Consider the following 121,896-nt stretch of genomic DNA (forward strand, 5'->3'; position numbering starts at 1 on the left):
GACACTATCCTCGGGCCCCTGCTTTTCAATCTGTCCACCTCCGACATGCCAGGAACCTCCAGAAGGCGGCATTCTGTCTCTGTTCGCAGATGACACCTCCGTCGTCTACAATGGCAGAGTGATCAGAGCGCTAGTGGCAAAACTCCAACGAGGACTGGATGCCCTGACAGAGTACCTCATCAGCTGGAAGATCTGTATCAACGTGGCGAAGACCCAGGTCATAATTTTCCCCCACACTAAATCCCCTAAACATGTCCCGCCTGAGGACTGCAAAATCATCCTTAATGGCACGACTGTGGAATGGGCTAATGAGGCCGACTACCTTGACTTGACTCTCGACAGCAAGCTTATATTCCGGCAACAGGTTGGCAAGACGGTGACGAAGTGTTGAAGCTACTGTACCCTTTGATCAACCGCCGGTCGTAATTGTCCCTGAAAAATAAGCTTGCATGCTACAAGGAAATCATTCTCCTGTGATCGAATATGGCATGCCGGTCTGGGAGAGCTGCGCTAAAACTCGTCATCCGAAACTCCAACGAGTGCAGAACAAATTCCTGATCGTCAACACTCCTCCCAGGACAAGAACATCCGAGGTCCACCGCCTTTTTTTTTTTTTAACTTAGGTAATGGAAATCTGCAACCAGACACCTGGGGAGGCGAACCCAGGTAGTGTGGGGATGGGATCACCACTCCCGACCCACTAAAACCAACTCCTTCCTCTCCAGTCATTCCCCCGGCCCGCAATTAAGCAATACTTCGGGGGATGGCTATTGGGCATTGCGCCCCCTCCATGACGTACACAAGTGCACGTATGCGCCTCAACTCTTCGACACTCCCCATGCAACACATTTGCACAAGACATACTGGCACCACATGTGCCCCAACACTCACCTGCCTATGCCGCTTGAATGACTGCAGGGGAAGACCAGGTACCCTGCAGGGGGTACCCCCATGCCGCCATCTCACAACATAGACAGTCCTCATTCAGTATGGTGCTCACCCCGTCCTGCAACAGAATGGCACCACTTGTCTACCAAGCCGGAGGCGACCCTAGGTTGGTGGCTCCTATGCCGCTCCTACCTCAGCTACGAGGCAGACTCTTTCATGTCTCCTATTTCTGAGGTGCCGCAGAGGCATCAACCCCCCGACACTCCTGCCAGTCATAGCGGGACTTTCGTGTCCCCTACTTCTGAGGTGCCGCAGAGGTATCTGCCCCCCGACACTCCTGCCAGGCCTAGCGAGACTTCACCCATTCCGTCACTGATAGCCATATCACACTAATGCCTAAGCACCCACTCTGACCATACGTACCATGCGAGTCTGTCTTGTGTGCTCGCTCATACATTCAGTCCCAATCGCTTGCACCACTTGTGCACCACTCTCTTTGACATTCAGTCACTCACTCAGTGGGGGTTGTGATAACCCCATCTCCCATTTTTATCCACTCTGTGCACCTCCTGTGCATCGTTTGGGCGTGGAACACCCGGCACGTCAAGCGTGCCTAACACTCACCTACCCAGGCTTTGATACTGACAATAGGTCTCCGTAAGGTACTTTGCAGGCAGCACCCACCTATTGACATTTCGAGGCCCAGATAGTCCTCAGCCAGTGTGATGGTCTCCCCATCCTGCAACGGGGCGGCACCACTTACCTTACATGTCTCCAATTTATGAGGTGCCGCAGAAGCATCAACCCCCCGACACTCCTGCGAGACTTTCGTGTCCCCTAATTCTGAGCTGCCGCAGAGACACTCCTGCCAGGCCTCACAAGACTTCAGTCATTCTAACACTACCGACCATGCGTACCATGCGAGACTTACTTGTGTGCTCACCCATACACTCGGTCCCTCATTCTGTGGGGGTATTACGAGTAATACCCCCAACTCCCATTCGCTTGCACCACATGTGCACCACTTGGGGGTGTGTGGGTACCACCCACTGCCACCCGCTTGCCGCCGAAGCAGCCCTCACTCTGTGGAACATCCACAGGCTCCGTTAACGACCTGGCTAATTGTTTCACCCCCCAGGCCATTCATCCCTTCGGCACGGGTCGCCTTGGGATTCGGGGTTAGGGGCTTGTATGCGGCACACGGTCGCTTGATAAGGTTTGCTTGCGGATATGTGGTTTTTGGGAGGGAATTAACAGCGCCCCCTGTTAACCCCACCACCTCCTAGGCAGAACCCCCTGACTCACAGACAGCTGGGGAGGGGTCGTCAAGCCCTTGGACATGGTCCCTGCTGCCCCCCGAGGTCCACCGTCTGGCCGGGATAAAAAAACATTACATGAACGCTTTGGTGAGTGTAGTTTAGGGTCCGTTACGCCTTTTCGGACCAGATAGTGATTAGGGCGCTAGTTCCAATTTAGGTTACCAAATTGTAGTGTAAAAAGGTAGATAGGTTAACAAATTTAGTTTTATGTCCTTTAAAAAACTGATGCCTTGTTTAGACTACAATGTAGGATCTTAAGAACAAAAACAAAACGAATTAAAAACAACAATATAATTATTATAAAAAGGAAGGGCCATGTGGCCAACCACTTACAATGTAAACATTATTTTGTGAAAACAAAGAACAGAAAAAAACTTAATAAACCATGGGGAAAAAATATTTTACGGATACGAGGCAATTTACTGCGAAAAAATTTGCATTATTGTGAAATTTAAATGGTTGTAGATGTTATATACATAATTGCATAATACCAACCGAATTACCATGTAGGATACTCATTACGATCCACAGAAAATTAAAAAAATATTTAACGATTGCAAAAGTGATTAAAATATGGCGAATACAGGCAATATACGACAATAAGTATGAAAAAATTGCTCTGTCGGAACCTCTAAACTATTTTTTAGAATTTTGGGTTCTTCTACAGAAATGCTCCTGATGTGAAAATCTTTCAGACTTTAAAGCTTGACCATAATGACTTTTAGAACATATTGTTTTTTTGGACACTCTACTCACCATCCACTCCCCTGTCAAATAAATATCAATCCTGCGTAATCTACAATGCAAGAAATATCTTGTCAAAAAGTCAGAACATTTAACACCTCACGCAGTCTGGTTGAAGGCGTTAACCCTTTACACGGTTCATCGCTTTCCAAGCCACCCAGTTTTATTAGTTATCTCCAGCTGAGTCACATTTGGCGAATATTATGGTTCCATTTAGCGCGTGATAAATGAGCACGCTTAGTAGACGTCATAAATTTAGGAGATATTTCCTCCTAAATCATTCTAAATTATTCGACAAATTTTTCGCGTCGAAGCATTTCATATACCGAAAAAAGTAGGTTCCAAACTAAGCCCCCAAAATGTCTGGCTTGTGACAACGATCACGAGGTCCTATGTCTGGCGACAAAGAAGCACATGCAAGCAAAATGAAACATGCGACCAATGCAATTATGCAAACGGTTTGCATGTTTAGACCGAAGATTTTCAAGAGGGTTTCCATGAGGACACACAAGACAGAAAAAAAAACATCTGTAATCAGACATGTGGTGTGCTAGAATCTGTCGTGCGTCACAAAAGGATATGATCTCGGGCAGCCAGTTCGCATCTCTGTTTGTCAAGATATGCTTGATTGAAGTTATTAAAAGCACAGCTGCAAATGAAGTATTTTTATGGCTTAGTGCACAAACAGTGCATACCGTTGGTTGCCGGGAGTAGACATAATTTTAGTAAACAGCACAGGATTGAGGTTCAAAAGAGTAAATGTTTTTTTGGAGAACGAAGCTTATTGTTCTAACTAGCAACAATGTGCGATTTTATGACCGGCCTTAACTACTCTGGCCGTATGCATCATCAGGAATATAATAAACCGGGAGGAACAAATCCGCCCGTTTAAATTTTTTGTGTGGACAGTTTGAAGCATGCCTCGATTAGACTTGGTAATAAAGTTCACACCAGTGCCGCCTAATTGTCTTTTTATTGCAATTTAATGGCGGTAATGGTGTGAAAATGGCACATATTAACAACGATCAAATCTGTTAAAATTCGAGAAAGCAATCTTGAAAACATTTGTTCGGTTACTTTGTGGTACTTTGTAGGAAAAACAGCTCACGAAGGATTTGAAAGTGGTTAAATTACGACCGATCGGCTCAAGGCGTGAAATCCGAGAAAATTGAATTTCCTCGGATAGCATTCATGTCACACAGTTCGTTCTCGCTACAAGATGACTTCAGCGATGGGTTAGACTAGTTTTAGTTACACATCATAACTTATTAATTTTGTGAACGCCATTCGGGGTGAGAACCTTGTACGAATAGTTTTCCATCCCAAATTGACATAAATTAGTTCGGATGCTTGTTGGAGTGCTATGAACAACGAATCGATATATTATTATTAAGGGCTTAATTTACTTATTTTCAAATCAACCATCACAGTAACGGTTTGGGAGTGAACGTTAGAATTTCAAGGCTTACCAATTTCCGTACAAGTGTATAATATATATCACCCAACCAGCGGATAGCAGATTTTAATATAGTTACTTACAGATTGCAGTTAATATATAATTACGGAATATTTTAATGCAATCGTTGTATTGGAATTTAACAATTTTGTATTATTGCAATAGAGTGTTGCATAATTGTATATGCCAAGATTTTATACAAAATAAGAAGGATTCAATTTATGGGCGTATATATACCTAATGTAATAAAAAATGCGGAACAGGGTTTTGGTATAAATTTATTGCTAGCAAATAAATTGATATAAGTCGAAGGTGAAGTTTTGTCTTAGCATTCTTACATCTTACTTCATACTTTTTCACTACTAGCCTTTCGGTTTCAATGTGCAGAACCTAGTCAGACAGGCTAACCAAACTATTCTACACCTAATAAGTATATTACCTTTACCCAGGGCCGGATTTACGAGGTGGGGGGCGGTGGGTCCGTATCCCCGGGCCCCCATAAATCTTATGTACCAAAACCAATTTTTTTTGTACATTTTGGGGCCCCCACATACCGTCGGCCCCGGGGCCCCCTTCCGGCTAAATCCGGTCCTGCCTTTACCGTAATTATCTAAGATACCAACTTTTTTCGGCAGGTAAGCTATTTTATCGGTTCTAAATTTTATAGTACCACAGTACCATACTACAAAAAATGGATAGAAAGAAATAAAAAATACATAACAGATAAATATACAAATCCCTGATCTTTATGCAACATAATCCGAAGTGATGTTGAGCATGCCAAACATCTAAGACATATTATAAGTAAAAGAAAAACTACGTTTATTTTCCCTATTGTCCTCTTCGATCCATGTAATAAGCGACATAGTACTGAACGATTAAATAAATCATAATTGAAGGCGCACTCCGCATACAGCAAGAGCGACCGTAGCATCACGGCGGGTGGGCAGTAGCAAGGAGCTAGAAGAAGAGCCGCATATTATGTGTATTTATGAGCACAGCAGCGTAAAAATAAAACATATTTTTGACCCCATACTTGGAAAACGCAAGTGTATACCGATAGTTGACGTTCTTACGCTTTATAATTGAGTACTTATGGTATGCTTGTGGTAAAAGGTTGAAACAATGTAAGGTAACTATATGAACAGAAGCTGTTACCCGAATGTAACAATTAACAATTGTCAGGTTTTCTTATCAATGAATATTTGCTATGAGCGTGCATACCTACACACTAGGAGTGTAATAACTTTCTTGAATCAGTATGGCGAAAGGCATCAATAGTTTGATTGCTCGTAATTAGGCACCTTTATCGAAACAATATTCAGAAGGCGTAGTAGCGGATACCTTCCTACATGAAAGGTTCAAAATATTTTTTTGTGAAATGTTCCTAATTTGAAAAAAAAAACCATGTTAGATGTTTTTCGCCATTCAAACTTTTGGCGATTAATTCATCGGAGTGGAAACCAGCATCTGCTGGTAATTCATTCACAGCACAAAACTGCTGATGTATGTCAAAGTTTGAGCCGAAGTACATAGCGTTCAATCAAGCAATATGTTCATTATGACAAGAAATATTAGAAATTCGATATTCAAAGCACTAACCTGATCAGTGTTCATAGCTTCTGAAAATATTTCATAGCTTAGAATACTGAACAGGTTAGTGCTTTGACAAGAAATATTTTCAGAAGCTATGAACACTGATCAGGTTTGTGCTTTGAATATCGAATTTTTGTTCTTGCTATTAGTAGCAGGCATGGCAAATACTGGGTAATGCGTATCTGAAGAAAAAAATAAACCCCATTTCGCGGTCCTTAGCCTCTTACCCAGCAACTCCTATCTCTACCACTACGTGGTGCTGACCGGGATAGCGGGGCATCTTAGGGAAGATTGAGTAACCAAGCCCGGTGGGAACCATAGGATTAGTGATTAATCATAGTTTTAATCATGATTAACGAATACTGGATTATTTAATCATTATTCATTAATAATAATCATACAAAAAATATGATATAATCATCAATCATTTATCGTTAATCATAGAATTTTACATTTAATCATTAATCACTAATTATATTCAACTATAGTTTTGAGTTTATTCATTAATCATGAATCTTAATCATTGTATACATCGCTTTTATTCAATAATCTTTAATCACGTATTTAACGGGACAGTCACGTTTTTCAGACCTTACTGTTCTGTCCCGTCGTAATCTAAATAATTCTCAATTTGTCCCGTTTTTTCATGGATTTTTCCAACCAAAGAGTTCCAAAATAATATTCAACCGAATTCAATATTTTAGGCAGGAATCTAAAACCAAATACAGAAAGTGGACGAAATCCGTCAAAAGTGTGTGAGACTTTATGTTATAAGGTGTTATTAGTGTTGCTTTTAAAATAATGCTATCTATGCCATTATGTATTTTGCATGGATCGACTTTTCATAAGGTTTCCAATAGTTGAAGACAACACAAAAGAATTTTTTTTCATACAGTTTCATCTCAATTACTTTTTTCTGCGTATTCCGAAGGCATACAATTTGGACAATTTCATCAGTGAACCGGAACCGGTAACTTGGTAGGCAAGTATACATATCCTGAAAATCAGGTCACGGCTCAACGTCAATAAAATGAAGCGCAGAGACAGACATTCTGATTTCCAGATTAAGCTTATTTTAGATTTTTTTTTCTTGTGAAGTACCTAGGTAATTCTATTTCTTTTCAAGTCTGCTTTACCAAATATTTTTTCAATAGTTTGATTCTTTTAGAAAAGTCTTTCTGAATAATTCTTAATATTTCGAAATCATCTATTGTAAAAAAAACGACGACATTAAGAAATCATCTGAACAAAATTGAGTTTAAGGCAGTTTCAAAACGAGAGAAAATGTCTTCAAATTTCTGTTCTCACGTACTTTAAGGATAATTTACAGATCATGAACTTGTCTGAACTTGTCGGGATTTGTGGGATTACGTCGTAGAAATTTAAAATTTAAATGCGATTTAAATGCAATCCTACGGAAATCTTTGAAAGTCCGAGCTGTGAATAGGGCTTAAAATAGTCCAGATTTGTTTTACTTTACGCGAAAAAATTGCATGAGTCCCGCCTTTTTTAAAGAATTTGAAAAGTTTCTGATATTGGTTAGTAATAAAATCCTAAATGCATGCTTAAGAGTAGATTAAAATAAAATATCAAACTTCCACATTTTTGAAAAATATTTTGAAAAATGTGTAATTTTCCGTTATTTTGTGTTTTTGTCCATGCCCCTTTAAAAGAGTGAAATATTTGTAGTTTACTAATTTTCCACAACTAACTTAATACAATAGAAGGTTATGGTGGCGAATGATTCACTCTAAATGTTTTTTCTAACTTCTTACACGGAAAATGAGCATTAAGCCCACAAATTTTGAAATTTTCACAGCTCTTGAATTTTTTACAAGGATTTTGGACATGTCCCGTTTTGCAAGTGCGTTTGTCCCGTTTTTTAACCGATATGATCTGGTCAGCCTATTTAATCATAATCATATTACTTCATTTATATATAATATTTTTTAATAACCCAATATTGTAGCCTCAGAGAAAGATTACTTGATTATTGATCACTATGCAAAACATTCAATTTGATTATTCAGTATCATTAATCATACCGATCGTTAATCATTAATTGTCGAAAATCACTTTAATCGTTAATCATTATCATTAGTCATTGCCAAAAATTATTAATCATTAATCATAATATTTATTCATAGAGTTTAATTATTTAATCATAACAAATTAAACCATTCATTAGAAACTTTATTCATTAACGCTCTGGTGCGAACTATGGTCGTATGCCGACAGGGAAATGGGAGTTTTGCTTGTCTTCGGAATTACAAATCTGATCTACGAAGCGGGCTTGGTAGTCATATGGCTACTGCTTCTGCCTCATACGCAGGAGGTCGTGGGTTCAATCCCAGGTCCGTTCCATTCTCCTACTTTGTATCTTTCTCTTTATTTCTCATGTTCTAGCAAACGCTAAAACTGGAAATGGACTTCCATACCGTTTCCATTACTATTCCTATACCTCCAATTTGAGTATTCTAACAGTAATCTGCTTGAATTGGAAATGAACTTATAGAGCTCGTTTCCTACATCCAATTAGAAATTCCATCAGTTACCTTCTCCCATCTATCACATTGGCAGCTCGTTAACCAAGGCGGACCTCTGCCTCTCCAACCTAACCCAGTGTTGGGAAATGTACATTAAAACACTTTGATTATGCGAATGTTTATCTTTTTTTCAGTCAAATTTCTTGCGCCAAACAAGCCGAAACAGTTTGCCAAAAAAAATGTACGCGACATCGTGACATTTATTTTTCCGATGAAGCAAACTGTTTGCTTGCTGCTACGTTAGAGTCGTGCCGGCGCGCGGTCAACATTTGCGTGAGATTTTTTGTTTCGGCTCGTGCGCAGCGCAAACAGCACAGAATCGAGTTCAATTACCTGTGGCGCAAAGCCTAGAAGGAGTGCTATCCGTAGGTACTGATTTATTCGTTCTTGTCTCTAAATCAAGCAAGTAGTAATGAAATGAATATTTCCCACCAAAAACGGTTATACGCTGTGAAATTATTGTACGAAAACATTAATTGTGGGGAGAGAAAATGGTAAAAGCATGTGCTGACTGTCGTCTGCTTGGCGTGGCTGCTGCTGTGGCTGCCGTGGTTTTGTTTTTATTTTTTTGCATAGAAGAAGGAATGGTAAAAAGAAATGTCAACCATTCCCGTCCCTGACCTAACCCACAAATTCTAACAAATTCCGCATGAACTCGTGGCAAGTGCAGAGGTATATTCGGCTTGCAGTGGGTGAGTGATCGCATCATCATTTCCTCCCCCTTCCCTACATTGACTTGCATTCTGACGTGGCCAGTATGACCTAACAAATAAGATCACCAGTACTTGTACATTGAAGATGTGTGCTAGTCCCAAGCAAACATCTGTTGGTTCCCTGTGCAAGAACAGTGCAAGTGGTCATGTTGGAGTAGCAACTACGAGCAGTCAATCAAGCTCAAGCTCAAGCTCTTCGGACTTACAAATCTGATCTCCATGTTAGGAGCGGCACACAAAAGCGTATTAGGGGCGGCTGATCATCGTCCGAGTGCCAGCGAGGGACTCTAAATAAAACTGCACACAATGCTGCATACCCAGCGAACACAAGGTCGCATATGCTAGCGAATAAGTGTACAAAGTGGAGACGATATAGGCGCATTCCTCCATTTGTACACTTATTCGCTATGATATACGATCTTGTGTTTGCAGGGTGGTGTCACCATCGAGAAGGCAGCTCCTTCGAAGATTCTACGGTTTTTTTTGGGCGTAGAACCACTGCGTCCATTGAGTTGAACTTTGTGGTATACCCCTGATTGCTCTTAATTATGTATTCGCATCTTGTAGGTTGATCACCATCTGTCAAGTAAACAACCTAAGACGCGCCTTTTCCCAGTCCGATATAATTGAGTTAATAAAACCCACTACCTTTCCAGGATTTGCAGTCCAAATATCTCCTGGTTGCATAAAGCCACTATTTAGAAATTTAGATCTACCCTTATACAATGCATCACAACTGCAAAGCAGATGTTCCGAGGTTACAGAAACGACGCGACAGATATCATTCTGAATCTGGCCAATATTTCTCAAAAGATATCTGCTCGGGCAGTGTCCGGTTATTAGGCCAGTGAAGGTGCAAAGAGCTCTCTTGCTGAGCTCCAAGAGCTTTTCGGTTACTTTAACATTGGGAATAATAAATCTCTTCGATTGAGCACACTTTTCGGTAACCAACCAGTTGGTCATCAACCTTTGTGCTTCCCAGGATTTCAATTCCATTTTTATAGTACAGTATGATATACCGCAGAAAGGTTCTGGGCCAATAAACTGTGTGTTTGAACCTCGTTTTGCTAGCTCGTCTGCCTTTTCATTACCTTCAATGCCACAGTGTCCTGGAACCCAGTACAGATTTACGGATTTCTCTTGGCACACTTTTCGCAATGAAAGAATGCAGTCCCAGACTAGTTTTGATGTACATTTAAAGCTACTCAATGCTTTGAGTGTCGCTTGACTATCTATGGAGATACAAATATTTGCATATCTATATTTCCTCTCTACACAGATATTAGCACATTTCATTATAGCAAATATCTCCGCTTGGAACACCGTTAAATAGTTTCCCATTGCCACTGAGATCGATATCCCAGGGCCGAAGATTCCAGCTACCGTTTTTGTTCCTATTTTTGAGCCATCTGTGAAGAATTTTATGGATCCGTCCCGAACAGTGGGACCTCCGACTTCGCAGTCCATACGTGTTGGCTCACGTATGTTATAAGAAATGTCATAGTTCTCCACAGGTTTCATCCAGTCACCACTCATATTCATCACTGGCCCATATTGACCCATTTTGTGATATACTCAAGTGGCCCACGAAATCGCCTGACTTGAATAACCTCAGTCGTTTAAGTATTTGCATATTCTTTCCCGCTTCTAACTGCACGAATTCATACAATGGTAGCAGATTTAGAATTGCATCTAACGATTTTGAAGGAATGCTACGCATCGCTCCCGTTATATCAATGGACACTAACCTTTGCAGTTTTGTCAGCTTCTTCTGTGCTTTCTCTTTCGTTTTTGGCCACCATACAAGAGCAGCATATGTCAGTTTTGGACGAATAATGGAAGTATAAATCCACTTCTACAGTTACTAAGAAAGGCAAAAGTAGAGCAAACGGATGGGTTCAAAGACAACGACTGGAAATCGGATCTTCGAACGTGAGAACTTGGAATGAACCCGCCCGTGTTGGGCGCCTGGCTCGAGAGCTGAAAAAGGTCAGCGTGAGCGTGACAGCAATCCAGGAAATACTGTGCCCCAAAACTGGAGAACTTAAATTCCAAACGGTGGATCCCATCGTCAATACTTCATTCAAGTAACACATTTATCCTAGCAGCATAACGTCCTATCGATGTGGTATGTCCTAATATTGTGGTAGTGTTAAAATAGTCCATTCTGGATATAATAGCATTCAAAACAAATGTGGATACGCTAAAACTCTTCGAATTAACGACTATGACAGCTTTTGTTAGACAAAATTCTGTTTAATTGATGAAAAACCCTGAGTAATCCACCTAGCGGTGATGATGCCTTTCTCGCTCGTTCAAAAGGGTTGACAAACATATTTTTCACATTTGTTTATGGCAGCCTTACTTTGTACCGTTAAATGCACAAAAACGATCCATAAAAAATGAAAAACGATCCATAAACATCTGAATGTTCCATAAAACGCTACCTTAAATCCAAAAAAATAGCTCAGGCGTATCCAGAAGTATCATGAAGAATTCAATTATTCTTTTTGATTATGATCGTGATTATGATCCAATTCGGTAATATGGTCCATAGTTTTGGATATATGATCCATAATGTTGGTCATTTGACAAACTTTCGGGTGTTTCTTATTTTGAAGTCAGAATCCAGCTTAGGCTTCTGGCACCCATCAATAAGTTAGCCTTTTTAAAATTATTGTTTTGAATAGTATGATTCTTCATATAGATAAGAATTATTTTTTTGCTGATAGCAGTTCCGTTTTTGTCATTAACATTCAACCACTTTTAACTAAGATTTACGAATTTGATCCGACTTAATAAAATTTGAAGGGAATTCTACTATGGTTGCTTTTCTTCATATGGAGAGCATTTCGGAGTGATTAACCGAAGGTTTTATTAAAATTGATTCATATTAATTTGTTTTGTATATATTATAATGAACCGATCTAAAATTATTTATCAGATCACTCTGCACAGGTAAACTATCACTGCAAAAATCTGATAGATAACTCGTGACAGAGCTGGTGTTACCGAAATCAGCATACTTGGGCCAATAATGTGTAATACTTTATATCATACTGATTGCATACCTGATATTATTCTATCAGGAAATCAAAAATCGTTGATTGCCTTAGAGTAATTTGTTATGGATTATAGCAAGGATGTTTTCGATCATTTAGTAATATAGGTTCGATAATTTAGTAGTTTGTCAATAACTCATTCCAGAGGATAAATGTCGAAAAATATTCGCACCAGAAGTCCACCATAAAACACGTTCAAAATTTAACTTCTGGTATGAGTAATCGACAAACTAAATGATCGAACTTAGATTACTACATGATCCAAAACATGCTTGGATTGTAGAAAAGTTTGGATACATTTTTTATTGACTTGCCAAAAAGAAAAATTTTCTTCAAATCCTACCGAATCTCAGCTTCTCCCACAAAATCCGAGTGCTATTTGAAATCTTCAAACACAGCATCCGGTGCGTTGCCGCACGAATGCACAAGCAGCCGATGATAAGTGCAAATTGCGTATAAGGTGTTATACTTCGATCACCACTCATCCAAGAAGTAAAGATAGCTGAGGGGTAACGTTCTAGCCTCTCACTCAGAGAATCTGTGTTCGACGCTCGTTCGGTTCTCATTTTTTTTTCAAAAACATATTTATAAACAATTTTTATTTTCTATAACTCAATACCACATTTTTAAAACTACTTCTCTGCGTTTGTAAACTAAGATTAAAACATCGATTCGTCAAATCTGAGAGGCGAGAGCACTCCCACGCAACACCAACACCACCAACAGGTAGCCGAAGTATTTAGGTAGCCGAAGTATAACATATATATGTTAGACTACATATCTACACATGTCTTTTAATCGAAATAATTAGACTTTCATGTTGCCAATTTAAAAGAAAATTAAATTTCAAACCCGAAAAATCTAACTATTTTCGGCTAAAATGTGTTTTAACATTTTAACAATCATTTTAAAATTGACGCCCTTCACCCTTGCCGGGGTGATGGGCCAATGGGGCGTGTTGGTGATGCTTCCTTCTGCAATATTCATCCAAAGGCAAGCGACTGAAGCGAATGCAGTGACGTTTTATTTTAGTATTAGCATTTATTTTAGTATTACAAAAACATCCCGGGATATAGAACAAAAAATGTTTCCAGTTGGCAAACATTCGAGTGCTTCCCAGTTTGAAGTCAGAATCCAGCTTAGGCTTCTGTCATCCAATCAATAAGCTAGCCTTTTAATTATTGTTTTGAATAGTATGATTCTTCATATTGGTAAGAATTCATTTTTTGCTGATAGCAGCTTCGTTTTTGTCATTGACATTCAAACACTTTTCAACTAAAATTCACGAATTAGATCCGACCTTAAAAAATCTGAAGATAATTCTACTATGGTTGCTTTTTTTTCATATGGAGAGCATTTCACAGTGATGGTACGAAGGTTGAATTAGAACTAATTAATTTTAATTTGCTTTTGTATCCAAAATCTAAAAGATCCAAAATTATTTATCAGTTCACTCCATACAGGTAAACTATCCATGTACACAATCTGATAGATTACTCGTGGCAGAGCTGGTGTTACCTAAATCAGCATAGTCGGGCCAATAATGTGTAATACTTTATATCATACTGATTGCATACCTAATATTATACTTAATTAATTTATTAATTATCAAACCTGTACATTTAGTAGTTTGTCAATAACTCATTCCAAAAGTTGAATTTCAAACGAGATGTCCACCATTTCTAGTGCGAAGGTTTATACAACTCTGCCTTATTGTTGTTTCTTTTGCACTAATAACAAAATGATAGCGCTGGTTGCAGTAACCTATACTGACTAATAATAACTAATAAAAAAATTGTTATCATTCAGTATAAGTTATTACAAACTAGTGCTTTAAATCGATTATTAGTTAAATTAAAACAACAAACTGTAGGACAGAGCTGTCGAAAAATTTTCGCACCAGAAGTCCACCATAAAACACGTTTTGAAATTTAACCTCCGGGATGAGTCATCGACAAACTAAATGATCGAACTGAGATTACTACATGATCCAAAACATGCTTGGATTGTAGAAAAGTTTGGATATATTTTCCGTTGACTTGCAAGAATGGAACATTTTCTCCGAATCTTTCCGAAACTCAGCTTCTCCCACATAATCCGAGTGATATTTGAAAACTTCAAACATATATGTTATCACTATGAATGGGGTTCCAATTAATTGGTCTAGCGAAGTCCAAGATTTAGGACTTATGTATAGCATGAATTAATTAACTATCACAACAACACAGAAGATATGCAAGCGAAAAGGTAGGAATATAGTAAGTTAATATTTGTAGAAAATCAAAACCATTTACTAAAATAAATTGTTTTATTTTCTACATATACTGTGCCAATATAGATTATTTGCTGTAACGCCAGGAAGACTGCATTACAGAGGATTCAAATTAAACGTTGAAATTGATGTTGCTTCCCTGCACATCAAAACACTATGAATATTAGGTGACATATCTGAATGAATTGACACAAAAGCACATAACGTAGACTCAATCGTATATGTTTTTCAACGTCAGATGATTTAAATATGCCACGGAACCTAAACACAGCATCCGGTGCGTTGCCACACGAATGCACAAGCAGACGATGATCAGTGCAAATTGCGTATAAGCTCTTATACTTCGATCACCGCTCTTCCAAGAAGTAAAGATAGCTAAGGGGTATCGTTCTAGTCTCTCACTCAGAGAGTCTATGTTCGACGCTCGTTCGGTTCTCTTTTTTTTCGAAAACATATTTATAAACAATTTTTCTTTTCTATATAACTCAATACCAAATTTTTAAAACGACTTCTCTGCGTTAAAGGTTAAAACATCGATTTGTCAAATCTGAGAGCCGAGAGCACTCCCACGCAATCCAACACCAGCAACAGATAGCCGAAATCTTCACCTAAATGTTAGGCTACATATTTACACATGTTTTCAATCGAAATAATTAGATTTTCATTTTGCCAATCTAAAAGTAAATTAAATTTCGAACTCGAAAAATCTAGCTATTTTCGGCTAAAATGTGTTTTAATGTTTTAACAATTATTTTAAAATTGACGCCTTATATCCTTTGCCGAGTGAAATAAAAAGCATCACCCGGCCCCATTTTGTTTACTCGCTTCCGTCAGGGCCAAAGCGGTGTGTTGGTGATGCTTCCTTCTGCGATATTCATCCGACGGCAAGCGACTGAAGCGAATGCAGTGCCGTTCGCTCCCGCCGAAATGTGCTTGCATAGCGTTCTCACGTACACCAGCTGCGCTCCCATACACTGATTGAACGCCACAAAAATAGCTGCCACGTGAGAAGTTCACTCGTATATAGGGTATGCGAGCGCATGATAGCAAAATAATAGAAAAATGGGCCTGATTACGTTTAGTAAAGAGAAACGTTATTAATTATTGAACAGTTTTCTCTTCGTTAGAGGTTACCCAAATAAACACTTATAGGGCGATCATGCCTTCAGTGAAGACAATGGGTTCTTAATAATATTGTCCATCATTGCATTTCTTAACTGATACGACACGTTGTAATTATGCCATTATGAATACTAATTGAAAACAATAATTTCCCCAACAAAATGGCTTTCCTACCTATATACTGCCACCGCAAGCGTAACTGTTCCATATTTTCTTCCATGCAAAATCAATATTGGACGATTATGCTTGCGACGGCTCATTTTACCTCCAAGAAATTTAGATTAATTATCAAGGCGAAATGAATCCAATTTCATGTCTAGCAAATTCAAAGTTTGTCTATCAGTTAATGCATTAAACTATCAATTTAGAACCACTATTGATTTTATCAAATATATTTTCTTTCATTGATTCAATAACACTTCCAATATTGGTACCGTTACCCTAGCAGAGTGAACTCTGTGGCTTTGAAAAGAAATGAACGTATACCAATTTGATGAATACTGTACAACTTATATTTATTCGTACCATGTGTCTCCCGATGGTTTTGTGGTATAGTAAGCGCTTTCCACCCCAAAGGTCAGCAGTTCGAATCTAGGAAAATTCAGTGCAGAATATTTTGCTGTTTTTTTATACGCAAAAACAGTTTTTTGGCCATAACTCCAGATTGCGATGAGCTATTGATCTAATTTTCAATAGCAAACAATGGGACTGAATTCCGCGTCGCCTGCAACTTGTTGCGAGCAAATCGGACAATGGGAAGTTCAAAAAAGTGTGTCTACAAAATTTGTACACATACACACATACACACATACACACATACACACACACATACATCCACACATACAGACATCACCTCAATTCGTCGAGCTGAGTCGATCGGTATATAAGAATCGGCCCTCCGGGCCTCCTATCAAAATTTTGTTTTTGAAGCAGTATTATAGCCTTTACGTACACTTAGTGTACGAGAAAGGCAAAAACAACATTTTTCATTAAAAATTTGTATCCTTTGAGCCTATTATTGCTGTAGTGTTAAGGCCCTATTGTTGTGGTATCGTTCTCCATATGAATTACATGCAATACCGCAACAATAGGACTGACCTTCAAAAAAACATCGCAACGATAGGCAACTGTGTCCTATTATTGCGGTAGTTTGTTTTCATTGTTATATAAAATATTTCCCTAGCTCTTGAATTGACCGATTTAGAGCATTTTTCCCAACTTTACTTAGGGCAGCGGTTCTCAACCTGGGGTACATGTACCCCTGGGGGTACCTTCGCCGCGCCCAGGGGGTATATCGGACTCAAATGCATAATGGCGGATGTATTATAATTTTAATCACAACTTATTGATAAGATTTTGATATACACCTGTGTTCAGAATAATAGCAGCGGAAGCCGTTTTTCATACAAAATGGTCAACTTTGATAAGCTGTAACTTTGTACCCCGATGACCAATTGTCCTGAAATTTAGGCAGTGAACTACAAATATGTTGAAATTTACACATACTAGATATTTTTTTTTCGAATGACGCATTCAAAAATTACGCACTAGGTCAAATTCCACAATTTGTATTTTTTGAATAATATACTTAGTGTCTCGCAGCACCTGAAAATAAAATTGATAACATACCAACCTACCAACATACCAACCTGATATTTCCAAAACAAAAACTGCTATTATTTTGAACAATTTGACCTAGTGCGTTATTTTTTAATTCGAAAAAAAATGGATACCTAATATGTGTAAATTTCAACATATTTGTAGTTCACTGCCAAAATTTCAGCTCAATTGGTCATCGGGGTACCAAGCTACAGCTTGTCAAAGTTGACCATTTTGTATAAAAAACAACTTCCGCTGCTATTATTCTGAACACAAGTGTATGTATAATTTTTTTAATTTCAAAATTTTGTCTTGTACATAATATGTATAGCGATCAGTAGCTCGGAGGTTATTGAATCCTGCCCTCCACAACCAGCACAGTGGATGAAGGGCTGTGGCTGACAAAAGATCAAAAAGACTGGACGACGAATGAACAAATTTAAAAAATCGTCAATGCAATGTACTTGATCGAAACAAAATGTTGAATGATATGTAAGAATATGCTTTTGAACTAAAATGTAGAGTCTACAAGCTACATTTGAGAGACATGGAAAAGGGATTTGTTCTATTTTTTCTGAAAAGCTCAGTAACGAAGCAATTGCAATAGGATTGGATGCATTCTTTTACGCTTCTCGCAAGCATCCTTCTAAGCGCCTCGTAATATTCCTTTCTAAAGGATCGGAGGACTCCTTTCAAGAGGATCGGAAACCTATTTTAAAGAGGTTTAAACGCCTCCTTTCAAGAGGCCCGGAAATCCCTCCAAGAGGCCCGGAAGCCTCCTTTCAAGAGGCTCGGAATCCACCTTTTGAGAGGATCGGAAACTTTCTTTTAAGAGGCTGGTAAGCCTCCTTTCAAGAGGCCCTGAAGCCTCCTTCTAAGAAGCCCAGAAGCCTTCTTTCATGAAGCCCGAAAGCCTCTCTTCAAGGGGCTCTGTATTCATCTTTCAAGAGGTTCAAAGGTATCCTTTCAAGATGCTTAGAAGCTTCCTTTCAAGAGGTTCGGAAGCCTCCTTTCAACAGGCCCGGAAACCTTCTTTCGAGATGCTAGTAAGCCTATTTTCAAGAGGCTCGGAAGGCTCACTTTCTTCAAGGGGCTTGCGATTAATCTTTCAAGAGGCTTAGTAGCCTACGTTCAAGAAACTCAGAGGCGTCATTTCAAAATGCTTAGAAGCTTCCTTAGCCGTGCGGTAAGACGCGCGACTCTAAAGCAAGACCATGCTGAGGGTGGCTGGGTTCGATTCCCGGTGCCGGTTTAGACAATTTTCGGATTGGAAATCGTCTCGACTTCCCTGGGCATAAAAGTATCATCGTATTAGCCTCATGATGTACGAATGCAAAAATGATAACTTGGCTTAGAATGTACGAATGCAAAAATGATAACTTGGCTTAGAAACCTCGCAGTTAATAACTGTGGAAGTGCTGAATGAACACTAAGCTACGAGGCGGCTCGGTCCCAGTGTGGGGATGTAATGCCAATAAAAAGAAGAAGAAGCCTCCTTTTAAGTAGCTTGAAAGCCGCCTTTCAAGTGGATCGGAAGCCTCCCTTTAAGAGCTCGGAATAATGAAAATTTCAACCAAGTTTATTGAGAGTAATATGTCCCGTCCCGCTCCATTTTTTCATATTTCTAATGAGTTACACTCATTTTCATTCACAGCAAAAAATAGGGGGTACCGAAGGTGCAAAGGGGTACCTCTCAAGAAAAAGTGGGAACCGCTGACTTAGGGTGACCCTTAAAAAAGCAATTTTATTTGCTCTAACTTTTTTATTTCAAGTTTCTCAGCAATGTGGTGTTCAGACCACTTTATGACCTTTGCAGGGCGCAGGTTTGCATGTACTTAGCATTGCCATATCTCATGCGGATCAAAAGTTATTTAGGTTTTTCGTCGTAAAAACGTTTTTTTCTAAAGGTTGTATCTATGTATGGAGCAAACATTTTTTCAATCTGTTTCCTCGACCTTATCCTACTACTTTTAGGCTCCATTTTAGGGTTTTAAAAATCGAGAAGATAATTGAAAATAATTCCATATTGGAAAATTATAGTTTTTTTTGCCATTTTCAAGCACCATTTTGCTATTTAAATGTGTTTTGCTTCTTCCATGGCATACTTCGTGATATGACAAACGCCACACCATTTTGTTATATACCTGAGCAGAAAACAGCAGTAAGTATGAACTATAGATAGTGGAATATATAGATGAGCGAAGATAAATCCTCTGTCTCCAAACGAACTGTCTAACGTGTCTCCAAACGAGCATGACGTCACGATTTCAATGGAAATGGTAAGGGCTGTGACGTCATATGTACGTGTGCACGGTCAAAAAAACCGACTCAGCCATGCTTTCGCTCATCTATAGATGCTACTATCTATAGTATGAACTGGATATGAGTAAGAGGTAACATAACAAAAAATAATAACACAAAATTATACCCAAAATACTTTAGACATAGCACTATCAGATATTTTAATACAAAACGGAAATAATTTTGTTAAGCCTTTGATATTATAATAACAAAATATGTTATGTCTAGAATACTTTGCATATTTGTTTTTGATAATATATTTCGTTATTACAAGTCCATAATAGTGTTGAGAATTATTAACAGAATTAGGTTTTATTGAGCTATTTTCTTCTGCTCGGGATCCCAGCCACCTTTAGTATGGTCTGGCTACACTGCTGACCTAGCTGCTGACCATCTTCCATAAAAAATCGAGTTTGACTGCTTGGATGTCAATAAAGGAACAATCGATTTCGCTGTAATTTTCACATAAGTTAAGTCCCAGTTTTGGTCATGTTCCTAATTTGGCCAGTTTCGCGCATAACTCCAAAAATAGCAATTTTCGATAGTTTTATTAGCTCTTATAGGAGATGTATTCCTTATCCTTCTCTGCTGTTGAAACCGAAAGATATTTTTTTGAAAAATATGCGTTTTTCAGAGTTGGCCAGACAAATAATTTTTATTTATATGGCGCGTAAAAAAATGGCAGACCCCCTCCCCCCAACCACCATAAGTGCTTACATAATTAGTGTACGACCCCTAGACTGCACATTAATAATTGCAATATGAAAATGACGCATTGTTCTTATATAGAAATGCTCAAAATTGTTTTAGACGTGCATAATCTACAATGTGTACTGAATTATTTTCTTAAAACGACTTTGTTCACTTTTTAATTTTGCCTCGGGCACGACGCCACGTCATATCGTCCCAGACGCCAAATTCCCGGATGAGAAGCTGAAATTTCCTGATCCCAAATCCTAAGCCCCGTCCATCCTTAAATAATATAAACTAACCTCGAGTCACCACAAGTAAGCTGGCTTCTAAGTATCCCTCTCTTACTAACTGTGCAATAAAATGAAATTGATTGTATATATCACAAAGAACCATGGCTCCGTAAAGTGTTATACACGCCTGAGCCTACCAAATAAACAAACTTGGAAAAAACATAATTTTTCACCATATATTTTTATTGGCAAACACTCTATATTGTCAAATAGAGCTCACTATTTTTCACCCAATCCACTAACACAAATTTTCCTCCCCGAGACATCTATGAAGGTAGTGTGGGTTCCCTGCATATTCACTAGTAGATGTTGAACTAACATTCCTTTCTTTCCTTCCATAATTGTGAGGATGTGGCCAGGTATACAACTGGTTCTGTATAGAAAAAGGTACTACTCCCATGCATAAATTGCCACAGTATACAAAGGATTGCTCAGTTGAGCATTGTGCAGCCAACCATTACGTGTGCAATTAGGGGTTCCATTTTTCACGAAAATCGAATACCGGAAAATAAAACAAATATGCGAAACTCAAAATTGTAGCTTACATTTTGTCGTGGATAACTTGAAAAACCTAAGTTGTTAAAAATTTACATTCGACGTAAAGCGAAAGGGAAACCACCCGACTTGGACATTAATTTACAATGTTCTGAAAACTCATATGCGAATATGTACACACAGAGTTTTTATTTTTGCAGCTCGGCAAAAATCCGCACAGCCGTGCGCCAGCAAAATAAAAAACTGATATTTCAGCACAAATGACGTTTGTTAGCTGATTTTCGGCAAAATATTTGCTGATTTTCAGCAATTTTGACAGAAATCTCGGCAAAAAACATGTTTGCTGGGGCACGGCTGTGCGAATCTCGGTAAAAGTTCAACATTTTGCTGAGATCCCGGTAAAAAAATTAAGTGTGTACATTATGTGGAAGATATTGATTTGAAAAATGTATCCCCTTCGATAGACCTCCAATACATTTTTCAAATCAATATCTTCCACATAATGTACATATTCACATATGAGTTTTAAGAACACTACAAGGATTGATGTTTGCAAACATTGTCCTCATATGATCAATGAATTGTTGAAAAGTCTGAGATTGTTTTCTATCAAACTAGTTGCAGCCCCACCGCTTCGTTCCTACGCCTACGCCTTCCTCTGTTATATGTACGAGTCGATTCCATAGACTAAAAATCGCATCGCACAGTCATCGTCTGATCACCGAGTCAACCGTGACGCACGAACTAAGGCACTATGAGGGTCCTTGCTCCCTCTGACCCAAATTGAGCCAAGCTTTCCGTTACATCCCAGAATAAAAAAACACTTGTGCACATTTCCTCTTCAAATTTAAGGTATTTAAGACACTTGATGGTCATACCGCACTATCAAGATTAAATGATTCTTTCAATCAACCTAAGTTTTAAATTCCGAAGCGCAACAAAAACGCATAAAACTACGGCCGGTTTTTTTGTTAGACAGTTGTAATAACCTTACATTGAATACCTAAAATCTGATTAGTTTTATACTCTGACATGTCCAGATAGTTAACTCTCATTAACAAATTTGGAAAAAGCCCATGAATATTCAAGTGAAATATTTCAGACATAGGGGAAAATACCTATTCTTGGCAGTCTAAGACATTCGCCCAATAGAATAAATACACTAAAACACAGGTATAGTTCAACTGGTATACATTTGTATGCTCTTTCTTTGATGATTGGTGTTCACTAAATATAACAGCTTTTACCACAAACTCAGTAAATTTAATATAAAGTAACAGGTCAACGTTTCTTTTATTGGCATAGCAATTTCTATTATCAGCAATGAGTTTGCTCTCTTTAGCAACTAGACATGGAAGTAGAAAACTGGTAATGTATTGGTGCCAAATGCTGGTTGTTTATATCCTCCAGTAGTATTTAAAATTCATTCATATTAATCGTCCGCACGCTCATCTCGCTTCACTCAATTTTGGAATAAACTTTATTGTTTATCAAATTGGCTTAAAACAAAACATGGATTTTTAGCCTTGGCATCAATTTTATGTGATGTAGACATATAGGCAAAAGCATTTAAACACATTGTAAAACAAATTTAACTCTTATGCGTCCTCGACGTAAACTACGTAAAACCAAATCTATACACATAAGAATGAATTTTTGTCTGTCTGCCCTTATAGACTAGAAAACGGCATGAACATTTGTATGTAGATGTTTTTGGGAACGATGAAGGTTCTTATGATGGTATAGACCCCTCCTCTTCTGGAAGGGGAAGGGGAAAGGATTGCTCAGTTGAGCATTGTGCAGCCAACCATTACGTGTGCAATTAGGGGTTCCATTTTTCACGGAAATCGAATACCGGAAAATAAACAAATATGCGAAACTCAAAATTGTAGCTTACATTTTGTCGTGAATAACTTGAAAAACCTAAGTTGTTAAAAATTTACATTCGACGTAAAGCGAAAGGGAAACCACCCGACTTGGACATTAATTTACAATGTTCTGAAAACTAATATGCGAATATGTACACACAGAGTTTTTATTTTTGCAGCTCGGCAAAAATCCGCACAGCCGTGCGCCAGCAAAATAAAAAACTGATATTTCAGCACAAATGACGTTTGTTAGCTGATTTTCGGCAAAATATTTGCTGATTTTCAGCAATTTTGACAGAAATCTCGGCAAAAAACATGTTTGCTGGGGCACGGCTGTGCGAATCTCGGTAAAAGTTCAACATTTTGCTGAGATCCCGGTAAAAAAATTAAGTGTGTACATTATGTGGAAGATATTGATTTGAAAAATGTATCCCCTTCGATAGACCTCCAATACATTTTTCAAATCAATATCTTCCACATAATGTACATATTCACATATGAGTTTTAAGAACACTACAAGGATTGATGTTTGCAAACATTGTCCTCATATGATCAATGAATTGTTGAAAAGTCTGAGAATGTTTTCTATCAAACTAGTTGCAGCCCCACCGCTTCGTTCCTACGCCTACGCCTTCCTCTGTTATATGTACGAGTCGATTCCATAGACTAAAAATCGCATCGCACAGTCATCGTCTGATCACCGAGTCAACCGTGACGCACGAACTAAGGCACTATGAGGGTCCTTGCTCCCTCTGACCCAAATTGAGCCAAGCTTTCCGTTACATCCCAGAATAAAAAAACACTTGTGCACATTTCCTCTTCAAATTTAAGGTATTTAAGGTATTATATGTACGAGTCGATTCCATAGATCTAAAATCGCATCGCACAGTCATCGTCTGATCACCGACTCAACCGAGACTCACGTACTATGGCACTATGAGGGTCCTTGCTCCATCTGACCCAAATTGAGCCAAACTTTCCGTAACATCCCAGAATAAAAAAACATTTGTGCACATTTCCTCTTTAAATTTAAGGTATTTAAGACACTTGATGGTCATACCGTACTATCAAGATTAAATGATTCTTTCAATCAACCTAAGTTTTAAATTCCGAAGCGCAACAAAAACGCATAAAACTACGGCCGGTTTTTTTGTTAGACAGTTGTAATAACCTTACATTGAATACCTAAAATCTGATTAGTTTTATACTCTGACATGTCCAGATAGTTAACTCTCATTAACAAATTTGGAAAAAGCCCATGAATATTCAAGTGAAATATTTCAGACATAGGGGAAAATACCTATTCTTGGCAGTCTAAGACATTCGCCCAATAGAATAAATACACTAAAACACAGGTATAGTTCAACTGGTATACATTTGTATGCTCTTTCTTTGATGATTGGTGTTCACTAAATATAACAGCTTTTACCACAAACTCAGTAAATTTAATATAAAGTAACAGGTCAACGTTTCTTTTATTGGCATAGCAATTTCTATTATCAGCAATGAGTTTGCTCTCTTTAGCAACTAGACATGGAAGTAGAAAACTGGTAATGTATTGGTGCCAAATGCTGGTTGTTTATATCCTCCAGTAGTATTTAAAATTCATTCATATTAATCGTCCGCACGCTCATCTCGCTTCACTCAATTTTGGAATAAACTTTATTGTTTATCAAATTGGCTTAAAACAAAACATGGATTTTTAGCCTTGGCATCAATTTTATGTGATGTAGACATATAGGCAAAAGCATTTAAACACATTGTAAAACAAATTTAACTCTTATGCGTCCTCGACGTAAACTACGTAAAACCAAATCTATACACATAAGAATGAATTTTTGTCTGTCTGCCCTTATAGACTAGAAAACGGCATGAACATTTGTATGTAGATGTTTTTGGGAACGATGAAGGTTCTTATGATGGTATAGACCCCTCCTCTTCTGGAAGGGGGGCTTTCATACAAATGAAATACAAATTTCTGCTTTAATCGAAAATTAATCCAAAAAATGGAATCTAAATTTGCAAATTTCGAATGCTTAATCGTCTTTTAAATAATGTAAAAAATATATAATTAATCAATGTTAGGTGAAACGAAGCTCGTCGGTTCTGGTAGTATAGTATATTAAGGTGATTATACAATCAAGCCAAGTGGTGAATTTCAAATTCACCACACGGCTTTCTACTCCTATTATCAAACAATCAAATCTAGCTTAGTAATGTTTGTACAATGCTGAAATTAAAGTCGATTGTTCAGCATAAGTAATTAAACGATCTACGGATATTTTATCCCCATGGGCGTTGTGGTTTTCTCAATTCGTGCTCTTGAAAAATCACTAGAAAAAAGCACGTGATATCCAAGATGGCCGATTTGTGGCTTTGTTGTATAACCACCTTAACAATATATTCCACCTCGTGAGTCTTCATATATGAATAATGGGCAGCACTGTCCTATCCAGCCGCTTGAGCCACCCCATTCTTACCCTACGTTGAATAATAGATAATACCCTAAAAGTAGGCAATTATTTAAGGCTGAAATGCGCTATATAGGAACGGGAATGGTTATGATTGTTTTTAAGAGCTTTGAAAGTATTGAAGTTGCAAATGGAAAACGGTGTTGTCAGCCACATACGGGTTAAAATACTATGGTGTGGCTATCACTTTTGATATAATTCATGGTCTGCGTACAAATCTGAATAGAAGCATTTCTATTTTAACATTTTTTTTTAAATAAATGCCATCGCCGGATATTTTGTTCGTATTTTTGCTAAAATGAAATCACATAGAATTGTGCGTGGTATCTTTTTAGCGTGTGTTTGATATGCTCACAAACACATTCTCTCGCTCTATTCCGAAGTGTGCTGCTGTCAAAGAAAACGAACAGTCCCGATTTTATTTAGTGAAACATAGAGCAAATATTGCATAAATTTGCTCTTTGTGGTGATAATCAAGTGTTGTTAAAGTGTAAAAAGTAGTTTACGTACTTAATTTGTCGTGTCATACGCAATAAAGAGGAGAAACAGGCGATCCAAAAAAGTAAGTAACAGTTTGCTTTTCGTGCGCTGCTTTCTTTGGCAATGCAATAATAGCAAGGATTTCGTACGTGCAAATTTGTTTCGGTGATTAACACATCAGATCTTGCTACTTTTACACAAACAACTTATTCAAATGAAAGCTTAGACATGAAATTGTGTGATTGAATCATAATTATGTTCATAAATAGTGTATGTTTGCTGGAAAACGCAAATATTGTTGAGGGTGCCAACAACCGTCGCATCCTGCCAATGCCGTATTCTACCCTATCTCAAAACGAGTGTGCGGAACATAAGTCTGTTCGGAATTTGAATCAAATACAAATTATTTTAGCATAATAATTTACCGGGAAATTCGAGAAACTAAAGTGTACATAATTTTCCAGGAAATCTCGCTTAACTTTTCAAAAGGACCTAAGTAACATTTTTTTCATGAATTAATTTGAATAGCGCAATCAACAGAAAAACATGAAAGCAATTGATTGCAGTACTCAAATTAATTCATGAAAAAAATGTTACTTAGGTCCTTTTGAAAAGTTAAGCGAGAAATCGTTTCTCGAAATAAAAGCCCTATGTGCACTGTGCAGTCACCTATGCTATGTTACGCTAAGAAGAAGAAGATGAAATAAATAGACAGATTCTGTAATGAAACAATTCATACACTACAAAAATTCCACACATTTTTATTGGCAAAAATCCATTAATTTAATTCATGATTGTAATTAGTGCACACATAACCACTCTCCACGCGAAGTACAAATATAATCTATAATCAAATAAAATATATGTGTGGTCTCTAATATGCAGTTATTGAATTTAAATGTGGGTACAAATTGCATATATTTGGGTCGCCAAATTGCAAAAATTTATGTGTGCGACAAATATATTCAATATAAAGAATTTTTTCGGTGTAGGAAAAGTTTATTTTTATTATCAAAGTTTTCTTTTCATATTTTAACATTTTCTCTTGTGGAGAGATGAACACAAAGAATAAAATTCAGCACAAATGGGTACATCAATCGCCATTCGAAGTGATGCGCAGTCGTAGCCTCGTAGGAACACCAACTTACTTCATTAATAAGCCTTTATCACGGCTACTCGATCAACCTTCTCTTCCCAATTAAAAAAAAACTTGAATCATGGTGACGGTACCTTTCTCGCGCATTAAAAATATTTTGTGTTTTTGAAATTGGTCGATTTTCATTTAAAAATCAATCAGTTAAATAAAATAAAAATCCAAATTAAACCACCTAGTAGTGGTATTGCCTTCCTCGCATTTAGTCCAGACATCAACGTTTTTGGTTTATTACACCATTTTCTTTATAACTTTTGAACGCAATGGCCAATTGTTATCAAATTCAATAGCATTCGACAAGGCTTTATCACCTTTCAAATGCAACTTGTTGCGAGAAAATCGGTTAAGGATTAATATATGAAAAGTTGATTAGATTTTTTTTTTTCATTTCTTGTGCACACACACATACATACAAAAATACATACTATAAAAAGTTCTTCCTCGGAGTGAAATGATAGCCTTTCGGTACAACTTTGTTGTACGAGAAAGGCAAAAAGATTTAACTGTTTGCACGTGTATTTGTGTATTCGCAGTTAACAGTATAATAACACCATGGGTCTCCGGGCCTCGTACAAGAAGTTCGTTTTTCTGGAGTGATCCAATACCTAATGTACGAGAAAGACAAAAATGCATCAATAGGTTGCAATCCTTATTCGAGAAATACATGTATCTAAACGTGATGAAGATAAATCATACTTAAATAGGGGAAAATACCTATTCTTGGCAGTCTAAGACATTCGCCAAATTGAATGATAAAAATAATGAATAATTACACTAAAACACAGGTTAAACTGTACTGGTATACATTTGTATGCTCTTTCTTTGATGATTGGTGATCACTAAATATAACAGCTTTTACCACAAACTCAGTAAATTAAATATAAAGTAACAGGTCAACATTTCTTCTATTGGCATAGCAATTTCTATTATCAGCAATGAATTTGCTCCCTTTAGCAACTAGACATGGAAGTAGAAAACTGGTAATGTATTGGTGCCAAATGCTAGTTGTTTATATCCTCCAGTAGTAAAATTCATTCATATTAATCGGCCGCACGCTCATCTCGCGTCACTCAATTTTGGAACAAACTTTATTGTTTATCAAAACTGGATTAAAACAAAACATTAATTTTTAGCCTTGGCATCAATTTCATGTCTTGTAGATAGATAGGCAAAAGCATTTAAACACATTGTAAAACAATTTTAACCCTTATGCGGCCAACAAAAAACAGACGTGAATGGCAGATAGGGTACCCGTGTACCCAGATATTGACATTTTCATAACTTTTACCTTTTTAAAACTATTTGAATAAAGTTGGCCATTTTGGAGAAGGAAATTTATATGCTTTTTGTCCGCTGCCAAGATTTACATCTTTTGTCTTTTGTAATGCCTTAGAGTCTACACGCGTAAGTAAAAGTCTATCAACCAGTTTCAAATATACAACTTGCTCTTTGCGGTTTTTACATGATATGTTTTTTCATAAAAAAAACATAGTGGTTGTGTACATGACACGACCGCTCGACGTAAACTACGTAAAACCAAATCTATATACATAAGAATAAATTTTTGTCTGTCTGCCCTTATAGACTAGGAAACGGCTTGAACATTTGTATGTAGAGGTTTTTGGGAACGATGAAGATTCTTATGATGGTATTAGACCCTTCCTCTGCTGGAAAGGGGACTCCCATATAAATAAAGTACAAATTTCTGCTTTAATCGAAAATTTACTAATTTCGAATACTTAACCCTTTAAGGCAGTGGCAGCTATATTGCCACCAACAAATAATATGTTTTTCTATTTATTAACAAGAGCTCTACTTATTATATCACATGTAGTGACTTTATTTGCTTCCTAGTAACACCCCAGATGAATTTGAGCCATAAAAAAATTGAAATGTCAATTTGAGAACAGTTTTTTTACGAACAGATCGTAAGTTTCGAGTGGAAGAAGGATTTTCAGTTATAATTCGTTAAAAAAACGACAAAGATATTTTTTCCCGTTGGTATCAATTAATTTGAATCTCCTGTGTTAGATTACTACGTGATTAGCGTGAAAAAAGCTTTGCCTTTCTGTATATTTGGTTTTTGGATTTTTGACGAAATTGTGTTTTTTTCCCAAGGGTTGGGAGAAAAAACGCGAAAAAAAATTTTTTCACTTATAATGCGTTTTCTGACTAGGACTCTTCACCAAAAAATGTAACGTACCTTGATTTGACTGGTTCTACGTAAAACCAAATTTTTAAAAATCTTTTTATATTTTTGTTGTTGCCTGTTTTCCCGCTTGCCGGGCAATGGCAACTATATTGCCACCAATGTTGTCCCGCTTCGCGGGCAGTGGCAACTATATTGCCACCAATTTTTCAATGTTTCTGAACTGTTTAATGTATATTTATTTATTTATTTATTTATTTATTTATTGTCGTCAATCATAATTGTAGACCTATTTACATTTGTATTCTCAACTATTCTAAATAACATTAAATAATGTTGATACTGTTTAAACTTATTGTAAAGTGTCATTAGCTTTTAATACGAGAGAAGATCTGTTTCAGCTGTGTTTTGGACATAGATAAGTCAATAGTGTCACAATGTTTATTATAAGTGATCATCATTTGATTCATTGGGCCATTTTTTGCATAGTTTGTTCGATGATAATTTACGGAGAATATTTGACGATGTCGTAAAGATCGTAATGGAACATAAAAATTAAGTTTTGATAATAGCTCCGTTGAGTCAATTCTGTTTGAAACAATATTGTTTATAAAAGTTACCATTGCTAAATCTCGACGCACTTTCAGTGAATGAATATTGATGAGCTTACAACGAGCTACATATGGTGGCAATGGAAATTCGGTCCACCCTAACTTTCGTAGTGCATATAATAAAAATTGTTTTTGAACTGACTCAATTCTGTTGGCATGAATAGCTGAAAATGGGGACCAAACTATGCTGCAATATTCTAAGATTGGCCTTACATAAGCTGTATATAGTGTTTTTATTGTGTATGGGTCCTGGAAATTGAAACAGAATCGTTTTATAAAACCTAACATGTTGTTGGATTTGCTTACAATTAAGTTATAATGATCGATGAAAGTTAGTTTTGAATCCAATATTACTCCCAAATCTCTTACTCTATTGCTTCTTACTACGTTCTGATCATCAAAACTAATATTTGCGCTGAGTATGTTTCGTTTTCTGCTGAAGGTTATTGAGTTGCATTTTTTTATATTCAACTGTAAAAGACTTTTTTTACACCATGTATGGAATACCAATATTTCATCTTTGAATGTATCGATATCCTCGACAGTTTTGATTTTTAGGAAAAGTTTCATGTCATCTGCATAAATTAGGACATTCAATTTATGAAGCACAAGAGGGAGGTCATTTACAAATAAAATAAAAAGTAACGGACCTAAATGAGATCCTTGAGGAACTCCAGAAGAGGCTTGTATTGGGGTTGATAATTTTCCTTTGAATCTTACAATTTGAACCCGACTTGTTAGATACGATTCAAGCCAATGAAGAAGTTTTGGTTGAATTCCCATCTTCTGCAGTTTGAACAAAAGCATGGGTAAATCAACGCGATCAAAAGCTTTGCTAAAATCTGTGTACAAGGCTTCTACATGGTGACCACTATCCATTGCATCCAAAGAATAATTAACGAATTCTGTTAGATTTGTGGCTGTCGAACGACCTTTAAAGAAACCGTGTTGCTTAGATGTGATTCGATTTTAATTTGAACAAATATTTTTTCATTAACAATCGCTTCGAACAATTTCGGTATACAAGATATAAGAGCAATACCACGATAGTTACGAACATTGGATTTTATACCAGATTTAAAAATTGGAACTAAAATGATTTTTCCATATTAACGGAAAACATCCTGATTCCAGTGACATGTTGAAAATCCAGAATAATGGAGCAGTAAGTTCAATTGCTAGAGTCTTAATAAACACTGGAGGTATTCCATCGGGTCCGGAGCTCTTAGACCCATCTAGATGTTTCAGGGCATCACAAATTTCGTGTACATTCAGATGGTTGACACAAACGTCATTTGAAAACTCAGGATAAAAATCGAAAAAGTCGCGATCTCGATCATCTTCTGAGTGGGTAGTGTATACTTCTTTAAAGAAATCGGCAAACAAATTACATATTTCCTCTGGACCATTACCTGTTCTACCATCTAAATAAAGTTTCGATGGAAAATTGGCTGATTTTAATTTAGTGTTCACATAGCTGAAAAAATGTTTTGGACTAGTCTTGATTTCACGTTCAGTTTTTAAATTATATTCATTGTATGCGATATTTATAGCACAGTTCAGTTGATCACAAATATTAAGATACTCCTCTAAATAATGTTGAAGATTATGCTTCTTGTAGTTTTTATGTGCTTTCTGCTTGCGATTTTTAAGATTTCTAATATCTCTTGTAAACCAGATTGGATTTTTCGATACAGCATGACTTCTCCGTCTTTTAACCGGCACTTCTTCCATTATTATATTGTGCAATGCGTTATAAAACTTTTCTGTCGCTTTATCAACATTTTGTTCGTTCCTTATAGCAGTTTGCCAATCTATATTCTTCAGTTTATGCTTTATATTTCCGTAGTTGGCTGATTGATAATCGAAGATTTCTTCAAACTCACATTCGATTGGTATATCATTAACGTGTACAAACAAAGAGAATTCAATTGCTGTGTGGAATACTTCATTTCGCCAAAGAGGAGCTAGTGATTCATTTACACAAAAATCTTCATAACAGTTAGTCAGCAGTAGATCTAGATAACACTTTTGGATATTCTTCACATGATTGATTTGATTTAATCCTAAGTTAGCAATTTTATCGAATACAAAATGCAATAGCTCATTTTCTCCTATGACTGGAAGTAAAATGCTCTCATTGTCACAGTCCGGTATGAAATCTACATTTCTTTGGTTAAAATCACCATATATATGCACTTTTACTTCAGGAGGCAAGCCAGATAAAACATTCTCGGCGATACCAAAAAATTTATCATAAATATCTCTGCGAGCATTATTTGGAGGAATATAAACTGAAGCAAAAAACATGAGTTTCACCTGAAATTTGTACCTTGGCCCACACTTGTTCAAAATCATTGAATTTATCCGTTTTAATTATTTCTGAATTGAAAATTGTGGATACTGCAACCAAAACACCTCCTCCTGATTTTTTCCAGACCGTTCGTAGTCTCGGTCATCTCTGTAAACGTTGTAACTATTACCAAAAACTTCTTCATTTTTAACACTATCGTCCCAACTTGTTTCAGTCGCTAAAATCACTTTGAAAGATGTACTTAAAACATTATTTTGGATTTCAGTCATTTTAGCAGCGCTTCTCATCCTATTGAAATTTTGACAATATACCGATATCTCCTGAATATTGCTATTTGTAGCACTGTTTTCATTTATTACATTATTAGTGTGATTTTCGCCATCGTCATTAATAATAATACAATCACATATAAAATTAGTCCTATCTGCTTCCTCTATGGAGTGCGTCAGTTCCGGCAAAAACACTGGCAGGATCGGCGTCTTTCAGTTGCACTTGTTCGGTTTAAATATGTTGGCCGTTCATCAGTAGGGTGGGGTTCAATACTTCACCTCTCTGAAAATTAATGTATGGCCCATGAGGTCCATACGATCCATTCGTTGATAGCGGTGGTCCTGAAAATTGAAGTTTGGCTGCAGCTAATAACTCTCTGTCCAAAGGGAGGCTCGCTGTATGATTCCTCTTGTCATAAATATCTCCCTGGTTAATGAACACATTGCGCTCCGTCGAATTTCTCGGGAACGGATAGATGTTGTTGTTGGATTTCACTTCATGGCATTTTTCGACTCGTCGGTTATTTTGAATGTTGTATCTGTTGCGCTGTTTTTTCAGTTGCTTTTTCCGCTTAATAGCTTTGTCTCTCGCTTTTATTTGCTGAGTGCGGCGATATTCGCGTAAATCGTACTCCGTCCAATCCGCTCGCCAAACTTTTTTTGATCCTAACATACGGCAGGTTAAGGTTGAGTTATGGTTCACTGCTTCTGAATTAGTGTTGGGATCGGACGGTGGTTTAAGGTTCTCAATGTTAATTAATGGCTCAGAATTTGAGCTAGGATCCGACGGTGGCTCTGATGAAATATGAACATCACTTAAACGGCTGTCTAATGAACTAATCGCACTAGTTATTGATTCTGTTGCGGCATGTTGGTTAGAAATAATGTTCTCTGCTGAAGACTTTAATTCATCAAGTATATCCAGTCCCAGCATTGGATTGGAGTTCATTGTGAAACTTGCTGCTGTGTCAATGGACAGCTGATTGAGCTGATTTATATCATTATTTATGTTGCGCAGGTCAGTTGATAAAACTGCTGACATCGATTTCATAGTTGCTTCCATATTTTCCTTAGCAGCCTTCATCGCTATATCGAACATCGTGGTGATGTGATTTTTAATTGTACTTACGCTGCCAACTAAACTGCTATTTTTGTTTATGGTAGATAGCTCATTTTTTATGCTCGTTAGCAAAATCTCCATACCTTCGAACGCATCGTGAACTGCATTGGGGTTCACCTGTTGCGCTGAGCGGTGGATAATTTCCGTGTTACTGTTGATTATTTCCGCTAATTTGGTCTGCTGTTCGGTCAGCGCTTTGATCTCAAAATTCAATGTTATTAACGTTTGGCATGAATTGCAACAAGGTATAATGTATGAATTAGGATCAATCCTCTTATCCTTTTTCCTTAGAGAACTGCGCTGAACAGTTATTCCTACGCATGCTGCATGGAAGGTACGCGTACACCCAACACATAACAAACATACATTTGAGTTTAATACCATGTCAACATTGTGTCCTATTGTTGTTTTTGTTAATTTATTGTTTAGATTCGTCTGCCTTATAAAGGGTTAACCGTCTTTTAAATAATGTAAAAAAAATATAATTAATCAATTTTAGGTGAAACGAAGCACGTCGATTCTGGTAGTATAGTATATTAACAATATATTCGCGAGTCTTCATAATATTATGTTGAATAATGGGCAGCACTATCCTATCTAGCCGCTGGAGCCACCCCATTCTTACACTACAGTTGAATAATAGATAATACCCTAAAAGTAGGCATTTATTTATGGTTGAAATGCGCTATGTAGGAACGGGAATGGTTATGATTTTTTTTGATGAGCTTGGAAAGTATTGAAGATGCAAAAGGAAAACGGTCCTGTCAGCCACATAAGGGTTTAAATATATACGGTGTTGCTATCCTATTGATATAATTCATGGTCTGCGTAAAAATCTGAATAGAAGCATTCGTATTTTAACACTTATTCAAAATAAATGCAACGCCGGATATTTTGTTCGCAGTTTTGCTAAAATCAAATGATATAGAATTGTGCGTGGTATTTTTTAGCGTGTGTTTGATATGCTCACAAACACATTCTCTCGCTCTACTCCGAAGTTTGCTGCTGTCAAAGAAAACAAACAGTCCCGATTTTATTTAGTGAAACATAGAGCAAATATTGCATAAATTTGCTCTTTGTGGTGATAATCAAGTGGTGATAAAGTGTAAAAAGTAGTATACGTACTTAATTTGTCGTGTCATACGCAATTCAGAGGAGAAACAGGCGATCCAAAAAAGTAAGTAACAGTTTGCTTTTCGTGCGCTGCTTTCTTTGGCAATGCAAAAACGGCAAGGATTTCGTAGGTGCAAATTTGTTTCGGTGATTAACTCATCAAATCTTGCTACTATTACACAAACAATTTATTCAAATGAAAGCTTAGACTTGAAATTGTGTGATTGAATCAAAATTATGTTCATAAATAGTGTATGTTTGCTGGAAAACGCAAATATTGTTGAGGGTGCCAACAACGGTCGCACCCTGCCAATGCCGTATTCTACCCTATTATCTTCCTAGAAATATGTTTTATAGCCACAATGCATATATGTTACATTTATCAAAATTAGTTTGTAAACAGATTGTCAACGTGTTTTCCAAACAAAAATCGTAAGTCATGGAGGGGGACATTTTTCCCTAGTAAGAAGATATTTTCCTACACACTGATTGACTCATTTGCTCTAACAAAAGCATGAAATAATCGCTTCTAAAGTGACTTCCTCCCCCGATCCGGCGGACGATGTAGCACTTTCTGGGAAGGGAACAAGGGAAATAAATCAGCATGCTCAATATCGCATTACGACGTATAGCTCTAATGAGAGAAGTGTGAAGTTAAAGGGTGCACAACCAGAACTGATCGTTAGGACTTCATGGCTCTTCGAACTTAAATCGCCAAGTGGTGGGGTAGAATTGAGTGACAGGTCTAACCAGGCGCTAAATTCCGGTGGCTTATTATGGAACGTGATCTGAAGACGGGAAACTGAGCTTACATAGTGGAACTATCCGTTTGGTTTGTTTTCAGAGGCAAGTTTTCCCACGTGTAGTCATACGCACCTCATCTCAACCCCAATCAAAGACGAAGTGGAACAGACGAATATTGCTCCGATGAGTAATTTATAATCTTCGAGATTGAACTTGTGGTGCGTTGAACCTATGCAGCCCAGAACATGTAGTCGAGTGTGCCAGCTGCTCTTATCTAAACAACACACTAGAGTAAATATTTTTAATTATGACTCGAAATGGTAGCTCTAATTCCATTTTCTTGTTCTTGAAACGTTAAGCCAAACATTAAGTTGATGGTTATGATTATGGATATGAACTTGACATCGGAGACATCATTGGGGGTGATCGGTTGGTTGATTTCTAAATGAAAATCCACTTGAAAAACAACTATCGGAGCCATTAAAGTGTGGTGGAACATGTGTCAGATGGATCATAACCCATGATATGGTGTTTTTCTTCAATTATAGAGTATCAAATAACGACAGTGGTTCTGATCTGATTTGAAATCTAGATTGACTTCGAATGCGTTTCGCTTAGAGGGAAGAAGGGGGTTGCCTGAAATGTGACGATTCATACAAAATTTTCAGATACAAAAAATTTCATACAAAAAGAGTGACATAGGGGAAGGGGTGGTTGAAAATGTTTTTTTTTTGCGTCACGTCTTCCCAAATTGATATTTAATCTGCTCGATTTAGATTTTTTATGACTTTAGGGGCCACACATATATTACGTAAGCACTTGTGGGGAGAAGGGGAGTCTGTCGTTTACTTACGCACCATATAAATAAAAAATCTTTTGTATGAAAGAAATCTTACATGGTGGGAGGGGACGTCGAAAAATTAAAAAAAAAATGCATACGTAATAAGTGTACGAGCCCTTATTTTATTGATTGATTGACGATCATTCAGCGCGAGTTTAAATCATTTACGAATAACTTATTTCAGGAGCTGAAGGTATGTAAAGTTGTAGCTCTATGTTTTTCCGATGCTGGTTCAAAAGGCCGAAGAAGTGAAGAAGTGAGAAGCGAAAAGTGGGAAGTGGGATGTAATTAGTGAAAAGAGATCAGTAAGAAGTGAGAAGGGAGAAATAAGAAGAAAGGAGATGTGAGACGCGCGGCTAAAAAGCAAGACCATGCTGAGGGTGGCTGGGTTCGATTCCCGCTGCCGGTCTAGGCAATATTCGGATTGAAAATTGTCTCTACTTCCCTGGGCATAAAAGTATCATCGTGTTAGCTTCATGATATACGAATGCAAAAATGGTAACTTGGCTTAGAAACCTCGCAGTTAATAACTGTGGAAGCGCTTAATGAACACTAAGCTGCGAGGCGGCTCTGTCCCAGTGTAGGGATGTAATGTCAATAAGAAGAAGAAGAAGAAGAAGAAGAGATGTGAGAAGAGAGTGGGTAAAGTAACGAGAGGTGCTTGAACGATTCCCGGTGTCGAGTGCAGTGAGAAGAGTCGCCATAAATAAACACAATTGGATTCTCAATGTATTCTGACGGTCGATGGATGGCAGCGGTTGTCGTTGTTCGTTGACTTTTTGGACACAACTACAGTCTTGATGTTTTGAACTGTGTGTAACCGCCATAAACATGTTCCTCATCTTCTGCTTTCTCCTATCTTCCTTCTCCCTTATTCCTTCTTGCACTCCTTTCTTCCTTTTCCTTTTCTTTCTTCCTTCACTTTTTTTCTCTTTTCTTCCTTCTTTCTTCAATTTTCATTCTTCCATCCTTCTTCCTTGTTTCTTCTTTCGGCCTTCTTCACTCTTAATTGTTCCTCCTTACTTTATCCTTTTTGATTCTTCATTCATCTTTGTCCTTTCTTCCTTTTCTTTCTTCATTTTTCTTCTTGTTTTTTCCCCTTTCTACTTTTGTTTTCTTTCATTATATTTTTCCTTAATGTTTTAATTTTTTTTCTTCTTCCTTTAATCTTCTTCCATTTTTCCTAGTTAATTTCCCTTTCTTCCCTTTTCCTTCTTCTATCTTGTCTTCTTTCTACTTCCTTCTTCCTTATCTCTTATTCCTTCATTCTTCTACTTCACTCTTTTTTCTCCCCTTTTCCTTCTTTCTTGTTCCTTCCACTTTGTTATGTTTTCTTTCTTCCTTTTTTCTCTTCCTTTTTTCATTGTATCGCTAAAAAAATAAAAATGAGAAGCGAAAAGTGGAAAGTAAGAAGCGAAAAGTGAAAAGTAAGAAGTGAGAAGTGGGAAGTGCGAAGTGTGAAGTGAGAAGTGAAAAATGGAAAATGGGAAGTGAAATATGATAAGTTAGAAGTGGAGAGTGAGTTGCGAACAGTAACAAAAGAAGAAGTGGGAAGTAAGGAACCAAAAAACAAGAAGAAAGCAGGAAGAAGGAAAACCTTGGGGTTGTATTCAAGACACACGACCGCTCGACGTAAACTACTTAAAACCAAATATAGTACACTGAACCAATTATTCCGCTCTATATAGAAGAAAATGAACTATCCCACCGGCACTACTACCCAGCTGTAGCAACATCTACCACCCCGGAGGGAGTAGGGACCCCACTGTCTAGCAGTTGGGCCATTCCATTTATAAACCCCAGTTCAACAATTGATATTACCCTAAAAGTAGGCAATTACCAAGGATTGGAACGCGCTGCATAGGGGATGCATGATGCATGAAAGAACTCAAATTTTTAATAGTTTAGCATTGATACTTAAAAATTTCAATGGTACTGGCAAATTGGTGGAGAGTTTATTAATCGATTGATATATAAATCTTTAAAATCCATTGAAAGATAAAGGACCTATTAATTTTACAAATCTTACATGATTTCGTGACGATCTCCAATTTTGAAATTTTCATTTTACACCCTGTATCCGAGTCTTCCCCTTAGACGTAGTTTACGTCAAAACGAAATAAAAAAGTACGAAATTTGAGTGAAGCGAGATGAGCGTGCGGCCGATTATTATGAATGAATTTTTCTACTGGAGGATATAAACAACCAGCATTTTGCACCAATACATTACCAGTTTTCTACTTCCATGTCTAGTTGCTGAATGGAGCAAACTCATTGCTGATAATAGAAATTGCTATGCCGATAGAAGAAACGTTGACCTGTTCCTGTTACTTTAATATTAAATTTACTGAGTTTAAGGTAAAAGCTGCTATATTTAGTGAACACTAATTATCAAAGGAAGAGCATACAAATGTATACCAGTTGAGCTGTACCTGTGTTTTAGTGTAGGGTAAAGGATGTATTTTGGACCACCCTTACGGGGGCTCTTATTTTGGACCACCGAGAGGAATTTGCACTCAGTGGTCCAAAATATGAGCCGTCGAACTGGTGGTCCAGAATAAATCCCTTACTCTAATTATTCATTATTTTTATCTTTCAATTTGGCGAATGTCTTAGACTGCCAAGAATAGGTATTTTCCCCAATTTTTTAGGAGATTTTCCATGATTTCTAGCCATGGACTAACATGGTAACCATTCCACACAACGAAGACTACATATTTAATTAATTATGAACCATATTCTTGTTTACAGCTCTCCGTGACCAACGAAAATGTGTAAATAAATAGAACAATAAATTTCGAAGCAGTACCTTCGAATTTTATTTCTGTTTGCGCAGATTCTTTTCCCACGTAAATTGTCATAAAAAAACAAATCATAACATTTTTCCATTCCACCTACGCACATTCTTTCGTCACGCTTCCCTCAAACTGCCACCAATAACTAAACTTTCGGAGGCAATTTCGAAACATTAAAACGGTATTAATTATCTTTCAAACCCAACGCATCAGTGGTAACAAACGAAGTGGTAGCGAGTAAGGTACCAACTGCAAGACAGCTATCGATGACATGTGAGGATCTTCGTTTGAATTTATAGATGAAAAAAATAGGAACAAGTGTCGAAAAGGGATGCTACTTTCGAGCAGAAAAAGGATAAAGTTCGGATATTTAATTATGTAGATGATGTTTGATGTTCCCGTAGAAGCATTTTTGTTACATTATTGGAATGGAAAAGACATATTTTTTCATCTGAGGATAATTGTTGAAGACGAAGATGTTGGTCACATTAGTTGGAAAAGTTCCCACCATGGAACATTAAAGGATGTCATTCGAAACAGAGACTAATCGTAAACAGATTTTCCAAAAAAAAAATGCTTTTTGTACGTAAGTGCATATTAATTAGGGAATAAAATAAAAGATATTTTAGTTACTAGATAAAGATTGTCGCTGTCGTCGCTGTCCGGAACATCTTTTGCTGGCGAGAATAGGGGAGCTAAATGTCAAAGAAGGAAAATCCATACGATTTGACAGGTATGTACCACACATGTTTCGGACAGCAGAACAAAGGGAACCGAAGCGACAATCTTTATCTAGTAACTAAAATATCTTTTAATAAAATCGAACATTAAAACTCGCTTAAGTGGCATCTATCCGTTCCCACTACTCAGTGGAGTTTACTTAAAAAAAAGAAAAATAAATAAATAAATAAAAAAAAATAAATTAAAAAAATTAGTAAATAAATTCCTTATTATATTTATACCTCTTTTTTAATTTGCTTAAAAAGCTTTCAAAAATTAGGATCAACACATAATGCGGACGTTTTCAATAATCCTATTTCCTTTTTCCTTATTGTATTAGCAAGCAACATTATTAAAAAATTAATAGATGTTTATTTACAATAAAGGTACAATGGATAACTGTACTAGACGTGATTTTTTAAATTTTCTATCCGGACTAAATACACTGTGCACATGATCCATGCGATGTAATAAAAAAAAGTTGAGCCAGTGTATATGGCTGGAAATGCTCATTTAGCACAATATTTTTTCGACTCGTTTTTCCTATCCAGGCCTACCACACAACTCATAGTGGTGCGGCAGGTCATGTCAGCATTAACACCACGCTGAGTGTGTTAGGTGACATGCTACGGACCGTTGACAATCGTCGGTTGAAAAGTGTGGGAAACTTACCGAATGCATAAATAAGGAGCTACCGTTCGTAGATCCACTCATAGTTGCTACATGGAAGAAGAAAATACATATAACATTGTAGGTTTCAACCTGCTATTTTGTTTTGAGCAGTGACTTCTATCCTATGTACATATGTACTGTATCTTTATAAGGTTTTTTAATTCATGTTCACTACTGTTGAGGCACAAGACACGTGCAAGTCCCTTTTTAGTTTTGTTTTTTGTCTTTCTCGTGATTCGAAGTTGTATCGAAAGTCTATCATTTCACTCCAAAAGTGAAATTTTCATAGAAAGTCCATAGACCCATAGTGTTGTATGCAAAACAACTCTGCCGCAATAGAACAAACGTCGATATGTCTGTTACAATGTATTGAATTCATACGTGGAATAATAAAATTAAGGCAATTAGGGGAACTGTTCCGTTTTCAATCTCACTGTACATATATTCATCTCATCGCGAAACAAAGAAATACGGCACCAATTTCGTTCCTTCTTTTTGCTAACATGCATGCTCACTGCTGAAAAAAATCACAAAAATAATAAACAAATCAAATACCTTTTCGTTGCTTTGTTTTTCGTAGGACCAATATCGGAGCTATGAGATGAAGTCCAGGAGCAGTAACCCTAAATAATGGTTGAATGAAAATAATCGGGAGTTCTTGGATACTGTGTTACAGGGAGGATGTTATACCATACCCCTTTATTTTTTAATCATACTTGAAATGGTCAAACGAAAAGGGATAAATGGATGCAAAGTTTTTCAATATTTTATTGTTTAATTTCATTAATTTTTTATCACTGATAACACTTAATCATCAATTTGACGCAACAATACACGGTTCACGCTCGCCAAATCTATTTGTACTTCCGCCCACCTAGCTCACAACATGCCCTGCCCACCGTATCCTTCCCGCTTCAGCTACATTATGGATACTGGGTTCGCCGAAGAGTTTGGCGAGCTCGTGGTTCATCTTTCGCCGCCACACACCGTTTTCTTGCACATCGCCAAAGATAGTCCTAAGTACGCATTTCTCTAATAACCCGAGTGCTTGCAAGTCCTCTTCCGGCATTGCCCAAGTCTCATATACGTACAGGACCACCGGTCTGATGAGCGTTCTGTATACATGATACATCCGCCCACTAGCATGTACTTTATCTTCGAAGCATTCACCACCTGTCCAACTTTTGTTGTCTCACATTTCAGACGAGTGTACAGTTCTGCCACCTTTTCAAATGTTCGGCCGCAATGTTCTTATCATCCGTAAAACTAAAAAAAATACTAAAGCTGTTGAAAATCGTACCCTGACTGTTACACTCGGTTTACCGCACGACACCATCTAGCGCAGGCACTAAAGTGCACCACCCCGGGATCCGAATGGCCAAACCTCTTAGAAGGTCACGTCTCCACGCTCAGCAATGAGTATTATTAAAAACAAGAGGAATGGCGAATCTTTGAATTCTCCACATCCTTAAGAAACAAGGTTTCAGGTTTTTTCCAAGGCTTGGACGGCGCCAAGCGCGGAAAAAATAGAAGGAAGCTGGAGACTTCAGATATTCCTCCTAAATCTAACGTTGACATTATTTCTTCTCCTATCGAACTGAGCAATCAGTTCGATTTGATTAATGACGAAATTGAGCAAATCGAATCTACCTCTAGCCCAGGTGATTCGATCCATGCGAAAAAGCAAAGGATTCCGCCAATTGTGGAATATTTTGCCGAGTTTTCTTTAGGAATGAGATTTTTAGTAACCTTCAGGGAATCAAGGTTTCATTTCAGATTGCTAGGAAGGGTGACTGCCGCGTTTTGCCGGGATCTTTTGACGATCGCAACGTCTTCTTTAGTATTTAACTGAGAAGCGGCATAAATTCTTCACATACGACGGCAAAACTGAGCGATTGTTCAAAGTCGTCTTGAAAGGTCTCCCCAGTGATGATAAATCACTGGATGAGATTAAAATTGAAATTTCTCAATTACTTGGATTTTCACCAGTCCAAGTAATTAAGATGAAAAAGAAATCTCGCTCTGGTACTTCCCAGAGGGGTATTCCTCAAGAATTTTATTTAGTTCACTTTAACAAAAGTGAACTAAATAATATGAAAAGTTTGGAAAAGGCCTGTATTACCGTCAAGTCGCCATTCACCGTGCATTTTAGGCAATTTAGCAAATACTAGAGCTCTCCAAATAATTTAAATTGAAAATTATAGTCCTGAACACCGTCACGAACCTTGAATAATTGTTTTAATTCGAATGAAAATCAGAAACTATCTGTTTTTGGCAAGATAGATGGATGTAGATAATTTTTCAGTGATATATTAGGGTATCCTTTCGCCGTGTTAGGGCACCATTCACCGTGTGGGTAGCTACCCATTCACCGAGGATAAGAACTTTTCCTTTAAAATAATTAAAATATGAATTTAAACTTTGATTTTAAAATGTTATTCGTGTTTTTCATTTAGTTAAGCATAAACATGTGGAGTTCATGTGTTTTAGTGTAACACAGAAAGGGCATAATTAATCAATAGAATTATTATTGCAGATGCAGAAATCAATGCTCATTAGCGTCACGTAACTCTTATGACCAACAAGTCATCCCCGGAAAACCATTGCTTCTGCTCAACCTGTACAAAATAATGGCGGAATCATTCATAGTACTCACGATTTCAATGGCCGGTGAATGGACACAAATATTTTCTGGGGGATCCATTCGCCGTGCATTTTTATTTGGTGATGAATGAAGTGTTACCTATATTTTCGGCTTAATTTTATAAGTAAAATCAAAATACACACCTGACACCTAAATTGCATTGACCATAAAATGGAAAGAACAATAAAACATTCACTTTTCCACTGATATACTCCATTGCACAGTGACGTCACACACGACTTTTGACAGGTACTGGTCCTGTTGTTTACAGATGACTTTATTTTAATTTTGAAATACTTCTATCATTCTTTGGATTTTCTGATCGTTAATTACCTAAGCTTATCGAAAATTACCAATATTTGAATGCGGAATGTACGGAATGTCTCCAACATCGTGAAATACGCAGATTTAATTTGGATCAAAAAAATTCTAAGTCCGAAACGTAAACAACAGGACCAGTACCTGTCAAAATAGTGAGGTTAGGTTTGCCGCGCGCAATGACCTATTGAGCGAGCGAAGAATATACACGGTAAAAAATATACACGTCCATGCGAACTGTTCTGCGTTTGAATATGCACTACTTTGGAATCAAATCAATATCAATAGCTGAGCTCGTCGCATTCAAAGATCACCACTTCCATTTGACGTGCACAATGTTTTGAATATAAAACAACAAAATAAAAAAAATAGAATTACCTCAGCTCAGATTTGAATAACATACCTTTGCTTGAAAGTCCCTCGTCTTACCATGACTGTATCTCACACTTCGAAATACCTCTTGAAATAAGCAGAACAGATGACAGAACTGTCATCTATTTTTAGAACAACACCAATATCGCTCCACTCTTAAATCAATAGCCTTGAACCTGTGAATTCTATAGCATAGCACCTTCAATTCTAGTGGAGACATTATTGGTGCTGATCGAAGTGCTAATCATTTCAACATCCAGTGAGTAGCACTTTGATCAACAGTGTTGATGTTATGGAATTGTCTGCATTCAACACACTTGTGAAAGGTGTGACACCAGTTCAAAATCAAAGGAATATCATTTTCGATAACAGTGATTTTAAAGTTGATCATTCAATAGATGGAACAGTTAAATTGAGCGTGTTGATTTTTTACCGTGTACTTGATGGCTGAAAACAAAGGTGGAAGCAGACAGCCGCAGGATGTTAACAAACTCTAACGTCAAAACAGCTGTTGGAACAGTTATTATATTAGTAATATATTTTACAGTTATTACTCGGAGAGGATTCTTTTGAATTTCTTTAATGGTGCTGATGTTGAAATAAAGTATTTTTCAATATTTTCGTAAACATAACGAACATTACTTTGAACCCCACGGTGAATGGCGACCTGACGGTACGTCCCATGTCCGTGTTACATGGGAACATTTCCGCAGGCCTGGGGGAAATTTCCAAAACCCCACTCAGTGCCGTAAGTGCCAAAAGTGGGGTCACGGAACTAAACATTGCCACATGGATGTTAAATGCATGATTTGTGGTGGAACCTCTCACGCCAAGGATGCCTGTCCTGTGAGAGAAGATTCCAATAAATTTAAATGTGCCAATTTTGGGGGTTCAATCATAAATCCAATTTCTGGGAATGGCCTTCACGCAAAAAAGTTTTGAATTTCCGTGCAAAATTGATGAAGGAAATTCCAATAGGATCCCAGATTCGACGGGTAAAAATATTTCAAACGCTCAAAATCCGCAATCATTTGCCGGTCGAGCAATTCATACCCACCACAAGCAACGAACCAATTTTAGTCTTACCTCTCATCGGGTAACGGGCAGTTCGTCGAAATCTAATTTTTCAAACATGCCTAGTATAGTATAATATCCCGCAGAACAATCTTCAAATAAAGTTTTACCATTGGAATTGCTTTGTGCATTATTCCTGAACGGTGTTTGGCATTGAAATCACCAATTAGAAAAAAAAAATGGATCTGTTGCGAGTTAGAATTTAAAGATACGCTCTCAACAAATTCCTTTGCTGCCCATTGCACTGGAAAGGCAAGGAAAACTTGGGTTTCAAACGAAGAATATAATTTATGTTTGATACGACAATAGCGACCCCACCACAGGCACTGTCAAAACGATCATTTCGGTAAATAAAATAATTTGAATCCCTTGATGAAAAGACCAGGTTTTAAATATGTTTCAGTTATAATGTACACATTTATGAAGTGATAGGAAGTTGAATAATTTATCTTCCTTGCCCTTTAAAGGGCATTCCAATTTAAAATTTTCAAAAAAAATATTTAAACCCATTAAAACGAAGTCCAATAACAATTTTTTGAGTAAATTTGATACCAACCTGAACAACTTCAGTTTTGGTATTTGCTTTGAATATTGCATCAATCATGTGATGCAATTGTTCATTTAGAAAATCAAAGTCGGAAGCAGACATGCTACCTGAGTCGTCAGGACGAACGTTATTTTCCGTTGAAGAATGGGTATGAAAATGAGCGATGCTTGCATACATATTCAATATCCAAATGGACCAACTTGTTTTTCTTCCAGTCGAAATCCTTCTACAATTGATTTAGTTTTAACGGATTCAAGCCAGCTGTGTGGCAAATTGGTAACTCATGCTGACTTTGACTCTGATCACCTTCCTTGTTTTTAACCAGTTTATTTTTTTGGTAGGCTCATTCGTGTGTGACACTTTGCGGAGCCGCAATTCTCAAGTATGATATTTTTTACATGCTATATCATCTTATTTTAACAGTTAGTTGGGAGGGGACATAGACCATAATACTCGAGGCGACTCAAGGTTTTACTTTAAATTACTTAATACAGGACGGACGGGGTAGGGATTAGGGTTTAGGTTATTTCATTTTATTAACAAATGCCGAAAAGGCTCGAAAACTTGCTCAGCAGTTCGCGAGTGTCCATAGTTTTAGGCTAGGTCTCAATAGTCCGATTGAGGATCAGGTTACACCAGGCCTGCCCAACCTTTTCAAGCCACGGGTCAATTTTGAGAATTCACGCTTGCTGGCGGGCCAGAAAATATTCGGTAGATAACTTTTTTAATATTTTCAAAATAATCAATTTTTTTTCCATTTTCTAGAAAAAAATAAACACGATTTTATTGCGTTTCATTCAATAAAGATTAGCCCTTTATTAGATTAGCTATTTATTAAGACATTCAACTTTATCAACGTTAGCGAGCTCAACCACACCCAAATCCAAAAGATGTTGACGTAAATGAAAGCCGGTTACGGAGACTTGCTGTATTATTGCGAAGTTCATTGAATAAGCCGTGGTACCACGCTTAAGAAATTTTATTCTTTTCGAAAAGAAAACGGCACTATTTTTTCAAGATAAAGGAAAACCACTGCCCTTGCTGAATGATCCTGAATAGATTAGTGACTTGGCTTTTCTGGGAAATATCTCTATGCAAGGCACTGTGTTGAACTTAATCCTAGAATTAAAAAAAAAACACAATAATAAAGCTTAAAAAAAATCTTTGCAAGGCAAGCAACAACAGTTCAACTTTTATTATACAGCATTGAAGCTTTTGAAATAGAACTAGCACTTTGGCACAGTAGCTTGCTGAAATCTGGTACATTTCTCTTAATCGGTAGAAAACATTTCTGTTCAACATGCCGATAAAGTAACGAAATTTTTTATCAACACCGTTTACTGCCGTGAATCGCATATCTGTCCCATCTTTGCTGGGTCTCCTATTCATATGGGACAAATATGCGATTCACGGCATATTGAACGGGCACGGCGACGGAAAGATTGAACGGGTACTGAAATGAATTCCCTCAAACATATGCACTTTACGATCCAATCTTCTTCGATCTTCTTTACGATCCAATCGAAATCTTCTTCTTCTTATTGGCATTGCATCCATACACTGGGACAGAGCCGCCTCGCAGCTTAGTGTTCATCAAGCACTTCCACAGTTATTAATTGCGAGGTTTCTAAGCCAAGTTACCATTTTTGCATTCGTATATCATGAGGCTAGCACGATGATACTTTAATGATCAGGGAAGTCGAGACAATTTCCAATCCGAAAATTGCCTAGACCGGCACCGGGAATCGAACCCAGCCACCCTCAGCATGATCTTGCTTTGTAGCCGCGCGTCAGACCGCACGGCTAAGGAGGCCCCCATTTACAGAAATAGGTGGTTGAAATTCAAAAGATTCCCAAAACTTATTAGGGCATCCAGGATCCATAATATATGAAAGTTCAAAACAACTCGAAACATTTCGGGCTCAAAAATTCTCCTTGAAATCCTTCTAGAAGCTCCTCTGAGAACTTCTGAATTCCTCCGGAAAGTTATCCACAAATTCCTCTGAAAATCGTTCGAAAATCCTTCTCATGTAATTGTAATTCCTCCTTATCTAGAAACCCCCCACTAATTTTTTTTAGGAAATTCACGAGGAAATTCCTTGAAGATTTCTTTTCTTCTCTCCAAGATTTACTTCTAGATATTTCTTCGGCTATTCTCTCTTCAGGAAGAATCCGGCATTTCCTTCAGGCATGCATTCGAGAAATCCGTCAAGAATACATACGGAATTTCTTCCCAAAATTCTACCAGAAGCTTCTTCAAAAATTCATGACGGAAATCCTCCGATTTAGCTCCATAATTTCACTTGTAAATCTATAAGAAATTCCTTCGGAAATTCTTCTAGGAACTTCTCCGGGCATTCCTCTCGGAACTCTTCCTTTAATTCCTCCGGGATTACTTCCAGGAAATTTTCCGGGAGATTTTCCGCGGAAGTGTACTAGAATTCCTTCCGGACTTCACTCGGAATTTACTCGGATATCTGCCAAGAGTTCTTCCAGAAATTTCTTCGGAACAATCCACAGGGATTTTCATCAGCAATTCATCTGAGAATACTTTCAGGATTTCATCTGGGAATTTCTGCATTAATTCCTCCTGGTATTTTTCTGGGAATTCCTTCAGATATTTTTCCGGAAATTCCTTTAGGAACTTCTCTAAGAATTATTTCAGAACTTCCATGTGGGAATTCATCCGGAAGTGCTTGTGGGAGTTCCTCCGGGAGTTCTTCAAGGAGTTTTTCCAAGAAATTCTCCGGTAATACCTCCAGGAACTTCACAGGGAATTTCTGGACGATTTTGGCAGGAATTTCACGGGAAATGGGATTTCGGAAGTTCCTTCAGAAATATTTTTTCTCTTCCTCTAGGGTATTCCACCGGATGTTCCTCTGAAGTTCCACCAATAGTTCCTTCGGGAATTCAATCAGGCTTTCTTCCAGGAATTCATTTAGCATTTCTTTAGGCATTTATCTTCAAATTCCTCCAGAAGTTCCTCGGAGAATTTCTCTGGGAGTTCTTACGGGAATTCCTCCGGGAGGTTCTTTAAAGAATTCTTCCAGGAGTTCCTCCTGGAATTCTTACGGAAGTTCCTTTGGGAGTTCATCCTAGAATTCTTACGAGAGTTCCTCCCGCATTTCCTCCGGAAATTCTTCCTGTAGTTCTTCAATAAATTCCTCCAGAAGTTCCTCCGGCAGTTCCTCCGAGAATTCCTCTGATAATTTCTCCGGAAAGTCCTATAGAAAATCCCCCGGGAGTTCCTCCGGAAATTACTCTGGGAGTTCCTCCGGGAGTTCCTTTTCAGAGAAACACCCGGAGAAACTGCCGGTGAAACTCCCGGAGGGATTCTCGTAGAAACTGCTGGTGGATCTCCCGGAGGAATTCCCGAAGGAATTGCCGCAGGAGCTCCCGTAAGATCTCTCGTAAGAACTCCCGGAGGAATTTCAGGAGGAACTCCTAGAAGAATTCCTAGAGGACCTCCCGGATGAGCTCCCAGAGAAACTATCGGAAGAACTTCGGGAGGAATTTCCAGCTTAATTTCTGAAAAAAGCCGAAATGATTTCCTGAAAAAAGCCTGAATAATTTCCTGGAATAGCTTCTGGTGGAACTCCCGGAGGAATTTCCGGAGAAACTCCCGGATGAATTGCTGGTGGAATTCCCGAAGGACCTCTCGAAGGAATTTTCTGGAAGAATTTCTGAAGAAACTCCCGGGAGAATTTTCATAGGAACCCCGGGGAAACTACCAGAAGCATTCTCGGAAACAAGAGAACTCATCTTATAGACAAATCTCGTCTAGCTGTAACCTTTGTTGGGGTTTGTAGCTGGACCATCATCATCATCAGAGGACCTCCCGGAGAATTCCCTGAGGAGCTCGCAGAGAAATTATCGGAGGAGCTTCTATTTAGGCTCCCTGAAGAAGCCTAAATAAATTCCAATTCTGCCGAAATTCCCGGAAGAATTTTCAGAGGAACTGCCGATAGAACTACCGGAATAATTCTCGAAGGAAATCCTAGAGAAATTCTTGGTGGAAATGCCGGTGGAACTCCTGGAAGAATTCCAGGAGGAATTTTCGGAGAAACTCCTGGAGGATCTCCCAGTGGAAATCTTGAAGTTTCCACTGGAATTCTTTCAGGATTTCATTGCGAATTAATCTAGGAATTCCTCCGAAAATTCCATTGTTGATTTCATATTCGGTATAATTTCTGTATAAATTTCCGGTGGAATTCCTGGAAAAATTCTTTGAAATTTTCACAAGAAATTATTCGAAATAATTCACGGGAAATTTTATGGAATTTACACAAGAAATTCGAAGATTTTTCGTGAAATTCTCAGGAATGTTTACTGGCAATTCTTCGGAATTTCCACGGAATATTCTTATTCTTAAAAATTTTGGGAAACAGCACGAAATTATTTGAATTATTGCAGGAAATTCTGCATAATGTTCGTGTCAGATTTCTAAATCTGATAGATTACATGTAAGAGCTGGTGTTCCCCAAGGCAGCACATTGGAGCCCATATTGTATACCATTTTTACTTCTGACTTACCTGATTTACCACCAGGGTGTTAAAAATCTTTGTTTGCAGTTGACACGGGCCTCTCAGCCAAAGGGCGAAGGCTTCGTGTCATTTGTAGTAGATTACAAAACAGCGAAGGCCGACGAAGGGTCCCATCGAAGGGAAAGTGGTTACCTCCAATACATTTTTCAAATCAATATCTTCCGCATAATGTATCTACATATTCACATATGAGTCTCACAACATTGTAAATTAATGTCCAAGTCGGGTGGTTTAATCCCCGGAAATAGACAATTAACTTTGATCGAACTGAACCTGAGTTGCGTGCCTTCGCCTACGCAATGCGGTCGGGTCTGAGCTTGACGACCGACTGGCAAATAGCTTACACAACCTCACTTGATCAGTACAGTTGCTGATGAAGAATGTGTATAGCCACCAGATATTCTAAATACTCATGCTCCTCTAATGTGAACGTGTACTATACACATGTGGACATACATGTACTATACACACATTGTGGAAGTGTTGGCTTGACAAATGGATTGCGAGTGATTTGACTATGCTTCCATTTGGGAATTGGCTCGTTCAGTAGCCGCTAGGTTGCGAAAGCCGACGGAGGTCCTTCGTAGCTTAGTTGGTTAAAGCACCAGTCTAACGTACTGTAGGGTCATGGATTTGAGTCCCATTGAAGGGAAAGTGGTTACCTCCAATACATTTTTCAAATCAATATCTTCCGCATAGTGTACATATTCACATATGAGTTTCACAACATTGTATCCAAGTCGGGTGGTTTAATCCCCGGAAATAGACAATTAACTTTGATCGAACTGAACCAAAAAAGTTTGGATATTTTCTCCACTTACTTGCAAAAATGGAAAATTTCCCCGAATGCTTCCTAAACTCAGCTTATAATTTTCCCACATAAGCCGAGAGCTTCTTATTTGAAACCTTCTAGCAGACATATTGTCACTATGAATGGGGTTCCAATTAATTGGTCTAGTGAGGCTAAATATTTAGGACTTCTGCTAGAACAAATAGACATAGGCCAAAATATCCTCTGCTGGCTCAAATCATATTTGACGAACCGACAGCTTGTGGTGAAGATATGAACGGAAACATTTTCACTAACCCATCTGGCGTGCCCCAAAGCGACAACCTTGGCCCGCTTTTATTTCTGCTCTTCATCAACGAACTCTCCACAGTGCTTCCAGATGGATGCCGAATATTCTATGCTGATGACTTGAAGCTGTATATGGTTGTTAAAAATTTGCAAGACAGCGAAAATATGCAGCTACTTCTCGACTGCCTGGTTGAACTTTTTGACCTTGAGTGTACAGAAATGCTACGTCATATCCTTCCACCGTAAACAACAGCCCATTAACTACGATTATTCCTATTCAATTACAAACCATGCTCTCTCTATCGAGTTTCGCAAGTTCGTGATTTGGGTGTTGCACTTGATTCGGCATTCACATTTCGTATACACTATAACGACATGATTTCTAGAGCCAACCGGCAGCTCGGGTTAATTTTCAAAATAACTAAAGAATTTCGTGACCCGCTATGCCTTCGATCTCTGTACTGTGCCTTAGTGGGGTCAATACTCGAATCGAATACTGTTGTATGGTGCCCGTATCAATTTACTTGGAACGCTAGAATCGAAGCAATTCAACACAAATTCGGCAGATTTGCTTTACGTGGTCTTCCAAGGCGTGATCCTTTGAATTTGCCACAATATGAAGTTCGCTGTAGACTTCTTGGAATCGAAACCCTTGAGCAAAGAAGGAAATGCTCAAAAAGCTGTATTCATTGTAAACATACTGTTAGGCGAGATCGATTCGCCGACCATCTTGTCTCAGCTGGGCCTATATGTTCCGGAGCGGGTCCTTCGACAACGAGAGTTCCCTTGACTTGATGCCAGGAACGCCGAATATGGATTATATGACTCAATTAGGTTTATGTCAAGGAGCTACAACGAATTTTACGAGCTCATCGACTTCAACACATCTGCTGCAACCTTCAAACATAGACTTCAAGTCGACAGGGACCAGAAAGTGAATGAATGTCCAATAGTTGAGAATTTTTCAATTGCTTCGGACTTTATCAATGACGGGACGCGTCGAGAACTGCGATGAATCAGATGAACTTCATGGACTTCCTAGAATTAATATTTTATTAATGATAAGTAAATGTTCGTATTCCGTATGCCAATTTTTTATTTTTTTGTCTTGTTATGATGTTGAAAAGGTGTGGAGTTTTTATGCCATATTGAGTAAGCTACATGGGAAGTCGCTCAACATGGCTTTTCTCCATCAGACTTCATTAAGACTGGACAGTCCGATGGAGAAAATACTAAATAAAGAAATAAAGGTTTCAAAATGACTTCACGAAATAAATGTCTTCACAGCGATTTAAATTGAAGACATGTCTTCAAATCTGGCATCGCTGGACACAGCATGTGTCAAATGGGGTTATTCAAAGTATTATGGCACTGCACTATGGTCCAGGATACAGATTTACGCGGAAAGATGAATTTTACGCCAAAACTATATTTTTTAGAAAAAACTGTTGTTCTACAAAATTGTTCGAAATAGTAAGGCCATCATTATGGTTCTACCAAAAAATAGGGTGGCCCATCATATAAAAAAAATTAGAAAATATTTTTTTTATTTCTCGGAATATTGACATGTTATGTTCTACAAAGTTGTAGCGTAGCTTATTCCAATCAATTTTGCTAAAATAACTTTTTCTGTAGCTCTTAAGTTGGCTGATTTAGAGCAATTTTACCTAATTGGATTAGGGTGTACCTTAAAAAAACTGTATTTTTGATCTACTTTTTTTGTTTTACATTTCTCGAAAAAGGCGTCTTCAGGTGACTTTTAGAGCTAAAAAAAATGCAACTTCTGATAGGTAAATATGCTCAAAATCTTTTTCGGATCAAAAGTTATAATCGTTTTTCTGTCAAAATTACATTTTTTTCATAAGTTGATATCTCCGGTTAGGGCAGACCAAAAAAATATATTTACACGGCATTTGAAAGAGAAATTAATATTCTTTATTATGTCAAAAAATTGGGGATATGTTATTTTTTTATCTCAAGTTTTATCAATTTTACTAAAATCATGTTTTTTCAAATAAATTAATATAACTTGACAACGGAAGAAGATACAGACGATATTCTTATAGCAAAACACGCGTTTTGAAAAGCCCCAAAAGTCTTCAGAATATGACATTCGTGAGAAATGAAAAATAAAAAATCTACAGCTTAAACACTTTTTATAAATTTTATCATTATCATCGTATTGCAAGATTTACGAGAAAAGATGCATTTTCGGTCTGAAGCATACTTTTAAGAAACAAAATTTGTTCTACAAAGTTGTTCTGGATACTTGGGCCCTTATTATAGAGTTACTGGAAAATAGGGTGGGCCATTTTATAAAAATGTGAAATTTTATTTTCTTTTATTTTGCGGAAAATTTACATAAAATATTCCACAAAGTTGAAGCACAGCTTTTTCCCATCAACTTCGCTATATAAACTTTTTATGTAGCTCTTAAGCTCACTTGTTTATAGTAATTTTACTTACCAGGATTAGGGTGTCCCTCAAAAAATAATATTTATGATCTGCTCATTTCATTTTTTATTTTTCACGGATGTCACCTTCTGAAAACTTTTGAGGCTTTTTAAAACGCGTGTTTTGCTATAAGAATATCGTCTGTATATTCTTCTGTTGTCGAGTTATATCACTTTATTTGAAAAAACACGATTTTAGTAAAATTGGTGAAACTTGAGATAAAAAAATAACATATCCCCAATTTTTTGACACAATAAAGAATATTAATTTCTCTTTCAGGGACGTGTGAATATATTTTTTTGGTCTGCCCTAACCGGAGATATCAAGTTATGAAAAAAATGTAATTTTGACAGAAAAACGATTATAACTTTTGATTGGAAAAAGATATTAAGCGTATTAACCCATCAAAAGTTGCATTTTTTTGAGCTCTAAAAGTCACCTGAAGTCGACTTTTTCGAGAAATGTTAAACAAAAAAAGGAGATAAAAAATACTGTTTTTGTGAGGTACACCCTAATCCAATTAGGTAAAATTGCTCTAAATCAGCCAACTTAAGAGCTACAGAAAGTTTTTTTAGCAAAATTGATTGGAATAAGCTGCGCTACAACTTTGTAGAACATAACATGTCAATATTCTGAGAAATAAAAAAAATATTTTCTATTTTTTTTTATATGATGGGCCACCCTATTTTTTGGTAGAACCATAATGATGGCCTTACTATTTCGAACAATTTTGTAGAACAACAGTTTTTTCTAAAAAATATAGTTTTGGCGTAAAATTCATATTTCCGCGTAAATCTGTATCCTGGACCATAGTGCACTGTCGTGTAAAAAGCTGGATAGGAATTTATGAATTTAGGAATTTGGTGATTTGGGAGTTCAGTAATTCAGTCATTCGGAATTATAGGAATTAAGAAATATAAGTGATTAATGAATTATGTAAGTAATTAATGAATTTGTTCGGGAATTCGCGAATATAGGAATTAAGGAACTGAGAAACTAAAGAATTTGGGATATTAGATATTTAAGAAATTAGGAAGTTACCTGAATGGCTGGTTGGCTACAGCGTCGATACACATGGTGTGGTGTATTGTGGAGCTTCAAAAACATCGGTCTTGGGCGATGTTCCTCCAGTTTCCCCGAACGTTTAGGGTCCCCAGGTCCAATGCCACCACGTGTAATCAGCGTATTCGTGGTCTTCCACGAAGTCACCAGCATCTATCCGATTCTCCGTGGAATATTGTTTTCGCAATTCTTTCTTCCGATATTCGCACTAAGTGACCAACCCACTGAGTTCTGCCCTATTTTATACGATTCACATTTTTTTTCTTTATACACTAGATACAACTCATTCATGCGTTTGCGCCACACATATTTTTTTTAGTTTTCCGCTGAGTATTGTAGATACGCACTTTAACGTCCACGCTACATGTTTGTAAAGGTCCACTATCAGAGTTTAATGCAGACGAAAACAAAGTTTGCTCTGTAACTTTGTTTTCGTCTGCATGTTGCGGGACCAAAGCTGGTTACGTTCTGGTTACATCTTATTCAAGCACTAACTCAGCACCAACACCACTATGATACTGCCATGCGATCGATTCCAATCAGGTCGATGTTGTCCGTAAAGCCCAGAATCATATGCGACGTGCGATGATAGAGTCGGATCTTCTAATCGCCCGTCGAATGCAATGCTGAACAATAAATTCAAAAGTTATTCACCCTGATTCAATCCACCTGAGGTCATTAACGAGGTTTAACAATACTTGGTTGCGAGCCATCAAGCGTAGCATGTATTACTGAATATCAGCCTAATCAGTTCCGCAGGAAAACCATGTTCAGACACGATCTGCCACAGCCCATTTATTGTCACTTAAGGTGATTATAGAATGAAGCCCGTGGTGAATTTAAAATTCACCACACGTTTATCTACATGCATTTCCAAAACCCCAAATCTGGCGTAATAGTTTTCGTACAGTGCCGAAATTCAAAATATGATTGTTCAGCATAACTAAGCAAACGATCTACCATTGTTTCAGCCCCATACGGGTTATGGTTCTTTCATCTCGTGCTCTTGAAAAAAATATTGTAAAAGCACGTGGTTTACAAAATGGCCGATATCTGGCTTCATTCTATAATCACCTTAATCGCACGCTGTTTTGAAATCCATAAGCATATGGTGAGTCCGCATGTTGCAGTATAGGATCATCCACATTCTAAACATCTGATCTGCCCTCACGAAAACCTGCCTGCTCATGCGTTAGTACACTCAAAATGATGGAGAATAAACACTTCCCATATTCTTAATAATCAATGGATTTTCTTTTGAGAAAAACAAACAAATTAATTGAAAAAAATTACATTTTCGTTTAATATCAGTTTCAATTACGGAACGGATCTTGACTCGTACTCGCGCAGTGAAAATTGTCCAACGTCAGAAGTTTTTCTTCCCATTGAAATAATAACCGACCTACTTACATACTAAAGATACGCTAATAACGTTTATCATGTTTCCGGGACTAGACTGACTTGTTTACTGTTCAAACTTACTCTAGATAGTCTGCCACGTTTTACATCCTTTCAATGTTAGATTCATTGCAGATTTTCTACGCCAATTAATATATAAAACAATCTTATAGCCTGACAATGCTTATTAGAGTTAATTAAATTTTGACTTTTTTTGCTCCCAATTTCTTAAACTGTGAATTTTGCTATTTTAAAGTCTTCTCATTTTTTTAGCTAGATTAGTCGACTTGACAAACTTTAGTTAAATCTGCCAAGAAGTCAGGATAAAAATAATATCTTCAATGTTTGATGAAACACGACCCTTCAATCGAACACATCCAAGCAAATGTGTTGATTAATTTTAAAATGCCAATGAAATACCGTCGTGAGGGGCTTCTTTTGACAAATCAGGGGCTACTTTGGACTTTTTGAATCAAGAATTATGACGTAGATTACTATCAAAATGCCATTATCACCATTCGGGTGCCTTGCTGATAGTTGGATGGCAACTTTCTGTTTTCAAATTTGGTATTGTTTTCGTTTAATTTCTTTAGAAAATCGAAAATCCAAAGTAGCCACCGGAGTCAAAAGAAGCCCCGCACGACGGTACTGCAGGATAGGTTCTTTCTCGCTTTTTACGCGGGTAGATTTTCTCAATTTTACTCGGTTCATCTTAATTTCCAAAACTTTCTAAATACCATCTTCTTTTTATTCTTCTATGGCTCTACATTCCATCTGGAACATTGGCATTTCATCAGTTATTAAATAAAAGCTTTTCTATGCTCGCCATTGCATGGGTTTGTATCTTGTATGGCAAGTACAATGGATACACTATACCCAGAGAGTTGAGAATGTTTCCCACTCGAATCGACTCGCCATCTCCACCTTTGCTCGCAACGTTGACTGGAGAAGAAATACCACCTGATATTTCTTTGATTTTTTTGTGATTTTTTCGTGGAATCAACTCAATGTTTTGTTAAATTGAAAGGCCAGAAAAAAGAAATTACAAACCGCGTAAAAAGTGACCCCAGTGTAAAGGTCCTTTGAAATAACAAATGTTATCATTGAAGCAAAAGGAACAAACAAAATGAAATTTTAATAACTCTACATTTACATTTTTGTTTTCTAAATCCTCTCATAGATATCATGACTTCCTAATGATCCAATAAATTTAATCTGATGAATCAAGTACAGCGCTCAGTAAGTCGTCATATCTGGATTGTTTACGTTTAATCTATTAACTATATTAAGATAAGAGGAAATTGGAAAATACATATGTACTACCTAGTTTGAAGTCCTCTTATTGTGTGAAGTGGAAACATATATCAACGGTTTTCAGAATTCACTATTGTGTATTCAACAACCAACTATCTAACTATCAACATTGTTTTCTACTTACTTGGGAGCGAGGATTGTGCTAAGGTTTTCAAATTATCAAAATTTGACGAACTACAAAATTGAATCTACATATCATATAAATTATTAGTCCCTCAATATCATTTTATGGAAAAAGGAAGTGGAATTGTGCATGGATCTTAAAAAATCATCTACCCTCCTGCACGGTTTACAGTAGGCCAGCCCAAGGTGCAGTGGATTCCAGTGCTCTTTTCACTCATCTCGAATTGGCAGCGGATGTGCCTCCGAGTTGAACACGTACTTGTCCAAATCAATCTCGTTCCGATCGTCACTGAACAGCAGATAAAAGTACTTCAGTGTTTCACCCAACCAAAAGCTTTCCATCATGTCGCGTGGACGGGTGTTCAAGGGATTTTTGACGTTACCGATGGATGTGTATCCATTCTTCACCTTGGTGTACTTGTTAAAAGCTTCAAAAATAGTCCAGCCCATATCCTGATAGGTTTTGTTCCCAGTGATGGCGTAGAAGTAGTACAAACTCTCAATGAATTCTGGTCGCAAAAGATTGTGGGCATCATTCGTTTTCACGTAGATGTCGGATTCGGATTCACCGTTTAGGTTGAAGTAGGAAATCTCTGGTGCCAGCTGGGTTGGTTGTTTCATATATGTCTGGTAGCATGTTTCCAGTAGGTCGTTTGCCAACTTGAGATGGGATTTGGGCATGCCATTTTTGTAGCCCAAAAGTAACGTACCCGGAAGATAACACGTTAGATGATCCATTTTAGGTTTGAAGTCTTTGCCGTTGATAAGCTCTCCGATGTAGAGGTGTTTTTCATTAGGTGTAACGCGTACCAACTGGTGTAGGACCCCTTCGATTGCAGTTTTATAATCGTCGATGAGGCTAAAATATTGAAGCATTTCATGTTATCCAACTCAACATTCTCTGATTAATGTCCAAAATACTTACAAATCATCATTCTTTTTACCAGTTTGAATCCATTGCTTAACAAGATATTCGTAATAAGAATCAGCACGAGCACCAAGCGAAATTGTTGCAAAGTTACGGAACTGTCCAGTATTCGCATTGATGAAAATGGGAACCAAACCTTCATTTTTCTCCAATTCATGAACCTTCACGTTTACTTTGGCAGCAGCCTGAAAAAAAGATATTTTATCACTATAAACCCATCACACGTTTATAATGTAAAGCCTCAATGCCTCAAAACAAAAACATTTTACTTTAACTTTTCAACATGGATCTATAAAAATAGCTCATATCCTGTAAGCCAAAGAAATAACGGAATTTCCACTTTTTATTTCATATTGAGCTTAGCTTAGCTTAGACTGACTGTACATATCAATGGCTGCTACTCCGTGATTGATCTGGTCTGGTGCAAATTGCACTACGATCCAAGTGAATAGTGATTGGGATTTACCAACTATTCTTGAAGTGCACGTTTCAGCAGCTCGCAAATGTTGATCAATAACGGCGCCGGACATGTCCTTACAGTCAGTTGGGAAATGGAGGGAATGTGAGTGTGTGGTAATTGTTGCTACTAGAGATCGAGAATACCTCTGTATCTCCACAATTACCACGGGAAGGAAGTAGTGTTAGTTGGGTGGGGTAATCAGTAACATAGATCGGGATTCAGCATGGAAAGTGATGTGACCTATGCAACTTCAACATAGCAGTATTAGCATTTCCTTAATTTGTTCAATTGTTCATTCCTCGCGAGAATAAACAATCAATCGCTCAATGTGTGCGATTGTTCATTTGAATTTCGGATTAGGCTCGCGCGTCATCATTTTTTTAACGTAAGAAAAGTAAAAACGAAACGGGATTAAAATTGAAAATAATTGATAGTAATTTCCACTTTTTATTTCATTTTTAGTTATTAAAGTAAAAGTCTATTTTTCTATCAATCAAAAAGTGCCGGTGTAAGATGGGTCAAACACCGGGACGAAATAATTCACCGTTGAATTCTGCAATTAATATTGTTTTTATTCACAATATCAAATTGTACACATATGGAAAGGTCTATTGCCAATTATTTTATTGAATAAAAAAGCATTTTTTAGCTTTGATGAAAAAATGGCTATACATTTTCAAATCGTCTGGAATTTCTTAGGAAAACAAGCCACCTGTGTATTGCTTTCTGTCAAAAACTGTACAATTTCATTAAACAAGTTATCACCATTATGTTATGTTGTACCTAGTAATGTAGTGGATGTGGATGTCTTTGATAAAGACGTTCAAATGGTTCTGTCAGCGATACGTCAGACCAAATCATCTTTTTCTCCTGGACCTATCGTCCTTCCATCGGCCGTGCTGAAGAAATGCTCTGATATTCTAGCTGTTCCACTTTGTCTACTATTCAACCTATCACTCCAGCAGAGTAAATTTCCTGTGCATGTTCCCAGTTTTCAAGAAAGGCGACAAACGTGATGTGAGAAACTACCGTGACCTTACTTCGCTGATGAACGATAGAATGTTCGCTTCCTGCAAAAATTACATCAGCCCCTATCAGCATGGTTTCTTTCCCGGCCGCTCTGTGGAGAGAAAACGAATCTTACCAGTTTTACTTCGTTTTGCATGGAGAACATGTGTAAAAAATACCAAATAGATGCCGTTTACACCGATCTAAAATCTGCCTTCGACAAAGTTAGTCATGACTTGCTGCTTGCAAAACTAGAAAAAATGGGCTGTTATTTTGCTTTATGCACCTGGCTCAGATCATATCTGGTTGGACGCCAAATGTCGGTCAGTATTGGAAACCGTCCGACTGTTTCTCGAACCTTTCTGGAGTTCCTCAAGGTAGCACCACAGCACCCTTGGACCATTTCTATTCTCGCTTTTCATAAACGATGTAACCCTTATACTGCAACGTGGAGGTTGTTTGCCGATAACCTTAAAATGTATGTAGTTGTCCGAGACCTCACTGACTGCTATGAGCTACAGAACCTTCTCGAAATATTCCATGACTGGTGTACTCGGAATATGATGATTCTGAGCATTCCAAAGTGCTGTGTCATAAGTTTCCGACGAACGACTAATTTGATCCAGTTTGACTACAGTATTGCTGGTTCTCAACTTCAACGGGTTGATCATGTTAAAGACTAGGAGTTGTTTCGGATGAAAAGCTTACCTATAGCCACCACTTCTCAAATACCATCGATAGAGCCAATCGCCAGCTTGGATTCATGTTTAAAACCTCCAATGAATTCCAAGATCCGTTATGTTTCAAAGCACTGTACTGCTCTCTGGTACTACGAGAGTTTGCATCTGTCGTTTGGAATTCCTACCAGGCTGTATGGAGTGACCGGTTCGAAGCTGTCCAAAGAAGATTTGTCAGATATGCTTTGCGCCACCTTCCATGGAATGACCCATTGAACATGCCTGCTTACGCTGATCGCTGTCGTCTACTCGGGTTGGATACACTAGCCAAGCGGAGGAATGTGGCTCAGTGTGTTTTCATTGCCAAGCTTTTATCATCTGAATACGATGCTCCTGAGTTGCTATTGAGGATCAGTTTATACGCACCTGTCCGGACGCTTTGAACGCGTGCGCTGCTATACGAGGAGCCACAAGCTACTAACTATGATGCAAACAGTTCCATTGTCGCCATGATCCATCGCTTCAACGAAGTGTCCGATGAATTTGATGTCAACATCTCTACATTCAGATTTCGCTGCCGCTTGCTGGGCCGTAATGTTTTTATTGTTTGACCACCATTAGATTTAAGAATTTCATGTAGACAACACAGTCCGATGAATAAAAAAAAATACAAAATGTTCCAAGATACCCTCAAAATGAATTAATCAGAACAGAAAAATATTTTTTGGATACGAAGTTTGCCGTTTGCCCATCGTCCCCCATTTGCAAGTTCATGTAAGAATGTCTAATTTTTGACCGAATTTATTTATTTTAAAGCGGATAGTATAACATCACTTACATAACATATGATGCTTTCACTATATTACTAAAAATGTTTAACCCTTTCAGGCCCAAATTTTTCTAACGGTATTACGCAGTAAATTAATTATGTTCCATTTGTTTTCGTAATTTAAATGAAGAACTGTCAAAACAAGTTGAAAAATATTTTTTCAGGGTGTACTGGATCATCCAAATTGTCATTGAGTCCGGAACTTGCGATCTACGTAACTGTGAGCTTTTTTCGTCACTCCAAACTTGGATATTTATTCAACCTTGTTCCCTTGTTCCTATTCCTAAAGATCAAAAGACATGGTCAGATGGTTTTGGGATATCCTGGGTTATCCAAACTGTCCTTGAGTACAGAACTTGCGATCTACAGCCACGAAACTAGATTTTTTCGCCACTAGAAGCTTGGATATGTATTCAACCATGTCCATAACATACTCCAGAAGACCATGAGACATGGTAAGATGGTTTTGGAATATCCCGGGTCATCCAAACCGTTCTTGAGTTCAGAAGCAGCTGTATACTTTGGATAGTGCAGAATATCTCATAACTATCTTACCATATCCGTTCACCTCCCGGAAGGTGTCATGGGTATAATTGAACGAATATTGAAGCTTTGAGAACCGAGAAGAGCTTCTAAGCAGCTGTAGATCTCAAGTCTCGAACTCAAGGACAATTTGGATTGCCCAGAATACCTCAGAACTATCCTACGATATTCTTTGACCTCCTGGGAGGTGTAATGGATATAATTGAATGCATATTCAAGTTTTCAGTACTGAAAAACGATTTTTTTGCAGCTGTAGATTTCAAGTCCTAATGTTTCAAGGAATGTTTGAAAGGAATGTACTTGTACGTAATTGTAAAGAGTCACTCCAATAAACTTTTTACAGAATGGGCATAGTGTTATATTATATAGTAATCAACGCAATTTGACGAACTGATGTGGTGTCTGTATGTGTAGACAAGTACCATGTACCATTCCACGGAAAATGCTGTCCCATTGTTTCCTATTGAAACTAGCTAGATAGGCTCAGAAATTATGGCCGATTGGCATAAAATATTTTAGCATAATGGTCGTTTGGTATGATAGCCGTTTGGCATAAATGAATAACATAGAAAACAGACAAATGATCAAAATATTAATCAGCAAATATACAATATGTTTAATATTCTGTCAAAAGTTTATTAATGGGAGAAATATATTTGAACATGATGTATAAAACATAAATTATCGGGAAATATCCCAAATGGATAGATTTTTTTTTTGTTTTGTAATATTTTTTGTAGCTCATTTTTCAATTATTTCCACAATATACTTTCACTTATTCATGTTAAAAATGAAGGCAACATTAACGTCTTATTCGTCTTGGTTCTATAACTACCATTGATAAACTTGTTCTAAATCCATTTCCAAATTTGATGACCTTTCATTGACCTTGATTATATGAGCATTACAGCGACATTACATCTAATGCACAAAAGCTATTGTAATGAGTGATTGAAGCTGTGACATCTGTTCTGTTCACACTTTCATTGGCGATTCAAGGTCACATTCACAATAGCTATTCCTTTGCTTTTTTCATTCTACAAGGGATGCAATCGTCGCTGAAAAATGCAAAAAACAAGCAACAAAAGAGAATAGCGATAACTCTTTGTCCTCATCTGCAGAGGATTCATGTAGCATTCCATTTTATTTGCAACAAACATGGAGAAGTAATTGTTGTGAACTTTTCAAACTGCGATAACTTGTATATTTCTGGAGTAAAACACAATTCATGTCTACAGATGGGTTAGTTTATGTTTAAACATTTATAACTGATACTTATTTAACCAAAAACACCATCGAAAACCGACTACCTCGCTAAATGCGCGGCAGGTGATCATTGTCCTATTATGTTGCAGTTTGGGACAAACTCTTATTGCGACTTGAGTTTGTCTCAACATTTACGAGAGAGGACAATGTTGTTGTCATTGGCAATGTTGTTATTTTACATACCCTGATCCTTATACAATGGAGCATTGTGTCTTTTATGAACTGAAATGATATAAGCTCGGGCAAGTTATCGAATATCGGTATTACTGTAGCTACCTTTGAACCAAACAGAATTTCGAGTGATTCTATCCAGAAGGATGTCTGACGACGAAGATTTTTTAGGTTTTGAAGAAGAAGAATTGACAGTGGCTCATCCGGAATTTTTGAAAACTAGCCGTAACAATAATCTGCTGTTACACAAAGAATTTGTGTTTTATCGCAATCGGAAACCTGTAAGTTATCACAAAATAACCCCGATTTTTTTTCAAAAATGTATTTTTTAAATTCTAACTTTAGCTTAATGATATTTACTATTGTGAGTGTAAGGTAAGAAGTTATTCACGTCACCACACCGGAAAAAGATGTCCCTCACGTGCCGTTACCCAAAAAGCGTCAACGTGCAGCAAATTATTTCGTTATCCGATCACAATCATGAATATGATCCCATACATGTTGTGGAGATCAGGTATCGAAATGCAATTAAGCGTCGTGCAGCAGAGGATTCAAGCAAACCAATAAAATTAATCCGAACATTAGCGTCCAGTTTCCCAAAAGAAGTTCAGCAGAGAGTGACCCTTAACGCACAACGAAAAATTTTGGAACGCGTCCGTTCTTAATATACCACTGCAAACATAGTAGAACCAGCATCGCTGAAGGATTTCACGGTTCCGGACCATTTAAGGACCACTATTGATGGCGGCAAGTTTTTACTTGCCGACATCCATGAAGGTGACGATAGAATCATGATGTTTGGCACAAATGAAAATATACAACGATTAGCAAATTCGAAGTACTGGGTGATGGACGGAACATTCAGCAGCGTATCACCTTTATTCAGGCAGCTAATTACGATCCATGGGAGCTGCCCTCCAAGTTCAAAAGGGAGGAGATCTATTGTAAAGTGTTTCAGTCGTTAATACATATCGCTGATGACTTGGAAAAACGGAAGAAGCCTGATGTTATTTTATCAGACTACGAGAAGGCTATGATCAATGCCAGCAAAAATGAATTTGAAGATTCCAAACACATCACATGTTTCTTCCATCTGAGCCAGAACATGTGGAAACACGTTCAACAGTTGGGGCCATGACACAAGTCATGAACAGCGACGTCAAGTCATTCGAATATTTCTAAAAAAACAGAAGCTCTGGCATTTTTGTCCCCATCAAAAATTACTGAAGCCTTCGGTATACTAAGAACATCAGCACCATATCGTCTCACAGATTTTTTTTTATATTTTGAGGAAAATTATGTTCACGGAAGAGTACGACGGACAACCAAACAGGAACGTGTTACAAAAAACGATCCATTGTATCCACCGAACCGAGTCTATGGTCGATAATATTATACAAAAAATACCACGAACCACAAATCAAATCGAGAGCTGACATAGTCAATGGAACTCGGTCATCGGATCTCATGCAGGAGTGCTTAGAATCTGAGCCGAGACCTGCAAAGACGGCTTTTTTTTCCTTGTTTTGACACTTGTTCTTCTTTTCATCACAGTTGATCATCGATTCTCAACTGTTTCCTTGAGTGTTTCACCTAAATCCCGGGTAGAATCTTCTGAGCGCAATAAAAGTGTTTGCAATTTACGGATTTATAATCTTATTTTTAAAGAGATTTTCCTATCGGGAATAAAACAAGTATTCATAACTGTTCAATATTAAGCTGTCCGGCTATTCTAGAATACTTTTCAAAGTGAAAAAGTACTCGTAAAACAAAATCATTCGGAATACTTTTTGAGGGATACCAATACTTTCACACATAAAGGTGCTGGTTGCATCTGACAATTCGTGACAGCGCTTGCTGGTTGCAGATGAAGTTACATTTTTTCCTCTTTGCAAGTCACGTCCCAGGTTGCACCCAAACCGTTCGTATTTGCGGTGGCAAATGTTGCACCGCCGGTGTACACCGTTCGGAATAAACGAAAACGACATGAGTCGGATACTTCTGGTGGCAAGTTGAAAATGCGAATATAGCGAGTATTGCCACCAGCCACTGACATTTGCACCATCACCTTTTTCCCATTGCTGTAAACAAAATGACCAGGGAATCAATATTCGAGCAACGCCTAACAATATATCCTTTGTCATCAACAGAGTTTGTTACTGGCAAACGCACCTTGCAACAAGCCTTTGTTAGAACCTGAACACAATATGATAAGAATTAGGGATCCTACATTCAGAGATATGCGAAAGCGTAAGCGTAAGCGTAAGCGAAAGCGTAAGAATGAATGATACATAGCCTAAGCATAGTTAGGCTTCGCAGAGGTAAGGGATATTTTAGATGCAACTATCCTTCAAAAAAAAATAACAACGGAAGTCTCATGAAATTTAGAAGATTCGTAGAAAAGTGATTTGGAAGAAGTTTAAGCTACAGGAAGTCTAGAACTACAGTTTTTCGGTAGCGTTAGCATAAAATTTTTATTTCAGATTTTAACATCCAAGGATGGACTACTTTTTGATTGGTTTAACATCGGAAATTGCAGCAATTTTTGAGAAAGAATCTAGTTTCAACATTTCTGTCCAAATCTGATAAATTTCATTCGACATTCGTTGATTTGTTCTCCAACAGTGTTTTAGCGATAACTCCGAAACGCAATTGCCGAATGGCAGCATTCCTTGTCTAATATTAAAGACATCATTTTGCATCAAATGCACTTCAACGCATCAAGCGCATCAGCAACGCGAAAAGTTTTCCTATTTACGGCTGCTGGCAGTTACTAACTTATTTTGCATTCATTTAAAACAAAACAATTTTGTAATATATTTCAAAGCATACCAGATATCATGTAGCTTTCACTAAAAGTTCACGTAACCGGTACGTAGAATTCACGTAAGGTTCACCTGATCAAACACGTAACTACTTTCAAACTTCACGTCATTAGTACTGGAAAATCCAGTCAGATTCACTTGATAAATCACGTAACTCACCTAAGCTAAGTTTTGTTCAGGTTACATGCCATTCAGGTCACTCTTACGTGAAAAATGTGGTGGATGAGAACCACATTTGTTTTCCGGTAAACATGACGTGAAGATTTTTCAGAGTGATTATCTCCGACAAAAACAAAGCTATGTCGTTGGTTCTCTCTTGTCGCTTGTTCCGTATGCGCGTCGACGAAAAATTGATTCCCTGCTCATGACATTTCTTTCCCCGATGGACCGGATGGCCACATTGCCGACAAGATTTGGGCTGATTCAAGTATATGTCACCATTGTAGTTTCATGTTCGATAGTGATGAACGACGGAATATGCTGTAGTAAATTCATCCGTAATACTCGTACGCCGTTTGGTATTCCAGGAAAGTAGTGTTTCCACATTTCGTCTCTTATCGAAATAACCTCTCCGAACTTCAACATGAAGTCGGCTTTGGTGGAGTGACTTATCGACGAAGGTAGATCATGCACCCCAGAGTCTATTATATAGAGTTGCGCAAAGAGGATCTTCTTACTCTTATTCTGAATTATGCTCTTGTTATTATGTTGAAAACTTTCATTTTTGTTCAACCCTCCAAGTGACTTCACGGGAGTGATCACTTCTAAAGCTTTTTAATTCGATAACCAAAGTCACCTACAGAGTGCAAACACGTGAGTTTCTTATTGCAACTTTATTGGGGGGTGTATTGAATTTTTTTGAAGCTGTTTCTAAAACAAATCTAATACATTTCAATTCATGAGTTTTAATTCATCATAATAATCATTAGGCGATAACAATACTTCCGCCTTACCAACAAGCATTTGTTTACTTTGCTCGATAGGTAGACGGTTTGACAGTTCAATAGGTAGATTTGGCTTCACTCTCTGCGTAACTCTATAATAATAGACTCTGATGCACCCGAACGGTCACCGCATGGCAATCAACATATACGGGTATTTATACGAAACTCACAATTATCACAAAGCATTGTTCGCTTCCATTTGTGATCCGCTTGGTAGCGCGACACAATTTCTTTAGAATTCATTTCGATCAGCACACAGCGCGCATTATGCAACTGTATGCTTTTAACATTACTATATATATATTGCAGTTTATCTCGTTGTCCAGAAACAACTTCACTTTGCTAGCATCTGGACGATTTGGAAGAACACTAAAATCTATAACAAGCGTATACAAGCAAATGTGACGAAACACGAAAGAAGTGAAAAACGCGACTAGAATAATGTCTGCAAGCCAACCAATGTTTCGGAGTATACAACAAAAATCAAATAAAAACTCAATGAATGTTTTTTGTACTTTTGCTTTGACGCTTTGCAAAGTAAAAGAACACATTAAAATTATTGATCTGAAAGCATTAGAAAAATTAAACTCTCAAAATGGTTCGCCGCGAATAATTGCAGAACGGTATACCGTCATATGACGCAAATCATCGTACAATTGATTTTCCCTTTTATTTTGGGCATAGGTTGTTCTTCCTGATTTTATTATTATCACCGCGCCCTTTCAAGGGCTCGAAAGCCGCCTTTGAGGAGGCATAGAAGCCTCCTTCCTATAGACTTAGCCTTCCTAAGACTCAAGATGCTCAGCAATTTGTTAAACTTTTACCGAGATTCGCAAAGCCGGGCCCCAGCAAACGTGTTTTTTACCGAGATTTCTGTCAAATTTCAGTCAAAAATGTCAAAAATCAGTAAATAATTTGCTGAAAACCAGCTAACAAACGCTAAAGCTCAGAAACTTCCACTTAAGTTCGATAGCCGTATTTCAATTTGTCGGAAGCCTCCCTTCAAGAGGCTCGGATGCCTCCCTATAATAGAATTGGAAGCCTCCAATAATCAAAAAGTTTTGTAGGAAGCTTGATTTATACATTTACCTTGAATTAGAATTTTCGCAGAATAATGAAAGTTTCAGCTGTCTAAGACGAGTTTAGTACTTTCTATTTAATTCCACCACATTTTGTTATCTTTGGTGATACGTATTTCGACCTCAATTGTGAGGCCGTCTTCAGTGTCGGCCACACAGTTGAGGTCAAAATACTTAACTGCAAAGATAACAAAACGTGGTGGAATTAAATGGAAAGAACCAAACTCGTCTTAGATAGTTGGAAACATTCCACTAAAAGAGCCTAAATAATTTTTCTGAAAATTTTAGCCTACTTCACGGAGAGCCATATAAACACGCTAGTTTTTAGGTCCGTTTTTCATAATATATCTTTCTACGCTTATTTCCATTTACAGTAAAAATAAATAGGGATACCATGACATTACAAAAACACCACATTAGAATATTTAAACAATTGTTTCAGTAAACAGCAAACAATTTTTTAAATATCTACATTTTTAAAATATTTGACATATTCGGCATTATTTGGCTTATTCGGCGAACCGAATATTCGGCAAAATCAAAATTTTACCAATATTCTGATTATCCTATCGCACCAAAACAGACTTCTGATATTATTGAGAACATGCCTCAACATCGTTTTCGCTTAATTATCAACTGTAAAAAAAATGACCAGTACTTGACCGTACCTGATCCAGGATCTCCTCCTTATTGAATCCGACAGAAGCATGGTACCAAAAAATAGACATGTTGATACTTCCACTCGTTTTTTTAAACGTCAAAAAATGCGTCCAGACCGAAACGAGTTAATATGTTACTTACCGTTTCAAAGGCAGGATCGTTGGTAGTTCTTGACAAATCCCTGAATTCCAACTGCAGCGTTGTTACTTCACTCGTAGAGCTATCTGGCGACCACTTTGGAGGGTGAGCTTTCATCGTATCGATGTTAACATCCGAGTATGGGATACCAGATGGGGAGTCAAAGCAAGGCAATAGACGTTGGCCCAAATCAAGAGCCTTATCCAAATACATCTTATCTCCACTCAAATGATACGTGCTCAGTAATCCTCCCAGAACCCTAATGGTCACCTCGAATAGATTCACATCGCGATTCACATCAAATCGCAAGTACTGGTCAATCCAGTTCCTTGCTTCGTCATATTCCTCTTGAAGATCCATGATGTATAGCGTATCTAAACTGTCTACAATAGTCAATCCTAGTGCAAACCAATCGGAAAAGCTCATCGAAATCGGTTTGAGATTATCATGGCCCCAAGCAAACTCCTTGTATCCGCGCCAGGAGTGCAAAAACGCTTCGATCACAGCTCGCTGTCTGTCATTCGTGGGTCCCTAAAATAAAGAAAGTTACTTTAACTGTTACATAGTCTGACCCATTCATAAATTATTAAACGTAACTAATATATTTCACAAACAAAAGCAAGCGATAAAAACGTAATTGAACCTTAACGTTACGTTACTCCTACCTTAAAATCTTTGGCATTGTCACTGCGTCGATTTTCTTCTAACACATTCTCCTCGTTGTCCACAATCTCCTTCAGTTCGTTTTGTATGACCTGCAAAGTAGCCTCATGGGGCACCTCACCTCCAACGTTAATCTCTGGCTCGTCCAATCTCTGTTCCACCAAATGATTGTGATTATCGTTATTATCAATAGCGCTATCCATTACCGGTGGTTCGTCAATTATATTTTTGCTGTCTCCGTCGTGAGCGCGGAGACGATTTTTACCATTGTGTGTCCCATTCAAACTGACTTCTTTCACCTCGCTGCGGTCCACGACTCCTTTATCATGATGTGCTGTGTTTGCTGCTGCTAGGTGCAATGCGCCTAGATGCTCGTGCTACATTTAAGGGGACAAAATGATGTGACGGAATAGTAAGATACAGAAACAGTTGCAGCTGTTTAAAGGATATTAAAGTGCTTTCAATGAGAAACTCAAAAGTGTTGTAGCGCAAACGAAACACAAACCGGTACAACCTTAACCTAGCATTACTGTGACCCCAAACGAAAACTTTATTATACTGGAAACTTACCCTTTTTTTGAAAGGAGCAATCTGTATGTGCTCCATCCTTTCAACTATCCGCGGCTCTCGACTGGTAGTGTCATCGTATGGCATTAGAAAGAACAAAAAAATTCCAACAGCTACTAGCGCGATCCAAATTAAATTCTTTTGGAAACGAGATAATTGATTCCAATGCTGAAATATAAATGAATACAATTAATAATGATAGTCGTGAAAAACGATATCAGAATAGGGATTTTTTTCTATTTTTTCGAGAATTTGGGAATACATTAACTTTAGGCACGCCAGGCGACAAAGGCCAAGTGGGAAGTGTAACACATAGAAGACTATGATCTAGTGACAAAATAAATTAGTTTTATATTTACTTAATTTATTAACAGCAAATCGCATTTTCTCGGGTTTTGCCTGATTTCCCAATTTTCCCGCTTTTTTCCGATGGCTATAGAATACCCGACTTTTCTCCTTTCTCTTTGAACTTGAGGGCAACCTGCTTGGTATATGTGAGTTATGAGTCTCTACAGAAACTCGAAAATAGCTTTTCAAATCGATGCACATCTAAACTTTCAGTGATGTGATAATATCAATATATCATGTAAAATATCATGAAGATTGTCAATTATCGGTTTGCCGGTAGATTTTTGTGCATTTTCCATGAAAATGCAAAAATTAAATGCATAGATATAAATAAGGATCAATAGGATTTTAGTATCCGAGTATGGTCCGAGTATATTCAGAATATTTAATACAAACAGAAAGTACCTACATAAAAACACTTCAAGACAGGTAGCAGTAACTTACCCTTTTTAAACTTTTTCTCGACCCAGTTCCGGTAATGGTCTCGCCAACAGGCAACAAAAGGGAAATGTGTTCCTTTCGTAAATCCATCATTGTGCACTTCCTCAGACCGACTCTCTCATAAATGTATAGAAGCACAATCTAACTTGCGATTGAACCACGTCAAAGCAGTATATATCACGAATTAATATTCTATTTCTCACGGCTCACAGTGCCATTTGTCACACAATTGCAAAATACCTCTCGTAGTTCGAACCAATTTTGAAACAAATAGGTCGCCACTTATGTGTTATCAAGATTTTTCAGCTTTTTTCACGGCAAATGCTGCATAGTATTAAATACAACAATCACAAGAGTATTCCTGATAATATTCTACATTTTCTGTTCTATTATTCTGTCATCACTTTGGCTTCCGCTATGTTGATTAATTATAAAGATGATCTTTACGATATACAATTGGCCGTAAGAAACATTTTTATCCTTGTTATAACGACACTTGTTTCTTCACTAATTTTTACAAATAGTATCAATATAATAGGCGGAATCCTTTTATTAAATAATTCGTCTTCTCTTCATACTTTCTTGTTGCCACTATTTTTGACTGTGTTTGAAGTGGATGTGGGGGGGCGGAGCACAGCAAGACTCAAGAGGCCTTTTCATGTGACACTGCCGAGTGCCGAGACTGCACTTTTGTTTACAACCGCTGAACAGGCTCGCAATCCCGAAGCTGTCACTTTCAAGCAGACCCCAGACGAGAGATATATTGACAATACTTTTCTCATCAAACTTTTCTTCAATATTTTCACTGATTAGCCGGCATGGCCGTAGCTGAAGAAAAATTCAAATTTTTCTTCAATATTTTAGGTTCGCAGAGGACGATTGTCGCTGTCGTCACTGGCGAAACATCTTTTGCTGGCGAAGATAGGGCACTAAATGTCAACGAAGGAAATATCAGTACGTTTTGACAGATAGGTACCCAACATGTTTGGGAGCGATAACAAAGGGAACCGCAACGACAATCGTCCTCTATAGTTAATTGCGAGAAAAGAGAAAAATTCTAATTTTGCGGAGTAAAGAAGAAGAAGCAGACTGAGTGTCGGAAACTTCAAAATGGCATGCACTGTACGAAAAGTGTTGATATTTCTTGATATCAAGAAGATTCGAGAAATCTAAAATATTTCAAAATCACATAAATATATGACAAAATGCCTTTAAAGTACCATTAAACTTGTTTAAAAAATATAGCGGCATGTAACACTCGTTTAAACTTGAATATTCTCGTTGATTTTAATAATTAACATTCACACCGAAAAAATAAACCAAAATTTTTTACCGTACAACAAGTGATTTGACGTTTGCGGAACAGCTTTCCGACAGTCGACCGTCGGACCCCGGTTCGAATTTTTTAATCTTCACGCAATATTACCTCTATTGTTCGCACTCACACATTCAATCTTTTTCTTCAGTATTCAAGAGTTTGTCGTCTGCACGGATTAAATAAGGGGTCGTTCAAAAATAATGTCACAGGTTTTAGGGGGGGAAGGGGTCTAAGATTTTGTGACAGTACATTTCGCTTAACTTTTCAAAAGGACCTAAGTAACATTTTTTTCATGAATTAATTTGAGTACTGCAATCAAAAGCTTTCATGTTGTTCTGTTGATTGCGCTATTCAAATTAATTCATGAAAAAAATGTTACTTACACGATTAGAGTGGATTATCTAAAAGTCGGTAAAAGTTACCGATAATCGAACTAAAGTGCACATACCTAAAATGTACCTATACACTAAGGAAAATGGACGTATGATTTTCAATCAAACGCCTTATGAAAATTTGCCACAAGGAATCGTTATGAATTTCAATATGTTGCCTTATGAATGATGATTTTCATTTGAAAAAAAGTGAGGTGCGGCAGACTGGGTTCGAACCATGGACGTCGGGGTCGGGAGGCCGGTATATAGACTACACGCCCATCGACGCTTGATTACTCGAGAAGGTAACTGCGTATAAGAAGCACTGTTGGTGGAATAATCAGTCAAAGATTCATAAGGCGCCAGTTATGAATTTCGATAGTCCAGTTCGCTGAGTGTAGGTATGTGCACTTTTTGACGATTTTAGGTTCTCTTCACCCATATTTGGGTGAACTGAACTAAGCGTGCTGGCCAAACGTCACTCATAAAGATGTCGCAAAATCCTGATTAATCACCCAGCTGCCAACATTGCGCGAATGGTCCTCCCTGACATATTCTGGATCCCAGAATGAGAAAATAAAAAATCAGATCTTTGTAACTAAACAAATACTAGGGGAAATTACGGCTTTGGCAGGTTTTGTTCTATTATTGTCAGGGGGGTTTTCTAGAACTAATTGTGCTCAAATTTGGCCTAATCATACGTTGCATATCAAAGAATATTGTGGCCAAATTTCATAAAATTTGGTCAACAAAAACCCCCCTAACAATAATTGAACAAAACCTGCCAAAGCCGTAATTTCCCCTTTACATAAATTTTGGCGTCGTGCCACCTACCTGGAAGTAATCCATTCAAAATGAATCGATCATCACAACGATAATCGATTAATGGAAGTAACTGATAAATTTGCGACATCTCTAGTCACTCATCATCAGCCGGAGTCGGAGACCCGAGACCGGAGACCAGGTGCAATTCTGGTTTTGTTAGATTGATTCAAGGTTTTATATTATATTTTAGGTTCTAGATTAGTTCTTTAGTAATCAGGTAAATACTTGAAATTCATACTTTTTATGTTAATAAGGTTAAAATAATGTGTTACTAAATAAGAGCTTCCACATCTATCTTTTAAAAATTGTTTCAGAGAGGTTATTGGTTACAAAACAAGAAGATGCTGGACACAACTCATATGATAAGTGCTGCTGCAGTGCTTGCCTCGTTCATCTTAGGATTCAAATTTGGTAACAAAAACATCACTGGGAAGGATACCGAGAATGGCCGTGCAACGAAAGCTACATCCGACAAAACAGAAGAAGAAAATGTGAGTATTTTATCCAGCCAGTCTATCATTTCCGGTAATGGTTCGTGACTTACGTCTGAATCAATTCTTTTTCGATAGATTTTCTCCGATATAGGCGGCGAATATAAAATGATATTGGTAGTTCGGAATGATCTCAAAATGGGCAAGGGAAAGATCGCGGCCCAGTGTGGTCATGCAGCTGTTGGTGCTTACGAGGGTGCCCTTAAGAAGACGCCGTCGGTCCTCCGCAAGTGGCAGAGAACCGGGCAGGCCAAAATTGCCGTAAAGGTCGAAAATGAACAGCAGCTGATGGAAGTCTATAGGACGGTCAAGGCGAATAATATCAACTGTTGCTTGATTCGTGACGCTGGTCGCACTCAAATAGAACCCAACAGTAAGACGGTGCTAGCCATCGGACCGGCACCCAACCAGGTGATCGACACAATAACTGGACATTTGAAACTCTTATAAAACATTTTTTTTTGGAAATTCAATTTTAACATTACTTTTTTTGTCTTTATTAAAGAGATTTTCAGCTCTAGGAATAACATTGATTGATTATGTATAGTCCGAATTCAAAAATCTCTTTCCAAGGTATCAATAAATTTAGAGTTTGGTAATTAGGTAGGGAAAAAGACGGCTTTGTCAGGTTTTGTTCTACTATTGGCAGGGGGGTTTTTGTCGACCGAATTTTATGAAATTTGGCCACAATATTCTTTGATATGCAAAGAATTTTTAGGCAAAATTTGAGTATAATCAGTCATAAAAAAACCCCCTGACAATAATAGAACAAAACCTGCCAAAGCCGTCATTCCCCCTACATGGAAATAGGTATCTTTTTTTATTCAAAAATATTTAGCATAATTGCACAAAACAGATAGGCATCATAGAACAAACTGCAATTTTCAAAGTAGACTCTTTGTGTATCAACAATGACGAACGACACTCCCGTATATCCCAGGCGAATGAAAGAGACAGCGTACACACGCTCAAACACATTGGACTAATATTGACTCCGCCCCCAAGAAAATGCGTCGGTTGCAGCTTTGTTTGACCGTGTGTGAAGTTGTTCGCTTTTCGAACAACCATTTGAAAGTTGGTTGGTTGGAAAAAATCAAAGGTTTGATTGTAGTTTGATCTGTTGGGAACGGAGTCAAGGTTCGCCGAACATGTTTGAGCGTTTGTAGTGATGTCGCACAAACCCCCATATATTTTTTGATGGTTGGAGTTTGAGTTGGCGCTTCGGTCGTTCGAGTTAGCAACCCTATAACCCTATATTCTAGTATTTCTAGTTCGAGTGTGATATTGTTGGTCGGATAAATTGAGTGTTCGCGCCGCTGTTGGTAGAATATGGTGGACTGAACGAGAGGTGGAGTCAATGTTGGACAAACTGCTGCATTATGGAACGTACACACGGTCAAGCAGTTTGACCAACATTGACTCCACCTCTCGTTTATTCAAACATTCGTCAAGTTTCACCAACAGCGACACGAACAATCAATTTATTCGACCAACAATATCACACACGAACGACCGAAGCGCCAACTTGAGCACCAACCATCACAAAATATATGGGGGTTTGTGCAACTTCACTACAAATGCTCAAACATGTTCGGCGAACTTTGACTCCACCCCCGATAACTCAAACCAAAATCAAACCGTTTTATTTTTTTCCAACCGAGCCGCCAACTGTCAAATGGTTGTTCGAACAACTTCACACACGTTCAAACAAAGCAACAACCGAAGCGTTATCTTGGGGGCGGAGTCAATGTTCGTCAAACTGCTTGACTGGTGTGTACGTTGCATTATGCAACGTACACACAAGTCAAGCAGTTTGACGAACATTGACTCCACCCCCACCCGGTTCTTGCTTTGTTAAAACTAACGAGCCTGGAAAAACAAAGAGACGCAATACTCCTACCTTTAACAACCTTGTGCTCGATTGGAACAAATGATTTGACAGCAAATGCGCTGTTCCAATTTTGACACTTCATCTCTTTGTTATGAGTGCGGCCTCTTTAGTTAAAACGTGTGTGAAGTTGTTCGAACAACCATTTGACAGTTGGCGGCTCGGTTGGAAAAAATTAAAACGGTTTGATTTTGGTTTGAGTTGTCGGGGGTGGAGTCAAGGTTCGCCGAACATATTTGAGCATTTGTAGTGAAGTTGCACAAACCCCCATATATTTTTTGATGGTTGATGCTCAAGTTGGCGCTTCGGTCGTTCGTGTGTGATATTGTTGGTCGAATAAATTGATCGTTCGTGCTGCTGTTGATAAAACTTAATGGATGTTTGAATAAACGAAAGGTGGAGTCAATGTTGGTCAAACTGCTTGACCGTGTGTACGTTGCATTATGGAAATATTGAGATGTGGATTAGAAAATCCTAGGAGAGCTGTTTGGGGGGGATTATCACATCAATGGAGCGTACACACTGGTCAAGCAGTTCGACCAATATTGACTCCACCTCTCGTTTAGTCAAGCATCCAACAAGCACCACCAACAGCGGCGCGAACACTCAATTTATCCGACCAACAATATCACTCACGAATGACCGAAGCGCCAACTTGAACACCAACCATCAAAAAATATATGGGGGTTTGTGCGACTTCACTACAAACGCTCAAACATGTTCGACGAACTTTGACTCCGCCCCGACAGATCAAACCAAAATCAAACCGCTTTGATTTTTTCCAACCAAGCCGCCAACCGTCAAATGGTTGTTTGAACAACTTGACACACGGTTAAACAAAGCAAAAACCGAAGCGTTTTCTGGGGGGCGGAGTGTGTGAGCGTGTGTACGCTACATAACCCAGAACATATTAGTGCTGTCCAATGAGCAGCTCGAAGTAGCTCGAAGTTGTTCCCGTCCTGCTCGTTCTTTTTTGTCAACAAACGGGCCTGAGCGTGACAGGAACAACTTCGAGCTACTTCGAGCTGCTCATTGGACGCAGCAATTAGTGCTGTCCAATGAACAGCTCGAAGTAGCTCGAAGTTGTTCCCGTCCTGCTCGTTCTTTTTTGTCAACAAACGGGCATGAGCGTGACAGGAACAACTTCGAGCTGCTCATTGGACAGCACTATTTTTTAATATGGCACAATTTGCTTTCATGTGTCAATATCGAGTCATGGGACATCGACGGAGGTTTGACTGTAGCAATTGGATTGATTAGGAGCAACGAAAACCATGTTTGCTGCAAGTTACCCCACAACACACGCTCAGACTTCAAGTTTACCTCTAAGGCTGTGAACCATCCCATCAATTCGTTTAACCCTCTCCCGCCCATGGTGTCTGTGGTGCACCATCAAATTTTGCACCTTCTAACCTTCATCGAATTGTTTCAACAACAAAAAGGAATATTGGACACATCTTTATGGTTACATTAGACTGGAAATATAATCAATTTTGAGTACAAATAGTGAAACTATTGAAAACAATCAATTAACTATTGATTTACAATCAAAAACTTTTTTTTCGTTTTCCACTAATTTTGGCTATGCCAAATAACTTTTGTTCTAGCATTTTTCTCAAAGATGATTCCTTCCTATTGAAATATTTGAAAAAAGTCGTGGGCGGGAAAGGGTTAACTTTTAGTTAAAATTTGACACTTCAATGGTTATTTTCCCATCTTATTTAATTTCTTAACAAAAAGACTTTCATCAACCATCCTTCAACGTAGAGTAGACGTACTTGTTCCGCTCTGAAAAAGCCGCATATGGTTATTCACTGAGGAAAATGGAAGTATGATTTTCAATCAAACAGCTTATGAAAATTTGCCACAAGGAATCGGTATGAATTCCAATATGTTGCCTGTGGTTGCCTTATGAATGATGATTTCCATTTCCATGGGTTCGAACCATGGACGTCGGGTCGGGAGGCCGGTATGTGGACCACACGCGTATAAGAAGCACTGTTGATGGAATAATCAGTCGAAGATTCATAAGGCGTCAGTTATGAATTTCAATAGTTCAGTTCGCTGAGTGTTCTACAAACTATATAGGCTGTGAACAGTGGCGTAGCCAGTAAATTGGTCTGGGGGGGGGGATATCTGAACATTTTTTTTTCAAAAAAAAAATTTCTTCTAAAAGTTTTATCTCTCGGGGGGGTTTTATGCTCAAAACCACCCCCGTGGCTACGCCACTGGCTGTGAACCATTCCAGCTATTCGTTTGACTTTTGGTTAAAATTTGACAGTTCGATGGTCATTTTCCCATCGTGGTTAAAATTTTACCCCGAAGCCGACCCATTTGAGTTTTGACAGATTGATAGTTATTCGGAACGAAATGGATTAGGCGCCAATTTTCTCGCGAACAAAGTTTAACTATCAAACTGTCAAATCTAACCATGCTCCGGAGCAGGGTTATTTTTAACCACGGCGAAATAGCCATCGAACTGTCAAATTTTAACTAAAAGTTCAACGAATCGGTGGATTGGTTCACAACCTAAAAACATCAAATATGTCCAGCAATTGTTTTTAACCCTTTTGTTACCGACAAAAAAAACACCCTTACGTTACCGACAGGATTTTGAATAAACTTTTCTAATAATATACAAATAGGGTAATATTAATGTTTCAAAACCACTCTCTCTAATGAAACGGTAAAACCATTGCATTTTGACATTTTTGTATTTCCGAAGAATACTTATTTAACATAACTGCAAAATGTTTATGCTTAAAATGAGTTTTCAAAAATTGCAATTAATTAACATTCCGCTTGAATAATCATCGGAAAGTAGGCAATTTCCTATGTTGAAGTATGTAAGCATTTTCACTGTTGCAAGTTACCCCATACGGGTAGTCAGGAGAGTTTATTACATTTTTTGATTTTTTTTTGTTTAATTCGAACAACTTTTATATAAGTATTAATGAACGATTCATACTTATTCTTTCAAAATGAGAAAGTTTTGATCTTTGAGTACTACCTATCTGAGTAGGGCGAGATTTTTATGGCGTAACACACCACATTTCGATGATGTCCATGCTCTCCAATCGCTGTATTGTACATTAGTGTGATGTTCGGTGAAATAGTCCGAACCCTTCGAGAGAATTTGTACTCAAAGAGAGGTTTGAAATACGTGAGAGCTTAAACGATATATTGTAATATAATGCTTGAGAAGAATAAACGAAGACTTCGGTCTGTCTCTTATAATTTGATCAGCAGACGAACCAGACGTGTTTTAAAAAACTTATAAACTAAAGAAACCCAAAAGTCATATATATCAAGTGGCGACGAGGGAAAATGAACGTATTAGATAGCTAAAAGTGATTCATAGTGACAATTCAAAATACATAAAAGAATAAAATTATTTCCTCGCAGCAATTATTGAAGCGTGCTTATTTGACAGTGCAGTGTAGATTGACCTGTTTGAACTATAGTTAGCTGTACTGACAACAGTTAAATTAAATAGCAAGCGACAAGATCTACATAAAAAACGAAACTGTATTAAAAAGTTTAAAAACGGGAGGAAAAAAATAATTGAGTTTTAGCACGTGGTGTGCGAATAGTGAAACACGGCCATCGCAAATCGCATTGTTCCGCTTAGTCCGCCATGTTAAGGGCGCAGTAGTGGCATTGGATGAAAATTTAGTACAAATTCGGCCGAGAGAGTTAAATCTATTGGTAGGTGAGTGAGAATAGTGAAGTCAGCAACAAAGCTAAGTCACAACATTAGATAAAGTGTTCTAGAGATTCTGTAAAACTTAAGTGAGAGAGAAAATTGGATTGTGATCGTTGAATAACCATCGAAGAAGCGAATAGTGAGAGCAGTATAGACTGAGACTGACAGATAAATTGAGTGTGAGAATATTACCAGCAGTGAGCAATTGAGCATATGAAGTAGCATTGGCTGAGCGTAAAGTGGGTGAGCAGAAACAAGGGCGATCATCGGTGAGACGATCGTCGGAGAGAAAACACCAATATAGATAATCTACAGAGAAAGCGGTGAGACGTGAGATTCATACGGTGAGGACATCGATGGTGAATCGTACGTCGGAGAGAGAGAGAGAAACGTTGACTACACACGCTACAGTGAAAGGCGACAAGCAAGCATAACAAAGTACACAGTAAGCTACATCAAGCCAAGTAAGTCATTTCTGTTTGTGTGACATTTTCTTTTGTTTGGTATATTTCTTCCTTCAGAATGTCTGCAATGATTGGTAGCGTGGATCATTATGTGCGTGGCAGTAGTTTTGCCAGTTATATGAAAAGAATGAATATCCTTTTTCAGCTAAACAATATCCCAGAAAACAACAAGAAAAACTTTTTCATTGCCCTTAGTGGGTCTGTAATATTTGATGAAATAGAACTTATTTACCCTGGAATAGATATTGCAAATATTGATTATAATGATATGATTAACAAGCTAAAAGAGAGATTGGACAAAGTGCAACCCAACATGATGCATCGGCATAAGTTTCATGCTCGTGTGCAGGGAGTGGATGAGCCTGCAGAAAATTATGTCTTGGCATTGAAATTGCTAGCTAGTCATTGCGGTTTTGGTACTCACAAAGATGAAGCTATTAAGGACAAAATAGTATTCGGCCTAAGAGATCAGGATTTAAAACATAAATTGTTGATGAAAGATGACATGAGTTTGGATGAGGTCGAACAGATGGTGGTTCGAACTGAATTAGCTAAATGCCGTGCAAAAGAACTAGCAGAGCGTAATGAAGATCCTAGGGAAATTAATTCGGTAAAATACAGAATAGGTAATCAATCACAATGGAATGGTGTGAATACGGAAAGAGAAGGTAGACCCAGTACAAGAGGATACGGTGGGCGTTTTCGTTATAGAAGCAGGAGTTTGAGTAGAGACAGAGAGCAAACACAATACAAAAACAATCATTATGACTATTACAATCGAAATCGCGTTCGTAATGAGCAACAGCTGGGAAATAGATATTCGGAACGTCGCGGTAATCAAAGTTACAACCCACATCAAAATGTTATTTGTAATTTTTGTAAATTGAGAGGACACATAAAACGTAACTGTTATAAACTGAAGAACGGTAAAAGTGTGAATTTTGTCGAGGACGCGCCTATTGAAATCAATAGCTACGATTTCAAACGGCTACAGATAAAGGATTCGGAGGATGAAGACAATGATTACCCATGCATGATGGTGGTAGGTAATCGTTTTAGTAAGCCATGCTTAGTGAATGTGTTTGTTGAAGGTATTCTGTTAAACATGGAAATAGATTGTGGAGCTGCGGTATCAATCATTAGTCTAGCTGTATACAGGACGCATTTTAAACACATTGAAGCTTCAAAGTGCAGTAGTCGTTTAATGGTAGTGGATGGCCAACAGCTTTCAATTTTTGGTAAAATATTTGTCAATGTCGTAGCCAATAATATTCAGCATCAAGTGAAACTAATAATACTTGATTGCTCAAGGCATTTTGTCCCTTTGTTCGGAAGAAATTGGCTGGACATTTTTTATCCCAGTTGGAGAAAAACTTTTGGAAATTATATGGAGATCAACGCGCTGAGTAAGGATACTGGTAGGAATTCGGAGCAAAAGCTAGACATGGGTAAAATTGAATCAAATATAAAATCACGTTTTCCTAAACTTTTTGACGGAGATTTTTCATTTCCAATAACAGGATTTGAAGCGGATCTTGTTCTTAGAGATGATAGTCCCATATTTAGAAAAGCTTACGATGTCCCATTTAAACTGAGAGAAAAGGTGGTGGAGCACCTGGATTCGCTTGAAAAACAGAATATCATTTCTCCAATACAGGTTAGTGAGTGGGCTTCCCCAATTGTTATTGTACCAAAAAAAGATAATGACATACGAATGGTAATAGATTGTAAGGTCTCTATAAATAAACAAATAATTCCCAACACATATCCGCTACCGTTAGCCCAAGACATATTTGCATCCTTAGCCGGGTGCAAATGGTTCTGTTGCCTAGATTTAGCAGGGGCGTATACTCAGCTCAAACTTTCTGTGCGATCAAGGAAATTCGTTGTAATAAATACTATTAAAGGACTGTACACGTACAATCGGTTGCCACAGGGTGCGTCATCTAGCGCGGCCATATTCCAGAAAGTTATGGACCAAATTCTAATAGGCCTGAAACATGTTCGATGCTATCTGGATGATGTGCTGATAGCAGGAGAGACTATAGAAGAGTGTTTATCAAATTTACATTTAGTGCTTGAACGATTACAAAACGCAAATTTAAAAGTAAATTATAAGAAGTGCAAATTTTTTGTCAATTCTCTCAATTATCTAGGACATTTGGTCACCGAAGAGGGACTCCTTCCATCTCCAGAGAAATTATCGACGATTGAAAAAGCCAAAGTTCCAACAGATACTACTGAACTCAAAGCATTTTTAGGTTTAATTAATTTTTATGGGAAATTCGTGCCTCATTTATCAGCAAAATTAAGTTGTCTTTACGCCCTATTGCGTAAGGATACGAAGTTTGTTTGGACAATGGAATGTCAGAAAACATTTGAAGAAAGTAAACATGCTTTGTTAACTGCTAATTTTCTTGAATTTTACGATCCCGATAAACCGATCATAGTAGTATCTGATGCTTGTGGCTATGGGCTGGGAGGCGTAATAGCTCATGTTGTAGATGGAAAAGAAAAACCAATCAGTTTTGCATCATTTTCATTAAATTCCGCTCAAAAAACCTATCCTATATTGCATTTGGAAGCTTTGGCGCTTGTGTGTACAGTTAAAAAGTTTCATAAATTTTTATTCGGTCAAAAGTTCACAATCTATACAGATCACAAGCCACTTTTGGGAATTTTTGGCAAAGAGGGTAAACATCAGTTATGTGTGACAAGATTGCAAAGGTATGTGATGGAAATGTCGATTTATGAATTCACCATATGTTATAGGCCTTCAGCTATGATGGGAAATGCAGACTTTTGCTCACGATTTCCTTTGAATCAAAGTGTTCCAACAAATCTGGACGATGGCTGCATCAAGAGTATTAACTTTTTCAATGATTTCCCATTGGATTACACTTTAATTGCAAAGGAAAGTAAGATAGATCTTCTTCTTTCAAAAATATTAGAATTCATTGATAATGGATGGCCTAGAAAAATTGAAAAAGACTGGCTACAAATATTTTCCATACGGTGTGATTTGGAAACAATAGAAGGTTGTATTTTGTATCAAGACAGAGTATTTATACCGTATTCCTTAAGGAATAAGATTTTGAGGCTACTGCATTCAAATCACAATGGGATTGTCCGGATGAAGCAAACAGCTCGTCAATTTGTATTTTGGTTTAATTTGAATAAAGATATAGAACAATTTGTGAAACAATGCGAACCATGCATAAAAATGTCACTAGTGCCAAAATCGGTTTGTAATTCATCGTGGATTCCAACAAATCGTCCTTTCAGTCGCATTCATGCTGATTTTTTCTTCCTTGAATCTAAGACCTATCTTTTAGTGGTAGATAGTTACACTAAGTGGCTTGAAGTAGAAATTATGAAATATGGGACAGATGCAAAAAGGGTTATAAAGAAATTCACTGTTATTTTTGCGAGATTCGGACTTCCGGACGTTCTTGTAACCGATGGTGGACCGCCTTTTAATTCTAGCCAATTTGTTACCTTCATGCAAAGGCAAGGAATAAAAGTTTTAAAAAGCCCTCCTTATAATCCTAGTAGCAATGGACAGGCCGAACGTATGGTGAGGTTAGTGAAAGAGGTGCTAAAAAGATTTCTTTTAGATCCTTTGACGAAATCTCTTGATGATGATGATAAAATTACTTATTTTTTAGCAAACTATAGAAACACTTGTACAGCATCTGACGAAAGAGTTCCATCTGAAAAATTACTGTGTTTCAAACCAAAGAGTCTATTGGATCTTTTACATCCTAGACGAGGTTACAAAAATTCTTTGGATTTACCAAGGTTGTCTTCCCCGGATTCATCTAGGAATAAATTGTATAATAATAATTCTGATAATGCGTCATCCCATGATCCATTTCTCAATTTAACAGTAGGGGAAAAAGTATGGTACAAAAATAATGACAAGACTGCAATTGAGAAATGGATTGAGGCTAAATACGTCAAAAGAATATCAACTAATGTTTTCGAAATTTCTTTTGGCAGACACAACTGCAGCGCTCACCGAAATCAGCTAAAGATTGTGGGCCCTCAACAATCTAAGTCGTCGATACAAATTCCTATACAACGCGAAAAACGTCGAAGAGGCTCATTGGACAACGAGAAAGAATTCTTGGGATTTCAAGATGAACCAATCGTAAAAGGGAAGGACTACAGTAGCAAACGAGTGAAACATACTAGAACTAGCCCGATAGCAACGCGAAGTTATTCGCGCTCGATAAGGAAGGATGACCAATCCAGTCAGAGCACCGGTAGCAATGCATGCAGCATGGAGATGCCATTGAGTCCCGGGATACACTAAGTGTTTATGTGAATTGAATGTGAAGAAAATTAGCCTATCAGAGAAGTAACATGTGAAACTATTGAGAATTCTGTTTAGTTGTTTAAGAAAATATGTAGCATGATCGAAAAGGCTAAATATCTAATGATTAATTAAGTGATTATTAAATTTTTAAGTTCAGTCAAGTTCATGAATTCGAATATAACAAATTTGATTGTAATCAAACAAGGTCTGATCTAAAGAAGGGAGGATTGTGATGTTCGGTGAAATAGTCCGAACCCTTCGAGAGAATTTGTACTCAAAGAGAGGTTTGAAATACGTGAGAGCTTAAACGATATATTGTAATATAATGCTTGAGAAGAATAAACGAAGACTTCGGTCTGTCTCTTATAATTTGATCAGCAGACGAACCAGACGTGTTTTAAAAAACTTATAAACTAAAGAAACCCAAAAGTCATATATATCAATTAGTTCGTAGCATACTCGAGTATTAAGTACAAATCTGGGCTCCGTATCATTCCGTTCCATGCATCGACTGTAGTTACATCATGGAGTATTTTCGATTTCATGCACCGTCTCGTCAACTCAGAAATCGCCAACTGCTATGGATCCGTGGCCACCGCACCCAACCCATTACGAATAATCCATTAGATTAATGCTGCAGACTATTCAATGAAGTATGTTGTTTTTTCGACTTCAGTGTTAGTAAATTAGTTTTAAAAATAAAATTAAGTCAAATAACCAGTCTGTACCATCTATAAATTAAAGACGGTGTTCAAAAAAAATCATAAACCATAAAGTTGTCGATTATATAGACTGTTACCCGTATTCTAGTGTTTGTACGTACACGCTGTCGAACGAAAGTTGATGCGCATTCTTGTTTACAATAGCAAAATCAAATATGGAAATAATTTGAACGATTTCTTTCATTCGTCCGTAAACCAGGATATGGGTGAATATGTTGTTGTGCAGCACTCTGCACCAGAAGGCTTCGTTCTGTATCACAATGAGGCCGATTAGGCATCGTGAAATATCGTAGAAAAGGCGACTGGCCCCAGTTGCTGGGTCTTTCTCTCATTTAACGGCAAGAACAGCTCGCTTGTCCCGTCGACATAAACGCTTCACTTCATCCTCCAGAACCGAATATCGTTGATAGGCTGAAACTCTCATTCCTCTGGTTTTCGATCGCTATACTGTGGCTTTGGCTTCTCTATCTTCCAGGTTTTGTCGATAAGCCATTGCCCATTTTTGTTATTTTTTGTCATATATTCGAAATGGACAAATTGATATTGAGAGCGAGACTCAAATCCGCAACCCCCTACTTCTCTAGACAGCCGTGATCTCGGGCGTGATAACCCCGAGATCATATAAAATTCACGCGGAAAATCCATCGGTTAACACTAAAGCGCTTATGCTGAACAACAAAGTTCTGCGTTTTATCTATGATGGACTGTAAATGAAAAGGATATTTTAGTTGACTTTCATAATACAACTATATTTTGTTTCCTGCAATGCCATTATGCATAATAAGCCTAAAACCACAGATCCCCTCCATCGTCATTATCGTCGTTCTCGTTAGCGTTATTGAATATATCCATTTGCAAATTATTTTGTTCATCATCACTGTCCGAAATAGCGAGATCCTTATGCAGCGATTGCAGTGGTGGTAGAACACCCCCTTGCTGCTGTTGCGGTTGTTGCACCTGTTGTTGAATATCCCCGACATTTCCCATGACTTGTTGATCATCGAACTGTGAGGGTTGCTGATGGAACTGCGGAAAATTTGGATCTAAGGAACTGCCTTGTTGGTAGACATATTGATTAGAACTTATAACTCCGGGTTGTACTCCAGGTTCTGATGTAAGGTGTCTGTTAGATAATCCGAGGAAATCACTCGGATCATAATTGGGATCAATCTCCATGGATTCTTCAGCGGTTTGGTAGAATGACTGAGTACCACTCAGCTGTACCATGGCTTCGGCGGCCTGTTGACTATCGCCTTCTTGGAGAGGCAACATTGACGAATTTGACTGAGCATTCGTATGATCAAGTGTTACCGAAACACCCTCGTTATCACTCATGGTGACTTCTTCGAACTCTTCGTCATCTGTCGAATATTGACCACCTGTAAGGGGACAGTATTATAATATTTTATAGATAAATTAGAATAAAGCCTTCTCAACACTGATTATCACTAATAGAACATCGTAAGTGCTTAGGAAATGCATTAAAATAAAATGATTAAAGATACGAATCTAAAGGCAAATTCAAGCAACATCTATCTACTATCATATTGAACTTATTCTTGCTATCTACGTCTAATATTGAAGCTACATTGGCGACCTTGACTTACCTTGCTTGTGTCGCCCAAATAGTCCCGAGTCCCCAAAAAATCTTCCACCTTTGGTAGTAGCGATTGTACTATCATGCCTGAACGTATTGTTAGTACCCGTTAGCTTTGTCCGATCCATCTCGGAGGTGCCCGCATTGGCCATCCAGTTCATCTCGAAGGCCGAAGCAGACGGGTCGGTGGCCAACAGTGGCGTGGAAGAACTTGACGGGATGCCTTCGTATCCACCGAGCGACCCACCACTAGCAAAAGTGCTAGCACCGCCTGCGTTACTTCTCGCAAGATTGGCACTCTGGATGGCTGTATTGGTGATGACGCCGTTAAAGTTGCCATGTTCCTTTCGTGGCCTACCACGGGAGCGCTTGAGCAACATCCTGTTCATCATCTGTGACATCATCATGCCAGGGAATTCTAAGATAGTATACACGGCAAGATAGTGTGGTAAGGATAGATTTGTTGGCAGGTTCTCAGTGCAATAACAGTACACAAAAGGCGGCACTCACAGGTGAATATATGAACCCGAGATTAGTTTCTAGTTCAAGCTGCACAAAAGGACGAATATTAGATGAAAAGACCGATCACATGGAGTATTATGTTCAACAATAGTAAATGAAGTACGTAGTAGTATTCACCCATCACAAAACTCTTTTGGGGAAGCTATTTATATGTTGAAAAATCTCAGTTCCAGTATCTGCATATTTTACATATATTTTAAACTGTTTTGAAGTAGTACCTACAATTTGAAACACAAGCAAAGCACATGGAATCGCCCAAAAAAGTATTGCAACCAGTACTGACAAAAAATCAAACTTATGGACGTTTCAAATCAATCGTGAGTTGGAACACAGTTAGCTAATCTCCCAAAATATCATGCATGAGTTAAATCATTCGTTCGTATTATCGCAGGATGTTCTTCATTGTTAAAAACATTTGAATTGATGTTCTTCGCAAGAAACAATGTATATTCTTGCATATTTAAGCAAAAAAACTGCGCTCGATTGATTTCTTATTTTTTTAAAGCTTTATTAAGGTGTTTTTTTAAAGATTGATTTCTTATGCTTTTGGTACTAAACTGACTTTTAAGAAAATTACTCACACGATCCAGTTTTGCATGAAAATCTAAGGCGCTATGTTTGCTCTAATGGACAGTTTTGGAGAGTCAATTTTACCAGCCATGAGTTAAGCCGTAAAGGCAGCTTGCGATATATTCCTTCTTATTTGAAGAGCATTCATCAACGGTCCTCATATGCAGGAAGATGAGTGAGGTCGTTCCACGACAGTTGCTGAAGTGCCTAATGCACGAATCTACGATACGCAGATTAGAGCCTGGAGCTCCAGTCCTACTTCCTTTCGTTTGTTGTTAATAAAAGACCAAACGACAAGTTTTTACTTTTTTACTGAGTGATATCTAGCTATTAGGGATCAATTATATAGTGGTGCGCCCCGCTAGCCCCTTCTTTTGACTCCAGGGGCTACTTTGGATTTTTGATTTTATATAAAAAGTAAACGAAAAAAATACCAAATTTGAAACAGAAAGTTGCCATCTTGCTATCAACAAGCCACCCGAATGGTGATACTGTAAGTAATTGATAGTAATTCACGTTGTTATTCTTGTTTCAAAATGTCCAAAGTAGATCCCGATTTATCAAAAGAAATCCCGCACGGCGGTACAATACGATTAAATGATGAAACTCCTGTTTCATGATCAGCGTTCAATTATGAGCATGTATCACATTGTTAATTGCTTATTATTTAAATTACGTGATCAGTACTGTCGCAATGCTTTTACTAAAAAAAAATATTTTTTTCGAATATTCTAGGTTGTCCAAACTGTTCCGGAGTACATATTCTCGAATGCATCAGAAAATATGTTTGGAAACAAAATGTTTTATTATGACAACTATGTCTAAGAACATGTATGTATTCATAACACATAAATTTATCGAGATTTGAATGAACAAACAACAATTTATTTATTTATGTATTTGTATAATTTTTCATCTGACTTAGTAGTCTACATGAAGACTTAAAACTAAAGATTTGTCATTCGATGTAAAATTGCAGCAAATGTCGCCGAAATCCTTAAGCGCGGATGTCGAAATCGAATTGAACAGAACCTTCGTTGAAACGGCGAATCATGGCGACTAAGCAACTGTTGGCAGCGTAATGTTGAATCCTGGCTAGTAAATTGGGCACATCGTACTCCGATAGCAAAATTTTGGCGATTAAAACTGCTTGCGCCACATTTCTCCGTTTGCTAAGGGTATCCAGTCCCAGCAGGCGACAGCGATCAGCGTATGGCGGCAAAGTGATCGAGTCCATCCAAGGAAGATGGCGCAGTGCGTTGCGGACGAACTTATGTTGAACAGCTTCCAAATGAGCTGTCCAGACGTCCTGGTAAGGATTCCAAACAACAGAAGCAAATTCCAAATGAGAGCGCACCAACGCGCAGTAAAGTGCTTTGAAGCACAAAGGATCACGGAATTCACTGGAAATTTTGAAGTTGAATCCAAGCTGACGATTCGCTTTATCAATAGTAGTTGATAAGTGACGGCTGTAGGTTAGTCTATCATCCAACACAACTCCAAGTCTTTGATATGGTCGACACGTTGTAGAGTAGTTCCTGCAATATTATAATCGAAAATCATGGTGTCTACAGTGCGACGAAAGCTTATCACGTAGCATTTAGGGATGGCAGGAACCATCATATTTCGATCGCACCAATCATTGAAGACGTCCAAGAGTTTCTGCAATTATAGGCAGTCCGAAAGGTTTCGTACAACGAGGTAGATTTGAGATCTGTATATATACACGGCGTCAACTTGATTTTTTTTTCGGAAATGTTGTCCATACAAAACGATGTGAAGCTCACCAGATTCGTTTCTACAGATCGACCGAGAAAGAAACCATGTTGGAATGGGCTGATATAATTCTTGCATTTCTTGCAATTTCTCATAGATCAGCGACTCAAACACTTTCGATTCAACTCCATGTGATGTAATGCCCCGATAGTTTGTTACGTCGCTTCTGTCTCCTTTTTTAAATTCAGAGCCTTCCAAACATCCTGGAGTACAGAACATGCGATCTACCCAACTAATCAATCCTAAATGATGTATCCGCACACCGCTAAATATCCTGAAAGGTCCATAGAGGATTTCAATCATTACTTAAACTAGCTTCTACAGACCTTTTTTGGTTCTCCAACACGTCCTGGTGTTCAGCACATGGGATCTGAACAATCAACCAAGTTCTAAATGATAGATTAGTGCATCGCTAAACATTCTAGAAGGTCCATCGAACCGATAGGATTTCGCTCAGTACTTCCCCAAGCTACTACAGATTTTTTGATTCTCCAGTTCAGAACATGGGATCTAACCGATCAACCAAGTCTTGAATGATGCTATGCTTTCCCTCCGTGGTTGAGATAGGGCACACACCCGTTACTAACGGAAGTTGCCCTAATTGCTACTACCGCTACGAAGTTGCTGTCAAGTTTTGAGAAGGGCCAAGCTGTCAAATTTCGGCTTTTCTCAAAATCTCCAAGAATCAGCGGAAGAGGGTGTAAAGGCTGAAAGATTGGTCCTGGTCGTTCTTTTCCGTATCGACTGCCATAAACGGCAAAAGTGCGCGCCGATCAATAAAAGTTTCAGTTTGTTTAAATTTTTACAAATATATTACCAAAAGTGCGTTTCAAGTGAAATTAGGAACAATTCAGCAGCCATAGGATAAACAACTTGATTTGGACTCCTACACATTTTGGACCCTCCTGGGGACATTTTCTTGATATCTGAACTAAAATCAATGCCGCTGCTAATTCTCCTATTGGCTACAGACAAATAATATTGTCCAACATCTGTTTCACTAATTTCCCGTGCGAAAATAGCGATATTTAGATGAAGTTACAATGCGTTACGCTTAAAAGTATACATCACTGAAAATCTCAGAACGCACACAATAAGTTTTTGTCGAGATTGTGAATTAAAAACGAAGGAATCTTCGCATTGATGCATGTCAATCGAAAGATAAGACATTGCTTCGGCTTAATTGACCAGGGTAAATTAGAAATTCCCTTTTGAAGAGACTAAATTGGGGGTGTCCAAAATGAGTACATTTTGGGTCCAAAATATGTTGCACTGTCCAAAACTAAGAATATTTTTATTTCAGAAAATTACATTTCTCAGCGATTTGTCAACACTTTTTTTTCAAATCAATTTATTTGAGGCTCATTTGTTTTATACAAAACTCTGCGGAGCCGATAGGCTGATTGAATAACAAAGTTATCCTAACTAAATAGCATTTTTCGCGTTTTTTTGCTAGCCGCATACTTTTCTTGTTCTCGCAAATCCTCCTTTTTCTTCTTCCGTTGCTCCTCAGCATATTCTCGTAACATATTTTCTTTTTTCTCTGTATAATTCAGAATACCCTTGCGTTCGTACCACAATTGGTCAGTTTTATTTTTGAATACGATTTTCGTTGGATCCTGTTCTTCTTCTGTTTCCGTAGATTGTTGCATCTCCTCGTCCAGGACTTCGATTGTCTTTTCTTCGATAACTTCCTCTTCGGCACTTTCTTCATTTTCCTGGGCTCCGCTCACTACTTCAGCATAGTTTATCAACAACTCCTTGGGCTTTTCCTGACTCCGTTTACTTTGCAGAGGACATGCCGCTTTGCTATGCCTCAAAACACTTATTCCTTAGGTCCTCGTAGATTCGCAATTTCCAGCGACGGCGGTATTTCATGTTTCACATCGATAAACACTCCTCGTACACCCGTGTAAAAGTGATCCAGGCCCAAATCTACTGGGAATTTTGTGCGGGCTGAATACTCCACTGTACCGTATTGTCCGAGTAACAAAGATACATCATCATCCGGTATTTCTGGAGGAAGGTCAAACACCCGAACATATCGAATGTTGCTTCCCGCAACAAACATCCGAACTTCCACAGCTTTTCCGCTCGAATACCGAAACTTTAGCGGATCGAGATTTTTCCTCAGTGCATCCTGCATGGCTTCCGTGGTGATGAAAAAAGACCGGTCTTCAGTCGTTTTGTAAACAGTTTCCATTAGATTAACATCAGTGTCTAACTGTTTCACAAAACCGGCAATCTCACCCCATGTTGGACGGGGAGCGGAGAGCGGAAAACGGAATTGCATCGTATTCACAAACATCATGCGATTGTTCTTCTTTTGCATCCGAGTTCACTGCAAGGCAGCAACGAACGTACGACCGAATTGATCCACACACAAAAGGCCAAATACTTCTCTTCGGTACATACAGTACTTAATAACGCATGAAGACAACTATTTTGTTCGTCCGATTGCAACGACGGCAAAATGCAAACTGATTTATCAACACTTTATGCCAATTTCAAATTTCTATTTCATAAATGAGACTTCCATCTATGAAATGGTAAGATTTCTGCCTATATCAAACGTGCCATTTGATACATATGATCAAATATCGGTAAGCACTTCCTCTAGGGTTCCAAAATGGAACTTTTACCCTAGTAAGGCAAGCATAAAATAGGGAAGTAGAAAAAAAATGTTATTTTATTGTTTCTCATTGTATAAATTGTAAAGTCGAAGTGAACACAAAAGAAAAAAAAACACCCCGCACCGATAGCCGGTGAATAAACACAAAAAAGACAATTGTCCATGCCATTGTTATCCTGTGGGACAGGTCCGGGTCTGTTTTCCGGCCTTTTTTTTTCTAGTGGCCTCGGGTGCAATTCCCGGAGGACTCCTTTTCGCGCCCCGCGACAACGACGTCCAGCGGACCTTGAAAACCTCATACGAAGCTCGACGGACTTTTTGAAGCTGTGTAGGACGTTGCAAATCCAGGACCTGGTAACCACGCGGACTGGCACGACGCCATTGGTCAAGCCGGACACAACTTTTTTTCTGAGATTCAAAACGACGTGGGTGGTGCCCTACACACTTAATGTTTTTTCACCGAGGCCGGCAAAATAAATTGCCGAGAATCCAACAGCTGAGATGTCGGTAAAGATCTCGGTGAAAAGTTCAAATTGCCGACTGGTCGTAAAATGTGCGAAATCATCTAGCTGTCAAAATTTGCCGTGCCATTCGGTAAATTATTACCGATCCGCTCGGCAAAGTGCTTTACCGAAATAATGTAAAATATTTGTTTTCATTTATTTTTTTTTTCAATCAAACATAATAAAAAAAATCAAATGTGATGAAATAACAAACATATTCAATAATAGAATATAAAATGTTTGTATTAATAAAGCAATTGAATATTTTTACACAATAAGTGAAAAGAATATCACCATAACGTTCTATGTTTCATATTCAAGCCCGGAAGAATCCATCGTGCCAGGCATCGTAGGTACCTATTTCGATCATGTGGCTCTTACACAAAACATTCGCTCGCAAAACAACATTCTGGCTGCATTTTAGATATCGAGCTGCAATCCTAATTTTCCACGTTTATGGATCCATGTCACGATGAGTCGAAGAATATTCCGTTGCAACCTCGATGCAGATGTGAGTTGAAAACATGGTAAAAATAGCTCTCAAAATGTACGCCCTCTTCGTACTACTTTATAATTTGATGAAATGCACTGAAAAAATATCCATTTAAGCACACAATAAAGCAAATTCATATTTTAAAACTTACATGAATATCAAGGATAGTTTTTGCAGCCGCTACAAAAGTTCAATTCAGGTAATTGTTTTTTGTTTCGAACACGGGTTTTTGAAACGTTCTGACGTTTGACAAAGGCACTTCTCCGAAACTCGGTAAAATTAATATTTTACCGATGGACACCTCAAAACATTTTTCCGAATTTCAGTAGTACATTTAATAAGCTGATTTTCGGTAATTGAATTTAAAATATTTCGGTGAATCAAAAATTTTTGACGACATTCCGGTAATAAAACATTTTACAGAACATGTTCGTTAAATAATTTTACCGACATCAAATCTGGCATTTAAGTGTGTAGTGTAATCTAGGTTCGGATACGGTCAGTACTCTACGCTCAGCAGTAACACAGCTAGTAGCTGTTCCGCCTTCATCCAGCGAACGTAATCCCATCGATCGATATGTGAAAGGCTTCCCCAATGTTCAACTCGGCAGAGCCCCTAAACCAGTGCTGTGCACCATCACCATCAACACATGTTACACCCTGATATAGACACGCTTATTCTTCTGCATTCCACACTCTCCTCATCCATCATAGTGGCACAAAGCTGTTTATTGTGACATGCCTATTGAAATGATGGGATTTGCTTCTTTCGTCATTCTCCAAAATATAAAAGAGTTGCACGATACCGGACCATCATTTGACTTGCCTCTAAAAATACACTCATTACCATCAATTTGCAGTTGTATTGCCATTGGGACGTGCACACATATAAAGCGAATCGTGTGAAAATAAATGCAAAGCATAGAACAAAATATCTTGTGCAGCAGAGATACGCATTTAGCCGTGTGTCGTATTGTCTTCGTCGGCATGAGCATCTTTCTCTTTGGTTGTCTTGGACACTCTTTGTGCAATGATAATTATCCGTATAGAAAGAGTATCATTTTAAGTTTTGTATCAATGTACAAAGAGCATCCGGATATTGCACAGTCCTACCCTAAACACGACGCGCCACCGCACGGTAGTGACCCGTTACGCCTTCGTCCAGCGACCGTCGTTTCCTCGATCGGTCCATGAGTGGTAGCCGCAATCCCGTCGGAGGGCGCTCCTCATCCAGCAGCATACTAGCCAACGTGAAACATCGAGCAATACGCAGTATCCTTGTCCCTCTCACCATATAAAGGCTTAATGGCCAAATAAATCAATAATGTAAGATAGTTATTCAAGTCATTCAAGAACGCACTCCCTGGTTCTATACTTATATTGGATTTTGTTTTCTATTCGTGCAAAAACGGAAATTCAAACCTCGGATTTTCAACCCTTTTCGTCAGTGGACTCGGTTGGCTTTCTCCTCTGACCGAGTGCTTGACAACTTCCTTCTTCATTAACCATCTGAGCAGCCGAGAGGCTACAATCATGCTGATTTCACTCGTTAATTTTACAAGCTACTACAGGTCTTCTGGTTTTCCAAAACGTCCTAGAGCTTAGATTATGCAATCTACTTACATAATCAAGTCCTAAATCAAGACAAAATTTTCAAAACGACTTATCTGCTTTTGTAAACAAAGATTCAAACGACGATTCGACGAATCTGATAGCTCTCCCACGCAAACCAACACCATCAATAGGTAGGTGAAGGATTCCGCTACCTGTTGATGGTGTTGGTTTGCGTGGGAGAGCTATCAGATTCGTCGAATCGTCGTTTGAATCTTTGTTTACAAAAGCAGATAAGTCGTTTTGAAAATTTTGTCTTGAAATGATGTATTCGTTCATTGCTAAACATCCTTTCAGGTCCATTGGGCAGATAGGATTTCATTTGTTACTTTTACAAGCTACTGCCGACCTTTTTGATTTTCCAAAACGTCCTGGAACACGTAATGTTAGATCTTCCCGATCATTCAAGTCCGTGTCCGATCGTCAAGTTAAAGGTCTCGTATTCAAGAAAAAATGGGTTTACATGATGCACATTCGGACATTGCAAAAGCCTTGAACATCTCATATTCAAGAAAAACGGCTTTACATGATGCGAATATGCTTAATGATCCAGATTAGGCATATACCGATGATGAGGACATTGCAAGAGCCTTGATAGATACCGGATTGGGCACTGATGGTGGGGACATTGCAGAAGCATTGGTTGATCTGATGGACACAATGAACTAAACTCGAGAACGTTTTGGAAAACGTTCTCTCAGAAGCGAAAAAGTTTCGGATATCAGGGTATAGTCGAACTTGACCTCCAATATTTTTCCTGTAAAGCCACATCCTGATGAACAATATTAATAAAGAAAGTGGGGACCTGCTAAAACGGTTGTGTATCTTATTGCAAGACAATGTCATTGAAGTCGTGATAAATGAGCTCAGAGCTCAGATGATTATTTATTCAGACTTTGGCCGGAATACACAAGAGTTTTCTCCATTCAACTCAGTTCATGGGATCCACGGCTGCACGTCACCAACTACGCAGTCTGTGGAGGGTCCACAAATCGTCTTCCAGCTGATCGTTTTACCTTGCTCGCTGCGCAAACGCCTTCTTGTGCCCATCGGATTGCTATCCAGAGCCATATACACCGGGTTATTGACTGATTCTGATTACCAGCCCGGCCTACCGCATTTGTACAATTCTCCATCTGCGCCCCACCGTAGACGGTACTTTTCATGGAATACTTCAAGTGGAAGTTGATGATTCTTTCAAGCATTGTCCTGGTCTCATGTCCGTAGAGAGCTATACCAGTCTAATCAGCTTTCGTAAATAGTAAGCTTGGTACGGAGGCTAGCTTCATTCGGTGGGAGCGGTAGGAGCATTTTTCGCAAAGTACGTACCACGATTTCATGCCACAATGCGTCTTTTCCTTTCTATGCTGGTATCGTTTTCGGTGGTCACCGTCGATACAAACTCTGTATGGGTAGCGAGCGATATCCTCTCTGTTAGCCTCCTATTATCACATATATCATCCTTGAAGTGTTAATGACTAGTCTGAGCCCCAAAAAAAATCCCATAATGGACATAATATCGTTTATTTTTCAGAATATTGTAAAACATTGTCTATTCTTGCACTCTATCGCATTCCATAATCATAACCTGATTGAATGAGAGTTCAATTTTTGCGATGTAATTTCATAGTAAATTGTTTATATTTTACTGCAATAATGTAATTATGCCTAGAGGCTCCACTATTGATTAGAGATCCACTATTTGACATTTTCCCTTGCTTTATAAAGAATCTTCAAAATCCGCATTGTGTCCCTTCTTTTCGGGTAACGAAGCGAACAATGACGTTGAGCGTGTAGCAGACTTTTTATTTTCGTATTGTGTGAGAAGTAGCTGTTGGTCCGTGAACTTGATCCTCGATACAACATGTTTAGGGGAGAACGGTCCAAAATGCAACCCTGGGGCAAAATGGCCTCACTCATAAAATCACTCATATAATCTGTTGTAGTACAATTATGAACGAATATAACCATTACAATTCATAATTAGTTATCCATCATTGAGCTCCATTGGAAAAAAAAATAGCAAAATCCCATCATATTCACCCGAATTTAACAATTTGCTATTCTTCCACCACATCCGTAAGATTGTAGTTTAATCCATTAAGAAAAAACAAACAACCATGCGTTCACCATCATTTTACATGCAATTGAGTCATTTTAGACCACCATTCGGGCGTTTTGCCCCAGATCATTGTTGAAATGGTTGGGTATTTTTGTTTATATGGGCGAAAACATCGAAAAAGCTTAAGGGGTGCATTTTGGACCGTTCTCCCCTAAATATTGCACATAAGGTAAGGTGCATGCAATCAAACTCTTTTCCAATTCCCGCTTTTTTCAGTTTTATAAATTAATGTAAAACGCTAACGTTAAATCAATATTTAAATTACATTCAAAATACTTTGCCTTGTAACAAATTTTTAAATGGAAAATGTTAGTAGTGATAAACAGGCAATTGGGTCCCAAAATGAAGAATGGATATTCGATTTTACTCAGGGAAACGATAAAGTTGGCCGAACTAAAAACATCATATTTACGGTCTTAGATCACTCACATAAATGTACCTACATAAGCACTCTTAGCTCTATGGATTGCTACCAAAAAGGAGATAGGACTTTAGGACCCAATTATAGTGTCATGCATTTTTAGGCAAACATTAATATCAACACAAAAAGCTGTTGTGCAAGCATTAGTTGAAAGTTAATAAATCATTAGTAAAATAAAAACTATGACCGTGCACCTACCTTCTTCGTGCTGCATCTTGCGTGGCCTACCGCGTGCCTTTTTGCCGTCCATTTTCGGTCGCATCAGCCCGCTCGGGCCGGGGCGATTGGACGCCATCGAGGCAGCCGATGACGGTCGTTCCAAATTGCTGATATCTTCGTCGCCATAGTCTCTATCCGGCGATGTGTCGCGGGATCCCTGGAAGTACTGAGAGAAATGTTGGGTGTTTTGAAATTTGTCAAAAGGTGCAGTTTATAAAATTTGACTAGCAAAACTATAGAATTGGTAAGAAAATGTTGAGCTGCTTTGTCACGGAAATCCTACTCCTAGCCCTAGTTGGAGATTACACGATAAATTGTTTCTTTTTAACTACTGATAACAGCCGTCTCTAGATGCTCTTATGTTATGGGCCCATCGTTTAAAAAATTGAAAGAGATAAGGCAAATGCGATCACATATCCAAATTATCAATTGATAAAAACACGCAAGCGAATGACAATCGTTTAAGAATTACCGTTGCTTTTTGTACTAATTTCTCTACATAACAAAAAACAATTCGATCACGTTCTAATCGACGTTGAATTTTTCTCTGACATCACGAACGTACGCACTTACCGCAGTGCGAATATTGAATCCGACCACTACCTCGTTGCAGTATGACTGCGCTCAAAACTCTCGACGGTGTACAACACGCATCGGAGTCGTCTGCCGCGGCTAAACATTGGGCGGCTACAAGACTAGACTAGCCCAAGACTACGCGTAGCAGCTGGAAGGGCACTCCCAACGGAAGAGCAGCTAGGCGCAGCGTCTCTTGAAGATGGCTGGAGAGATATTCGATCCGCCATTGTAAGCACCGCAACCGCTGCACTAGGCACGGTGCCTCCGGATCAAACAAACAACTGGTATGACGACGAATGTGAGCAGTTAGTGGAAGAGAAGAATGCAGCATGGGCGAGATTGCTGCAACACCGCACGAAAGCGTACGAGGCACGATACAAACTGTACCGTGCTAATAACGCACGAAAGTTCTATGAGAAGTTAAACCGTTCACGTAAGGGCCACGTGCCACAGCCCGATATGTGCAAGGACATAAACGGAAACCTTCTTACGAATATGAGCGTGAGGTGATCCAAAGGTGGAGGCAGCACTACGAAGAGCACCTGGATGACGATGTGGCAGACAACGGTGGTGGTATGGTAATGAACCTGGGAGCGCGCGCATAGGACATACGGCTCCGGATCTAACACAACACCGTCGACTAACAGCAATTGCAAGAGAACTCGTGGGGCAGTACCAGGTGGGATTCATGGTTGAACGTTCTACCACGCACCAGATGTTCGCCGTACGTCAAGTATTGCAGAAATGCTCGATGTTGTGCAGAATTATGCTGATGTGTCGTTAGGGTTTCTGTCTGTATTTTGGGAAGTAGTCGCACTGGATCGATTTCAGTCTTTCATGAAGATAGTACTTGGACTCGCCTTGAGGATTCTCATCCGGGCAAATAGACTTGTAGCCTTGTAGCCTCTGTTACATTATGCAAAGAAATGATCTATTAAAATCATAAATAATTATCGACAACTCATTAAATTCCAAAAAAGTCAAAGTCCAACTACGCCAAGGCAAAGCAACAGCAATCGAGCTACTATAAAACGATAACTCGCGATTTCCACTGGTTTGCTCAATTTCGCGGGATGACGATCAAGGTCGAGTCCAAGCAGATCTTCGGGAAGATTGGGAAAGTGAGAGTCGATGCTACTCCCGATTTCGCACGAAGAGCCAGCCGTCAAATTATTTCTCGCAATTGTTTGCACAATCGAAAAGGTCGCAGGAAATCCGAACTTCTGTCGATTTCGGCGAGGTCACATTCCTTAATCTGATGCTTACGGTTTCGCTCACTTTTGTCTGAACCGCAGTTGTCAGTGGAAATGTCAAGCTTTGTTCGCGTTTTCGTTTTAGATTTGTAATTTGTAAAAGCAACGTGGTATGTTTAAATATTTGTGATTCTGTTCTTCTCCTTGTTAGTCCTAGATAATTGTACATGAGTTATAGTGCGTCGTAGGCTAGATTGGTGCGTCGTAAAGAAATCTAGACCAGGTAATGTGCTAATTGTGCTTTTGTGAAGAAAACTGTGGATTGTGCTAATTGTTTTAAATAGCTGACGGCTATATCCATCCCTTGTACCAGGTCAGCGGATTCCCCGGGACGAAAGACCCCGGCAACCGTCACTGTGTCCGGTAGGAAGCGATCCGTCCACAAATCGCTTAGACGGGGAATTGTGGTCGTCCATTGCCACATCGAACGCCATTCATCGAGCCACGTTGAACAACCCAACCGCCATTCATTGGCCCCGCGGATCTCATAAATCGTAAACCGCCGCCGGCGGTAACAGCAGCGCAGGATCAACAGCAGTCGATCATCTGGTGAGTCCAGCCCAATTGGTTTTTGCTTGAAGGGTGGCGTCCGCTGAGGACGCCACGGAGGATTTTTTGTACCGACCGTAGGTCGAAGAGTGTGAATCACTAAAAAAAAAACTTCAAACATTCGATGAATTGGGGTTGGGTGCGGCGAGATACAAATCGTGCGCACGTATCGTCTTTTATGGCCGTCCACCCAACCCATTTACATTAGACACCCGGGTGCACAGTAGTTGCCGTTTCGCTTGCTGCATCGCCGACAGACGCTGAATAGAAAACAAGCACAATAGCACAGATAGGGAGAAGTAAGTTGACGCACACGTAGGATAGGACAGAGTAAAGTTCGTCCAGTTATTTGGCTTCGTCGACGACATTGATATTATGGCACATAACCTTGATAATATGGAGGAAGCCTACATCAGACTGAAAAGGGAAGCTAAACGGACTGAACTAGTCTTCAACACGTCGAAGACGAAGTACATGATTGAAAGAGGCTCAAAAGAGGACAATGTAAATTGAAGAATTCGTGTACTTGGACTCACTGGTGACCTCCAATAACGATACCAGCAGAGAAATTCGGAGACTCATCATGGCAGGAAATCGTACGTAATTTGGACTCCGCAAAACGCTCCGATCGAAAAGAGTTCGTCCTCGTACCAAACTGACTATCTACAAAACGCCTATTAGACCGGTAGTTCTCTACGGACACGAGACCTGGACGATGCTCGTGGGAGACCAACGCGCACTGGGAGTTTTTGAGTGAAAAGTGCTGCGTACCATCTTTGGTGGGGTGCAGATAGCGGACGGTACGTGGAGGTTGCGAATGAACCACGAGTTGCATCAGCTGTTGGGAGAACCATCCATCGTTCACACAGCGAAAATCGGAAGACTACGGTAGGCCGGGAACGTAGCCAGAATGTCGGACAGTAATCCGGGTAAAATGTTTCTCAACAACGATCCGACGGGAACAAGAAGGCGAGGTGCACAACGAGCAAGGTGGATCGATCAAGTGGAGGACGATATGCGGACCCTCCGCAGAATGCGTGGTTAGCGCCCTGTAGCCATGGACCCAGCTGAATTGAGAAGACTTATGCACTGCACAGGCCACTCCAGCCTTAGTTTGAAAATCTATCTTCTGTCTTTTATTATTATTTTTTTATTACTGATCCGGAGTGTCCCTTTTACTTCAAATGTGAATTTTTCCATTAACAAGTTTTTTCGCAATTTTCAGCCTTATGTAAGATTTTTACTTTTTCAGCTTTTCGTCTTCAGCCTAATGAGTTTTCAGCCTTATGTGGAAGACCCCACGTCAACTATTTCTAAGATGGCAGCCCCATCACGTGGTTAGGTATTGCAGCCTTTGTAAGCCGGCATACCAAAAAACCAACAATCAAACCCGAATAATGTAATCAAAAATACAGGATTGACAGCGTAGTATAAATTCAGGAATATCACAAACCAAACTGCTTGAATCGGGAAATAGACTTGACAGTTTGAGAAAATTGTAAAATTATCTTCTTCTTCTTCTTCATTCTGGGAGGCATAAGTTTTACTTGCCAAGAATAAGGGCCAGTTGCCAAGACTATATGCCCTGTTGCTTGTCTTCGGTCGCCTGACCACAGCTGAGGGTTCTTATAAATCCAAAGCTGCATCCTTTACAAAATCCAAGATTTTCTGATATTCGTTTACACTGTTCGTTTCAAATATTTCTATCAGGTTGTTGTATTGTTGTAATGAGTATCTTACGCGTACGTTCCGGTATTTTTCACAGTGCAGAATTAAGTGTTCTGCTGTTTCAATCTAATTGCATGTTTCGCAGGTTGGGTTGTCTATTAATTTAATTTTGTGTCTCCATACTTTTGACCAGTCATGACCGGCCATCAGTCGATTTAGTAATCGAACTTGTTCCCCGTCTAGCTTTAGACCAACAAACCATGGTTTCGATCTGAAATCTGGTTGAATTTGGAAGAATTTTTGTCCCTTTTCAATAGCATAGTCCTTGTACCATTCGTCGATTTTCAGTGACTTTCGGCGTTTCAGTATACAGTATACATCCTTGTATGATATTATATTATCTAGTATTGGCTGATCGTTCGTAATAACTTCCTTTGCCAGTTAATCTGCGATCTCGTTACCATTCACTCCTATGTGGCTCGATATCCACTGCATCGAAACTCCCACTCTGCTGCCATTGTTAACACTTCATCTAATAATTCTTCTCGTTCCTGTTGGTCTCTCGCTGCTTCCAGAAGTTCGCACGCCGATCGCGAGTCCGTGTATATTACAGAACCCGTCAATTGTTCTTTAGAAATAATTTCCATAGCTATTTTAATTGCTGCAAGCTCTGCTCCTGTGATGCTAATTTCATTAGCAAGTCGAACGGAGACTCTTTTATTTGATCCTTCAATAAAAACTCCAACTTCACATAAATGCCCTGTCTTCGAGGCGTCCGTGAAGACTCTTCTGCGTCCTTTGTAGGTGCCGTTAAATGCAAACAGAACTAGTTGTTTTAGGTGTTTTGGGTTCGTGTTTCCTTTGGATTTGACCAGTCCATCCAATGTTGGTCCGATTATTATATCCGGGTACTTCACGCAGTTCTTCCTGATTGTCATTATAGCATCGAATACTTCAAAGTGGTTAAGAAAAACTGTTTCCATGTAACTTATCTTTTTCGTGTCCGATCTGTTATCTATGGTTGTTCCGATTAGCTGTTCTCCCACCGCCGTTCTTTGTGCGATGTTACGTGCGATCTCTTTTCCTGTTATATATTCCTGTCTTATTGGCATGGATTCTAAGCCAGATATTGCTAACAGAGTATTTAAGGGAGTACTTTTGGTACATCCTGTGGCTTTTCGTAGACTCTGATTGTTGATAACAGCTAGCTTATTTAGGTTTGTTTTTGCAGCATTGCTGTACACCGTAGAGCCGTATTCCAGCGTTCCTCGAACAAGCGCTTTGTGTACGTTCAGCATTGTCTCCGGGTGCCCTCCAGTCTTTACTCCGCTGATGATCATGTTGAGCCTCTCATTGACCTTTCCTTTTAATTCCTTAGTGTGTCTCCCAAAGATTAAAGATCTATCTAGTGCCATGCCCAGATAGTCATGTGACCTAACAGTTTCTATGTTTGTTCCATCTATCTTATAGTCCAGTGTTTTATTACTGGCTTGAAATAGTATGGATTTAGTTTTTGCTGGGTTTATTGACAAGTTGAGCTTCGCTGCTGATTCTACGAAATGGTCCAGGTAGTCTTGTCCGATTATTCGCAGCCTTTCTACTGTTTTCGCTGTGACTATGATGCCGAAGTCGTCGGCATATTGCACCAGCTCTACGTTATCGATCTGCATTTCATGCAAAGGAGCAGTATATACGTTGAAGAGAGTGGGGGATAGAACATCCCCTTGTGGAAGACCTTCACTGACGACTCTTACAAGTTTTTCCTTATTTGTATGAAAAATTATTTTTCTATTAGTTAGAAAATTTGTGATCCAGCAAATCAACTCTAGTGGTATTCTTTTTTCTGACAATATTTGTTTCAAAGTATCTACTTTTACGTTGCAAAAAGCGTTACTTAGATCCACAAAGATTATGCTCGTTAAGTTTCCTTCCCTTTTATTAGCCATTATTTTGTTGACCACATACGTCACACAAGTATTCGTGGATAGTCCTTTTCTAAAACCGAACGATCTTGTGGGGAGAACATTGCCTGCTTCCAAGGCTTCTTTTAACTTTTCCAATACGGCTGTATTCACAACTTTGGTACAAGTTGGAACCATCGAAATTAATTTATTGGCTTTTTTCGGTGATAATTATACTACTCAAAGCGAAAGGGAGTAGATGAAAGTAATGAAGATACAGATTCGATTGACACCGCAAGCGAGCGGCAAGTGTGAAATGAATAGAAACTGAAGATTAGCAGAGGGCCATATGAGAGAACAAACATTGTTGAAATCGCTGTTATTTTGCCTAACGTCCACCCAGGAACGGCTTGGATAGTGACGTGGTGATCACTGTACCAAGACAGGCAAAATAACAGCAATTTCAACCTGCTAAAGTGCTGTTCGGCAAGCGTTGGAACCAGTGAAATCGGACGTTTACCTTCCAGTTTACTTTGATCCTTCCCGGCTTTAGGTATTGCGACCACCTTTATCGTTTTCAGCGAATCTCCAGGGAAACTTCTACGCCATTGTCCGTTAAAATCCTTCAATAGTTGCTGCACAACACCGGGTTGCAGCTGCTTCAGCATTCCGTAGGTAATTCTATCCACGCCAGGTGCCGAGTTCGGTTTTTTATCCCCTACTATCCTATTCCATTTTTCTTGATCAAGAATATCGTAACTTGCAAATGATCCACCGAAGTCAATCATGTCCACAGGGCTGTTCCTTCCAAAATTTAGATCCAAGAATTTTTCTGCTATCTGCTTATCGTCCAAGAGGGGATTATTTTCTTTTCTCCTAAAAGTTTTACCTGTTAGTCTGCCGATACTTTGCCAAAGCTGTTTGGAGCTATTCATTGGGTTTATTTCATCGATGAATTCCTTCCACTTGGTTTCTTTTTCAATCTTTTTCCGCCTTTGGAACCTTGATGCTGCTTTTTTAAATTCGATTAAGTTTCTTACACTACCTATTTTGTTGAACTCCCTCCTTGCTTCTGTTTTTCGTTTCCAGGCATCTTCCACTTCTGTGGACCACCAGTACTTAGGCGTTTTAGTGTCCCGTTGTTTGCTGTTTTTATAGATCTTCTTCATTTCTTCGGTTAATTCCTTCCATGAGTGTATTTTGTCATTTCCTAGCATTGCGAGTTTTGAGTTTATTTTTTCCTGTTATAAATCCATTTTTCTTCCTTTGACTGCTTTTCTCTATCAGTGATTTGTATTGCCATATGATGACTGCCAATTCCGAAATCCAGCACTTTCCAATCGAACTCTCCATACAAATTACTGGTGCACAACGATACATCTATTGTTGTACTCCTTTTGTTTAGTTGTATTGGCACAAATGTTTTTTGTCCGTCGTTAAGAATTAGCAGGTCATATTGGTTGACCAGCTCTACGAAAATGTGCCCTTTCTATCGCTGCAATCGTTCCCCACGTCACGTGGTGCGCGTTCAATCTCCGCCGATGATTACGTTTTTGAAATCCTTGAGAGCCTCGAACACTTTGATTACGTCTTCTTCAAAATCCTGACTCGTTGCTGCTGGTGTGATGTAAACCGCTGCCACTACGAACTCCTTACTCGGGATGGCAACTGTTACCGCTTGGGTGCATTCCGTCAGGTTCTCAATTGGAACTCTACTGTAGTTGAAATTGTTTTTCAGATAAACAGCTGTTCCTCCATAGTTGTCTTCTCTTGATTGTAAAACGTTATGGTATCCGGGAATCCTGTATCGAGCCGTCTCCTCGTACAATTCCTGAGACCACGTTTCTGTTAATATTGCTACACTAATAAAAATCCACACATTTTTATTGGCAAAAATCTAAAGAAATTTCCAAATAAATTTTATGTGTGCGTTAATAACCACCCGCTATAGGAGAATCCACATAAAGGTTATTAGTTAATAATGGTTATGTGTGTTTCCACATATATGCTATGCGAATTCACATGGCCGTTATGTGGGAAATGCTATAGTCAAAATTTATGTGTGCCACACATAATGGATATGATTGGATTTTTGTCAGTGTACTGAATATTTTTCTCCGACCAACACTCTTTGTAATTCTTCTTTATGTTTACTTAAACTTTGGATATTACACTGTATTATTTTTATATTTCCTTCCACTGTTGCTTTTTGTTTGTTTTCGTTTTCACTGGTTGATCTCATTTTCACTTTTTACTTCTTTTTGTCACTTTATATAATCGTTTGATTCAGTTTAAAATGTTTTTGCACTGCTTGTTTCACTTTTTCTTTTATTTCCCTGCTTAAGTTTCCATCACTGACCAGCTCCAAATAGAAGCTCATTGCTTTGTGTTGGTATTTATTTGTTGCACTTGATTCAATCACTTGATTCAGGTCAATGTGTGTTACACTTGATTCAGGTCAATGTGAGCCACCCACCACGAGTTTGTATCGGTGGTGACGAAATCGAGGTGGTTGAAGAATTCGTGTACTTGGGCTCACTGGTGACCGCCGATAACGATACCAGCAGAGAAATTCGGAGACGCATAGTGGCTGGAAATCGTACGTACTTTGGACTCCGCAAGACGCTCCGATCGAATAGAGTTCGCCGCCGTACCAAACTGACTATCTACAAAACGCTTATAAGACCGGTAGTTCTCTACGGACACGAGACCTGGACGATGCTCGTGGAGGACCAACGCGCACTGGGAGTTTTCGAAAAGAAAGTGTTGCGTACCATCTATGGTGGGTTGCAGATGGCGGACGGTACGTGGAGGAGGCGAATGAACCACGAGTTGCATCAGCTGTTGGGAGAACCATCCATCGTTCACACCGCGAAAATCGGAAGACTGCGGTGGGCCGGGCACGTAGCCAGAATGTCGGACAGTAATCCGGTGAAAATGGTTCTCGACAACGATCCGACGGGAACAAGAAGGCGAAGTGCACAGCGGGCAAGGTGGATCGATCAGGTGGAGGACGACTTGCGGACCCTCCGCAGACTGCGTGGTTGGCGAAGTGCAGCCATGAACCGAGCTGAATGGAGAAGTCTTTTATGTGCAGCACAGGCCACTCCGGCCTTAGTATGATGATAAATAAATAAATACTTGATTCAATCATCTTGTTGGCTTCCTGTTGCATTTTGTTCTTCCATATCTCCATCTCGTGTACTTTGTATGGATTTTGTAATGCTACTCCATCCATCTGTGTCCCACTCGACGATTCTGGTTGTGCTTCATTTTCTGGTAACTCCGCGTTTGTTGATCGCTTTCGTTTGTTTTGAGTTTTTTTCTTTTTTTCAGAGTACAGCTTTACCGCCGGTGTAATAGGTACTCTTGGTTTGTTTGTTTGCTGCCATTCCGACTGCAGGTTGCTGCCTTCTGCTAGTGTTTCCGCGAGTGTAGGCATATCTTGAAGTGAGTTCAGAGGTTCAAAGATGTTATTCGAGGTGAAGGACACCATCTCTCTTGCTTCGACGTACGTGTAGTTTTTCTTCGCCATTATCGATTTTATTTGTTCCTGTCGCATTCGCTCTGGGCAGTCCAAGCTGCCGGTGGGGTGTGTTTTTTGCAGTGTAGACACTTGTTGCGTTCTTGGCAATTGTCATATTTCTCGTCATCGTGACGATCACCACACGTCTGACATCTCCTGAAACTCTTACAATTTTCCGCTTTGTGGTTGTATCTTAAACACTTGCCACAGAAAACCACCTTCTGCACGAACGGTAGTACTTTGGTCTGACAACAGAATAGTCGTACCACAGATAACAGACATTGAAGCTAGAACAAATTTTATTGCAAATCCTGTGTAAACTTTTGAATTGATATACGTTGGCCCACTACTGCCATCTACTCAACTGATTGCGGCAGTACATAAGGATGCAACTGAATTACAATCGTCGAACGCAGCCAATGCATTTGACAGCCGCAATCGGGTTGCGTTTTCAATAACAATGATTCTTACGCCATCTCCAATCGATTGCCAAACGCAGTCCCAATTTAAAATACATTTGAATTAACGGTTGCGGATGTTTACACACGTATGGGATGCTTGCATCAACATCTGTTATCTGTGGTCGTACCCTATCCGGCAGTCTTTTTGACCGAAATGTAACGGATACTCTGTTCGACGGTATTTTCTCCCCATTAACATAGCGGTTCAGCCTGTAAACCTCCAGAACGGGTGTCTCACTTTCCAGGTCCATGAATATTTCTTCCGTGGAAATATCTCTCGGGATTCCTGTGATGACTCCTGATATGCTAACAACGTGTTTTGGAATGTACGTGATATGTACGGTGTAATGCTTATTCGAATGAGGTTCTGAATCCTCACATGAGTAATTGTATTGGTATGTGGAAATGATATAAATATGGAATAAAGATGACTTTGAGCTCTCTTTTGATTTGTGAGCTGGAACGTATCAGATGTGTATTTATTTCTATAGTGACCGGCTTGTTTTAATAAGAACACAACATAACAGTGGCGACGGGTTGAAAAACTAATAGCCTTTTGTATTGTTTAAAAAGAGATACCTATTTCACATCGGTGGAAGCGTGCATTTTTTGACCGTGAGTGAACGTTATTCTTATAGATTAAAGATTCGGAAGACAAGTACAAGTTTTATACAGACAGTGAATTTTAGTCAGTGTGCTTCATAAAAATAGTAGCTGACATCATTTGGGAAGCGGTTTTAGATTACAGAGCGGTGATAATTCATAATTCCGGAAAGTGTGCCAGGCATAGGTCAAGTTGTCCTTAGTTAAAAGGAATTTTCTAATTGTGATCCGACATTTTGAGGATTAGTGCATGGTTAAGAAGACGCGTGTTGAAGAAGATGCTATCGACCTTTAGTTACGATTAGCGGGATCGGACAATATAAAGTGTAGAACGCGAGGACAATAGAAAAGTTTCTTAATTGGGATTTGCATGTGTAAAACAAAAAGTGTTGAACATAGTTGGCAGCGGTAGCGAGTGCTGCTTCTAGAAGAAGATTGAATATCGTAGTACGAAAAGTAGAAGAATAGAAAAGGATATTGTTTTCGAAGAAGGACGACGCCGATAACGAAACATTGCTAACGACGCTGCTAACGAGAAGGGTACGCTGCTAAAAGAAAAACGACGTTGCTAACAGAAGGACGACGCTGCTAACAAGAGAAAGCGAGGAAGAGGAGTCTGAGATCATCGAGAGAGAGTGAGAGTAAGGTTCAAGTTCAAGTTCAAGATAGTCTGCACAGTGTTTATTGGTATTGGTTTGGTCTATCTTTATTGTATCAACGCACTTTTAATAACTATAGGAAAGTAAAATGTCGACTTTAATTGGAAGTGTTGATCATTTCGTGAGAGGTACTAGTTTTTCCCAGTACATGGAGAGGATGAATATTCTTTATCAATTGAATAACATAGCTGACAATATGAAGAAGAATCTTTTTATTACCTTGAGCGGTCCGGTTATCTTTGACGAAGTGAAGTTGATTTATCCGGGACAAAATGTTATGGAAATTGATTATAATGAAATGATTATTAGATTGAAGGAAAGGCTGGATAAAACTCAGCCTAATATGATGTACCGACACAAATTTCATGCTAGAGTGCAAGGTTTGGATGAACCGGCAGAAAATTATGTTTTGGCTTTAAAGTTATTGGCCACTGAATGCGGATTTGGAACACATAAAGACGAAGCGATTAAGGACAAAGTTATTTTTGCGTTAAGGGACCATGATTTAAAGCAGCAGTTATTAATGAAAGATGGAATGACTTTGGAAGAAGTAGAGCAAACAGTGATTAGAACAGAATTAGCGAAGTGTAGATTGAAAGAAATGAATGAACAGGGTGAAAGTTTGAGAAGTGTCAACTCGGTAAAGTATCGTTTGGGTAACGGACAGCATAGGATGAATAATGATAGAAATAGCAGGTTTTCGTCAGTGGCTAGTGGCTATAGTAGAAGCGGAGAGCGTGAGCGAGGACGGTGGAATGATAGGAGATCCAGTTACCGTGATAATTATGGAGACAGACAGAGACATATTTATCGTGAATACCGAGGAGATAGATTGGAAAATCCCCACGCCAATGTAATATGCAACTTTTGCAGGAAACGAGGACACGTCAAGCGTAACTGTTTTCAGTTAAAAAATCGTAGAGTGGTGAATTTTGTGCATGATGAAGAGAAAGAAATAATAGAAAATTATGACTTTAAGAGATTGAAGATTGACGATTCCGAAGAAGAGGATGAAGATTACCCGTGTATGATGGTATCGACAGTTAAGCGTATTAGTGACCCGGTTTTGGTGGATGTTTTAGTTGAAGGTGTACAGATAAAGATGGAAATAGATTGCGGAGCGGCGGTCTCGGTGATAGGCTTGCAGACTTACGATCAATATTTTAGCCATATTTTAGTTGAAAATTGTAATAGCCGTTTAGTTGTGGTTAATGGAGAAAGATTGAGCATTTACGGAAAAATACAGGTGAAAGCGATGCTCAACAACAAAAAGCATAAAGTGGACTTGATAATTTTAGAGGGACAAAGAATTTTTGCACCACTTTTAGGAAGGGATTTGTTGGATACGTTTTACCCTATGTGGAGAGAAACATTTATGAGGCCTACAATGGTAAATTCGGTATACGATGAAGTTGCTTTAGGATCAAGGGGTAATTTTGAGTCTGAGATAAAGCTTAAATTTCCTAAAGTTTTTGATGGAGACTTTTCGCATCCGATAACAGGTTTTCAAGCGGATTTGGTCTTAAAGGATGATCTACCAATATTCAAGAAGACATACGATGTTCCGTTTAAGCTTAGGAATAAGGCGATCGAGCACTTGGACGCATTGCAGAGACAGAACGTGATTTCGCCAACACAGGTCAGTGAATGGGCTTTTCCTGTAGTAATTGTGTTGAAAAAGGATAATGAAATAAGAATGGTGTTGGATTGTAAAGCATTGTGTTAATCCATTAAGTAATTGTACCAAACACTTATCCCCTTCCTTTGGCGCAAGATATTTTTGCAACCTTATCGGGATGTAAGTGGTTCTGTTGTTTGGACCTGGCAGGTGCTTACACGCAATTACAACTTCAAGGAGAATTCAAGGAAATTTGTAATTATTAATACTATTAAAGGACTCTATACGTACAATCGTTTGCCGCAAGGAGCTTCTTCTAGCGCTCCAATATTTCAAAAAGTTATGGACGAAATTTTAAAAGGCTTAGAGAATGTTAGCTGTTTTTTAGACGATGTGCTAATAGCTGGACAAACAAAAGAGGAATGTGAAGCTAAACTTGAATTGGTCCTAAGAAGGTTAAATGATGCAAACATAAAAGTGAATCTAAAAAAATGTAAATTTTTTGTTCAATCCCTGACTTATTTAGGACATTTGGTATCTGAAAAAGGCCTTTTACCGTCTCCTGAGAAATTATCCACTATAAAAGAAGCAAAGGTTCCAAAAGATATTACGGAATTGAAAGCCTTTCTTGGATTAATTAATTATTATGGAAAATTTGTACCCCATTTATCTGCTAAATTAAGTTGTCTCTATATGTTGTTGAAGAAGGATGTAAAGTTTGCATGGAGTGAAGAATGTCAGAGAACTTTTGAGGGAAGTAAAAATGAACTTATGAAGGCGAATATTTTGGAGTTCTATGATCCCATGAAGCCTTTGATTGTGGTATCAGATGCTTGCGGTTATGGTCTTGGAGGAGTCCTTGCACATTTGATAGATGGCCAAGAAAAGCCAATAAGTTTTGTATCGTTTTCATTGAACTCCGCACAAAAATCATACCCTATATTGCATTTAGAAGCCTTAGCGCTGATTTGTACGGTGAAGAAATTTCACAAATTCCTATTTGGACAAAAATTCATAATATATACTGATCATAAACCGTTGTTAGGTATTTTTGGAAAAGAGGGTAAACATCAGTTATGTGTGACTAGACTTCAACGTTATGCCATGGAAATGGCCATTTATGATTTTGAAATCAGATATAGACCTTCTTCGCAAATGGCTAATGCGGATTTCTGCTCCCGATTTCCTTTGGAGCAAGAAGTTCCTAGAAACTTGGATAATGGTAGTATCAAAAGTATTAATTATTTTAATGATTTCCCTTTAGATTACTCGTTTATCGCAAAAGAGACCAAGTTGGATTATTTACTATCTAAAGTATTGGAATACATGGAGAAGGGATGGCCTAAAAGAATGGAAACAGTTTGGCAACCTATTTTTTCTTTGCGCGGGGATCTAGAGTTAGTTGAAGGATGTATTTTATACCAAGAAAGGGTAATAGTTCCACGAGTACTACAAGAAGCTGTTTTAAAACTGTTACATTCTAACCACAATGGAGTAGTTAAGATGAAGCAAACAGCAAGGCGTTGTTTGTTTTGGTTGGGCTTGAATTCGGACATAGAAAATTATGTAAAAAGATGTGAGGTTTGTATAAAGACAGGTACTATTACGAAACCGATCAGTTTCAGTGCCTGGATCCCGACTACTCGTCCGTTCAGTCGCATACACGCGGATTTTTTTTGTTTTTGAATCCAAAACATATTTATTGATAGTTGACAGTCATACTAAATGGTTGGAGGTGGAGTTGATGAAGTATGGAACGGATGCTAGTAGGGTAATAAACAAATTTACTCCTATGTTTGCGAGGTTCGGGCTTCCGGACGTTTTAGTCACTGATGGCGGCCCTCCATTCAATTCGTCGTTATTTATTTCATTTATGCAGAAACAGGGCATAAATATTATGAAAAGTCCACCGTATAATCCGAGCAGTAATGGACAGGCGGAAAGAATGGTGCGCACAGTCAAAGATAAGTTTAAAAAGTTTTTACTAGATTCTGACATGCGAACACTAGGAATAGAAGACAGGATTACTTACTTTTTGGCTAATTACAGAAACACTTGTGTTGCAACAGAAGAATCTTACCCAGCAGAAAAACTTTTGAGCTATAGGCCAAAAGTTTTGTTAGACCTTTTGCATCCTAAGCGAAGGTATAAGAATTTTTTGGATACTACTACTAATGCACAACATACCTTAATAGAAAAATACAATGCTCCACAACAAGATCCATTTCACAATCTTTCTCCGGGTGATAAAATATATTACAAAAATAATGACAAACGGGGTATTGAGAAATGGATTGAAGTTCAATTTGTCAAAAGAGTGTCGCTAAACGTATTTTTAATCTCTTTTGGCAGGCATACAGCGAACGCCCACAGAAACCAGCTTAAAATAGTGGAACAAAAGAAGACGTGCACAAAATTCCTAGTTCCAATACAACGAAATAAAAGGATGAGAGAAAGCAGTGATTCGGAGGAGGAATTCCTGGGCTTTCCGGATGTTATGGAAAGGCCCGATCGAAAGGAAGTAGATAGTAGACGTTTCAAACAAAGGAGACGTAGTCCTATAGCTACTCGAAGCTTAACACGTTTAACAAAGAATGTATTAGATGGTGTTACATCGAATGACGGTGAATTTTGAAATTTGAATTTTATAGAATGATTTCGAAAATGAGTGGAAGAGTTTTAAAGATAGTGGAAGTAAAGTTGATTTGAGAAATTGTATAGTGAGTAAGGAATAATTATACTATCGAAATGTAATCACGTGAATTAGTTGTTATAATTATCTAAAGCTAAGCTTGATCTGAAATAATAATTTGGATTAATTGTAATGGAATTGTATTCCCAGCTAAAAAGGGAAGAACTGATATGTACGGTGTAATGCTTATTCGAATGAGGTTCTGAATCCTCACATGAGTAATTGTATTGGTATGTGGAAATGATATAAATATGGAATAAAGATGACTTTGAGCTCTCTTTTGATTTGTGAGCTGGAACGTATCAGATGTGTATTTATTTCTATAGTGACCGGCTTGTTTTAATAAGAACACAACATAACAGTACGCTGTGTACATGCCGTTCTCGTTGTTAATATCTTCGACGATAGAGTTTGCTCTGATGGAACTGTTGAAGATTACCATGATTTTGTTACGTCCAATCTGCTTCATGTCGATTATGTGGTTCTTGTACTTTTGCGCCGCCCGTAGCTTCGATCCTAGTGAAAACTTGTTTATTCTTCCTGCTTGTGCTCCTCCTCGCATTTCGAAGTACACCCGATATGGCGCTTCGTCACTAATTGCGTATTCGAACTTCATTCGTTGTTTGGCTCCATTTTTTATTCTTGCAGCGTCACCTCCGGGATCCGGAGGATCTTCTTTCCCCTCCATAACCTCACTTCACTTTTTTCACCAATATGGCGTCCGGTTTTAACTGCACGCGGGTTAAACCTTTCACTAAATTATTACACCGCACTGGTTTTTCTTTTGCTCTACTATTTTATTCTTCTCACTATCCGATTTAATACGAAAAATTTGATTTTGATTTATCGAACCGCAATTTTTTCAACCAACAATAACGGTAACTACCGCTGCGCTTGAAAGTCACTTTCCGAATGTAAAATTATCGAATTTTTACCAATCTGATAAATAATACAAATTTACAAATACGAAAATTGAGTAAATTGTGCAAATATTGAGCAAATAAAAGGGGAAATTGACAATGTAGCGATTTTAAGAACATCTTTATTTTCCCTTACCTTTCCATCGCGTTCATCATCCTCCCAATCAATGTCTTCGTTTCGGGCGCGTTCCTGGACCAGCGCAATGTTCTTTTCTAATTGTGACATATTATCCATCTGGAAAAAAGATATAATCATTACCAATTCGTAATCACTGAGCTCTAAAACACAATTCATTACCGCATCAAGGGCTTGCTTGACAACCTCCACCATGTGACGAGCTTGCTTGGTGAAGTTGGCCTCCGCCCCATTGTACGTTTCGCAATTATCCGCAATCAGCTGGATATCATGTAAGAAATCCACCCTAGAGTGATATTTATGTGTAGCCACCTTCTTCGAAATTTTCTCCAGATCCATTGGTTTCCGAATGATGGTATAATAATCCTTGACCAGTCGCTTGTTAACCGGTTTCAAAAAGGGCCAGCTCTCAGGCATTGCCTTCAGCGGACCGTTCACGTACTCGCCAAGCATGTAGGACAGTGCTACCTGGTCGTCATCGTCGAGGAGTGGATTGATACTCTTCTCCAGTCGAGTCAACCGTTCTTCCTTCTCCTGCATGCGATCTTTGCACTTTTGAAGCATTCGTTGGGCTGCGATCGTTAATGAACTTTTTGCTCCGTTGTAAAGGGAAGAGTTTTCAACGATCTGATTTATGTCGGCAATGAACTCGTCGCGGGTTTGATACTTCTTTTGACGAATGTGTTCGCGAATCGATTGCAAATCCATTGGTCGTTGCACAATTTTGTGGTAATCCACAACCTGTTTGGCATTGACTGGAAACATAAATGGTGCCACATCGGGCATGTCACGTAATTCATTGAGAATTTGTTCCAGAAGCGACGACAATACAACAACCGGATCGGTTCTTCGTCGATTGGCTGTTTTATTGTGCCGTTTCAAATAATCACAATTGGAATCCCCACCAACTCGGCGTCTTTTCTTGCTAACAGCTTCCTTCGGAACCTTTAGCAAGAGAGTTCTGCGCTTTACATCTTCATGCCGTTTCAACAATTTACCACTCAGCTTAACTTTCGTTCCATCAACATTGACCAAATCCTCGTCGTCCGCGTTCAGCTCTTTTTCGATTTCCTCTTCTTGTTCTTCAGTCATCGCAACATTTAACGAAGGTGTGGGAACTGTTCCCGTGTAAAGTGGACAAGCTTTATTCGTTCGCATGTGTCCAACTTGTCCACAGGCACCGCACTTCAATTTCAAATCGGGCTTTAGTTTAACCTTCTTGCGTGACGAAGGGCTGTGCTCCTTGACATGGCTCTCTTTGGGCGTTGAAGGATTGGTACTGGATTTTGAGCTACCGGGTGTTTCTCGGTCACCCAAACTGATCGGGGTCCCAACAGAATGTTGCTGATGTTGCTGCTGCATCATACCAATCTTCTGCTGATTTCGTTTGATTCGCCGCAATTGTTCCTGAATACGACGCTTCTCACGTTTCATCTCCTCCTTTTGCGCCTCGTCTAGTGTTGCAAACTGCCTGATAAATGCCTCATCCTTCGTGGTGCGAATCTTTGTGTAAGCATCGATGACTGGTGCTCGTCGAACTATTTCCACCCGGGTGTACTCACGCCCCTCAGAATTTTTGAAAGTTCGTGTTATTTTAAGAATTTTAGCTACAATTAAAATATTTCTATTTGCTTATGTCCTTGCCACAATGTATGTAATAAATACTTACTCGTAGGAACTTGCTGAAGATCCTTCAAATCATCATCCTTTTTCTTGCCCCTACTAGAGCTACCCTGTTCTTCCATGATTTTCCTTAGAAGCTCCTGGCGTTCTTGTTCTTCCCTTTCCAGCGACAGCTGCGTCGACGTTTTCTTGTTGGCCAACATGTTCTCCAAATTTTTACCCAGCTCTTCCAAATCAGACTCCTCGGAAGCCGTTGATTCACCCTCGTCCGTAGACAGGACCTCCGATGAAGCTAACACTCTGTTTTGCAGATCGAAAATACGTTGACACTCTTCCTTATAGCGTTCCTGATGTTCGGCAATCGAGAAACGGTTACCACGGGAAAACTTATCCATGCCTTCCTCGCCAGCTTTGGCCTTTTCGGTCGAAAGCGTCCGCACAACGTCGATGACTTCCCATCGTGAAAGTTTTTTGATTTCCTCTTCCGGGACTTGGAATTTCCGGAGAAGGGCTTTGGCGTTGTTCAGCGAGAGTCGCCGCAAGTCGGCATCCGTTCCTGTGACGGTTCGTTTCGGTTGACTTTCAATTTCTTCCTTGTTTTGTTGCTGATAGGAAAAATATAATATGAATTAGCTTCTATCTTTAGAATCCAAAACTTTTTACGTAATTATAAAAGGAACTGAATTCAAAAGCAACGAATATAGTTACCGTAGGTTTGTTCGGCATCCGCACGTATGAAAAACCTTCACCACACCCTGTCGGATCGGCCGGGCCATTCAATTGCAAAATACATTTTCCTCGCATGGCCTGAATGTACGCTCGTGTGGTGTTCCACGGAGCAACCTTAACCTCGTCATCCATTTTCAGCTGCATCTCTTCGTCGTCATCTTCCTGCTGTGCGAAGATAAATTTTTCTCCATAACCGGCATCTTTCAGCCGCTGCTCTGCGGCAATCATACTGAAATATGCACAGCACTGTTCCGGCGACACCATCGCGCGAATTTCTTCCTCCGACGGGAGTCGGAACTCCGGTTTGATCACCCAGAAGTTTGAATCCATTCCGGTACGCTTGAAGTCCGCACACTGTTTCAACCGTTTGCGAATGCTGCTTTCGGAATGAGCCGGAAATGCTTTCTTAATGTCGTCCATACGGATTTTGCGGGGATTGTCCTTGCTCTTCCAGAAAAGGCGGTAAATAAACACTTGTAAGAAATCCCGTACGAAATTATTGGCCCGTTTAGAGTTCGGCCCCGGAACTTCGTACAGCGGACATTCTTGCCCGGCGGTGAACAGAGCGTCCACTTCCCGAATGTAGTAATTGCTGCGCGTTCGTATGACCAGGAAATCAGTTTCAAGAACATGGTGTGGGTAAATTGGGGCTCGATACATATTATTCTCGACGACTTGGATGCAGTGGCCCGGGTGCAAAATTCCCAGAAAGGGCGAAGTATGAGCAAAATGAAGTTCGCCGTACTTATATTCAGGAGGACCGGAGTCTTTAGCTGCCTTACGCTTGTAGTAATTTTTTATCTTGGTGGCCATACCAACTTGGTTCATCAGCGGTGGATGTTCTTCGCAAAATTCTACAAGCACCAGTTCGCCATCACGACCAGATAGATCGTCCGGCGTTCGCATGAAAAATACGTCTCCTCCACCGGATGCAATCCGCTCTAGCTCTCGTTGTTTTGCTTTCTTTTTTATGTTCTTCAATAACGGTAAAACCGGTTGCGGGTTGGTCGATGTCAACGCGCCGTGGGAGTATTTTTTCATTGGTGGTCTGTGGAACATTCGTAGTTTCGTTGGTCCCATGTGTGTGGGGATGAATGGAGCACGCAGTTCAACAACGGGAGTTGAGTGCTGCAACAAGTTACCGCCACCAACTTTTAGTTTAAGAGTGGCTTCGGATGATTTTGCCATATAGAAAACATCATTAGAAATGTTGTACGGATCACGGTCGGGACTTTTTGGTGGTGGAGGAGGTGTATCTTCAGCCAGAACGTTAATAACGCCAGCCTTTCCAAGAAGAATCTTAGATTTCTTAACATGCGGATGAGGAATTTTGACTTTTGGAGCTGGTCCCGTATTTCTAATAATTTTAGAAGGATCGATATCATCCGGAATTCCGAGAATGATGTTTTCGTCATTGGGATCCAAAGTAAGAACTTTCGGTTTCGGAATTTTTCCAACGGCTTCAGCATCCCAGATAACCTCCTCTTCCCACTTGCTGTAAACTAATTCTTCGTTTTCGACCGGGAAAATACTATACCACGTGTCGTCGTTTTCTTCCTGTTGTTTGTTTTGGGCTGCATTTATGATCATTTGAGCTTTGCTCATCTTCCCTTGGTTTGATCCGTGTTTCGATCCTGGGACGGTCGGTGTAGCTGGTATACTTTTTCCTGGCTGACTAAATGCGCCTGCCGTTCGCGACCCACTCGAGGGAAGCCATCCAGCAGCGTTAATTTTAGAATTAAGTTTTTGCAACACTTTATGCTTGATATCATTTCCATCCCACACCACGTCATCTTCCCAGTGCAACTGTGAGACCATTAGAAAAGCATCGTCCGGTATAGGTTCACCTTTGATATCCACTTCTTCTTTTCTATCGGTTGTTTTGAAACCGTAGTTGAAGTCCTCGCCGGTTTCCGGAACATCCAACATGTCGTACCAAACTTGTGCAGGACCAAATCTCCAATCTGCCACTTTAGGCTTAGAATCACCTCCCGCATCGGTATCTGGTTTCTCTTCCTTCTCTTCCTCTCGAGTTAAACTAAGAAGTTTATCTTCATCATCGGACGCCCACTGGTCTCTTGCTGGAGTAGGAGCGTAAACACAATCGTACCCATGTCTACGACGCGGTTCATCCGAATCAGATGTCGAATCCGATCCATCCTTCATTTTCAACTTTTGAAGCTTTTTCTTCCTTCTACGACGAACACTTCTCCAGATTTGCGGCATACTAGAAATTTTTCCAGGACCAAAGAGTCTAGAAAATCGAAGAACCTTATCCGGCCGAAAGTCGGGAAATAATTCGCGAACGTCCACATCCACATATTTCGAAGGCAACATTGCCGCAAGCGGAGTGTCCAATTTTCTTTCCGTTTTTGGTTTATCATTGGAACCACCATCCGAATCCGCCTTGCCATCTGCGCTGCTGATTGGAGCACTTGGCGGAGGCATCAACTGTTTGTCATCAACCCTTCCATCCGTTTGATCATCTTCATCCCTGTCACTAGCCGGACTGGACCCTTTCACGTCTACCTTGCTGACTGGGATGGCCGCCTCGATGTCATCGTAATCTTCATCACGGCCGGAGGCACACTTTATGCCTTCGGAAGGTATCTCTTCGGCCAGTTCGTTAAAATCAGAAAAATCCACAGCATCCTCCGCTTTTATTTTGTAGTTTGCATTATCATCGTCGTTATCGTCGTACCGGTTATCATCGCTAGAAGAAGAGTCGTCACTGTCGCTACGTTCTACAGGGGCTTTTTCTGTTCCGTCGGTCAGTACGTCAGCCAAGAACGACGACAGGCCCATTCTGAAATAAATAAAACATAAAACATTGAATAAATACTAATGGTTATTTGAACTATAGACTTATTGACCAAGTAGATAACTCACTAGTCATAATCAAAAACCAATTGACCTCGAATACTTACCTCGAAAGCGAAGAAAGGTGCTGCTTAGCTTCCTCGTCCAAAAAGTCATTTTCCAGCCGGCCATGTTCATCAACATTTCCGAACAAAAAGCCGGCTAAATTCAACTCTCCTTCGTTGTCATTGTCATTATCCTGGTCATGCTCGTTTTCGTTATCACTATCGTTATTCATCATTGTTTGATACTGAGAACGTTTATTTACCTAAGCAATAAATACTTCTCTGCTTCGGGATTCAGCGACCGACCTATAGAATAAGTACATTCAAATGTTAATCGCGTCGTCTGACCCTAAATTTAGAGCACGTATACCTACATCGGTAGCCGGGACGAAAACGGCTTCAAAGAATTAAGATTGTATGCCCCACTTTCAGATTCAACGGGCACGAAGCACTTTCTTCGGATATCTGGATTACTAATGTATGTTCTCAACAATAATTCAAACTGAAATTCAATGCTTTTTCCATAAAATTTTCGAAAAAATCACTGAAGAAAAATTCTATACACCAAGTTGACACGACGCCTATGTTTTGGTTTGTTTTTGTTTGACAGCAAAATAGAGATGCTCATTACTTTTATACATACAGCGGTTTTTGCTCTTAGGTCGAAACAATTATAGTCGAATTTGCACAGAGAAATTAATCGACTGTACCCGTTGATAAAATTTATCAAATTTATATTCGCTCAATCTATTTATTTATTGAAATATTGTTTTTATATAATAAAATACCTTAAATTTTAAAATCAACTTTCCAGAAAAAAACTGATGTTTTTCAAGTGTCATATATGCACGATTGTTAGCAGCGCCACACTCTAAATCGATTTTGACTTGATTGTTGGATTTCTTCACAACCCGCATAATCTATACCAGGAACTAATAACCGGGACATGACACTAGGATTTTTTTCGTGTTGCGCTTGAAGTCTCCATCGGTGTGTAGAGTTCTAGGTATACAAATGAAAAGACGCTAAGCCAAACGCTGTCAGTATTAACTTTTGCGCGTAAATTTCTCGCCGTGCATAACTGACAGCATCGATGTTTTCGTTTTTCTGTAGATCTGTCAACGCGTAGGAAAGGAATCGTCAACATCTCAACATAATCAATCCTTCCGTTCCGTGCTTCCTTGCGGGTTCCTGTATTATAACCGCCCGGATAGTATCGTTCCGGGGAGCATGGACAGTGTGGCGCGAGTATCTGCGCTCTGCGTAACTGATCCTGATTGTTCAAAAGAATGTCTGCCGCCAGTTCCAGTCCCGATATTTTCTTGAATGCATGCCGGAATGATTTATTTCACCATAAAAGTAATTTTCACGGGTTTCCGTTTATATCGATCCCGCAAATATCATTTCCAACGATGCTAGTGAGAATAATAGTCCCGGTTATCAGGAAGTGGTATTCGGAAAATCTTTACAATGCATTGGTTCAAATAGAGATTGAATGAAGCTGAGATTTTGCATATAGGTAAGTTAACAAAAATCTTCCAATCTATGAAATTCCCAAAAGGATTCTTGATCTCTGAATTAATTCTTGCTGTTCAAGAGCAATTCATTCAGGAATCCTGGAGGTATTTTTTCGGAATTTTCAGAGTTCTGAAGGAATTCTTTTGGAGTGTTTCTTTCCGGAATTTAGAACGGATTCCTTCTGGAATTTTGAAAGGGATTTCCCGGAAGTTCTGGAGGAATTCCACTGGGAAATCTAGAGTACTTTTTGAGTCGAAGGGATTCTTTCTAGAGTGTTGAAGGGATTCTTTCGGATATTCTGGAGGCATAACTGGAGGAATTCCTTCGAGAATTCTTAAAGGATTCATTCGGGATTTTTGGATTGATTCTGGTGGGATTCCTTCGTGAATTCTCTACAGTTTCTTGGGAATTCTGGAGGGATTCTTTCGCGAATTCTAGAGAAATTCTTTCATGAATTCTGGAAGGATTCTTTCGGGAATTCAGGAAATTCCTTCGGAAATATTGGAGGGATTCATTCTGGAATTCTTGAGTGATTATTTTGGGAAGCGTGGCAGGACTCCTTCGGAAATTCTTGAAGGTTTTCTTCTTGAGTTTTACGAATCCTTGAAGGACTCCTTTGGAAATTTTGGAGGGATTCTTTCTTGATTTCGGCAGTGATTTATTTGGGAATACTGAAGTCAAAAGGGGCCTTCTACAAATTACGTAACACTTTAGGGGAGGGTCAGGCCGAGCGTTACGATCTAAACAAAAAAACCTTTCATACAAAAAGTGGAGCTGGTTATCGATCAACCCAAGTAGCCAAGCCATTCAAAAGATTTAGTCATGTTTTGTATCTGGAACGACGATATCTGTGTGAGCGGTCACGAAGAGGTTCAGGTCAAGGTTTTGAATATTAGTGTATCGTATATGAAATGAGAGTAGCCATGTGGAATTCGCAGATGACTTCCCATAGGAATACCTGGAGGATTTTCAGATGAATTCTCGGATGAATTTCAGAGAAATTACAAAGCTCAACAAGGTTTTGTCTCTAACACCAAATAATGTGTCCCTATAGTAGATTTTTGCTCGCTGAATCCAAATCAGACTTCAGATTTGCTCTAACACGTCGAGATTTTGAGATATACCTCAATACATGT

The 121,896-nt window shown here is 38.7% G+C and overlaps 4 protein-coding genes across 11 annotated transcripts; 2 read left to right on the forward strand and 2 right to left on the reverse strand.

Moving 5' to 3' along the window:
* Positions 1-56,776: 56,776 nt before the first annotated feature.
* On the reverse strand, positions 56,777-71,513 carry LOC134205112 (endoplasmic reticulum mannosyl-oligosaccharide 1,2-alpha-mannosidase). 2 transcript variants are annotated; one of them, XM_062680051.1, is made up of 6 exons: positions 70,896-71,513; positions 70,107-70,271; positions 69,539-69,913; positions 68,877-69,404; positions 58,271-58,458; positions 56,777-58,204 (listed from the first exon to the last, which is right to left on the reverse strand). In XM_062680051.1, exons 1-6 carry the CDS (start codon positions 70,983-70,985, stop codon positions 57,556-57,558), a joined length of 1,995 nt encoding a protein of 664 aa, XP_062536035.1. In that variant the 5' UTR covers positions 70,986-71,513; the 3' UTR covers positions 56,777-57,555. The 2 variants fall into 2 exon arrangements, with proteins under 2 accessions (XP_062536035.1, XP_062536036.1); XM_062680052.1 differs by lacking the exon at positions 70,896-71,513 and adding an exon at positions 70,463-70,580.
* Positions 71,514-73,482: 1,969 nt separating this feature from the next.
* On the forward strand, positions 73,483-74,424 carry LOC134206269 (probable peptidyl-tRNA hydrolase 2). The gene is made up of 3 exons (XM_062681965.1): positions 73,483-73,623; positions 73,721-73,897; positions 73,976-74,424. The coding sequence occupies exons 2-3, from the start codon at positions 73,748-73,750 to the stop codon at positions 74,345-74,347; spliced, it is 522 nt and encodes a 173-aa protein (XP_062537949.1). The 5' UTR covers positions 73,483-73,623; positions 73,721-73,747; the 3' UTR covers positions 74,348-74,424.
* A 4,463-nt stretch (positions 74,425-78,887) lies between these two features.
* LOC134205115 (uncharacterized protein K02A2.6-like) lies at positions 78,888-85,612 on the forward strand. Of its 5 annotated transcripts, none has more exons than XM_062680057.1 (3): positions 78,888-81,403; positions 81,476-83,789; positions 83,958-85,612. In XM_062680057.1, exons 1-3 carry the CDS (start codon positions 80,014-80,016, stop codon positions 84,271-84,273), a joined length of 4,020 nt encoding a protein of 1,339 aa, XP_062536041.1. In that variant the 5' UTR covers positions 78,888-80,013; the 3' UTR covers positions 84,274-85,612. The 5 variants fall into 5 exon arrangements, with proteins under 5 accessions (XP_062536041.1, XP_062536042.1, XP_062536040.1 ...); XM_062680058.1 differs by having other exon boundaries at positions 78,888-80,653; positions 81,527-83,789; XM_062680056.1 differs by having other exon boundaries at positions 78,888-83,789.
* Positions 85,613-85,720: 108 nt separating this feature from the next.
* LOC134205114 (transcription initiation factor TFIID subunit 1) lies at positions 85,721-119,844 on the reverse strand. 3 transcript variants are annotated; one of them, XM_062680054.1, is made up of 9 exons: positions 119,617-119,844; positions 119,306-119,548; positions 116,358-119,184; positions 115,696-116,254; positions 114,189-115,633; positions 114,027-114,125; positions 97,444-97,630; positions 86,606-87,013; positions 85,721-86,377 (listed from the first exon to the last, which is right to left on the reverse strand). In XM_062680054.1, the coding sequence occupies exons 2-9, from the start codon at positions 119,476-119,478 to the stop codon at positions 85,785-85,787; spliced, it is 6,291 nt and encodes a 2,096-aa protein (XP_062536038.1). In that variant the 5' UTR covers positions 119,479-119,548; positions 119,617-119,844; the 3' UTR covers positions 85,721-85,784. The 3 variants fall into 3 exon arrangements, with proteins under 3 accessions (XP_062536038.1, XP_062536037.1, XP_062536039.1); XM_062680053.1 differs by having other exon boundaries at positions 119,613-119,844; XM_062680055.1 differs by lacking the exon at positions 86,606-87,013 and having other exon boundaries at positions 119,613-119,844.
* Between the last annotated feature and the right edge of the window lie 2,052 nt (positions 119,845-121,896).

The sequence above is a fragment of the Armigeres subalbatus genome, chromosome 1 (assembly GCF_024139115.2).
Source record: "Armigeres subalbatus isolate Guangzhou_Male chromosome 1, GZ_Asu_2, whole genome shotgun sequence".
NCBI lineage: Eukaryota > Metazoa > Arthropoda > Insecta > Diptera > Culicidae > Armigeres > Armigeres subalbatus.

Excerpts from the sequence above, each read along its gene's own strand:
- LOC134205115 (XM_062680056.1), top strand. The coding sequence starts at position 80,014 with ATGTCTGCAATGATTGGTAGCGTGGATCATTATGTGCGTGGCAGTAGT. Across the intron at positions 83,790-83,957 it reads GATTCATCTAGGAATAAATT|ACACAACTGCAGCGCTCACC; the intron begins GTATAATAATAA and ends TTCTTTTGGCAG.
- LOC134206269 (XM_062681965.1), top strand. The coding sequence starts at position 73,748 with ATGCTGGACACAACTCATATGATAAGTGCTGCTGCAGTGCTTGCCTCG. Across the intron at positions 73,898-73,975 it reads ACAAAACAGAAGAAGAAAAT|ATTTTCTCCGATATAGGCGG; the intron begins GTGAGTATTTTA and ends CTTTTTCGATAG.
- LOC134205114 (XM_062680054.1), bottom strand. The coding sequence starts at position 119,478 with ATGATGAATAACGATAGTGATAACGAAAACGAGCATGACCAGGATAAT. Across the intron at positions 115,634-115,695 it reads TCTTCAGCAAGTTCCTACGA|CTAAAATTCTTAAAATAACA; the intron begins GTAAGTATTTAT and ends TTTTAATTGTAG. Across the intron at positions 97,631-114,026 it reads ATGATGAACGCGATGGAAAG|TACTTCCAGGGATCCCGCGA; the intron begins GTAAGGGAAAAT and ends CATTTCTCTCAG.
- LOC134205112 (XM_062680051.1), bottom strand. The coding sequence starts at position 70,985 with ATGATGGATTTACGAAAGGAACACATTTCCCTTTTGTTGCCTGTTGGC. Across the intron at positions 69,914-70,106 it reads TTGCTCCTTTCAAAAAAAGG|CACGAGCATCTAGGCGCATT; the intron begins GTAAGTTTCCAG and ends CCTTAAATGTAG. Across the intron at positions 69,405-69,538 it reads ACAATGCCAAAGATTTTAAG|GGACCCACGAATGACAGACA; the intron begins GTAGGAGTAACG and ends TCTTTATTTTAG.